The sequence below is a fragment of the Falco rusticolus genome, chromosome 8 (genome assembly GCF_015220075.1).
Source record: "Falco rusticolus isolate bFalRus1 chromosome 8, bFalRus1.pri, whole genome shotgun sequence".
NCBI lineage: Eukaryota > Metazoa > Chordata > Aves > Falconiformes > Falconidae > Falco > Falco rusticolus.
Genome location: NC_051194.1, coordinates 3890544 through 4034722, shown reverse-complemented (window position 1 = coordinate 4034722; position 144179 = coordinate 3890544). Strand labels below are relative to the sequence as shown.

At 43.9% G+C, this 144179-nt stretch overlaps 2 protein-coding genes across 12 annotated transcripts; both read left to right on the top strand.

Moving 5' to 3' along the window:
- Window positions 1-6732: 6732 nt before the first annotated feature.
- NEUROG1 (neurogenin 1) lies at window positions 6733-7272 on the top strand. Its single transcript, XM_037396265.1, has one exon. The coding sequence runs from the start codon at window positions 6733-6735 to the stop codon at window positions 7270-7272; it is 540 nt and encodes a 179-aa protein (XP_037252162.1).
- Window positions 7273-77068: 69796 nt separating this feature from the next.
- On the top strand, window positions 77069-124302 carry LOC119152130 (core histone macro-H2A.1). 11 transcript variants are annotated; one of them, XR_005105689.1, is made up of 11 exons: window positions 78137-78154; window positions 85639-85839; window positions 99415-99521; window positions 101041-101238; window positions 103786-103896; window positions 110238-110337; window positions 111842-111932; window positions 115243-115344; window positions 115823-115912; window positions 118864-119038; window positions 123577-124302. XR_005105689.1 is itself a non-coding variant. In XM_037396919.1 (9 exons), the coding sequence occupies exons 2-9, from the start codon at window positions 85668-85670 to the stop codon at window positions 123740-123742; spliced, it is 1119 nt and encodes a 372-aa protein (XP_037252816.1). In that variant the 5' UTR covers window positions 77069-77200; window positions 85639-85667; the 3' UTR covers window positions 123743-124302. The 11 variants fall into 11 exon arrangements, 5 of the variants coding, with proteins under 5 accessions (XP_037252816.1, XP_037252815.1, XP_037252812.1 ...); XR_005105687.1 differs by lacking the exon at window positions 110238-110337; XR_005105686.1 differs by lacking the exon at window positions 111842-111932.
- Window positions 124303-144179: the final 19877 nt, after the last annotated feature.

Below are 144179 nucleotides of genomic sequence, written 5' to 3'. Positions count from 1 at the left end.
AGGGAAGGAAGCAGGCAATTCCTCTGCGGGTGCAAGCCTTGTACGTACAATGCCAGGGAAGGGATTATACCAGGGATTAACATTTTAAACTCCCCTACCAGACCTACTCACTCAAAAATCCTCAGGCCAGTAATCGTATTACTGTCCCTGGGATTACTGCGTTCCGGAGTTCAAACCTGAATTTCAGAAGCCGATGAGAGCTGCCCCCCAACCCCTGCGCACCCCAAACTCCCCAGGCTGGGGCAGGAGCCGCTGCATTTGGGGTTTTCTCCTTTTCTTTAACTATTCTCTCTGTTTTCCCCTGCCATGGCCGGGAGAAGACTCCACAGGCACTTTTCTTGTCGCCTGCCTCCTTCTAATTCCCAGTAATTTATCCCATATTAAAACTCCCTTAAGGAATAATGGCTCAGGACCCAACACCTGCTATGCAAATGGCAGCAAATCCCCCAGGCCCCTGCGGCGGGGCGGTGGGGACCCACGGGCTGCCAGTGGTCCCCGAGCATCCTCCCCCGGCTGCAAGACTCCATCCCCAAAACCAGGGGGACGACCCCCAGAGCCCCCCCAAGAGCTCAGGCTCAGTTTCATTCCACCATTATGGTGCCGCAATTCTTTCCAGTTATCTTCATTGCAGTTAAAAGAAAATAAAAATAAAAGCCCCTCCGAAGCAGAATTATTGATATGGAAGGTATAAAAGAAAACCTGAGCATCTCAGCATGTAGTTAAGCTTCCCGCTTTGCACGTTGTTGGGGGGATTTCATCCGCAGGGCGGTCAATGAATTTTGTCCTTTTCTTTTAGGATAAGTGTTCTAGCTTCAATTAACAAAATACAAATCAACAAAAGAGGTAGAATTGTGGGCGGGAGAAGGTGGAGGGGGGAAATAAAGAGAAGAAAAACCTCTCGCACAATAAGGTGGGGGGAAAAAAAAGGGCTCGTTTCTCTGAGGTGACATCCTAATCTCATTTTTCCCAGTTAATGTGGTAGCCAGGAGGTGGGGAAGGGCCAGGCAGGGAGCGTGCCCCAGCAGCGTGACTGCACCAGGAGGCTTTGGCCCTTTTCCTTGAATAACTCAGCTTCGGGGTGTTGAAACCTCAGGCAGCCGGTCACATCTCCGGGCACCTGCGCCCCACACCGGGTCCAGGCCAGCTCCCCGGGGGTACTGGGTGCCGGGGAGCCACGCGAGGACCCCGCGCAAACCCCTCCATCTCCACGCTTTCTTCCCGTGGCCCTTTACCATGATCATATATTTCCCAGCCCTCAGCACTTGACTGACATTCGGGCTATTATTCGGGGAGATAGATTGTTTGGCCTGAAGATGCATTGTTTGGGCTCCTCATAAAAGAAACAAGTTAAATGCCGCAGCTACCACACACAAAAATGACTCCTTCTGGCCATAAAACCAGTGGGACAAGGAAGTGGTTGTAGGAGTCAAACATAATTGATGCTCAGAAAGATGTTATAAATAATCTGCGCCGAGTCCTCTCTCATGTGCCTCAAAACCACAGAAAGTGGCGCTTTTTTTTTTTTTTTTTTCTTCCCCTCTTTATCTCCCCTTGAATTCAGGAGCATAATACACCGTGAGCACCAATAATTGATGTATGTTATAATTCTTCATTACCCTATCAGTAGTCTGGGAAAACTGGAAGAAAAGAAAATGCCAGAAAGTTATGGTAAAACTTAAGATGCGACAGAAGTAGCTTTCTTTGCTCATGCTGTGAGTGTTTGAATAAGAAGAATGTCCCTGCACTGTAACAAGCTAAAAGAATGAGGAAGACAAAGGATTTCACGAAAAAGGTTTAGATAGAAGACAAGGCAAGTGAAACTGAAAGGAAGGGAAAAAAACCATTTACAATGGAACAATGCGTGTACTAATCGCTTTGATATATTATACAAACCCAAAGACCCAAAACATTGTGTAATTATTTATAAATGACTTCTCCACTCCTGTGTATAATACCGAAGAAAGAATAAAACTGCAGGCTACTCTCTAAACTATTTCTAAATAGACCTAGCTCAAAAGGAAGCAGAAGTGTTTGAAAAAAAATAATTAATGGTTGATTTTATGGTTGTCTCATTAAAACATTTTAATTACAACAAACAAAATACATTTGTGCTTGCATGGAACAATCGTTTACCTACTCGCCACCCCCCCTCCCATTCCAAAAAGAAGGAAAACGTTACATCACACATTTAAAACCTGAAAATAAAGCATTCCCACTATTTCTGCAGAGCCCCGGGAGGGGCTGAGCCCTGGCTGCGGCTCCCAAGCACTTGTGCAGGATTTTGCAGCAAACTCAGCTCCGCCAGGCCAGGACCCCCCGGTACTCGGGGACCCTCCCTGCGATGCCCCCGTGCTCCCCTCCCGCCGCTGCCCCCAGCACGTGGCCCAAGGCCTCCCGCTGCCTGCAGGCAGGTAGGAGATGAGACTCAATCCTTTAGAGACAAAGCCCTTGAGCTGCTCCCGAGGCGCTTCCCCAGGAGGAGAACCAGCTCCTGCTCCAGAAGGGGTTAATGCTGCCGCCATGCAGGCTCAGATCCCTTTCAAATATTGGACTTACAGGGCTGTCCATTAGTCAGCAGCCAAGGCTTGAACCCCTGAACCCTCTGGCAGCCTCGGGCTGGGAGCTGGGAGCTGACTGGTAGGGTGATGGGTCCCAGGACCGTGCCCCGTACGCCCATGCCCATGCCGCCAGCCCTCGCTGCGCTACTGTCCCCAGCCCAGGCTGGACAAGCAGCCGCCGCACTCCGTATCATGCCCACGTCAGTGGCCCACCAAGCCATCTTCTCGTTTTCTATCTGTTTTTAAAATTCCTGCTGCATCGACCTGGGCATCCCCAGGGGTGAGTGAGCATGATTCTCTCTTCACTCCTGCAAGACGCTGGCTTGAGCTTACTGCTCCTAGGGTGATGGCCTTGCCACCAGCCATGTCACTTCTCCAAATTCAGTTCAAAGCATCTTCCACAGAAAGCTCTGCCTTCTCGCTCTGGCCATGCTTTCAAACAACAAGGGAGCAAAAAAGCAAGATTCTGCCTGACACATCATTTTGACACTCATCCCAACATTAGTTTAAGCCCTCAAGGACCAACATAACAAAACAGAGTTTAGTGAGTTGTTGTATTGATGTGCATCTTTAGCCTTAAAAAAAAATAAAAATGAAGTACCTCTAACTTCTCTGAGACATCTTCCAATTGTGAGAGTAGTTTTACTGAACCACTTATTTCCATGCTTGGGGAGAAGAGTGATGCTAACACCGCTGTAATGACCGTAACTCCGGTAATTTTTGAAATGCAAGGTTCACCTCCAACGTGGAGATTTATTTACCTTCACAAGGTATGATAAACACTTACCAGGGAATAGCATCTTCTCATGGACCCACCTTTCCCTTGCTAGAAACAGTGCACTCAGAGCAGCAGCGAGCACCCACAGCCTTCGCTGCAAGCACTGCCGGCACGTAGGAGCCCTATGGCACCTATCTCAAACAGCCTTTCTTCCACCTTTATTTATTAATTCCCACTTTTTCTGAGTCCAGCCACGAGCAAGACCCAACACAAGACGTCTCAACATGAGGGTGGAGGAGCAAGCTTCATGCCCGAGGCCCCACCAAGTGATAAACGTGCTGCATGGAAACGTGCCCACAATTGTTTTCTCCAGTTTCGGATGGGCAAAGGATGGGTCGATCCAGCTGTGCTTTTATGGCTTCCATAGTAAAAAACACCATTTGAAACTTGTTTTCATCCTTTTTTTTGAAGAGCTGTAAGGTGTCTCAAGGCAAATGGTATTTATGGCAAGCTTCCTTAGAGCTCAGAATATGTAACTAATAACATCCACGAGTCCATCTGACTCACACCAAGGTGAAGTTAATATCAAAGGGTAAAAATCAGAATAAGGCCATTAGCAAGATGCTGGGAACGCACTCTGTGTTCCTTGAAATCAAAGGTCCTGCTTCATTTGGGGACTTTTTTCTTTCCCAGTCCCAGAAAACTTGACAAAACTTCAGCAGCTGACTTCCATAGGAGCAGGCCCATAAGGTGTAAGAGCCATTATCTGTGTCGGCTGAATAATTTATCTGCAAAATTAGTAGACTGCCTGTGATAGAACTGGTTGAATTATTCATCGGGAATAAATTATCCAAGATATTTAGCACTTCTTTCTGTTTGCGAAGGCTTCCTGAAACAATTCTGGTTCTGTGAATGCATTCGTTATTCATAAGTACGCAGTGAATAGATTATGCAAACAAATTTCAGCCTATGGGTTGTTTGTGAAACATTCACTTCAGCTCCGGCTATTCATGGCTGTGACTGATCACAGAGACACATGGTGCTCTCTCCCCTCCTTGATTGGAGCACAAACTTTTAAAACAAGAGAATAACAAATGACAAACTGCAAATGATGGATAAGGACTAATGAATAATGTGCTTTCACTGCAAACTTTCAGACAAGTGATCGGTTGTGCCAAAGTCTGTGAAACTCTAGGGAATCATAAACATTTTAATGAATAAACTATTGACTGCTCAAAGACACCTAAACAAAAGACAGTAAAAGTGCTGCGGACAGCACCGGAGTTTATATCACTATATACAAGGTGCACATTAACAAAAGTTTAACAATTTTTGCCATATGCTTCCGATAACCTTTAAATTTCCATCCCTCTGCCCTTCTCCTGGTTCACGCTGGAAGCTCCAGGGCCGAGCTCTGCCTGACAACGAGGCCTCTAATCGTGCTGTCACTTGAGGACATGAGTAACTCAGTGAAGTGGAACTACTTAGCGCAGAAAGTCACTTACGTATGCACGGGCCCTAAAATCATCAGCCTGATGGTAGGTCCGGTGATGGAGAGGGCTCAGTCCCTGTCGGAGCTCCGCTCCCCTGGCCTTGCGGGGTTATAGCGCGCATCCACCGTCTGTAGCCATATGAAGATGTTAAAAAGCCAAAAGTGAGCCGATCCCGCAAGCTCAGCCACTGGAAAACTATTTCTAGTTTGAGACTCGTTAATATTCATCACCCAGGGCTTTTTGGATTGCTCACTTCTCTGGGTGATCTTTATGGCACAAAGGCGGCTGCTTGTGGCAGCGTGCTAGTGTCGGGATCATCTCAGAGCAAGGAGGGTGGGATGCCGGAGTAACTCTGACGGCAAACCCCTCTCTTGGGTTCAAGCAAGGGATGGTCGCTATGAACTTAAAATGGAGAGAGAAAGCCAGCAACTTGCGCTGCCAATTTTCCCTGTTTATCAAAGGAGAAGATCACAGGCAGGGGAATGAATCCATGCTTCATGTAAGGGGAAGTCATGTAAGTCCACACGAGTTCAGGCACAGAAGTCTGAAACTGGCTCTCCATGGACGGTGAAACGGGAAACCTTCCCGAGAGGCAAGTACCTGGGTGCTGGCAATAGGGCTTCCCCGCAGCACCCAGGGCAGGATGCAAAAAGCCAGATGTCAGAATTAAGAAAATTCTTAGCCACGTACAAACCTGTGGCTTCCCAAGGTGTTAAATGGGGGATACCTGGGCATTTAATGGGGATTAGCAGCACGGACTTTACCATAAAACCAGCACAGTTCTTTGTTTTTCTACAGGGACAAAGAAGAACCCTATATATACACTCACAGCCACTGAAGTGTACAAAATAAACATAATCTAGAATTTTTAACTTTCTGAACACCTGCAAAACCCTTTTCAAAGTGAAGCACACTAAAACCAAAGTGGATATTCCCCTCTGAAACGCAGGTGGGACCAGACCTGCTTTGCACCCAAGTCCCACTGTTCCAGAGGGTTCCACTTTGCCGGGCAGCATGCCGCAGGCCCACAAGGTGCACAGAAAACCTGCAGCAACCTTCCCCCGGGGTCTGGCAGGGCAAACCCCCACAGCCCACCCCTGCAGGCACCCACTAGCCCCCTGCTTCTGAACCCCGCCGCTGAAACCCACCCGGGAGCCCGGTGACACCCCCACCCCCGCCTCGCTTTGTCCGGCGCTCCCCGCACACGGGGGACAAAAGCGCGGTGGGGGGGGGGGGGTGGGGGGGGGTGGGCTCGGCCCCCCCCTCCCCCGCGGGGGCGCGGCAGATGCGCGGCTGCCCGCGGTAATTGCGGGCACGCTCCGGAGGGCGCGGCGCACGGGGCCGACCTGCCGCCTCGGCGCGGCCCCGCGGGGCGGCCACGGGGCCATTGTCCGCCCGCCGCTATAAGTACGGGCGGCCGCGCCGTCGTGTGCCACAGCCGCCGCTCACACGAGCGGATCGCGGCCCGCAGCACTTCAAAGACAAGAGCGGTCGCGTGTCCCCCCGCCCCGCCTTTCCCCGCCGCTCGCTTGGGGTGGTTGGTGGTTTGGTTGGTTTGGTTTTTTTTTTCTTTCCTTTTTTTTTTTTTAGGTGGCTTTTTTTTTTTCACCCCCCCACCCCCATCCGCGGAGGGCTCTCCGCACCGAAGTCCGCCCTGCCTCCCCCTCCAGCTGCAAGCTTTGCTTTTTCCCGTTATTATTTTTATACCGTTATTGCTTAACCGAGTCCCCGGGAGTGCCTTTCCATGTGAGTACGGGGCAGCCGGCACCTGCGCGGCGCAGCGCCGCCGTGCCAAGCACTCCCACACCTCCACCCCGCTTAGTTATTATTTTTCTTTTCCCCTCTCTCACCCCCCACCCCCCCTACATCCCTTCCCCGGCCGCCTCGCACCTTTCCCCTTCGCCCCAACCCCCGCCTTCCCCGCCCGGGCCGCGCAGTGACGGCGGCTCCTTCTCTCCGCAGGATGCCCGCCGAGGCGGCCAGCAGCGGCGGCGGAGCGGAGCCGCCCGGCGCTCCGCGGGAACGGCGCAGGCGGCGCGGCCGTGCGCGGGCGCGCACCGAAGCGCTGCTGCACACGCTGAAGCGCAGCCGGCGGGTGAAGGCCAACGACCGGGAGCGGAACCGCATGCACCACCTCAACGCCGCCCTGGACGAGCTCCGCAGCGTCCTGCCCACCTTCCCCGACGACACCAAGCTCACCAAGATCGAGACCCTGCGCTTCGCTTACAACTACATCTGGGCCCTCTCCGAGACCCTCCGCCTGGCCGAGCAGTGCCTCCCGCCGCCCCCCACCTTCCGCGGCGCCGCCGCGCCCCCCAGCCCGGGCAGCGACGCCGGCTCTTGGCTGTCCAGCGCCTCCCCGTCCGCCCCCTCGCTCTGCGCCTCCGCCTCCGGCCCCAGCAGCCCCGCCACCTCCGAGGACTGCGCTTACGCGCCCGCCGACAGCCTGCGCAGCTTCCGCGGGCTGCCCGCCGCCGCGCCCCCGGGCGCGCCCTGCCGCTAGTGCGCGCCGCTCCGCTCCGCCCCGCCGCCGGTGCGCATCGCTCCGCGCCGCTCCGCGGGGCGCGGGCCGGGGGCGGGGGTGCGGGCTGCCTCCTCTCGTTGCACTTTTCAGCGCTCTCCCCCCCCCCGCCCCAGCCCCATCCCCCGACCCCCGCCTCGCCTCCCGTGCGACTCCAAAAACCGGGAAGAAAAGCGACAGATTTGCTGCCGCAGACGAGGTGAAAAGTCAATTTTACAATTTGTAGCTCTCCAGCGAAGAAAAACGAGCATGAAAATTTGGTTTGAACGCCCTGACAATGCCGTGAAAAGGCTTAGGGGGCCGATGCGGCCCGGGGCGCAGCACGGGGCTCAGCGCATCCCTCCTGCCCTGCTCCCGGGGCGGCTCAGCCCCTCCCGGGGTGGCCCCAGCACCGGCCCCGATGGGACCCTGCGCCCGACGGACAAGCGGGAGGCTCATGCATTATAGATGCTGACCCCCAGCGCGGCGGTCTTGCTTTAGAGCAGGAGCAGACACGGGGTATTCAGCCACTGGGCCAGAGAGCGGTTTAATTTATTCAAGATGTTCATTCATATGAAAATTGTATTTTTGTACATAAAGAGCTTTATTCTATTATTATGCCTCTTATCAAAGTGGGTTTGGTTTTTGTGGTTTTTTTTTTTTTTTTTTTTTTTAAGAAATGGTACTTTACCCTGTAAATAAAAGTTTTAACGTTTTTACTGAATTTCAGCAGTGCCTCTGGAGTTTTGTTTCTTAAGCTGGGGCGGGTGTCGCACCTCAGAAGGAGTCCGGGATGGAAGGGAAGGGTTTGCCCCAAGGCGACACTCAGCACGGGCTGGGCCGGTGTTTCTGACACCCACACCGGCCATGGCCACGGGCAGCTACCTGCAAACATCAGCTGGTCCCCCAGTCTCACAGAGAAGGGATTAGGAACCCGTGCGGAGATGCTGGAAGAGAGCAGGAGCAGAGCGATGGTCAGGGTTGTCCTTCCATGGGCCGTAAGGGGAGCTTGAAAGTGTTGGGGTATTTGGGGCAAGGAGAGGGTGCTGCACCCCTGAACAGGGTACAGAGCTCATAGCTTTGCCTGAACCTGCACTGTTGGGAGGACTTGGCTGTCATGAGCTATCCCTCTTAGGTCAGGCGGTGGGATGGAGGCCCTCCCTGCTTGGTCCTGTGCAGGGAGAGGAGAAAGGGTGGCCAGAGGTGCACTGCATGGCCTTGGCACCAGCGCTGACACAGCTCGGGCTCTCAGCTAGAGACTGGGGGTGTCAAAAGGGGCTGTCACCTCCACAAAATGTGCTTCGCTGCTGGGAACCCCCAACCTTTCCTTTCTCCTGCATTTGCATGCGATGGGGGAGCCCTGTGACCCCCCAAACCCTACCTTGCTGAAGGGCTTCTACTCTCCAAGTCTCCATCCTCCCCCTCTTCAGCACCGCTCAACACTCCCATATGGCACTAGGCACACAAACACCCTTTAAAAGCAACACTTTTATTCTCTTTGCCCTGTTTTATGGTGGGAATGAGGCAGCTCAGCCATGTCTCTCTAGCCATCTCCAAAATGTTGGTGAATCAGAGCCATATGGGCAGTTAACGGGGTGTTTGTGGGAAAAGGAGGTGGATTCCTGGATATCTGGTGTCGTACAAGCCCAAATAAGTCAGCTCCTACCCATCTGAGATGGGGTGGCCCAGTGTTAGTGGTATGAATTGGCTTTCAGTTTTATGTGCCTCAGTTTCCCATCTGTACAACTGGGGGGCCACCATCCCCTTACACCATCAGTGAATGTAATGATTTCATGAAGCAGAGCTTTCAGAGCACAGGACTGCTGTAAAAGCCCAAGAAGAAATTCAGTCCTCAGGACACTGATCATATACTGTGTCAGGGAAAAGAGGACAAACACTGAACACATCGGGCAAAACACTGAGAAGCTCTTCACCGGCAAAATCTCTGCCTAAAAGCCAACCCTCTCATGTCATGAGGAAGGTGGAGATATTATCAAAAATATATTTTTTTATTTTTGATATATATCATATAATTGCCACAAAAAATTAGGAGAGGAGCTGAATTAAGTTTGCACAGACACCTCAGTGTCAGCATTTCCTCCTTTTTGAGTTTCCAAGTCTGCAATCTTTGTATTTCTTTAACATAGTTTTCATATGCTTGTCTGTACACGCACACACATCCACCTCTGTTTCTCAGTAAGTATAAATGCTGCAAAGGAAATGTTATTGTTCAGGGATCCTAATAGCAGCATAATACTTATATTAATTAAAGACACCATCAGCCAGTATAGGCCAGTTCCTTAATGATGTCCTGTTAAATAAAAGAGATTTGTGAAATCTAATTCTGGCAGTAACAGGTCTTGATCTGTGACGCAGTGAAGCTTTGCTTGCACCTGCCCTTGAAAGCCAGGAGGTTTTGTATGGAGTAGCCTCCAGGGGCTGAAATTTAGTACAGTCCATGGAGACGGAAGGTCATCTAAAGTCACTGGGTCCCAAGACACTGGACTTCAATCTCGAAGAAGAAAAAAAAAAAAAAAAAAGCTCCACAAAACTTCAAAATATCTTCTATTCTTTTGTGTTTTCTTAGCTGCAAGCAGAGATCTGTGGACATTATGCAGTGTATAAAGAGCGTACATCTACCAGGACACAGTGTATGATGTTAATGTTCCTAATGGGCAATGAAAGCTGCAAACTGCGTGAGGATACAATTAGATTCATACATTAACATGAGTCAGAGAACAGTTTTTCCCCCGAGCGGTGATAGGTTCAGACATAGTTGAACAAATCTGCCGCCGGGACAGATGGAATGCCTATATTCAGAGGCCGCAGGACCAACCTGCACCCCCATTTACAACAAGGGGGTTTGTATTTATTTTTATCAAAAAATGGTTTGGTGAATTGACAGGGAGCTGGAACAGGCTTCCCTGATTACAAACAGGCACCTTTTCTTAATTGCACTAAAATCATGTCCTTGCACTAGTACGGGGGGTGGGGGGGTGGGGGGGGTGGGGTCGGATGGAAGAGGTGGATTAAATGCTGTCTGATGAAATCAATGGCAAATTCTTTGGAAATATCAGATAGTTACATGGTAAAAAATTCTGTAAACAGGCACTAATCTCCATCCCACTGAAACCAGCGGCAAGACCCTGACTTCAGAAACAACTGAAACAGCTTGATTTTGAATCTTGGCACCACGTCACATGCACGTACATTTTCTCATATGTCTGCTGATAGGTACTGGTAATCCTTTATCCTTGCTGGATCCAAACAGCCACCTCCAGGGCATGCAGGCATTAGAGACCCTCTGCCAGGAGGTTCTGCAAGCCCTTAGATCTCACTTAATTCCCCTTTAGTTAGGAAAGAAAGTCTGAGATGGCCCCATAGATAGGGCATCCCTGCTAGCTGGGAAATGTCCTTCCAGCACAGACTTTCTCAAAAGACAACTGAGATTATCCCACTTTCTCTCTGCTGAGATTTACCGTGGGGAAACAGTCCATTACCTACTACAAAATGCTCGTGTGCTTTGTTGACGGAGCGCACAACAGCCTCACAGCGCTGGCGCTACTCTGTTCCAGCCTTTTCCTACTGCTCTGAAGTTCTAGAGAGTCTCTGTGAATTACCTGTGCTCAAAAAGTGAGCAAATAGCTGCAAACCCAAAATTCTGTACATGTTTTAGATAACAAGTATTTTCTGTGATTTCCGTGCCATGTGGTGCCCTACTTACTGTCATCCCTGCTGGGGTGAGGCTCAAACAATGCTTGGGGTTTAGTTATTAACAAGAGCATCCTCAGAAGGATTTTCATTACTGGGTGTCAATCTGGTGTAGATTTTGATTTAACTCTGTGCATGATCTGTAAAATACAGTCTGAGCTACTACCTGTGAGCACATGAAACTTAATACTATAATTACAGATCTCTGGAGCTCAAATGTTCCATTAAGACTGATTTGTATAGTACGTAGAGATTATCAGAACAGCGGCAGGTGAGAACTAATTTTCAGGAGCTTTTTTATTGGTGGCATATGCAATTAAAAGAAATCAGCTGGAGGAGCAGAGCTGCTAAGGACCAAGCAGATTTACTAACCATAACGTATGTGAATACTGCAGAATGGAGATGCCAAAATACTGCATAAAATACTCCCAGCTGATGCTTTGCCGAACTTTTACTTTTATAGTCTTCAAAGAACATTACTGAAGCATTTGTTAATCTAGATTAACAAATTAACTGACTTGTTAAAATTAGTTTTATACCTAGCAGCCCAGCAATAGCGCTCATGATCAACTAATCCCTTTTCTTTCTTCCTCCTCAACCAAAAGGTGCAATGGTCAATTTGAAAAAATACTGAAGATATCACAGATGCCATAGAGCCACGGTGAAGTAGCAGATCCTTTTAAAAGACCTGTGGGACCAGCCCTGTTATTAATCACCAGGGCAATGAGTGTAAGGCTGAGGGTGAAATAGCTGTGCCCCCTGGAAATAGGGTTTTCCTCCCCGTTGCCTCTCTGCGGAGGTTGCTGTCCCCTCGGGAGAGATGGCAAAGGGTTCACGTGAGGCATTGCTGGTGCCGGATCAAGGCTCCGCAGGTGGAGCAACGCTCCGCTATTATCATTACTATTATTTTTCAGTTGTCAATCTTCCAGTTTAAGATCCACTGGACAAGAGTGAATAGACTTCCCAATGGATAACGCTCTTCTCTGCCAGCGTGGAAATGCTGATGGCACAGCACTCTTTGTTATTCAGGTCTCCCACTTCTGCATCTATTTGACTGTCCCTGCAGCAGCATCTGTTAGTACCTCCCATCTTGCTGTTCAAAAACCTTATGAAACTCTGATGGTTCAAAAAGGAAAGAGAAATATCACATTAGAGAGGCTGGGACAGGGATGTCACCCTTTCCTGTGCCATGTGCCTGACACTGCAGGTGCAAGAAACAGTCCTCGCTCAGCTCCCACCCCATTTGTCTGACTTGTTGACGGACAGTAGGACTTGGCAAAGGTCAATGGGATGGAGCACGCGGTGTACTTGTTCACAGAGTAAAAACTTGCTGAAGCCAGACTTTTAGAGAAGAGATTAGCTTTATTCTTTGGGTAATAGTGAATAAGGGTCCACATATGGGTTCTTGCATGCACTGTGCCAATGGAAGCGCATGCACTGTGCCAATGGAAGCATTGACATCAAGTTCAGAAAGTGAGTTTTCTAATGCTGTAACTGGAAAGAAAACGCTTGGAACATCTCACTGACATCCCTGCTCTGAGCTCATTCCTTGCTTTCCGCCCAGGAGCTGCATTGTGCTTCAATGAAAGACCAGCCTGTGTCAGCACACGGTCTCCTTTCCCCTCTTGCTTCATGCCCATGAGATGTGCTTAATTACAAATTGAAGCATGTGAGGGGACTGATGCCTCTATTTCCTAAACAGGGATTTGAAGAGTCCTCAGGACTTCACTGTCTCTTTCTTGGATTATTACATTCTGCACATTCCAGGATAATCTTTTTTTAACCTGAAGATTTCACAAAATTGCCTTCTAGGAAGGCACTTAAAGCTGTCTAATGGCAGTCCAAGGTGATTAGGGACCATAATGGTTTGTTGCACAAATAATGGATTAAGTTCCATCTGTAGGAGTTAATAGGACTTATTTCTACAAACAAACAATTTGTAGTGCTCCTCTCTGTATGGCAGATGTCAGCAATCCTTACAAAACCATACCCAGGAGTACCTGCAGCAGGACTGCCTACAGCATCTGGCATCTGCAGCCCTGTGCAAACCCAACAGGTCATCGCGCTTCTCCAGCTTGCAGGTTCCCATTGAGATGAGAAGCCTGAAGAAACATTTTCAAATATGAAAAATGCGAACACAAAATCCCATACCTAAGAAGGTGTTAGTCCACTTCTGATGGTGGCAGGGGAGGGGACATATACAGCCCAAGGGACGCCATGGACTCAGTAGGTTGTCCCTGAGCTTGGTCCCTGTCTTGGTCCCGTGGGGACCAAGAGATTAAGGAGTCCTTGATGAAAGCTTTGGTTTAGGTAAATGAGGCCAAACAGAGAAGGCAAATGTTAAAAAGCAAAGGAAGGAAGACAAAATTCCCAGCTTTCATATTCATGTTGGATTCCCCATGCTGGCCTTCAGGATAACGTACTGAAAAGAGAGTCTCAAAGGCAGGATCAGAAAGAATGGACTAGTGGCAGGTAAAAGTTGAACAAACTGCACTAAACAGTCCTTTCCCACCTGAATTTCTCCTTAGAAATATTCACTTTTGAGAAAGCAAATGTCTCCTTGGCAAGGCTGCTCTACTTGTGGAAAAACAGCACATGGCCTTAGGATGTAATCTTAACATGGACCAGAAAAAGCATCTCTTCTTCACCCGTGATTTTCCAGTTTGATCTCTGGGATTCATGAGAAATAGGCAATATTTCTAGATTATTTTGCCCAGAACATAGGAAAGCTAGAGACCTTACCAGTAAAGACCAGCAGCTATATGCAGCTGAGTCAGTCCCTCCCTCCAAAGCCTAAGTAACGTGATTCAATTTTTAATTTTTTTACTTGGCTGTCCCTAGCTATAAATGCACAAGTTGTTTCTCTAGTTCACTGGTAGGAGTATTCAAACCGAGAGGATTTAACTCCTGAGATAAAAGAATATGGCTTTTTTTTTTCCTTCCTATTTGAGTACCATCTCTCCTGCAGCAAGTCTTTTGTAATCTGAAAGGAGAACCTTTCCTGTCACAACATCAGTAATGGATATTGCTCTCTCAATTACCCCTTGCTTCGCCAGGAGAGCAACTGATGCGCATCGTGTTTATCCAGCTCACTGAAGTGTTTTCATTATCTAAGAAAAGAGCTTAATTAGTATTTAATCAATCTTTTCAGAGGGTACAGTTTCCTCCTCTCCTATTTGCAATCCAAAAAGATGTCAGCTTCCAAAGCCATAATGCTCTCTTGATAAATCAAGTGGCAGCTAATGAGGTCTGTGGTCCCAGGGAAGAAGGGTCTGGGCTACCTGACCTGTCGTGGCTGTCACCGGCATGGCTGTCACCTGCGCCACTCTCCTGGGAAGCACTTGTTGGGATGCCGGGAGATGCACGGAGCCATATGGGATGCAGGGAAGGGAACTGTCAGCTGAGGGAAGGTGGTGGCAGCTGTGCACAGCCCAGATTGGGGTGTGGGTGTGTGCGTGTGTCCAGTGCATGCTTCACCCTAACCAAGCTCGGAGGAGCCACGAGATAAATCTCACAGAAACTCTACCCTCCGGGAAGAAACAGATGGGATTTCTTTCTTTCTTTTTTTTTTTTTTAAAGTGTATTTAAAGATAACTTAGCAGCCACCCTTGCACCTGTACAGGGCTGAACTTCAGAGGTAAGAGACCCTAACAACGCTTGGTGCCGAAAGTTATGGATAATAAAAGCATTATCCTATTTCAGAGAAACGTATGTAGAAGAATGGAGTTTCCTTCATTAGGCAGTAGGCGAGTTTTTTGTTCTTCCCTGAAAAATGCCAGGAGCAAAACCAGACCTCTTTCTCTCACTGTTTCCACTACATTGGTCCTGCCGGCTGCAGCTCCGCAGAGCTCTGCTGAAGCTAAACTGTGGCTGAGACAAACACCCATCAAAGCAAAAGAAACTTAATTTTGGCCACTCTCAGAGAGGACCTTGGGTGAGATACCGGTCCAGGACAGCTGTTCCAGCCACTCAACCTTCCCATCTTAAAAAGGGCCCGGCAGCACTCGTAGTATTATTTTTTCTGAGATATTTAAGCAAAGTGGTCTGTGCATCCATATGCTCAACCCATTTGGGCTACTGGGCTATTCTCTCCGTAGCCTCTGCTGCTGACAATGAGGGGCTGAGCCACATGCCCTGTGGTAGCCATGCTCTGGATTTCTTTCCCTGACTTTGGGAAATTCATTGTCTTTAGCATCGTCTGTAGGTTCAAAGTCCGCTTTCACTCCACAGGGCGCCCTTTCTAGGTTCATAAAGCTACGTTCAGAAATCTTTGGGCAGACCCAAAGCTGACAAAAGTGTCATTAAATAATGCTGCCAATGAATGAAGCTACCAAAGAAGACATAGTCCAGTTTGCATCTCAGTTACAAGAAGAAAGTGCAATGACAGAGTGAGTAATTGGCTAATTGTCTATACGAGCTCTATTTTAACAGTGCAGTCGTGCGATCGCACCATCTGGGGGGAGCTTGGGGAGGGAGCCCCAGCACACACAAAGCCAGCGTGCGTTTCTCGACACGCAGGCCAGGCAACTGCCTCCTTCCCAGGCAGGCAGTGGGAGCAGCAGCCCCCCGAGACCCCCAAATACAGGCTGAGATGCTGAACCTCTGCGGACAATGAAAGGAGGGGGGGTTTGCCAAGCAATTGCTGTATTTTTTGGAGTGCACGCTGAAGCCCACCTGAGTTGCACAGCACAGTAACCTGAGCGGCAGCGAACGGTGGTATCTGGTTGATTGCACGGCTCTTAATAAGCACAATTAGGTGGGAGATGTTGGATGGGTGGTAGGTGCAAAAGCCAGCATCCCTGGCCCAGGCTTGCGCGAGGTGGTGAGGGTGCTGGCTGCGGTCGGGGAGCTTGGCGCAGGGGTGTGCTTTCTGGGACGCTCAGAAATGATGGCATTTCCCCCTCCTCGTCTTGAAAAAGCTGAATTACTGCCTTTGAGTCCTGTCTATTTTCCTCCAAAGTTACCATGAAGCAAAAAAGTATAAATCACACTTTTAAGTGGGCCTGGCACTCGGCTCACAAGAAGAAGAAGAAGGGGGGGGAGAAAAAAAAAAAAAAAGGGGTAATGCCATAATGTAAAATAGTTAAAAGCTTATTAGAGCCGTTCAGGGCAGTATGATTTCCACTTTGTTTCAGAACACCCCAAGCCCATCCTTTCATGCTATTGTGAAGGCAGCAATTCAAATCTCCCTTTGTCAGTATGAATGGCCCCTCTTAAAGCTCTTTTATGCCAACATATTCCCTACAGGCATATGCCCTTTAGCTCTATTACTGATTTACCCAAGTATTCAGCCCATACCTTCTGCTTTTCTTTTTCACTTACTGAAGTTCCACATGACACGAGCTGCAGCCTCTGCTTTGGTGCCTGCCCCACACCCCGGCCCCAGCCGGGATGCTGCTGTCTGCCACTATCTCTCTCACCGGGAAAAGCCAGGCAAAAAAACTGAGAGGAGACTTTTCAAATGATTGATTTTTCCTCCCCCACCCCACCCCTCCTTCTACCTCTTCCCCTTCTTTCCATCCCCCCACCCCAGCCACAGGGGAAAAAGAGCCTTGCAGGCTTTGAGGGGGGAAAATGCGAGTGTAAAAAACGCAAGTGGGCCTATTACCTCTACTTACCCTAATTAGACTTGCTTTGAAGGGCTATTCAGAGATTTTGAAAGGCTGTCCTCTCCCTGTATCTCATTGTGCAATGTTTGCAGAGACATTTGCATCTGTTTGTGCTTCTGAAAATAGCAATGGATGCTTTCAAGAAAGCAAAGCCACCTCCAAGCCCTTGCACCAAGCCAAGGGCCGCAGCAGCCGAGGTATGTGCGGCCAGTGCCGGGCGGGGGGACACCCCAGTTTCAAGGGTTTCAGGGTTCTCCACCGCTCCCCATTTAAACAATTCCCTTTAACAATGCAATTTTAGGCAGAAAATCTGCTAACTAGATTAAATGCAGATGACACAAGAGGCAGAAACGGGGGAAACAAAAAAATCAACGCTAAAATAAATGGTAGGCATCCTAACAGGATAGAAAGTGTGAAATCCATGCAGAGCTAGAGAGAATAGCTGGCAGCACAGCCCGGGCTTTCATACGCATATGGCCTTGACCATTTGACTCTGGGCCCATTGAGGTGATCAGCTGGAGACGTGAAGGGGCATCTCTGGCAACACACACGTCCCGCTCGCTCCTTGAAGAAAGCCCCCCGAAAGAAAGCTGCGTAAAGGTGATTGATAGTAAACATTTTGTAATTTGGAGGGATTAAATTTGCGGGATGATCTTGATCAGGTTCTCAAGGCATTGCCAGAATGCAATTACATTAGAATAGCCGCTGCTGGATCGCTGCTGGCAAAGCCACAATATCCGCCAAAGAAAGGGGGTGTGAATGGGACAAAAGGGTTAATTTGAATACGTGCTGAAAAGACTGGAGGTGGACAAGGAGCTCTGCAAGGACTTCATCAGGAGCCATGGGCAGAAGGAGACGGTTTTGCAAATACAGAGGGCGAGCGGAGAGGATGTTTGTAAAGCACACTTGGAAAGGGACGGGGAGGGGGGGAGAAAAAAAGAGCCCCACAAAGCTCAAACCGCTTCTTTCTTACATTGCCCTTGGCTACGCTCAGAGGAGCACTTTAGATGGATTAATCACAGGGAAAAACAATGGGATAAAAGTCGTCTTCCCCTCCGTCTGTCCTGCGCCGCAGAGGGCTGCGCTGCGCTCCCCGGCCGCCTGCGGCCAGCGCCGGGTTCTGCCCCGGCGGGGACCCAGCCGGCCGCGGCCACCGGCGGGTCCCCGTGTCCCGGGGCTGCCGGTCCCCCGCTCCTCAGGAGGGACACCCGGTTGAGTTTGTGCTATCAGCAGGTTGAAGATTTTATCAGGTTACTCCTCCAAAAATGCTTAGCAGGAATTAAGCATGCAAATCCACTCGCAGCTCTGGGGACAATACTCTCCCTCAAGCCGGTGGAATTCTCCTGCTAGCTCAGGCACCCATGACATGGGCTTTTCCACTCATCTTTTTAACCTTCAAACACACACTGGCATCTGGAAAATGCTTCCATGCGTGGGCCAGGCTTGGATGCACTGGGTGGGCTACCATCTCTCCAAGGTAATGGGGAAGATGCTGTGCTGTCACCTCCTCCCCATCCCTGCCCAGGTCGGTCCCACGGCTGCACCCACCCCACTACAGCACCTATTTAAAGAGGGAGGGCATGTCCTGTGCCCTCCCAGACGTGCTGCAAAGTGCAGGGTCTGAGCCCAAAGCAAAGCAGCAAGGCCTGAAGCCAAGTGGGGATGGAGGACACAGGCGGGGGAAGCCCAGGTTTCAAAAGAGGAGATGGGAACATGATGCCATCACCGCCGGCCTGTGATTTGTGGCAGATCCCCCACTCTTTGGGGCTCTGTGCAGTAGCCAGAGGCTGTATGAAGACGTTGCTGTCTCTGTTAGGCCGAAAGCAGCAGCTGGGCACGGGTTTGGGGCCAGGCAGGATGCTGACCTTCAACACCCCCAAATCAGCCCAAAATCCCTGGGAGGGATGTAGCGGTTCGCAGAAGCACCCCTCCCCGCAGGGAGCCACTGCTTGGGACAGGGTGGTCTCTCTTGGGCATTAGAAGCTGTTCTGAGCCAGGCACTGGCTGTGCATAACAACGATGGCAGCAACCCCGCTGGCTTACAGACCCTGCCCTGTCTACCTGCCCCCAACACCACTCCCTGCCCCAGGGACGGTGCCAGCCCCAGGGATGGTGCCAGCCTGGCCGTCTGACCCATGTGTGGGTGGCTGCACCCCCTGTGGGGGACAGGTCAGGGCCTGGCATCCTCCATGACACAGGGGCTTGGGCCGCTCCACCCGCTTTTTGACATTTGACATTCTGAATGAAGTTTCAGCATTTTCTGCAGACACAAGTGGGGTTTCGCTCTGCTTCTTTTCCTTTGGGACGCACGGATGCAGCAGGTGACCTCCCCAGTGTAACTCTCCCCCACATTCACCAAGCGCTCCCCAAAAGCAAAACAAGCCTATTTTCTTTTTATATTTAGAAATGCAGAACCCACGGGGAAACCCACTTTCCACACACACCCCCTACCTTGCTCAGCCACACCTAAAGCCAGCAGAGACCCCACAGCAGAAGGAGCCCAAAGAGCTCCAGAACCCCCCCAGCAGCGAGCCTTCCTGGGCGGCTTTGCCCGGCAGAGCGTGTGCCTGCTCTTTCTCCCTGGCTGCCCCTCGCTGCCAATTTGGGGAGGATTTTTTTCCACTGGGTTTTTGTTTCCTTTGAGAACACCCCGTGTTTGTGTTGCTCTTTCTCCGCGGCACAATGCACCTCTCCATTTCCTCGGCCGGGGGCTCGCGCGAGCGTCAGATCTCGGCGGAGCGAAGTCGCAGGGGTCGCGGGTCACCCGAGGGCATCGGGGACAGACAAAGTCTCTTCAGCCGCTAATGTAAGCCGGGGTAACGGCGCACTGAAAGCGCATCCACTTGAGACTATCTACAAGGCACTCAGCCCTCTCTAAGGGCTTATAATGTTGACTCTCCTGTCATTGGATCCAACCTTACTATAAGCCCTGGAGGTATGGGGGGCTTAGAGACATTCATTCAGAAAAATAAATCCCCCTGCTACCATTCTCTTCATGAAGATAAATATACCACAAACAGAACAAGGAAAGAGGCTGAACTCCTGATCTCTGCTCCAGCCGCTTAAAAATTGCCATTAAAAAACCCCAACAGTTTATTAGACTCCTTTATTATTTGCCATTAAAAAAACCCCCACAGCTTATGAGACTCCAACGCAGTTTATTAGCATCTTTTACTAGCAAAACTTGCTTTCAGCTCAACATCACTTCTAGTCCACTGAAAAGAGACATTTTTTTAAGGAAAAGCAGGTTTTTTTTGTATTTGAACTGGGCATTTCTTGGGGTGTTGCAACCCAAGCTGCTCCAGCCTGAGGGAGGGTTTGTGTTCCCTGCTGGAGGCTTTCTTGCTCAGCTCCAAACTGTTGTTCTTCTGCATTGGTATTAAACCCAGGAAGCCTTCTTGGTGAGCAGGACCATGACTTGGCCGGGGCTGTGCAGGTGCTGGGGAGCCCTGAGCACCAATTTCCAGCCTGGAAAGGCTTTCCAGGCACTGTGGCACACGGTGTAAGTCTGTCAGGCACTGCACAGTGTCACCCCTCTTCTAACTGCTTCATGACCTGTTTTGCCTCTGTAATTCTTGTCTGAAGCTGTGTTGAACTGGAATGAGGGTCTGGGGTAAACTCTGCATAGGATGGATGTGTTCAGCTGGTACTGAGCTAGGAGGAAAACCAGCTGCCTAGGGGTTGTGCCTCCATCTCTCAGCTGAGTCAACCTCCTTTCCCCATCCCTTCTCTTACATCAAATCTTTGCACCTGGCTGTGCAGATAGAGCTTTTGATGGTTATGGATCTTTGGAGATCTACAGATTTTTCCTGAGAAAGGTGCCTTAGTGTCCCCTGGAATTGCAAAAAGCACAGCAGGTTGCTTCTGAGTCCCTGTCTTTAAGTGCATCCACCTTGGCATGATCCCATTAGATCCATGTCCCAGTGAGCTGGCTTCTCCAGTGTCTCAGCTGCAAGGGTGGAGTCCTGTGGCCAGAACTCCTTGCTTAGTCCTGCTGAGCACCAGTTAGGGCTGCCCATGAGCTGCTCTGAATGTCAGTGAACCTGGGAAGGGGGACATGTGGAAGGTCTCCAACAGGGGCAAAGCGCAGCAAGGTCTCCGATTAACAGATCTGGGCTGCTGTCAGCATTTCTTCTTCCACTCCTGTGTGGTGGGCTCATTCAAAAAATCACCCAAACCACTGATTTTTAGGTGAATTTTACCTTCCGCTGTAGCTAGACCTAGCTCTGGATGAAGACGTGAGTTTTAGACCATCATGTTTTGCCTCCAACTGTCAGGTGCTAAAGCCTCACTGGCATATTGAAAGCAAAGCCTGAGAGCATCAGCAAGCTTTGAAATGCAACAAATCAGTTCTTCTCAAATTAAGAAAAATAGCCTGGTGAATGTTGGTTTGCAAAGTCTGTAAACAGACTTCCCTCCTCTACCTCAACCCATTCATTTTCTGTCACCCTTGCTGCTGTGGTGGGGACAGCCGGTGGCTGCCACTTGCAAGGGTCCAAGGGAGAAGGGGACCAGGCTCTACAGCATCACACGGTGCACAGTGAGGCGCTGGGGGGAAAAGATGCACAAAGGGGGAAAGTTGTTGCCTTGGGGAGGGAAAAGGCTGAACTGATCAAACTGCTGATCTAAAGGGGGAATAATGGGATTTTGTGGGATTCACATTGATGTTCAGATGAGAGGAGCCTCTGGTTGCCTTTTTTCTTTCAAGCCACTGAACAAGAATTTTAAAGCCCCTTTAAAATCTGCCTTGGCTGAGCTAATTATTATCACAGGAGTTATTAGACAAAAGCTCAATGGCTTTTCCAGTGGCTTTTCAACAGTTTCTGGGCTGCTTCAACACGAAGAACTAGAGCTCCCTTTTTCGATTGCCATATTCTTCTAAAATTTTTCAACTGCTGATCCTTATTTTTATCCCTACAGGAAACACAGGCAGCCGACATGGGTACCCACAACTCTCCTCTCACCCCACAGCCTGCAGCATTGCTGTTCCCCATCGGCCCTGCTGGCCTGCACACAGCCGTTTTCTTTTCTGAAATCCAATGGAGGAAAAATAAATGTCACAACAGGGTATCTGTTTTTTAAGTAGTGAGACAGAGACCTAGGGGAAGCAGCAGCCAGCCTGCCCTGGCCAAGGCTATCCAGTGACTTATTCAAGGAAGCCATTCACACCTTCTCCCCAAGGAGAGGGCTGCCCTGGGAAGTAACCGGCCCCAGCACAGAGACGTGCTTGTGGGCTTTCCATCTGAGCAGGTCACCGGAGTGCTCCCGGGACACAGTCCAGACTGTGAAGCCCGAGTCCTGCAGCCTTTGTTCTCCACCAACACTTTTGAGATCTTCCCAATTTGGTAAACTGGCTTTTTTCTTGCTCTCCCCCCCCACCCCCCCACCCCCCTCCGGAGAAGTAATAATTACATGGTTTTTAACCAGGAGTACACAAGGAAAAGCAAAAAGTAATATGCAAAGCAGTAAGTGATAATCAAAGCAATAAGTGAAAAAATAAAGGCTGTTTGTGGTGGGTATTTCTCCAAAACCTCCTCAGCCCTGGAGGGGACCTGGGACCTCATTTAGCCCCTCTGAGCCTGACCAACCTTCAGTATTCCCAGGAGGGAGAATTTCCCCACTCCCAAGCAGAATGGCAGTGCATGAAATGTGGAAACCAGCTGTTAGTGCCCTTGTGGGTTTCACCATCTCTACCCAGCCCAGGGGTGCGTGTCTGCGGGGCGTGCACCTTGTCCCACGCCTCCACCTCGGCTGGCAGAGGTGCAAGCCTAGCGCTCTTTTCCCTTCTTTTTAGGAAGCCTTTGCTAAGAAGCAGCTGCTGATGGTGCACGCAAGCTGGGAATGGGTGGTGATGGCTGGAAGTTGTCCCACAGCAGATGCGGGAGCCACCAGCTCAGTCCCGCAGGTCCCAAGCCCCCAGACTGGTCCTTGCAGGACTCCCAGCAGTAGCACTAAATTACTGTGGTGATTCCTTTCGTATTGTTTTGAGAGGCTCCTCCAAGATAAATGGACATCTTTTTTCTCTGTAACTGAACATCTAAACAAAACCTTTCCGAGGACTCAGGGAGAGATGTCTGATGGACAGCCAGGAAATGGGAATGATCGATCAAGCGCTGACCGCCACGGCACTGGCACCGGGGCTCAGGTTTCAGGACAGAGCCTGGTAATGAGGCACCTCTCATCTGTGCTGCCTGAGCAGCTGCCGGACAGTGTGCTGCCTGCACGGGCAGCTGCCTGCCTTCCTCGGCAGTGGGTCGCCAAAACCTTCCTGCCACTGCACAGCATCCACCCCTGGCAAGGCAGGAGCTGGGGCAGCTGGCACAGGTACTGGCTGGGTGGTGGGAGGATGCCGGGGGCTTTCTCCATCACTTGAGCTCCCTTGTCTTTTAGCATAAAGGAGTGCAAATGACCTGCCCGCCACACTCCCTTTGACTCACTGCAACAAACACGATTATTTTAAGGCAAAAGAAGGAAGTAGGGGAAAATCTTGAATGTCCAGATGGGCTGAAGTGGGCTGTTTCCTTGGGCCCAGGCAGCCGTTGTCAGAAGATGTCCCTGTGGCTACACCACAGGGCTGGGACTAGGAGATTTTCATTCCCATCTTACAGCTTCCAAAGTGGGCTCAAGCAGACTGTGGGCTGCATGGGAAGGAGTCATATCTATTCTCTCCCAGATGGGCTGTGAGCACATGCACTGCTTTTTGCAGGGGCACAGAGCAAGCACGCACACCGGGTCAGGGATGGCTGGTGCCTTCACCACGTCCCCCCACAGCACCAGCGCCAAATTTGCCATAAGGAAATGCCACTTCTATTCGTGTTAAACAGTGTGGGGGTTTATGACCCTCTCCCCAGCTGTGCATACTGAGGCTGGGCTGTGGTGGGGATTTGGAACAAAGATGAAGCATATTTTCCCCCACAACCTTCCCAATTAATATTTTAAGAGATTTTTTGGGCTTGCCCTCTCTTTCTGCCCAGAGTTGAGTTTGAGTTGAAGCGGTATTAACCTGAAGTTGACACACAAGGAAAAGCCTGTGGGTGATGCAGCTCCTTTACACACTCTGGAGTCAAAGCACTGATCTAGCAAGGAGAAAGCAACACCTTCTCCTGATTTCTCGTGTATGGGTAGATGCAGAGCAGCACCCCCAGTCCAAGCCCTAAATATATAGTCCAAGCCAACTCTGGGCCAAGACAACCTCCCAGCCCTACAGGAGGGTAAAGGCTCATCTCCTCTCTCTTCCCGTTCCCTCCTTCCGACCCCTCTCCATCTCCCTCATCCCTGGAGGTGTGTTGCTGGGAAGTCATGGACCGCCGGGCAGTGCCTGCTCCCCCCGCCAGCCACACCAGGATGCAGAGATTGGCAGCCCCCGGCCGCCCCGCGGCTCCTCTCCTTTCCCTCCTCCAGAAGTCATCTATTTTGTTGTGTGTACACACAGAAAACAAGGGGCTGCCCCTTGTTCTCCTCCAGCCATGACACATCAAATTATCCTGCCTCCAAATATCCCATCTGGCTGTTAGGTTTTAGCTATTTTTCTGTCCCCCCCTTCTAGGTTGTTTCTGCTTTCCTCCTCCTCCTTTCTCTGCTCCCCAGCCCGTGTGTAAAAGTAGCAGGGGGGCCTTTATTAAAGGCAAAGCCCCACGGCAGCAGCTTCCCAGCCAAACTGCTCTTGTATTACTTTTTGATGAGTTTTCAATTTAGGCCTTTGCAGACAGGGGGAAGAAGGCGACTTGAGAGACAGAGGGGGGAAAAAAATGCAACAGATGGGGCCGATTGTGCTCTCTAGGCAAATTAAGGAAGACATCTGTAGCTCCCAAATACTGGTGGTCTAAAGCAATTAGTCCCCTGTGAAAAGGGGCCTCTCTGAGCCTCCTCCAGCCAATCCGGAGCCCGGCAGCACTCACGTTACAATGGCCTTGACCACAATTCACTGAGCCAAAAAAAAGAAAGATTAATCCAGGAGGAGCTGTGCGGCCGGGCTGGAGTTGCTAGGCTTAAAAGGGAAGGTTACGTCCGTTTCTGCCCCAGTTTGGAGCAGAAAAGCAGGGTGGGGGGATTTTTTTTTTTTTCCTTCTTTCCAATGGTCACCCAAGGCGTACCTGGTTTGTGTCTGATGTCTGGAGCAAGCGTGTGTGTGTGCGCACACGTGTCCCTGTACCAGGAGAGAGGTGTAATCTGTAAATTGCTCAGGGACTTCAATTTTCCAGTGGCTTGTTTGGAAAGTGATGAATGAAGACGCAAACCCCTGTGGTTGGAATTATCTCCCCCAGCCCCCTTCGATCCCCCTCCATCCCGAATAAAAAGAAGCTGTTATATGATGAGACCCCTCTGTAAGTGATAATTATAATGATTGTTATGATGCCAGGGTTCTGCTTTTACAATTGGAAATAGGAATTCCGGCTGAGCTAATCCGGCAGTGTGGTCCCTTATTTCATTCGACGTCAGGAAGCCAAGAGTGGAAAATTCAGAAAAGGACTTTATCCAAGCTGGTTATGAGCCCCCTTCCCCCCTCCCCTCCTCTTCCCTGGCTCTTTTATTCATGCATATTTATGATCAGTAGATCTCAGTGGAGAAAAAAAACACATACAGAAAACAAAACCGGCAGCACAATGGGGAGAGCTGCTCATGGGAGGTCACAGCACCTTTAAATTACACCTCTTGGCTTTGTTCACCCCTGCACAATGGAGCTAAGAGATAGGAAGAATAGCACCCTGCACCCTGGCGCATCACAATTCTCCCGATGATTTCAAAAAGAACAGAGAGCCCCAACTAATTTGATATCTTATTGCGTTTCTGTTAACCTAAGGACATGCCTCATCCCAGCCGCCGAGGCTTGGCAGGGGCTGGGATCGTACAAAGAGCACGGCTACGTCTCTGCAGCATGCTTGGTTTTGCTAGTGAAAGCAGATCTGTCTTGGTCAGGTTTGAATTTGAACTGAGTTAACTGGTTTGGAAATACAAAAGCACCACCCGCCCACTGAACCTTTGCCCCTTTAAATTAATTAATTTAATTAACGTGTTTATTGTCACGGCACCCGTCAGAATGGGATCTTCCTGGGGCCACACCAAACTCCAGCCTGCCCTTGCATACAAAGAAGATGGGCTTATGGTTTTGGAGCTGAGCTCAAACCAAGCAACTTCTCAAGGTGCTGAAATTTGAGTCTAAGATTTATTTCTTGCCCAACTTCTTCCTAAAATGGGAAAAATAGGTGACCTCAGAAGCTGTGGTTCATGACAGAGGACAGACACCAGTGAAAGGAGGGAAGTTAAAGCTGAAAACTGTTGGAAATAAGCTGGTGTCCTTAGGCTGCTGTGGTGCAGCACACTGTTCAATGCATCACTCTGAATATTTGGCAATAACTGCCTCTGAAAGCAAACTAAAAGTGAAGCTGGTGCTGATAAAAAGCAAAATAACACCCTTCAAGAGAAAGCAAACCTGTGCAGAGAAGGACCTGCTCATGTTGGAGGATTACAAGGCAGTCTGTGACTCACAGCCCATAAAGCTCAGCCTTTTCCCATCTCTCTTGTCCTTCCTTGCAGTTGTGGTTTGTGGATGAAAAGCAAGGCAGGCCAGGGCAGCAAAACGATCCCACGTCATTTTCAGATCCTGAATGCTGAAAACCTTTAAATGTTGCAAACGCTACTCATGTTAAATTTAAGCCCACTATTCCATTGCCAAAGGGTTGCTGGGAATTTAGAAAGCTATTTTAATTTAATAAATGCTAAATGGAAGTGTTACTATCCCACGATGGACTCAAAGAGCCTAACCTTCAATCTCTGTACCCAGACGATGCACAAACCTTGCTGCAGTCAACCATGTCACGTCAGGTTGGGTTACATTGCCATGCCTAAGAGACATTAAAAACTCTTTGCCATAGTCAAACTCAGATCTCTAGGCGCTGAAATGTCATGCTGTATTCCCACTTCACTACCTCACTTTATTATTCATAATGACCAGAATCAATGTTTAAGTACCCTTGCATTTTAGTGTCAACAAAAACAATCTCCCTCCAAGACTACAAGACTCCCAAATCTACCCAGGAATGCCATTAGAAGAGGGAAGCCCTCCTACCCCTAGGATGGACAGAGGCTTCCAGAGAGCCTTCCAGCAGCAAGTGAACGTTTGCTCCGCAATACGATCAGCTCTGCTGCCAGCATCCTGCAGAAAGCTGCTCACCCTCACCTACGGAAGGGGCTGGCTGGGACGCGGTATGGATTTCTCTGCCCGGAGCTGGGGTATGGCTTGACTGACATCACCATGGGTACTAATGACAGAAGATTTCCCCAAAGACGCTTGGGGCTTTGAAGAATGTTCTTTCACTCTGTGTTGAACATAGAGATAAAATGTCCACAGCAGAAAAATAATCAGATCATCTGTGGTTTGCTTTGCTGTTTGCTCAGGTCACTATCCCATGGTTTACAATTATCTCGGTCAAAAACCATACGGATGTCCAAATTGGCTTCCTGGCTTGTTCCTTAAGAGCCCTGCTATGGAGAATAGCGATTTCTACCAGGAAGTTCTTGGCCAAGTCCCTCACATTTAAACTTATCTCCAAGGAGAGTGCCCCGCCCCAGCCTCCAGGCAAGGCCGAAACATCCCACCACTGCGCATTGCCAAAATAAGCTTTTAAAAATCGTAAGTCACACACCAGAAACCCAGAGACAGAGATTTATATGTGGAGAGGCAAGGAAGCAGGGAAAAGCGGTGAGACTCTCAAGATGTCTGTGGGATTAGATGTCCATAGCCATTTAAAATGGTTGGGAATTCAGTGCGCGCATTTTGGGGGGACCTTTGGGAATTTCAGCATTTCATTCTGCAGCTTTTCCAGTGAACATCAGCGTTCATGCGCTTCAGTTTGCTCACACGTCTCCTGTTGTGGCTCAGAACCAACATTTATGTGGCTTAGCAGTAGCATAGCCATGGAAGCCCACTGCTACTTGCTTGGGGTGTCAATTGTTTCACTGTAAAAATTGCTTTTTAAGTAAGGTAACTGTTAATAAACTACTTATTCTGATGGGTATAATAAGGTTTCATGACCATGTGGCAGCTTTTGCCTCTACTAGAGAGTGATGGGGGATGTCCTTGGAGCCACTAAAATGCTGCTGGTAAGGGAAATAAACAGCTCCTGGCCCCAAAAGTCAGCCCCTCTGGCCACCTTTGTCCCAGTTGAAATTTGAAAAAAATGCTTCTGTGCTTGAAGTTGTTCTGGTTTGCTCAAGACTTCAATCCTGCAGAAGCAGCATGCTGCTGGGCTGCAAGGAGGCAGGGAATGCAGGGGGCCTGTGCCTGGCAGCTTTGCACCCTGCAGCCAGCAGACCCCGTGCTCCCCAGGGAGCCCATCTGCTCCCATAGCTACTGTACGTGCCACAAAGCACCATCGCTCTTCCCGCAGGAAGGGAAGAAAATTTTCTAATGCACAACAGCCTCATCCCCTCACCTGTTTCATATTTAGGTATTTAACCACTGAAAAGTTTACAAACCAGAAGTAATAATCCTGAAGGTATTTTATATCAAATATATCCTGAAATTTAGTTTTGATTAATGTGAGCTAGAACATCATGACAAATAAAGAAAATTAAGACGTTGGAAACTTTACAATCCAACCTCAGCAATGTCCGCTTAGGGTAAGTAGCCCATTACAGGTGGCATAAAGGAAATTAACAGATTCCTGTTGATTATGCCTTAATTTTTAGCACACTCCACCTCAAGGGCTGGCTTTTTGGAGGCACACAGTGCTTTTTTCAAAATGAGGTTTTTCAGAGGTAGTTTAGCCTGACTGTTCGCAGGATGCTCCATCCCAGGCTGTTGGGGCTTCTGAAGGAAGAGCGGGCGGGCACCCGGCGGTGCCACCTCCTGCCCTCAGCCCCTGCCCCGGGTACCAGCCCAAACACCGCAGCAACAGCAGCAGGACCAGCAAAGCATGTCTCGAGCACCACCCTCCGGCACAAAGCTAAAGCAGAGGGGGAATGGGGAAAAGGCTTTTTCTCCGTGATGAACAAAACTTCTTTGCCGAGTGCCCCGAGGCGGGTTGTGCACGACACTGCAGCCCTGGGAGTGGGAAAGATGCTCTTGAGCAATTCTAGCTGCCACATGCAATTAATTAGTACATCGAAGAGGATCGGCAGGGTTTAGACTTTGCAGGCAAGATGCACCCCCAGAACAAAGAAGTGACCTGAACCTTTTAATGCCACCCTCAGTATTCACAAGAGAGCTGGAGCATCCCAGGCAACTGCCTGCCCCGCACAGCTGCAGCGGTGTCACAGCACTACCAAAACTCACCAGCTGCAACAAGGCTTTTACCATCCCATACAAGGTTAACTTCAGTAAGTTGTTCCCACACCTTGCCCCAGTACAGCCACCAGTCCCCCACAAGGGTTCATCTAGTGCCCACGCTGTTTCTTCATCCTCTTCAGGCCAATCCACCCTGCTTCTTGCCTCTGCTGTGTCCAGATTCTTCCTTCTCCAGACTCCTCTTCCAGACAGCCGCTCCCCTTCCAGGCCCCCTTCTTCTCCCAGGGCCTCTCCTTGTTGCTCCTACACCCAGGGTGCACACACTCTCTCCTCCCTCTGCTTCTTCCAGGTCTCCCTTCATCCAGATCCCTCTTCACCCAGTACTGCTCTTCCATACCCCTTAGAGCTATTTAACTACTTAGCAGGAACCAGCCACAGCTGCACATTATCCACGTCAGCCAACCCACCGCCCCTGAAGCCAGCCCACAGCTGTATATTATCAATGTTAATTAACCTGCCTTCATTCCTCTATAATTCCTCTACACAGCAGCACCCACAGCCAAAGGAGCCCAGTGCACAGGAACCTAAATTCAGCAGCATAAACCCAAATGCAAGTAGCAGAGGAGTGTGCTTTGCAGACAGTGGGGATAAAGCAGTGGAAAATCTGTATCCTAAATGCCTTTCTGCAGGCAGTGCTGCTCCTGGGACACGGGCAGGAGCACGGGTGCAGGTGTCCTGGCCCAGGGCACCAGGCTGGTGAGCAGCACATCTTCCCTCCCACTGCCCACATCCCTCTGCTCCCCCCACATCCCAGCTCTGCCACCTAAAGGGGCAGTTCCCTGGGTTAAACAGCAGAGAAAAGGCTTTGTTGCTGCTCCCCAAGCCCTACAGCAATACTGACAGCAGCATTCCAGAGCCAGAATCTCCATCCGTGGTGCTCTTCACACCTCAGTACAGCCTGACCTGTGGGGAGGGTGGCACCATCTTGATGCTGGGGGGAAAATGCCGCCAACAGTCCTGGGCTGATGATCTGTGCACTTGGGCTGCCCCATCCTCCACATGCTGAGGCTGAGCAGCCCGATGGCATCGGGAAAGCTGGGATTTCTGAATCGGCTTGCTCAGAGAGGATGGGTTACAGTCCTGTCCCCATGTCACTGCCACTGGCTCCCAGCACTAAACCCTGCCCAGCCAACCTCTGAAATCCTTTCTCAGCTATTTATCTTCTTCATTTTTCTAACTGAAAGGCCACTGAGTGGCCAGAGCACTTTTACACACTGGATCCGCCTGTTCTCCCATACCGAATGGGGGATGAATGAAAAAGGAGACAGAAAATACTGTTTCCCTGTTGGCCGTGTTGCCTGATCTATCCAAAAAACCCATGGCTACCCTGCATGGTCTAGCACCGAAATCCTTAACCTCCTGCTCCTTACCTGCAGCCTGGGTTTCATTTAACCACCGTGATGTCCTCTTTTCGTGTTTTTTGTTGTTTCTTGCAGAGGCATTTTACAGAGGTTAATTACAAGTTTTGTAAGTGACGAAAGAGATTTGTTTGTGCCGGACATATTGCAGGGCGCACGACACAAGGTGTTACAAAGCTCAAGCTCTGATAAATCTAGATTTTGTCTCACTTCCAGAAGATGGAGCCAGAAAGCCGGGAGTAGTTGCTGCAGCGTGGGAAAGCCACCTTATCCTCCGCTCAGGAGCAAACCCTGTTCCTTCTCAAAAGCCGACCTACAGTGGTGAAGATGGCACAGCGTGGGGAGAACAGGTGCCACGGGGTACTGGGCGCCCCACAGTTACTGGGAGGAGACTGGTTTTCCTCTTTTCTGCTGCACAACCCCTTGCACCACATCAGGGGAAGAATGTACAGCTAGTGAGCGGGATGGGATCGGGACACACGGGTTTTATCCAGGTTCTGCTGATGATTTTCCTCAGCCCAGCACAAGACCCTGAACCAGCCGGTGTCCCTGTGTTTGCCGGAGGGGACAGGTTCGGGAGCGCGGGATGCCAGCCCTGCCTGCCGTGGGAAGCAGGAGCGCTGCACAGGGCGCGCTGCTCTCACTCACAGGTTATCATCCTGTGCCAGGTCCTATCCTCTTCCCCAGCTGACGGCACCTCCTGCAGCAGGGTGTGGTTTCTGGGAATGTGTTCATCGCACACAGTCACCTGATGGATATTTTCAAAGCACTTGGGTTTTTTGATTCATAGTATAACTTCAAAATTTGGGGGAGGAAGTGAATGATTTGGACAATATTTTCATAACAGTTATCACCTATTTTTTGACTGTCTGCAGGTTTTTGGTTTGTCATTTTTAGATGTTTCACTTACAAAAATAACATTTAAAAAAGGTGACATTTTTGTGAGAGACTTCTTACTGTTTTACTTTTGGTTTTACTGGTTTTATTTTGTCAAGAGGACAGGTTAGACCAGGCCATGTCCTAGCAGGATGCTTACTGGAAAGCTTCAGTGCTGTGACTTTGGAGACTCTTTTTGTTTGAAGAAGGCTCTTGCTGGCTGCTCCATCCCCTTCCCTCGGTGCCAGGGTGCAGAGGGAGCATCTGTTGGCAGCAGGCAGAGCACAGCGAGGGCCTTTTCTCACCGCTGCTTTATCCCATGGGATGCTGCCAGTGCACAAACTCATCCAGGGCTGGGTGACGCCACATCAGTTTGGACAACACCCAGAGTAAAAAGCACCAAAATGTTCCAGCTTTCCTTCCTCATGCCAGGAAGATGCCTGCGATGGGCTGCACCCCCTTTTTTGGCTGCTCTCTCTTCTGGCATGCATGACTTCTCCGGTTAAATATAACCTGAATGACAAACAATTTCATGCTATTTATGCGGCTGCAAAACTTTCCTCTTTCCAGTAGCAAGAAATTCAGCGTGTTTTGTTTTGTATATTCAGGTAACAACATCGCTTGAGTGCTGCTAATGATTTATGTCCCTTTCAGCAGCAGGATTCTGGAAAACTACTTGGAAGATATGAACACCAAGCATTTTTTCATTTTCTCATCAGATTTCAATTGTTATGATATATGCCCTCAAGAGACTGCAAGGAGGGGAAAGGGGGGCAGGGAAAAACCTTTTATGGTATATTGGGATCCATATGGAAAAAATATATATTTCCCACACATCTGATTCAATACAGTGTGCACATTTGTAAGGCACATGTGGATGAATGCCAAGAGAGGTGAATTTTTATGAAAGCAGACTGATTACATGGCAAAAAATATATCAGTTGAAGCTAGATTTATTTACAGCATTGTAAATAGACTGCTTAGAAGGGCTGGCACTATATTGGCGATCAAGATGTCTGGGGAAGTGTTGTGTTTGACAAAAGCTGCCCAGGACAGTATTCCCTGAGCCAAAGCATCCGCCTGTCATGTCTTCGTGTGTCACAACAAACCCAAGTGCTGGATAACATTTGTACCAGCCTCCTGGAGATAAAGTCAGAGAAGGGAAGGAAGAATGTTGTGGGCTAAAAATGTCCAGTAATGCATTAGATGGGGCTCCAGAGATTTGGGTCTCATTCCTGTTTCTGCTCCTGCCTAGCAGGGTGACCTGGCCAAGCTGTTTCACAGTTTTCACATCAGCTGGAAGCGAAGTGCCTCCTCTATTGGGATTGCGAGACCTTCGAGGGAAGGGGAGGAAGAGGAAGGTGGGATCTTCCATCCTGAGTTTGTGTGTGACCACCTTGGCACCGTCTTCTCAGGTCAGAAATCCTGCCTGCTGCACAGCAGGACCCTGGAGCATCCAGATATAGGGTGGTGGAAGATATTCCCAGGGATATGGGTTTCCGAAAAAATGGGGACAAAGTGTGTCACCCCTTGGTGGGCACACAACCGCCCCTGCCAGTCTTCCTCCCTACAGAGAGAAAAATATCTGAAGGAGTAAGATTTTCCCCCCTTTTCCTCTAGCAACTCCAGGCTATGGGTTTTCAGCCTTAGAAAGAATTTTCTGTAATTCAGAGTTGCTTTTTGGTTAGTTTTGTCCCACATTTCTCATTCCTGTTGTACCTTCATCTCTGCCCCAGCTCCATGGTGCAAAAAGGGACTCATCTTTTGTTTCCCCAAGTTCAGGAATGATTTTAATACCCAGCCCTGTAATTAGGGGTTTGTTTTCTAACTGGGGATGAACTGGAGCAGAAGGGACCACGCCAAACCTGAAGAAATTGTGCTGCACCTCCGACCATCTCTGGAGATGCTCAGTAAATGGTAAAACTCTTCCTCTCTCACAAAAGTAGATTGTCCCATTAGATTTTCCTGTGTTGAAATGATGGGGCAGGTGGAATCCACCATTCTTCCTGCAATGCGGCTAATTTGGGACAAAACTAATGAGCTTTGAAATATTTATTTGCATTGCAAAACAGCAAAGAGAGTTTGAAAGAAGACACCAGAATCCATTTGAAAAAGCACACCAGCGTGCATGCGCACACACGCACGCACACATACACACTCTCTCACACACACAGGCATTTTTTTTTTAAGCAAAAGCAAACCAGATTGCATTACCCCATAAGATTAGTACTTTATTGAACCTCATTATAGGTTCACGTCCTCCCATAGTCATATCCCACTGTGTTATTTTTGGCACATAGAGCCATCATGATTTAGTATCCTGTGTGAGAAAAATGAAGTCTCTTTCTAAAATATGTTGACTATTATTCCAGATGTGGTAGTTGCCTGAGATTCTTTTCAAGCAGGTTTTTATGGCTGAGGTTGTTTGAATCAGGCGTTATTTATTTATATGTTCAAGTTAAAGAAGGGGTGGGAGCAGTTTTTAATGAAAGCTAAAGGAAAAGGGATAATAAAGTGTGCTCACTGGAGAAAGAAATATTTACACATAACTTTTGTATGTTCCCCAAGAAAAATAAAACGAGGGTATATTGAAAAGCACAGTTATTATTTGGCATTCTCCTGCAACAGCGAAATCCCAGGAAAGGGCTGAATTTTAAGTAATTAGACTTTCCAGTTAATTAACTGGTTATAACTAACTGTGTTATTGGCAGTAGGTCCAGGAGAGGCAATGAGTCATTACAGATTCTTTCAAGGCAAGATCACAGATTTGCAGATATAAATGAGGCGGAGGCTGGGGGAGGGAGAAAGGACCCAAATTTCCCGCTGCCACACAAAGCTCCCCATGTTCGCAGCTGGAGGTTTGATTTACTGTGGACCCGCCATAAACAGAAGAGGCATTTGCACAACCAGATCGGGGGCATAAATGCATAAAACGAACGTACTGGGGGTCCAAAGAGAAAGCAGTTGAGTACGAATAAAGAAGATTAATAAATTAATGGCTTGGACGAGGAATAGTAAGAAATGAAAGTGGGGATGAAACACACACAGGGTAAGAGCATTTTGCCACTGATATCAGTAGGGCCAGGATGTGACACCGGTGTGCGGGAAAGTATGGTGCCCATCATTACTCTTCTGGGCATTAATTGACCTTTAATTATTACAGGTGGGGAAGAGCTTTCTCCATGAGCAAACTCCTTCTAAATACTCATGGAGTAGTATCGCATGGGTGGCCCCAGGTAGAAGACATGATGCAGGGCAGCAGTTCCTCTGGACTGCAAAGTGCAAGCATCTCTGCAGAGCAGTGGGCTGGGATTTGAATTTCAGGTTACAAAGAATCCCCCTCAAAAAGGGCCAAAAACAGCAGGGGAAAAAAAAAAAAGTCTGCAAATGCTGAAGAAAACTCAGCCAGAAGACAAGCCCACATCGGAGTGGGAAATAAGGATTCAGGTCCAAATTTCCACTGAAACATCCAATTGATACGGTTCTGGGTCTGTTCCCACAGTGATTTTGTCATGTACCTTCCCTCTCATGTGTCTTGAACAGAACTGGAAATGGAAGCACGAAAACACCAGGTGAAAAGCTTTTCCATGGAGTTTCCTCAACTGCTGGGAAGAACAAAGCCCTGGGAACAGTGTTGTGTTTCTAGACCGCTTTGGCAGGGTGAGACGGCACAGCCAGAGCTGAGCACAAAAGTGGGTTTGAATCGTCCTCCAAATGTGCTTCCTAAAGGGTTTGGTTTCCTTGGATTCACCATAAAGAACCAGTTTGTAGTTTTGGTGATTTTAATTCGAGCACAAATTACTATGGAACAAATCCTGCCTGCATAGACCTGGCACACAAGATTCACACCGCCTCCAGTTAATAAGCATTTTTTAAGCAAATGAACAAATCTGTCACCTCTCTGGCAGGAGCAGCACCGAGGGGAGGCTTGTGCAGCTGTACGAGGCCCCTTTCCACCAGCTGGGTGGGATGAGGGGAGCTGCAGCCCCTTGCCTGCCCATACAGCCGCCGCGCCGCAGCAGCACAGGACTGGTCCCCAGCGAGAGCCACTCATGACCACAGGGACGATGCTGGGGATGCAGCCCAGCAGCCAGCTCTGCTTCACGCTCCTCCGCATTTCCATGACAGCTTGTGTGCTGGGACATCTCCTGAGCACAAATAAAACAAGAAGGAGTGAGCCTGTTGTTGGTTTTCACCTGCCCCTTGAGATAACAAATGCCTCAAACCAAAGTCAAGAAAGAAAATAAGAATGAAACGCTTCCACATCTGTGCTCACACCCAGGCTCTCCCCCCAGTTACTCTGGATCTCCGTTTCAGGGGGCTGTCTGCTCCACAGCTCTCCAGATAAGGTGTGCAAATCCACATGCCAGACTTTGCATGCACACGAGCAGCCTCACAGACACCCCTCATCCCTCTCCTGGGCAGCACCAAGCCAAGCAACCAGAGAGCAGCGCAGGACACAGGAGCACGTGTTGGGGGCAAAGAACAATTCAACTGCAAGACTGAAGTTCCATCTTCATCTTCCCACCTGCACCCATCACACTCCTGTAGCACTGGGTGCTCACCCTCTAACAGCCCCGTGCTCAGCAGCAGGGTCACATTCTGCCTTGTCCTGCCTCACCTCATCCCAGCACCTCCCTGAAGGAGTGAGCTTGGAGGTTACACTGCTTGAAGAGGTTGAAAGCCAATGCTAACTGCTGGGTCTTCAGGATCTCTGCCCTTTTTGTATGTCAGCTAAACCCCCTAAGGCCATTGATGCAACTGCACTGGGAAATTTTACAGCCACTGGACCCTGAGCATCCACATTTCATCAGCTCCTGCAACTTCAGGTTGCTGCTGCATCACAAAGCATTAGGGCGGGGAGGTTTAAACCAGGCTGAGAAGGAGATGGCAAAAAAATACAAAATCAGTATGGATTGGTTTATCTGCTGTGTTAGGGGTACAATACCAGCCTTCTCTACTTTTAACTAACAACACCATGCCCTAAATTATACCTGAATTCAGCAGCAAGACCTGGTTTATTATGAAAGCCTCAAAGGGCTGGCAAGACACCTGGATGCAGAATTTGCTCTTGCAAATTAATTCCTCGCCCACTCAATAGTTTGCTTCAGTAATGGCTCATGTAAGTTTAGTTCTCTCCACACTGGAACAGATGAAGAGCACTCGTACAGCCATCACAACATCTCAAGAGAGTGGGAGCAGGGATTTTTCAAGCTTTTGTTGTTGTTTCACAAGCCGTGCTTGCCTCTTGCATCTCACAAGCAGGTCCTGTTGATTCTGCATTTAGCCCACAGCCATACAGGGAAAGAGAAGTGCTCAAAGTCAGCAAAGGAGACAGAAGGCAGAGCAAAATAACCTCCAGGAAAAAAAAAAAAAAAAAGAACAAGCTTTCTGGGGTCTGCCTTCAAACAAAATAAAATTTAGCCTAGCCACAATTCAACACTCATTTATTAGTGGCCCTGCGCAAATGCAGCAAGAAAAACAGGAACGAAGAATTGCAATGACCAGTTGGCTCTGAGCACCACAGTGGGTTCTACAAGCAGCGAGTAGGCTGCTGGAAACCTGCTGGGGCTTTACGGGGCTGCTTCTGCTGCACCCCATCCCATCCCCTGGGTACCCGGTACCCAAGCATCAGCCCTGCTCACAGAAACCTAAGCACACACACTTGCACTGATAAAAGGGCTGTGAACTTCTTTAGAAATAATACTGAGAAGAAAACCAAGGAAGCATGGCCATAAGGGGGGAACCACGCTGGATGATGACAGATTTTTACTCCCCCTTGAGCAGCACCTGATGGCACAAGCAGCAACCTCAGGCTGAGTGTAAAACCACCAGGATGCCGGGGAGTTTCCCAGGCGGCTCTCGGTGACCTGGGGAGCCTGCGGCTGATTTTCCTTTTATTTATGCCAGACTGACACCACCAGCAATCTGCAACTGGTCTGCATAAGTGAGAAGAGAAATTAGGCGTTTTTTTGGCAAGCTTTTCAAAAGAGCGCTCAGCAGCTCCTAGGGTTCTTGCTATTGGCAAAAAAATAAAGGGGATAAATCTAGAAAATTAAATATATATCTGCTGCTCTAAATCTATTTGCTGATAGCCAGATGTTAGCTTTAATCTGGGTATTTCAGCTAGAAGGCACTGAAGGGCCAGCTGCAGATTAGCTACAGGAAGGTTAGCTTTTATCCTATGGCCTTCATCAAGTTTTCAGGGAACTGAGGGAAAAAGAGACATTACCCGTTTGATGCTGCGATAAGGCAGCTCAGATTGAGCTGAGGTAAGGGCATGACATGAAGGGCAATCATACATGGAACAGACCCCGACCCCGATACACCCTCCATTTTTGGCAGTTTTTCATTGCCTCTTCACAAAACTCGATGCGCTTTTTTATGCTGAAGACTCTTTTGGGGGTAAAGAAGGGAGAATTTCACACTTCAGCCATTACATAGGCACACTGAGGTACTCGGATGAGGGTTAACATTTTTCTTACATTACTCAGCACTCAGGGAAAAAAAAAAAGTCAGACGACAGATTTACATCCCTGAATTTCAGTGGATGTGAAGGGTCTAAAATCTCCCTCATGTTTCTTTTTATTGATTGCTCCCAAGATGAAACAATTGGGAGTTTGAGTAAATTTATAACTAGCTTGTGAAATAAACCTCACATCTAGCAAAGATATTACACTGAACAGGAAACAAGCCCACAGAAATTCATTATGTTCCCAGAATTAAATGAAAACAATATAGTTTATGGACCATAGAAGGTAGTTACAGTAAAAATGAAACGAAAATCCCTGGGCTGTGCGGAAAGCCCGCGTAGAGGTCCTGGATCCTTGGAGCGAGAACGTTTCAGCTGCCAGTTTTGTGTCATCACTTCAGCACACCTGATCTCGGAGCCGTGCGGCACAGTAGAAAAACACACACATACGCTCTTGTGTCTCCATTTGCCCAAGAAACCCAGCAGCCACACTGGGACTGAGTCCCTCCCGACATCAGGGACCACTGAAGGCAAGAGGGATGGCACCATGGGAAGCAGCGACCTGGCCAGGTCTTTGGGTGGGAGGGCAGCATCCCACAGCTGGCAGCGCCTGGAGGCGAAAGGACAATGCGAGGTGGAGCCTTCTAATCTGGCAATGAAAGGCAGAAAAGGTCTTCATAGCCAGCCTTCCTGCGTTTATTTTTAGCAAAAAGCATTCTTCTCCCAACTCCTCTGTGACCGGCGATAAATTGCTGCAGTGGGAATCCATGGGCTGAATTTCCAGCAGTGGAAATCCGATTGCTCCTGGGTAAACACTGAGGAACATACATATATATAAAGAAATAAAAATACATAAATTTTAGGAGAAACAAATCACTAAATAGCAGCAGCAGCACCTACACAGAGCTGTTTGAGGGCAGTGCCCCGTGGGTGTCGTGGGGCAGCATCACGCCTGGGGGGAGCAGCAGCTTTTGACCTAACTTTTGCCACTGGGAATGATTAACTTCTCATTACTGGGGTCAGCCTGAGGAGGTGAGAAAAAGCCCAGGACAACAAAGCTGTATGTCCACACCCAGGGAAATGAGTGTGGATATCACTGAGGGGATGCAGCACACTGTCCCTAAAGAAGATGCAGGCAGTGGGATGCTCATGTCAGCAGATATTTTATTTGGTTATCAAAATAGGCTGAAACATGAAAAGAGAACTAGAGTAAAATGTAATCGTGTCACTCATTAATAGTGCGGTAGGAAGGAAGATTTTTAAAGGCTGAGTCGTAGGAGGATTGCAATGAAATAAAACCCCAGCGCTGGAGAGCTGGAGACACGCAGGGCATGGAGCGGCCCCAGGGAGCCTGTCACTGCCCCAGGGGCAGCCAGGGCTGGGCAACCTGTTCTCCAGAAAAAGGCTTGGCTGAAGTGCTGGGGATTTATGGCAGCACCAGAGTGCTGTGGAAGTGATAAATGACGTTTCCGTATCGCAGACAGATGCTGGGACATAAAAGAGTAACTGTAGGTTTGAATATGCCTTGAAATGAGGGCTTTAAAATCCTGACCAGCGACTGCTTAAACCCACGCTAGGAATGTGCAGCTGTCTGGCTGTATCAGCCCTTCCGCAGGTCGGGGAGCCAGCACAGCCCTGGCTCAGGCTCTATGTTAATAGGGTTGCAGGTGAAAAGATAATTATTTTGAGTGTATTTAATGCTTCTACCTTTGCCCAGCCTCCCGCTGCCGTCCCGGGCCATGGGTGCCTGCAGTAGCCCTGCGCATCCCTGTTGCAGCAGACAGGGGTGGGGCGCCTGCTGCTGCTGCAAGCAAAGCTTTATTTCTGGCTGATAAAACCAGGTCCTATTAAACCTTGCTAATTAAGAATTGACCCAACATAGGAAAGCCCTGCTTGGTGGCCCATAAAGAATAACTGACAGACAGCATTTAAAAAATGGCCGAGGATTTCAGTGGGCAGCAAGCCTTGGTCACAAGGTTAATCGAGAGCGAGCCTTGGCTAATAGCAGCCCCAACAGCTCCACTCCACCTACAGAGGAGGTTTGCACATTTGAGCAGGGACTTTATCATACGCTCTGTCCAGCGTGGCTTAAGAGGTATATGACATTGGCATGCAGGACAACTTGCTTCACTCTCCAGGTCAGCCTCTGCTTCACACAGACTGGCTCCATGCCTCAGTTTCCCCACCAAGAACCAGAGCAACAACGTCAATCCTTTTTGCAAAGCACATGGAGATCTGCTGGTGAAGACCACCGCCCAGGAATTAGCCCTCAGGATTGCTACACACCTGTGAGGCACCTAACACATACAACAACTGCAGCAAAACCAAAGCTGCGGCTTTGGGACTACAGCTCCCAGCTTATGGAAATGGGGAAAGAAAAAAGCTGTTCTGGGAGCCACACTGGCCGGGCAAGCCCAGCAAGCTGATGGAAAGAGTGAGCAGACCTGATAGGCTTGAGGTCCCCTCCCAGTCTACATTCCTCATTCCTTCAGTCCTCCAAATACACAATTCCAGAAAAAGAGAGTGACAAGTGAAGGAAGGGTGTTATGGCAGCTGGGACAGAGCCGCAGCAGAACTCACACCAGAGCTCAGCTGCCTGGGGAAAACAACATGAGCAGCGCTGGCCAAAACTCAAATTAGGAGAAAGAAAAGCCGTAAAATGGCTTCATAGTCCCTGCAGTGAAGCAAGGAGGAGTGAAACTCCAAAAGCAAGAAAGGCAGCTTAAAGAAGAGTCACTTCTTCAGGAATTACTGCATGGAAGAAATAGAGTCAGAAGTGATTCGTGATCCCCTCTGCTCCAGGGCTTGGGGAGCAGAGCTGGGTGGGGAAGGGCTTCCCTCCAATGCCATGTTTCCAACAGTATCCTTTTACCTCTGGAAAAAGGTTTCACATCTACTGAAATGAGAGAAGATGTAACAAAACAGCATAACGGAAAACCTGGCAAGGCTGGTTCCCCTATGGAGCCCCAGAATTTCAGCCCTTGGTTTTCCTGGTCCACACAGTAAGTTTCCAAAAGGAGACATGGGTGTGAGACAAGCTCTTGGAGCAGGCAGGCACTCACCAGGTACTGCATCCCTTGCCTGGGGGCTTTGTTGTTGCTGCAAAGGATGCATCTGATCGCAGCAGCTTTCTACCTTGGCAATAGCAAAGGGTTCTGGCATTCCAGTCCCAGTGACCTGGCAGAGCCTTTAGAAGAAAGCAAATTCCCACTGCCAAAAACCTTGCTTTCCCCTCCAAAGAAGCTAGAAATGAGAATTTTGATGTCTTTGTGAGTTTTAACACAGCAACTTAGTCTGTGAACAGAAAAACTAACAGAGCCTGGATCTGTCCACCCTGTTTTTTCATGCAATGGATTTTAAAGGTGAAGCAGGAGTCTTCTGGGGTTGGTCACACATGGGGACTCCAAAGTATCTTCTGCATAAGCTGGTGCCTTAGTGTTTCTCAGTCAGTATAAACATACATTGCTTTCTACTCTCACAGCCTTTTAAGAATTTAATTATCACTGAATTTTCTTACTGTTTGTCCAATTTGGATAAAGTTGATCAATAAATTCACAAGTTACAGGAGAGGTGGGAGAGGGCAGGCATGGGGAAGGACATGAGCATTAGGAAGCTCTCTTCCATGAGAAAACAGGCTTGGGGCTGCCCTGCCTTCATTTCCGAATGGCAGAAAAGTTTCCACAGCATTATTCTTTCCAAGATTATCAGGAATATGGTCTCGTTTGTGAGCAGTGTTCCTGGCCAGGCTTGTCTCTGAAGTCATCAGGACTTCCAACAAGTTTGAACTGGGCACATCCTTAAACAGGTCCCTCCCTCATCAGGCACAAAAGAGCCTCTACCACATGCTGTGACCTAATTGTCACGGGACACTTGCTGGGATTTCCAAGCCCAAACTTTGTTCTCATTGAAGTCAACAGCAAAATTCCCCTCCACTCCAGCAAGGGCAAAAGCTGTGCCAAAGCAAAACACTTTGGAAAAACCCAGTCCATCTAAACATTAGAATTATTACATATGGCGATGAAAATTACAGACGTGCAGTGAATGGGTAAGAGATCTGTGGTTTTCCCATACGAGATATCATTTATCCACTTGCAGACAAAGGCTAACTAAATAAGTCACAGAATTATCTCAGGACTTGACAGCATCCTTTCCAGGCCACCAAAACCCTGGCCACTGGGTGCCAGCTACCGAGGGTCAGAAGCCTTCATCGCTGGAGCTGAACTAGGCTATTGGTACCAAAAGCCACGTGTGCTGAGAGCCAGGGACACACCGCAGCTCCCAGGGCGCAGCAAGAGCCCAGCGTCCACAAGTGCAGCCTCGTGTGTTCTCTCCGTGCAAACAAAACCCTGAAAGCAACCCAAACCATTTCAGATCCTGCTGGATGTCTTTGGAAATAGTGTGGATAGCAGGAATCCCAGCCTCCCAGGCTTCTCTTATAATATTCAGATAGAGGGTGGTTTTACCTCAGATATAAATATTCAACCCAATTTACAGCTGTTTCCTTTTATTATTCAACCAGCTTCTGTAAGTAGCTCAGATGAAGCCAAACTTTGAATCTTTTGAGCACCACCAAGTACTAGCTATACCAAAGCTGGCTTCCTTCTTGCTTTCAGCCTGCTGATGTTCAGCGGGACGCTCACTCCACGGCAGAGCTCTCTCAGGCTCGTGCACATCCAAAGACTGTACTCAAATGGCAATTATTCCCACAGTGACTTATGTGGTTGAGCTGCTGAGGCCAGTGCTGGCAGGAAACACATGTTAGAAATTAGTGTATGTCTGGTACTGTCTGCTTTCTCTGTTTCTCCAGGTGGCTGTGCAAAAGCAAGAGCAAGAACGTTTTCTGATGCTGACCCTGGTTAATGTGAGCATAAATACAAGGTTAATACCCAAAGGATGGCTGATGAAGGAAAAAGTGAAGAAAAGTAATCAGGATGAGGAAAGTAATTCAAACAATTCCTTGAAAAACGTGCACCTTTGGCTTGTATTCTGACAACAAAGGGTGAGGATTACCATGAAATAGGAGAGTAGCATGTGTTATGTTACTCCTCAGGAAGTAAATCAGCAACGTAAAGAAGATGCTAAATCTCTTAGCAAAACTAACTCAGTCACTATTTTTAATCAGACACTATGTCCCAGCACCAAGCAGAGTGTGCAGGCACCTCTGTGTGAATTCACATGGCTTTCCTGCATGGACAGATAATGTTTTCTTGCAGTCTTACAGCTCAGCTTATCCTCAGGGCTTTCAAAACCCGCTGCACAGAAATGGAGATCCTGCTGCCTGAAGCATCTGTGGATCACATCCCATTGCAGCACCTACGGGTGCTGCAGGCTGACACTTCCCCACATCTCCCCATGCAAGAGCCTCCAGGCAGAAAGCAGGGAACAGTTATTTAACACACTAAATACAGCATCACACCTCCAGCAGGTGACTGACCCGGTGACTGTATTCCTATTTCTGTGCCGGCTGATGCACAGCCCTACTCCCCACGGACCCGCGTCACCGTCGCAGCCCTCACTTGCACACCCAGAGAGGACAGGCATGATGCCCACAGCACTGCCTGCTTGGTGTCCCCTTCATAACTCATACTCTCTTCCAGGGACAGGTTTGGAGAAAGCCAGCATCATCCCCGGTGTGTTTCCACTGGGGCCAGGGAGCGAGGAGTGCCAGCAGAGCTGCTGTAATTCTAGTGCCAGGGACGTTGGCGCAAACAAGGATCAGCCAAAAGGCCAGGTGCCACAATGTCAGGGGAATTACTTGTCATCTCCATCATTTTCTTGTCTTCATATATTTTTTTTTTGGAATGATGCTTAAGTTCTTTTCTATGTATTTGGAAAAGCAGCATTCCTTCTCCCGCTTACCCCTTGTGGGATGACTGGTATGAGCCATTAGGGCCAGAGGACCATGAGCTTTTATCATACTCCTGGCCAGAGAAGACCAAGGACCTGACGTAGCTCTTGCTGGATTTGGAAGAACTGTGCTTGCAGCTGAGGAAGGATCAGATCCTGGATGTACTAAATTATGTTCAAATAAGCAAGATGTGCATTTTTGCTATCGACTTGTTGGCTTTCCCAGGAGAGATGTGATGCCCACATGTGAGGAGGTGGAGGCTCTGCACCTTTTGGGCCTGGGCAAGATGTTCTTCACAACACTCAGACACATGGAAGCAGCAGCTGGGGAACAGAGGTTGAACACTGCTTTATCCCTTTTCCAGCTTGCTCAAATTGACCTTCACTGAGCTATTCAATAACGTCATTTTGGGCATATAAATGTACTAAGTCCTGCATTTTTTAATGCCAGAGACTACAGCACTTTCCTGTGGGAAGGAAGAGGGAAATTCCTGCTCCCTCCCCCTACCACATACTCAAGCAAAGCACAATCTGTCCCAAAGCTTTAATAAATTTTTATACATACTTCAGGCCAGTTTCTGCACTCAAATACATGAAGGTAAATCTGGAATGAGCAAATTTCAGTGGAGCTGCTCCAGTTTCTCTGAGAACAGAATCGTCCTTTCCCTGCCCAGTGCAATTGAACACAAACGATGGGAACTGCAGCTCTGATGGTGCCCTCACAGACTGGATTATCTTCTCTTCTCACTTGACCCAAGGTTTGCTTCATTAGCCACAATCCTATCAGATAAGTTTCACATCCTAGAGATAACAGGTACTGTAGGAAATAAAGAAAAGGCAGCGCAAGCACAAGGTCAGGCTGCAGAAGAGACTCTGAGCTGTGCTGTGTCTCCCCATGCTCCTGCACTATGCCAAGAGCAGGTCCCTAGCTGCTTCCCAGCCCTCAGCATCACGTCCTGGATGCAGGGTGTCTGCATGGAGTTCCACAATGTGACTGCAGCCTGTTTGTGGCAGGGATGTATCTGACTGCATGGCTGGGGGTATGGTTTGGGATTGCTGCTTCTGCCTAGGGGCACTGCCGGCTCTGGAAACATCCCACAGCATCTGCTCAGCTCTGCAGATCTTTCCACCTAGGGACCAAACCAAATCTTCCCCCAGACAATTGAAGGATCAAGATAAGAGAAGTAGCTCTTACTCATAAAAAGAAACATACACAGAACATTATGGCCAGTGCAGGAGACGATGCGTGTGTGCTCACCCTGGCTCCTGATTTACAACGTTGTGGGTGAGCATTAGTAAGTGCAATTCTTTTTCCAGGACAGAGGCTTTCAGCACGAACAATAGGCGAGGATATGAATACCTCTAACACTGCCTATAAATTCTTCCTGAATGTGTAGCAGGCAGAGTTAAGAATGAGCTTGGTTGGTTACAGAAACATATTTCAAGTCATTTCAGACAAAACGAAATGAAAATTGATACAATATATGTTTCCAACCTTCCATAAGGCAATAGTCTCATCAAACAGAGAGGTACAGCTCAGATTCTGCTCCTCTGTCATCTTTGGAGGCAGCAGACTAGACAGAAAAAATGTTTTTTAAGCCTCTGAAGTCCTCATTTCTTTGGCTCTTAGGTTCCTTCTGTCCATTATGGCCCTTCAAATTCAGCATCATGTCACCCCTTTTGCTTTTAAATTGTTTTTGCTCTGCTTCGTTCTAACCACATGTCAGCCTGGGAGCAGGGAAGGGAGGGAATCTAAAGTCAGAAAAAATCCTGCTTATGGCAAAAACCCGTAAGGCGAGTTCCTTGGTGCCCAGCCAAGCCTTGTGCTGTTCTCCTGGCTGTTCTTCTCCCCCTTGTTTCTGACAGACCCATGCTGCAGGAGGAGCACTACATCTTCGCATGATCTGTGAAATAAGCTTTGTCAGGTCTTACCATGTCATCCGACCACCCAATAATGCATTAAAATATACCACGCTTATAATCTGTAGCTGTAGACAAAAAGCCTGCCTAAAACCACTCTTCCCTCAAAGAAAACCAGACGCACTTGCAAGACCTTCAATTACCCCTTAAACCACCTTCTCCTCCCTGCTCCACTCATCCCTAAAGTCCCTGGAAAACAGATGGTCCTTGCAGCTTGCCTGCGAGTTTAATAAATCTGGTGGACCAAATGAGAGGAAGCACGTTTCAGAAAGGGGGCTGCAGCGGGGATGCCTGCCACCTCCTCCCCCTGCTCACCACGGATTGCAGCTGGAGCCCCTCCATGCTCACTGCTGCTGGAGGAGGAGCTCCCTCTCCCTTCCCTCTCTTTACTACCCAGGTCACAAAATGGTTAAGGCTTTGCAAGCTCTGCTCCAGACCTGGAATTCCACCCAGAAACCTGTTGGCAGCCACGCTGATCCCAGAGCTCTGCTCTAACTGGCTGCGGGTGTGAAATTTGACTTAACGAGGGGGCAGCTGCATGCTGCGAGGGCTGCCCTCACCCCCGGAGCTCCTCATCCCCTAGGAATGGCAGCATGGACCCTTCAGAGACAAAGGACCACGCTCACATTTCCAAGCACGGGCAACTGGAAGCTGTGTCCAAGATGTACCTGCTACACCCCAGATAATTCATACACCCCTGAGAAGGAGCAAGGCTGAATTTAGCTCCTGCAGATGCCCCAGGGAAACACATTCACGGGCTTTCCTTTACTCATTGGACACATACGCAATCCTGCCATATTTCTTCATGGAACAGCCTGTATTTCTCTCTTAGGTTTTGCCTCCAGGAACCCCATGGTGACCGTTAGGCAAATCTCCTCTAAATCTCTGTTGTTCATAACCAGTAAGAGGGATAAACCACTGCATGCACAAGTGTGGGACCACTGATGGGGGAAAGTCTCCTCCTCCCAGTGGGGAAGCTCAGGAGCCAGTACTGCAGACATCAGCATCTAACTCTCATCTATAAAGATTTGGGTCCAGCCTGGATCAAACATATGCCAAAAATATGGACATATTCAGCTCAGGGTTACGACAAAACTTATAATCAGCTCATAAAGAGAAATTTCATCAGCTGTTTGTGTGGCTTTCCTGGATGGGGAGACTAATGTGAAGTGATGTGTTCAGGAGCAGTGGCTTGGGTGCGGGAGGCTGCAGCAGTGGTGGGGGAGAAGGGAATAAGCGGATGGATTTTGCTAGTTTAAATCTGAATCTTAGTTTGTTAAAGAATACCAAAATACCAGATAGCTGTCATAGATTTATCTTCCTAATGCAGCTCCCAGAAAGTAAGTCCATTTCCAGCTTAACCCAATGTGCACTGAGGTTCCTGTGCTGGGTAATGTATTTTCTGATTTCTTTTGTACAGGACAGGGATGTCTTTGCAAGTGCTTCAGCTCTGAGGTCACCACATTCTGCACAAAGCCATAAAATACCAGCCGAGCTCTACTTCCTTCCTGGTTCTGATGGAACAGAAAGAAGAAACAGCAGCGATCTCCAAACCCTCTCTGAACAGAGGGCTCAGATACTGGGCCTTAATGAGCTGCTATCACCCTGATGGAGAGCCGAAGTATTTCAAGACATTTCTCAGCAGCTGCATTGCAAACTTAATGATGTGTTCATTGCAAGAGCACATACAGTTTCAGGTTGAAGGATATGGAGTCAGCCTACTTGCCTTGAGCCCTTTGATATTAACCTTCTCCTGGTGTTTGACCTCAGAAATGTGACCGAGGCAAGTCACCAGCATAAAGAGAGAGACTGTCATTGCAATTAGGTGATGGACTGCATGTTCCTGAAGTCCAGGTATGACGGATGTAGTTATGGATGTTTTCACAAAAGACTCTTCTTGCTTCAAACCTGGAACTAATTGATTTGCCTCAAAGCTGGACTGATAGATCAATGCAGCTAAAACAGAGGCAACTGATAGAAAATCAAAAATCAATATGTGTGAATAAAAGCTGGACTAGCAAGATCTGGATTAGTTTTGTTTCAATGAGCGGACAATTCTACAGGCCAAAGCAGCATAAAAAACTCACCGGGCTAATCCTGAGATGAGAGCTTGTGAGAAAAGAATTGTTTAACACACTCAAGTATTAACAGAGAAATTGGGACTGTGTTTATATCTCCAAATTTGTCCAAAAGAAAAGCTTGAATTTGCAGTCAGGAAATTATTAAGAGAGAAAAGCTTGTTGTATAAAAGAACACCGTCTGAGTCAAAGGTACTTGGATGCACAAAACACAAGCTCATCATCATCAAAACTTGTTTTACTGAAGTAATTTTGAAGTGTTTGTATAAAAACAAGAATTGCAGTGAAATACTTTGAAATCACCCCTAAACACTGAGGACAGAGCACTTCAGCATCTGAGTTTGCAGACAAAGGAACTTCAGGGAACAGAACCTCAGAACAGACAAGGACATTTCTGTATAGAGGGGAAATTAAGTAGCTGGGGTGGGAAACGGCAGAAAGGCTGTTAGGCACGTCTATGAAAACAGCCTCTTCATGTATCTGTAGCCTTGAGGACAAATAACTTTCAAGTACTCCTGCAAGTATGTGAGCAGAGGAATACAGGAAAATGAGAATTTGCTATTAAAATGGTTATGACAAACTGAAAAAATCATTGGCAGGAACTCATTTTTTCTCAGAGAGGTTTGAAGCACTCCTTTATCGAGTGAACAAGATTTTGCAGAAGGTGAAGCTCCAATCCTACACAGAAAGGCCAGTTGCTGTTGGCATCCCTGTAGATGATCTTTCATTGCCTGATCCAAGACGAAGAAACACTTCAGGAGACACTGAATGTGGCATTTGATGCTTAAGTGACTCGTATTCTCATTGATATTCTGTGGGAAGCTTAAGAATAATACATTTGTTTAAGGGAGACTTTTATTTTATTACGTGAAGCAAAATGAATGCATGGTGCATTATTTTAAAATTCAGATTTTAAAATGTCACATTTTAGTGCTTGAGGAAAGCTTGCTTTTCCAGAATCTTGCATATTGCATGCAATCCATTCTGGAACACGATTCATTTTTAGACAGAAAACCCTTTCAGTGCCAGCTTCCTGTGGGAAGAAAAATTTGTTTCCCTGGATGCAGTTTCCACTTTGTTACTCTAGATAGAAGTGTCGACAACCAGAAACCACAGCACCAAGGGAGCTCTCTCTGTTGGGTGGTTTGGTGAACGCTCAACTTTCCAAACCTTTCACAAAGAATGAAATGCACCATTCAACAAAATACATTCAAAACCCATTTTCCCTGGGGTTTGTACCTTGTTGATCAGCCTGGCACACTGGTAAGGACACGGCTTCATGTCCACATGCAGAATTAAAGGTGCATTGCCTCCTCTGCCATCACCAGCCATTTCTCATCCCCAGACCCTGCTGCTGTGTGTATCTGACGTGTCCCTCAGACAAGATTCCAGTGAGGAACAGATCTTGAGTGAGCCTTAACCATCATTTTGACTTGCACCAAACACTGCTGTCAATATTGGAGATTGGGGAAAGAAAAGAAAAAAAAAAAAAAAGAACATTAAATAAGCATTTATTGCTTCAAGATGAATCTCCTCACAGGTGCATGAAGCCAGGGGCTGAGTTCTGCACGCTGCATCTCTGAGCAAGACCTGCCAAAGGATAAGCAAGGGCTTAGTGCACTTAGTTCTGCAAAGTGGCCAGAGCTCAGGTCCCAGCTCAGCAAGACAGTGAAATGCAGACTTTACTTTAAGCATGTGAATAGTCTCCCCCACTTAGTAAGAGCTCTTTTCCAGAACACATTTAAAAGATCGGACAGAAAACCAGAAACAAAACAAAAAAAAAAAGACCAATTCCCACAATAAAAGGAAAACAGAGAAGGAGGACTAATAAGCATTTATCATTTCTAAAAGCAGTGTTTGCAGCAGGGACTGCCTTGGAAAAGGGTCTCATCTGGGGCTGAGCCGGGAACACGCCGTGTTTCCTCGGAGTCCTCCCGGTGCCTGTCAGCTGTGCGGCTGTATGTTTTTTCTGGGGAAGGGAGGAGAAGGGGGGAGGAAGAAGCTTTTTTTTTTTTTTCTTTTTTAAATAGCTCAGCAAAAAGAAATATTTCCCAAGTGTTTCAAGGTTGTTCTCGGTGTACATCACTTGGTTACTATAGCTTCATTTGCCATTGTCCTTGCTGCACCAGTAAAGAGCCATTTCCCACCTGGTCTTGCCCTCAGAAGAACCCTGGAAGCCTTCACGCATAAGCAAAGCCAGGGCTTCTTCCAAAAGGAGCTGCAGAATTTAATTAACTCTACTCCATGTTTGCAGTCCTGTGATTTCTCTTACCTTTAACGTGAACTCACATATGGATTAAAGTGAAATAAAACCTACAATTTGAGTTCAATTCAAAGCTGATTGGAAACATGTATTACCTTTCCTTGACCCGGCAGTGAGAAGGGAAGTTATTACAGTTCTTTAGTGAGTTTGTAAACTCTTTACTGCTGTGGCAGTTTTAATCCTGCTGAGAGAAAATTTGATCTGGAAAATAAATTGCTCCCATTTTATTCTTATGTTTTACAATCACGGGTTTAGATAGCAAACAAGCATCAAGTTCTTTTGGAATCAACAAGTGAGAGTATTATCAGAATCCAGATGGCATTTTTAAGTTAAATAACAAATAACCATAAATAATAATAAAGAAATGCTCCGGATCCTGCAGGTTTTAATATGTTGACATGATACAGAAAAATTCAGAAATTTTCATGATTCTGTTAAACTATGGCCAAGAAACAAGTGGTATGTCTGAACAAAATTAACTATCGTGTGCTCCCAGACAAACCAACGGATTTTCACCATTCTTTGGAAGTTTGCAAACATTTTAGGGTCACACAGACAAGCGTCACAAACTTGAGTTGCTAAAATACTGGCAACACTCATGAAAATGAGAGTCTAGTCCAAATGTGTTCAGAGCAAAACCCCGTTAGTTACAACACGCTAACAAGACCCAATGGCTGTTTGCACGTCAGCTAAATTGAGCCAGAAACAAAGAACACACGCTGAGTGATGAAGATGATTAACACATTACGAAAGGCAGAATTGGATTTTCTATCTCTTGAGGTCTTCAAACGAAGGCAGGATGCCTTCCTGGGAAGATACACTTTGGCAAAGGAGAAGTTATGAGGTTCCAAACAGAAATGAGCTGGGCAACATTTATTGGGCCGTGATAGATGAATTGTAGCTAATCTAATGTGCTTCCAGCTTCCAGTGCCATGAATCTCCGAACAAAAATCCATGCAGCGTTTCACCCAGGAAGTCTGAATCAAATATCTGAGGTCTTTGCTTAAATTAAGCAAATCAAATACTTTACGCAGGACTGATGCCTCTTATGTATTTGCTGTTAGGCATTTGCACGGTGGTAAGGCACTAATCCCCCGCGCAGTGCAAGGTTCCCAGCCTTTCCTTTGTTTTAATGGGATGAGCTGGTTCTGCATATTCTCACACGCGACAGCTCAGCCAGCTCAGTCTTGTTGTCCACAGGAAAGGAGCCAACACTGTCAGGGTAGAAGAACAACTTGATATATTTTAGCAATAGAGTGAAATGCCACCTGCTAAGGATTTTTCTGTAATTCCTTCTAAAGAAGCTAACAAAGAAGGTGCAGCAAGGGGAAAAAGACATTTTTCCTCTACTCTTAATTCCCTTGCCAAGCTGAATGCTGTGTAAGCTACCTGGGCACTCAGGCACTTGGAAAGGCACAGTCCACTGTCAGGGTTTTCTGTAGCACCTGGGCACTGAATAACCGCAGTTTCTGAGATTCATTTGCCACACCATTAAAGCTGAACTGTTAAATACTCCAGGACATTCAGCTGAAAAGTGGGTTTTATGATTCTAAATGAGCTTCAGACTTGTCAGGCAGAAATGGTCAATAATATTTCTTTTTAACCCAAATTAAGTATTTGCCCTACACAGCAGAGTCAACACAACATTATTTACAGGATTATTTACAAATGCATTATTTACAGGAACATAATCATGCCACCCCTTTTAGTATCTCCATTTTTTGCACAGCACAAGGCTAAAAGGAAAAATATTGATACTGAAATCAAATCAGACAGAAGATGATCCAGTGTAAATAGAGCATAAGGGAAGAACTTTCTGGATTTGTTTTCACTGCTGGCATCTGTTCCTCCTGACACATAAAATTACAGAGAATGGTAATCCATTTTCAGGGGCAAACTAAGAACTAATGTAAAATAGAAAAACAATCAGAAGTATGTAAGAATGTGTGCAACGGGTCACACCAAAGATGAACTAGCCGACAGTGGCTGGTGCTCAGGCTTGCAAAAGCGACGAGGTAGAGAGGATGGACGCAGTGTGATGTACCCCAGCTTCCTCTCCTGGCTCAGGCGAGCTTATGTGTGCGGTTCTCTGACCTGAGGTTCCAGCCCAGGGCAGCGGGGGTCCCACCAGCTGGCCGAGCTGCTGGACTGCTGCTGGGATTTCGCTGTACTTTTGTTTGTTCAGAAGCTATTGGCCTGTAATTTCACTGACTGCTCCCTCCTTTTGTCACGGACAAAAAGGACTAATCGTTCCCTACGCCATTTGTCTTGCCCCTGCCATTCTGTTTAGCCTTTCTTTTTATGGTGGCAATGACATATTCCCAACTCTCTCCATCACTGCTCTCAAGACCATTCCTGGTCTGAAATCTCTCCTTCAGGAAGGGTTACCAGCCTCCACACCTGGGTGTTGCTGCTAAAACAGGATGGGTGCAACAGCCCTTCCTCACCCTTCGTCCCCAGGCTCCCATCCCAGAGGCGAGGCGTTTTCATAAACACCTTTTTACAAAATTCAGAGGACTTTCAGACTGAAGGAGAAATTATTTTCCCTGTTGATAGACGTTGTGGAAGCCAAGAGGGAGGGTGTCACCATGCAGCCCCCCCAAGCATCCCTGAAACCCCCAGCGCCCTGGGTCATAGCAGAGGTTCGGTCCTTGCCCCATGGCTTCTGTCACTGCCAGGGACACAGCCCTGCGTCCCCAACCCTGCTCCAGCCCCGTCCCTCCCCAGGCACCCATGCTGCTCCTGCAGAGGAGGGCTGAGGGTTACACTGCACTTTCTCCAGCATTGCCGTAACCAGCTGACTACGCTCCCCCCGGCCCCAATTTAACTTTGTATCATTAAACAACAAGGTACGGTCCAGAATATCTAAAGCCTTTGAGTGGTCAATGTAAACTACACCCCTCAAAAGCTCCTGATCCCCAGCCAAAGCTAACTCATTAGCTACCAGAGAAACAGCAGTGGTAACGCTGTTTTTCTTGAAATGCGGACTGCAGTGGGGATATTATATGAGGAATGTTTAAATGGAATATAATTTTTACTTGGTGGGTAATAACCCTATGAGGTTTGTAACTGCTCAGGTCTTACAGGTCATGAGTTATTAAAATGTAGTTATTAATTTTGCATACCTACCTATGTAGGAAATGGTCAGCAACCTGCTACGCTGAGACACACGCGAGTCCGTGGGGCAGCCGGACCCCCGCAGGGCGCCGAGGGGGCTGGCAGAAGTGCTCACCGAGCGCTCTCCATCACGTGCCAGCAGCCCCGGCGCACCGGGGAGGGCCCGGTGACGGGGGTCAGCCAGCGTGACGCCCACCTACAGACAGGGCTGGAGGGACCCGGGGCACTACAGGCTGCCAGCCCCACCTCGGTGCCGGGGGGCCACGGAGCAGCTCGCCCCCAGTGCCATCGCGCGGCACAGGCAGGGCAGCCGGGGGATCGGGCCCCGCCAGCCTGGGGTGATGGAAGGCAGCTCCTGCCCCGTGGGCCTGACCTGCTGCCATGACAGGGTGACCCGCTGCTTGGCGGGGGACCAGGCTGTGGGTGATGTCTGCCCAGACTTCAGCAGAGCCTCTGGCAGCGCCTCCCGCAGCATCTCCTGAGGAAACCGGCGCTGGTGGCCCGGCCGGGCGCTGTCCCCGGGTGAGAAGCCAGCTGGGCAGCCGGGGGATGGAGTCACATCCTGCTGGTGCTGGGCATGCTCTAAATCAGGGAGAAAGAGACCCAAAAATATCTATAGTTATTTTTGGTGGGGAACATTAATTTCAGCAGAACAAGAGCAGGACCAGGACCTGCCACCTGCTCTCGGGATCCAGAGAAAGGTCTCAGCAATGCTGGGCTGGAAAGAGAAACCACAGAGCTCTGGGATGATGCTCACCCCCATCCCTGGCTGGGGCGGGGGCAGGGACAGAAGCAGCGCTGTGGCTGATGTGGATGAGCCTGCCTGGCTGTCCCCACATGCTCTTCCTGCTATGACATTCTGCTGGGGCTTGGACCTCGAGCAAGAGATGCAGGGAGATGAGCCAAGTTACCTTCTTGCAGAGCACAGGTCACTCCTGATACCACCCCAAGGATCAGGGATGCTCTGAGGAGAGCAGGATGACAAGAAGTATCATGAAGGATTATAAGCCTTTCCCTCTCCTCACCATTGATCACAGCAGGGTTAATATGCCTGTGGGAGTATCCAGCAATTGCAGCTTGATGCCTGGTTCCAAGGGTGCTGGGCAGTGGGACAGTAGGCTGGGGATGAGGATGGAGATGGGGATGGGAGCATATTCTTCTCTGCACTGCTCCTTCCCTGCTTCTGGCCTCCCTGCTTGTAGCTAAACATTTCAGCCAGGCTTTCAGGGTTGCTTTTGTTCTCTCTTTGCTTCCAAAAACCTGCCAGGGAAATGCTGTGCTAACACGTTAGTCAGGGCTGCGCTCAGCACATGAAGGGAGAAGGGGGGGAACATACAGGCACTGAAACCCAGAGGTCACTGCACCGATGGGAAGCACAGAACAGGCTTTGTGCAGATTTGCCCTGCCAGCTCCCTTCATTCTTGACTTGAAACACTTGCTGATAATCCACTCCTTGACCTCTCCTACACAGGATGCAGTGTCACTATATGGAAGCCATATGGAACAAAGGGATCACTCTCAATGCATGCTGAGCATAAAAAATAAAGTTTACAAATGGCACTGTAACCACGGCAGCTGGGTCGGCTGTTTGCCAGTGTGCCCTCATGTTGGCAGCTGGAAGCTCGTGTGCCTGGTATGATAAAGGGCTGCATATCAGGCTTTAATAAAAGGCATTTCAGCCAGAGGATGTCTTTGTACCTTTCTGTAACCGAGCTAGCTCCTGAATTTATTGTCCAGCTTTTTTCACCTCTTTGAATAATGATTAAAACTGTGAATGCTTTCTAGAACACGAGAAACAGATATGATTCTTGATGTTCCTGTTCCTTTGAAGGAGGATACCTGGTTCCCATTAATAACCTACATGTTATGGGATGGAGCTACGGACAATTTGCTTTCTAGTGATTGCAGACTGGAGTACAAAGCTCATGAATACTCAGAAAATACATTGAGTTTCTGTTCCAAATATTTTAAATGTGCATGCATATCTCATGTCTGAAATTAGAAATAGCCCATAATTTGTGGAAAGGATTTGAATAACTTCTGCCAGGATAAAGGACCTGCTTGTGTTTTGGGAGGAATGGGAAAATCAACTGAACAGTTGCATTACTTTGCAAAGAAACAGTAAGACTCAAATTTTGCCCTTTCAGTACAGAAATGAGAACAAGGCTTCAAACAAGACTTAGAGGGATGGAGCTCCATGTAAGGTTTTGACCTTCTTGTTCCATATTTCTTCACTAATCTGTATCTAACAGCAGGAAAGATGTTCTGGCAGATGCAAAAGCCACCTGATGACCAAATTTGAGCCGAAGTTTCCATCTCACTTTTATCGACAAGGTGCTAGTCATACCCTGCCCTGCATTTCCAGTGCTCCTGGAGCAGATGGCTGGAGACAGATTACAACCAGCATCTTGTCTCTACACTCCTTTGCCTTTCAGGAAGGTTTTATTGGAAATCTCATCTGCTCCCATGGGTTTGGTCCCATGCCAGCTCTAAATGAGAAATGGCCCATTTCCCGCTTCATTTCCCTTTCAAAATTCACAGGGAGTGCTTGCCGGTTTTCAAACGAAGCCCTGACCAAAAAGCCCAGCACAGGCTAAATCCGCAACCACAGGCAAAACCCAGTTACGCAGCCCAGTGCTGCTGCACTGCAGGGCAGACCGAGTTCTGTTTGTTTTCAGCATCTCTGGCAGAAACCCTTCTGTCCATGTCAGAAAGGGGCACATGTATTTTTTGCAGATCACCTAAATGTCTTATAGTGAGAAATTTCTCATCATAAGGGGCAGTGCACAAGCAATGGCTTCTTCAGCAAGACAAGCCAAACCCTTCATCAGTTTTCAGCCAGGAAGAAAGAGGGGTTAGTTTGGGGGCAATTATTTAATTATTAGGCTTAAGAGTTCAGTATCCCTTAGGAAAACCACACAGAAAAATGTGATGGGTTTTAAAGCAGAGATTGAGTGACCTGCCGTGCACACAGATCCCAGCTTGCTACACCACACTTTTGGATGGCAAAAAAAAGGAGGGCAGAATGTGTCTTTTCTTGTAGGCTAGCAGCTGACCTCAGCGTAGCCTGAGGGCATTTTAAACCTATCTCTGACTTTATTATGTGTGTCATATGCCCCTATTCATCCTTTGTAGTTTAAAGCAAAAATGACCTTTTATAGCTATCTAAAGCGTAATTTTGCTCATGTTCCCCACTCTCACCATTTGTTTCGAGTTAAATATCAAACAGATGTGCACCCATTTTTTAAAAAAATGTTTAATATTAGAGAGCATGCCCTCATATAAGACTGGGAAAGCTTTTCAGGGAAATAAGCCTTTCAAATAAAAAGGCATATTAGTAAATTTTAAGGTGATTTTAACTGTATATTTTCAAGCATTAAAGGAAACAGATCCAGCAAGCCATAAAGTGACAAGTGGGAGGTGGGGAAAGATATACGGTACTAGTTTGAAGGAGAAATTAGACCTGGAATGGGGTGGAAAATCCACCTACCCTGGAGCTATTTGGATTCACAGGTTTGGGGGTAGGGATGTTGGAGCGAGGGAGGGAGGGCTGAAGGCTGGAAGGGGCATCAGCTCCATCCTTCACCCCCTGGCAGACACAGGTTGCCAGCTGTCAAAATCACACCACGGAGAAGGTGGCAACCTCCGGGCTCATTTTATATCTCATGACTAAGAAGTAAACAGCAGAGAGTGCAGGCTTTTCAGAGCCAGCTCTCAGTTGGAATATTGTGCTGTGGCTCCAGTGAAGGTATCAATCAGCTCAGCAAGAGCTTTGCTCCGGTTCCCCTCCTGACTCTGCAGCACTGACGGTGCAGGGCTGCATTAAACATTCCACATCCCCTAATATTTCTTGGCGTTGCACATATTTAAAGTTCAGAACTAAATTACCTGGCTCCCATGATCTGCAACAGCCATCTCCTCTGATGGTTAATGCTGAAATTAAAGTATTTCCATGTGGCTGCTTGAATTTCTTCTCCTGTAGGAAAGGACTTTCTCCGCTGACACATGCCTGCAAATTACATTTCCACTTGGCACCAAAGGCAGTTTGCATAGCTTTTCTCTATTCTGGGGCTATTTCATTTGCAGTTTGTGGCACCGGGGAGGAGAGCTGATGCCTTTGGTGTTTTACAAAACTGTAAAAACTGGGTTGTGTCTGCTGGTACGGTCCAGGAAGATGTAACTGGTTATCACTCCATTAGGCTGCTGTAGCAGTACCTGAAACCCTGAATAATCTGAAGTTGTTTTTCTTAATGACTGCTTAAGGGAAATGATCCTGTTTTCATCCACTAAGCTTTGACAATGCAACCAAGCCCAGGGGTCTGCAGGAATTAGAGCTTTGAAGGCTTGAGGAAATAATTCTCTCGCTTGCTCTCTCTCTCTGTTTCTTTTACAAGCCAGGCTGCCAGCTTGCACATCCACAGCAGTCCCACAGATTCAGCTGTTTAGCTTCACTGCAGTAAATGAAATATGGTTTCCCCAGCTTTGGGCAAAGGAAAGGACATTTCAGTCTCTTTTAATCCCTCTATTTCTCATGAGCAGCTGAAGTGAGTATGGAGCATAATTTACATTTCAAGAAATGTATCAAGGCTTTAGGAGGTTTATTCCTGAATCTGCCACTCTTGCTGAGGAATCTTTTGACCAAGGGCTTGTAATCCAGAGGGCTCTGGATCCCAGGGCAGAAGGCAAAGCCTGCGTTGGGGTAACCTTTGCATACAGCAGGAACGGGCCACGCAGTGCACAGGCACCTAGAGGTCACAGCAGCCACGGGACCAGCTAACGGACCAGATCTGTCACATCACCACGGCACTGGACAAGCTGCATTCCCAGAGCCTTGCAGGGAAAGGAAGGTAGTGTGTATTCTCCATGCTAATCAAGACAGCCTGCCATTGCACAGCATATCCATTGCATAATGAATATTAAAGTCAGAAAGCACTATTTTCATCCAGGCTATTTGTTTCTCTGTTCACCTGCTTTGTTAAATTATGAAGTCTATCACCACTACCTAGGTCCAGCACGGGGCTATCAGTCACTGAATTAAAGCTGATTTTGATTGTGTTTGTTCGCAAAAGAGCAGCTCAGCCATTTGTAGGCTTTCCAGCCTGATCCATCTCCCAGCAAGTCAGTGGAACTGAGGTTGGGCCCTTCATGCTTTCGTCTGGGAAGGAAAATGAGCACAAGTCAGGCTGGAGAACGGGAGCAGCAGAGTACCCAGCTGCATTATTAAAGCAACTCAAATCACGACCCAGCAGAATTCAACAGTATTTTTTAAATTCAGTGCCTTAAATCAGGACAACCTAATAAAACCAGCTTTTCACCCTAACTATTGAAAAAGAACAATGAAGTTATCGCTGCTTGCTGGACCTGTTACTCAGCTCAGTAGGATTTTCCCATCCTTCGCTGAGAACAAATACAGTGGCTGCCAGAATGTCAATGTGTGGTACTAAGCAATGAGAATCATTTAGATTCCAAACCATCCCATCCTAATCCTTGCCTCCCCACCAGCCGAGTTATTCATCGGATAACCAGAAACACCTGGGTACAAGGAATTTCCTGCTGCAATTCAGCCTTAATTTCCTCAGATAGTAAAAACCTAAGGCTTGCAAAGGTGAAAGAAACCAGCAGTCAATCAAGTAAATCACCACCACCACCACCACAGCAGTGATAGTACATTCTAAATTAAATTTTAATTCCCACCTGATGGTTCACCGGGAGTTACTTTTATATGAACCATTCATCTGACCCACCTTTGTATTTCAGGCGATTTGTTGGGGTCCCATTAGTTATTAACACCCATCTAGTTCCAGAAAGGCACTTTTCTGTGATTGTGATCAGAATCAAAATGAGACGCAAAGAAGGCAATGTCTGTAGGTATTAACTCGACAGATACATTAAGGCTACACAGACAATCTTACCATGGAAAGCAATGAACAACAAAAATGCCAGGATATCTCCCAAGTTCAAACACAAAGTATAAACAGGGCATGTTTGGGATCTTTGATTTATTTTTCACTCAGAAAGTGGTTACAGTGCTCACTGCGAGGATGCCTAGAGATGAACTTTGTCACCTCTCCTTGTGGTCAACAGTCTTAGCAGCAAAAATATCTTGAGAGTTCAAACCATGTGACATTATTCCTCAAAGAAGCTCAGATGTGAACTGGAAAAGGTGATCAGGGCTGAGGCATGTGGGCAGAGCTGTCTGGAGGAAAGCAAGAGGAGGGCACTTCAAACCAGCACTTTTAGCCTCTCATCACCTGGATTAATTAATCAAATAAATAAAAGTCAACCAAGTCTTTAAAGCCAGATTTTTAAGAGGGATATTCATGGAGTTTCCATTTTTACATGCTCAGCACAGCATCCGCAGTCATTTCTGTTTGCAATTCTGCCACATCTATCAGAGTAACACACACAATTAAAGGATATTTTGGCAAAATCTACCACAAAAAAAAAAAAAAAATGAAACTGAAGAGGAAGAATATAATTGAATTCAAGAGAAGATTCACCCAAAATTACTGACAGTCTTTTTTACTTCTCAATAAATCTAAATATGAATATTCAGAAATGCCTATGAAAACTAGATTCTTTATCCTAAGAAGACACTTTGCTAGACAGCTTCCTGAAGCACTTGAAGCCTATTAAGACCAGGCAGCTTGCTGTCCTCACTAGGCAGGGGACAACAGCCTTACGGGTTGTGTTAACAGACAGCTGTCAATACCAAAGAAGAGAGACCTCCCCAGCGAAGGCCGTGTAAGGTTTTATTGGCAGAACCCATGAGTCAGGCATTTCAACATTTTATTTTTTTTTTAATTGATGCTGGAGTATTGCATCTCCAGCATCCCAACCACTAAGAAATGTAAGCACACACTTCTGTGGTGGGAGGCCCTTTGACTTCTGGGGGAGGAGAGAAATGCAGCTTTGCTTGATCAGCTTTGTAATTATTTTGAGCTGAAAAATGTTGTTATTAATGTGAACGCAGTAGCATCTTCAAGGAAGAAATTTGCTCCGACATGTTGCAATGTGGGCTTTTTAAAGAAAGCACTATTTTAAAACAGTGATATTGTTTATGTTTGAAGAGCAACAGTGTGGCAGCTGGAACGTCTATTTTCAGTGATTCAGTAACAAATTTTACATACCAGTTGCCTCTCACATCCAGGTCAGTGCAAGGCAACTGAGATCTTTCCAAGCCCTGAGACAAAGCAACAAAGCAGGCGTCAGCGCCTGCAGTGACAGGCAGCATCAAACCAAAAGGAAAAAGGATAAAAAATAAATCTACAACAAAGGCATAGGAAATTCTGCCATTGCAAACCAGGAAACAGTATGAGATATTACGGCAACAACTGAGTGATGTTCTGCCAGCATGAAATGCACGTTGGAAAACTGGAATCCTGCACTTACAAGGAGAAAACAAAGCAGACACCACATTTCAGGTCTTTATACTTTCTGATTTCTGTTGTGCTACCACAGCAAAGCTAACCACAGCCAGGAAAGGCTCCCAGAGTCAATGTCACCATTGCGTCTGAATTACACCTCCACTGAACAAGGAGGAAGGTCTCAAGCAGATGCCTCTGTGGGGCCCAGCACCTCATGGGTCAGTTAACTCCTTGGGACCTTGTTCAAGCAAAGCCAAAGGAAGATGTGTCAGACTACAAGGGTGGCGTTTCAAATCCACTTGGTCCCCATTACTTGGGCCAAAACCTGCCAACATGACAGGTCAAGACAAGCCCTGGTCTTGAAGGGGAGAACATCTGCAGTGAAGAACATTTTCCACAGACCAATTTCCAGCCTATGACATGCCAATTTCCCAGGCAGAGTGTGCTTTTCATTACTGTTATAATGATACATGTATACATAGAAGACCATGTCCAACAAACAGACTCTTAAGAAGGGAAGGGTAATGGGCTGACTGAACAAGGACTGTACCAGAAATAACAAACACAATCATACGAAAATAATTAGCGCTCTTTCTCAGGGGAGGAGATCTCTCTCCACTTCTTCAAGCTTTTCTGTATATTCCTTCCTTTCAGTTAGCCTGGGAAATTTTTTAGTTCATCAACTATATTCTGTAGGTGGGATTTTCCAGCCTCCTGGCTGTTTATTGAAATTAGGATTGTTTCTTTAGTGCTATCATGCCTATTCAAAAGTGTTTATCACTCAAAACTTTAACCAAATTTCAAAGCATAACTGGGTTGCCCAGCAACAGAAAAAAGTTGGCTGCTGTTTCCTGAGGAGAAAATCAGGAGTGTAATCACCTGTTCACTGAAAATTAAGCAAATTATTTTCAAGGAAATGCCTTGCCTTACAGCAGTGGGTTTTGCTTCCACCTGCACAGTCCGATCTTGGCTCCTCCTCTGTGGTTTGCTGAGCAACCTGAAAAACTTAATGTTTGATGAAAAGTGTTTCTCCTAAGTCCTAGCCAGTCAGGACACCCTCGGACGTGTAACTCCAACCAGGTCGTGAGAGAGAGGGAAGAATCACACTCAGATCTCTTGCAGTTCATCCCATTGCCCCAGCCACAACATGAGCCCATCGGAACCCTTTGCAGCTACATTCTCTAGGTCCTCATTGGACTCTGTTCCCCACAGCCAGGAGACTAGCCTGACTCCAAGGTCCTGCATACACCCGCGGCTCGATGACACCCCAGTAATGTTCCCTGAGGTCTGCCCTTCCCAGTGGTCCTCTTGGCCTTAATTTAAGTAGATTTACTCCTATGTGTTGCTGGCTGCAATGTGCTCCGGTAACAGTTGGATGCTGTCTTGGGTGACACTGATTATGCCAATGAAGCTTGGTTCTGTTGTGTGAAGGACAATGAGAACCGGGTCCTCCAGTGCTCTTTGCAAGGCATGGGAAAGGAAGCCGCGATCATTCTGAACAGTTTAGTCTTCATAAAATGAGAGCAATTAATTTTAATCCCCACTAGATGGTGCAGGAAGTCAATAAATGTCAATCGTCCGCTAACACTGGACTTGTCTTTCAAGCACTTCCATATTCTACTGCAAATACCTCCTCCTCAGATCATTTCTTTCATGAAACCCTAAGCAGGGCTTGAACTGGAATCTGAACTCCCTGCCGTGCACCAGAGAGAGTTTTTAAACACCTTTTGGACATAGTTCTGTGTGCTTGTACAGCACACTATCATTTTTAAGAATAATAAAACCAGTACTAACAATAGTAACCATATAGGAATTACTTGTAAGACTTCACAGAAGCCTAGTTCTGTTGACATTGAGAACTTCTCCATGAGATTTAATAGGCAATTGCATCCTTTTTCTATAATAGGAAGGTTTACTGTATGAAAAGACAAGATCTGTTGTCTTATCATTAGATTGTAAATGATTTGAAAGTACAAACTGTACAGCTTCTAGTATACATCGTCTAATTCATGCTTAAAGATCTCCAAGATGCTGGAATAATATAAATATATACATAAAGATAATGAAATCCTGATGGATTTTATAATTATTTCTGTCTTGCAAGATTACAACAGCTTTATACTCTCATTTCAGTTTTCTGAATCTCTGGCCATAAACCAGGGGGGTCTTGCAGTATCAATATGCAAGTTATTTAGAAGAGTGTTTGATGCACATATGACTTTCTGTAACATGGACACATGGCAACATGTAGGTCTAAAATCAACAACAAAACATGCACACGCTTGGGTAAGGATGAAAGAGAGAATGAGATGGCAGATGTTAGCTGGATCACATAATGCTTAGCTGGAAGGCACTCAGATACTCTCTGGTGATGAAGGTGGAATAACATCCTGTATGGATGAGAATGCAATTTAGCCAAGGAACTTGCAAGCAAATAAAAAAAAATACAGTACCATACTCATGACATGAGCCCTTTCTCTTCAGTCCTAAATTTTGCCATGAGGCAGCCCTCCCAAATATCTAAATCTATATGGGTCAGATGAGTTTCCAGCTCTCTGAACACAAATCAAATCCTAAGAGATAATGAGCCAAACAGAGACATTAATTATTTTTTATGTTGTCATTTATTTTGAGACATTTAATTAATGTCATAAAAATATATAATATACATTTTCAATAAAGAATTTTCGAAGTACCACAATCGAAGATCACATGACCTTAGTTTCATTATGAAAAGTACCTGGATTCAATAAAAAGAGGACATAGCTTTATCCTAGACATAAATTTGGTTCAGGCAGCAATATTGAGAAAGGTTAAACGGTAAAGAAAACTAATCTCTTAAGGCAATATGAATCATAGAAAAAGAGGTTGTGGTAAAGCGATAATAAAAATCACAGCTGTAATTTTCTTCTCAGAGAACTGATGCCTACTAGCTAATGTACAGCACTGCCAGCACCTCCATATCACAGCGATGGACTCATAAACGTGACTGAAAGGGGACCCAACCCACAGTGTCTGTAGGTCAGGCATGGGAAGCAAAGACAGGAGTAGTTGCAATCTCACCATGTTAAGCATAGAACATCTCCTTAACATGGCTGGCTTGCAAGCTTTCAGAGTTTCACCGGAGCAAAATACCTTGGGCATGTTGTCTTCTGGTGTCAAAGGGTGCAGCAGCATCGTTTTGGTGGAGCTGTGCTGGTTTACCCCAAAGGGACAACTCATTGCCATGTATTTCCAATTAGCGTCTATTGCTTACTTGCATTTTTGAAGCCAGTTCATATTCATTAAAGACAGTTTAAAACTTGTCCTTTTCTCTTCCTTGTATATATTCTCTTTGCTGTCAGCCTGAAAATGAGACCACACCAAACAAAGTTGTTTTCATCGCCATTTGTACAACAGCTTTAGACTTTGATGTGTTCAAAATTTGGAGTCAAACTGCAGAGATCCACTTCTTGGACAGCACATCTGGTCAGTCATTTGGATTCGGGGGCATTAATTTACAGACACGTAGAGAAAACCTTCATGTTGTTCTGCTTTGCTTTTCAGTTGTTTCCATTATTTACTGTAAACCTTGGCATGTTTTGGGGTTAAGTTTTTTAATAGTCTCCTTGGGGGGTCAAATTTGATCTGAAGTAATTTATCATAAAGTAACTCTTCTGGTAATGCTCAAGTGGCATTCTGAGGCAGCTAACTGCTGCGTGTGAGTGCTCAGCATGGTGGTACCGGCTTGCCACAAAAAGGCCTTTAATTGTTTGAAGTTGAAGCAGTGCTAGCTCTCTGCTACAACTTGCTGTTTCTACAGAACATGATAAATGCCTCTAGGAAGGAATGAGCCAAGAAAAAAGAAAGAAAAGACAATGTCCTTGTTCTCCAGATTTATTTTGGTTTACTTTAGTCTTCCCGAGTCCAAACTGGAAAAAAAAAACAATAACGTGTGGCAAGACTGTCAACCCGCAGTGAAAAAAAAAAGGCTGTGTCTTGAAACCATTGCTTCCCAAAGGGTGGAACTGCAACACATCTTCACAGATTCACAAAAGAGATGACTTTCTCATTAGGAAAATGCAGTTTAGTTTCCCTCCTGGCATCAGAGAAAGACTTGCTTTAGACTATCATTCCAAATGACAGCACTGCTGAGAGGTTTATGAAGAGAAGACTCAAATTAAATCTGCTTCTTTAACAAATTAGTTTGTCCCTGTATTTTCCTGGTACTTATATGAAAATCCTTGCTGCATACATGTTATCCTGCTATCGGCTGCCTAGAACCGTAATGAGTGTCTCTGGGATGCCAAAGGCACTAGATCCATCTTGCATCTGAACCTCTGATGAAAACGTTAGATACACAGGCTGGAATTGAGTTGGCTCATGAAGAAAGGCTGATACTTCCCAGAAATAGAAGTCCCACCTCTGTTACTCACCAGCTGGATGAGGACAGCATCAGCTCACATTCCTCATGATTTTCATATAGGGGCATCAACTGGACTATGAAACAGATGAAACTCAAAACCTCCTGCAGTGAGGCCTCTGGATTTGGTGCTCATGCAGAAAAAGAGAAAGAGCTGAGCAGGACTCAACTGTTTTAAGCTCTTGAGCAAACCTGGGACCTCCTGTCATGCTGGTTGTGCATGGGACATGACCTCCTGTCATGCCACTCTCCCCCCCTTGCACCCTTAAACTTGCAGTAAAATATTGTACTTATTCATAAATTCCGTAACCCTCTTGCTATTTGTTGCTGGACCCTGCAGAAACCATTTCAGCATCTCTTCATTCCCACTTCCCTGGCAGCTCTGCAGTCACATTCAGGATTTATTTCTTCTTGGAAGTACAGACCAAGTCCTAGACACAATCATATTACATGACTTCCCCACGCAGAAGTTGTCTTCACATTGTGCTGCATTCCCTGCAAGTTTCTGTATTATTTTAACACTGAATTTTTTGTTGAATTACATTAACTCTGCTTTTATAGCTGTTAGCTTGTCTGACAATCAAAATATGGTCATTGGGGTTGTACATTTAAGTGTTTTAATACAGTACCCATCTTCTGTATGCCTTCTGGAGGAATAGCTATAGCCAAGCTCATGCTGTCTGGGTAACAGGAATCCAGGAGCCAGGGAGAACATGGTACTCCAGCGTATTTTACACAGTTCAGAGCACTGGCAAATAACAAAATAATGCAAAATAATAAATACCTCACACAGTACACTGCAAGTACTGCCTAATGAGAAAATACACATCTTCAGGATGTGTATCTGACAGAGGTCTTTAATTGATGAAATCATCAAACTGTTTTCCGATTAATCTTCTTGCAGCCTCAATAGCTTAAACCTGCTCATTGCAGCTGCAATGTTACATCCATCAGCTTCTCGCATCATAATCCCCTCTTCTAAACAGTCAATGGCAATCCTTACACATTGCAAACTGATCACAACATCTTCATTTTAACTTCAGATAGTGAAACTGGGGGGCTCCTCTTGCTTTTTGAACAACTGCCTTTCATGGCCATTGAGCTCTTTCCTGGGTTTAAAGAAAGGAGCATTGCAAAGCAGAGCTGTGCTTGTCTCACAGCAACTACAGCACAGCCATCTGCAAAGGAACTGCACACATGCATGCCGCAGTGACAGTAACAAACGCTGCTCTTTGCAGCAGGAGGTGAACATTTCATGAACACATGTTGAGGAGAATAACCTAAAAAAAAACAATAGCCCTTGGTGATGAGCTACCATAGGTCTCCTGCATGCTTAAAGCTACATGATGCAGGAGCAGGAGCTCCTGCACAGAAACAAGGGCCCTTTAACAAAAAAACCCCTGAGTTTCCTAGAAACCAAAGGTGATGATCTTCTATAATACCCTCCCATGACCAGTTCGCCATCTTACATTCCTCCCTCCTCATTCCCTCTGACTGGTAGAAGTCAGCAAAGATGTGATAATAATAAAACATCCACTCTCTGCTTTGTCTTCTGATTGAGGTGATGGCATGGATTTCTGCAGAAAACAAAGACTCACTGCTGATGAAGTAATTTTAAAACCATCTGTTGTAATTTACTGACTAAGGAAGTCAAAGCTCGCTCTCCCTAGCCTCACCGCAATTTGCCATTTTTTCGGTACATACATAAAATGCCACTGGCCTCTTCTAGCAGACTCTGTGACAGTCTTGAGGTGACTGGCCAAGCACTCCTGACCCCTGACAAATGTCAAACCCTCCAACTTAGTCTGACTCTCACTGAAAAACATTACAATAGAGCTGGTTTTGCAATACTCTAATAGTAAGTTCTCTGCCAGCAGCTGTTATGTTGGGAGTAAAGAACAAGATCACAGAATATATACAGCAAATTTGAGTAAAACTGGAGCTCATCACAGAACTGATTGACTGAGGTTCAGATGCAACTCAAAAGGCAAGATCATGTATCACCTCAGCATCCCTTCTTTTATCTTATACAGCAAATTACCATGCTTGACTTTGAATTCCTTCCCTCTTCCCTTTTTTTAATGCCTATTCATTTCTTTTGATGTCTGAAATAAAAATCAGTGTGCTGGAAATATTGCAGTTAATACGTGGGAATCCAAGAAGCACATTACTAGTGAGAACCCATCTGATTTCAGGGACATCCCATTGACCTCACACCCCATACACTGGCAGCTAGATTTTGTTCAGAAACTGAAGAAAGAAATAATAAAAGAAAAGTTTATTTAATTAAAAAAATAGCCTGATCTTGGCAGAATTTCCCACTTTTATATATATATATATATATATATATACATATATACATACATACATACAAGGAAGTTTATAGCTTGCCAGTAGTTGCAGCCTTCATCCTTTGCACATTTTTCTTCCTTTATGTCTGCAACTCCTTTCCAACTGGCAGGTATAATAATGTTGGGACTGTAACCACCGAAGTACACAAGTATGCTGACATCAGGCATGAAGCATTGCACCGGGAGACTGGAAAGGCAGTTTATAGCAAATCATTTCAAGAGTGGAACGCCATATATTTTCTTTGCTTTTTGTAGCTTTCTTTCAGAAGTCTTCGTGGAGTGAGCTGCTGATTCAGCATTGCCTCCTGGCGAGCTATGAGAGAGTGATGACGTGAAACTGTGAAACACTAGACCCAGAACTGGAACAGATCCTTAGATCAGCAAAGCCAATCTTCTGCTATGGCAGAAAGCACATCACCCAGGCCTTTAGATTACTGAGGTTTTCTAAGGTGGCAAGCACAATGCTGTTCATTTTTGCAGCCAGCGAGACAGCAGGAATAAACCTGGCTCGCTGTCTGAGACCACCCAGGCAGGGATGGCCTGCCTCCTGAAATGCTTCCCAGCATTATTTATGACAGCCTCCGTGGCCACGGCAGCTCTCCTTCTCCAGCATCAGTTGCCAACTTTCCTTTTCCTGGTGCTTAGCATGGAGAAAATTCTCCTTTTTGCCAGGTGAAATGTATTCACTGAACTGAGGGTATTTGGTAGTAAATTCTTGCTAGGGCTTTGTTTAACGTTACTTGGGTCGAGCGCAGTTTGTCCAGCTGCTCCCTAGCTGCTGCATCCATCCCTTATGGGTGCTGAGATGCTCATTTTATAGCTCACTCTTTTTCCTTCTCCCTTCTCAGGCATTCTGCTGAGCAGGTGCCTGACTGATTTGGGTATACGAGTGTGTTTTCAGGTGTAAGGACCTGAAAGACATTCAGTCCTCCAAATGCCTGGGCATTCTCCAGCGGTTTTTCTGCAATCTGTGTCATCTGCTGTGAAGATGCTTTTTGTGGTGCTTTGCATCTCTCCTTTGAGTCCTTCATCGCAGGTTTAGTATCACCAGTTCAGAAACAGACCTGGTTTAGGGTAAAGGAGTAGTTTTTCTGTAGCCTCTACAATTGAAATTTCAGCCTGTATATTTTTCTTCAGTGTTTTGCCTGTAATTTGCATTGTCTCTGCAGCAATCAGGTTGTGTCATCATGTGCTTTTAAAGGCTGCCAATTCCCTTTCTTCTCCTGCATAGCTCTGAGGAAGTCAGGGTAACCTGGCAGGCCCTGATCTGCCTGTCTGGTTCACTTTCCCTTTCCTTTTCGCATGTTCCTGCCTGTTTTTGTGTCCAGGATGACTTTAGATTTTACAGACTGAATCTCCATGAGGCTCTGCATTCCTGTCAGAAAGGTGCAAAATTTCACGCTTCAAAACACCACAGCATGCTGTAACCTTTTATTTTTCTTTTTTTTTTTTTCCCCTGAAAACTGAGACATAAGGACTTCCCTGGATACCAGTACTGCTTACATCTCTATTAGCCAAAGCAAACCCCATCATTGTTTTTCTTCACAGTCTTACACGCTTACACCAATTCCTGGAGAACAGCAGAAACTGCCTCCAGAGCAGAATAGCTTATCATTGCAGCATGTATAAATCAGATTTTGCCTTTAACCTTAAGCCAGAACCCATAGTGCAAGATAAAGTGGTGCCAGACCACGCAGTTCATCTCTAAGATGGAGGTATAAGCCTTGGAGTTTGGCTTCATTCCCGGGCAGATGCCAGCCATAGCCATATCCTGCACAGAGCAGTCAGCCAGCTCTAGTTTCTCTTGCTTTGGCTGTTGTTCAGCACTAGGTTCATAATAAAGCTTAGTGACAGATGCAATAAACCCTTCTCTCATCTACCTCCCATTGCTACCAATGCAGTGTTATGATTTTTGTCAGATATTTCTTGACCCTCTCTTCTCTTTCAATGCTTAATGCAGCTTCTAGCGAGGCATTGCCATCAAATCCTAACCTAATCCTATCCTAATCCTATTTTTTGCCATCGAGGCAAAAAATAAAAAAGCTTAAATTGATAATTCAGTTCATCCGAGTGCTCCTTCTCCCTTTGTGTCTGTTCAGGTTTCTATAAAATTGACAGTTGACTTTTTTATAATTTTAATTAATGTATACAGTGACAATTATTTAGCACTCCTTTACGTTACTCCAAAGTCAACACAAGCAAGTTAATAAACTGTATGTGCTATCTTTGCACTAGCAATGCGGTCTACATATAAATGGTCTGACAGCCAATGGAAGATTTTACGACCCAAAGCTCTTCCAGAACTGTCAGTAAGAGGCATTTCCAGTAGCACAGTCAGCTAAGCCTTAGAGTCTAAAGTTCTGCTGTTTAAATGCAATTTAAACTCCACCTGCTGGCTGAGCTCCTTAACGGCATCATGTCTTCACATACAGCTGGTGAAAGTGCTTAAGGATGCTCCCCTTTCAGTGGTAAGGGGCTTAAGACCTCATGATACATCCCATTAAGAAAAGTACTAGGCAAGACTTTGTAAAGTGATCCATGATCTCTATAGCTCTGTTTAATAAAGACATGTCTAAATGATCTGATTTGCAAAATCACTAATCATGTTTGAAAAAATTGGTCGCAACAGCCCAGAAATAATCTGAAATGTACATGGCTCCAAGGAGAATCAACAAATGTCCCCTCAGTTAAAAAAAAGTGGAATCTATTTCATGAAGAAGGCCTGAAATAGTGGTTTGAGTGCCAGATATTGCTTTGTTTGCCAAATCCAATTTCCAGAGATACATTTCAAGTCATTGTATAACAGCGGACTTCACTAATTGTACATAGACATGCAGAACATGATGCTTGTGCATGGTAACAAGGGTAATGGGATGGCTGCAGAAAGTTGGCATTTACTTCTGTTGGGGTTCCTGCATGCCTATGTTTTTACAAAACTGTACATTGAAATAAAATTAGGATTTTGTTTTCTCTATTTTAGTACCTAAAAAGGAACTTCAGTGGAAAAACAATCTACAGAGCAGTTTAGGAGTATGAGGTGCATTCAGGAGAAATGCTGTGCACTGGTAAATGCTTCCATGTGTGATAAGGGTAATTTAGCATAAAACTACACATCTCTCACTTTCTTAAAACTGGCCAAAACTTAGAGAAATGTTATGATATTAATGAGACAGAAACCTCTGAGAATTCAGTGCATAACATGGAGGGAAATCAAAAATTAATTTAAGAGGCATATTCGGGGGTTATTCACAGTAATCAGTACATTCAGGAAGTTACCTCCTTCTCAAAATAGTACATAGAAAGATTTAGATTTTCATTTTGTTTCATATTCATATTTCATATTCATTTGTTATCCAATAAACAGTTTATGTGACAGTATTTCTATTGTATGACTCATTTGGAAAGTATTCACCACAACTATCACCCAGAGAATGCTTTACCTTCCATAGTTTAATTTGTGGTATAGGTCAACTGACACTTGAGACTAATTGCTTGCTTGGTTGATCCATAAGATTCAGAATGACCCTCTAAGCACTCCCAAACAAATATCCTGGCATATTTCTCACTGATATTCACCTCAATGCTTTCCATAAGCCATTTCTTATGGACAAAAATGTTATAGATGAATTAGGAAGAAGCAAATGCAAGGAAATAAGATAACCCAAAATGAATTGTAGGGCTTTATGTAAAAAAAGCAACAAGGAATATTTGTCCGCAAAAAAAAAAAAAAAAGTATCTATGTGTTACAGGCATCTGGTTATTCTTATTGTGACATAATGTCTCACATCTCTAGACTTGCTTGGGTTCAGCATAGTGATGTTTTCCTCCCTCTGTAACAGGTAAACCAATGTGGTTTCTTCTTCTTCCAGGGACTATGCACAAGGGCTGGACTGCCAAAGCACCAAAGGATGGACCTGTTCACCTGGTTAGTTGCATGCCGGTTACCCCGCCACAAGCAGCACATGTAACCACAATGATATTGCAAAGCCCTTAGGAAAACCAAAAAAAAAGGCAAAACGCGGCCTGCTCCACCAGAGAGGCAGCCAGCCCTGCAGGAGCCTTCAGCTGCCCAGAGCCTGGCGCGCGGTACAGGTGACTCCCGTAGAGGGAGATGTTGCTTTGTTTCTTCCTGATTTTAAAGTTTTCATCTGTCCCTGCCATGCGAACAACTTCACGTGCTCCAGTCATTGCACGGACACTTCCCAACACGTGGATTTTAAGATGAGAAAAGCTTGCACTAGAACTTGTCATTCATGTCTATCACTGAATTAATTTTTTTCCATTGTCCTGACAGACAGCTTTTCTTTTGACTACTACTCCACAAGGAGCTAAAGCTACACTGCTACAGAATAGCAGCAGTGACTTGCTGATTGTTGAGCCAGCATTACCAACTTAACAATTCATGACTGTTTTCTTAACCTATCCTTATAACATTGCCCAGAGGGGCGGAGATGGAAGCTGTTCTTACGAAGCAATGGGACAGCTACTGCGTTCCCAGCGCTCCTGGGGTCCGTCAGCAAAGCCCAGGCTGACCAATGCACCTGGCACTATTTTTGGCACAAGCACGCAGGTACAATTTGTACTGTGTCCCTCACAAACATCCAGCACCATCGTTTCTTCATTTTGTACCCCTCTTTTCACACAAAAAGCATACTTCAAAATAAACAGAACAAATAATGGTCTCTCTGATATGAGTGAATTTACAAAGTTCAGTTCAAACTGAGGGCATTAGCCTCTAGTAAGCTTTATTTTGCTGTGACGGTGATCTTCGTATCTGCAAGAGAAGTTTTGTTTAATTTAAAGAGTCAAGTTTGTCTTATGAGATGGATATGAAAGTCCCTGATTTCATTGCTGACTGGTATTATGGTGGACTCTAATTCTCTTGACTGCTTCATGAACTATATTCTATATAATGTCTGTTGTCCAGCACAGGAGTTTTTTTTAATTAATATTCCTCAGAGAGGTGATCTGATTTTGCTTCTGCAGGAGAAGAAATGGGTCTGCTTTAAAAATAACCTCTTATTTGAAATGATGTATCATAGCACTCTCATGCAGAACAGCAGTTAGTAAAGTATTCCATAGCAACAGCCACATCTTAATAGAAGATCATCTCCTGGACATCTCCCTCTACATTTCTGCAATTACCAACTATGTCTCCTACCATCTGCAATTATATAAAATCCCTCTGGCAACTACCAGTTATTGCTTACATAGAAAATTAATGTTGGGGAAGCAATGGGATTTAATAACGAAAAATAAGAAATATGACTTATTACTACATGACTATTGGCCAAGCTTTTCACCAGCTACCAGGAACCATTGAGCAGATCATCATGGGATGTAATTTTGAATCCTCTGACTTAATAATATATACCATAGCTCTTAGATTTAATACTTTCTTTGCACAATAACACAGAACCTTCCCCAGCCACTTGACATTAAAAATGCAATCATGCAAGAAGCTGTTTTGAATACCAGAAGAGAATGAACTGCCTTGCTTAATGCACGACCTGGAATCAGGTTATGCTCAGAGCAGAAGGCTGACTGCACGAGAGGCAGACAAGCGTGCCTGTTCCCTGTGTGCTCCAGGGTGCGTCAGTCTTATTTTAGATCACGCTTCTTCCACATTGCTGGGAAACAAGTGTTTACGTTTCCTGATGTCACTGTCATCCTGCTATTGGGCTACCAATCCTAAAACTCTAAACAGCATTTAGCCTTTATTTGGAAGAAGCAGGTTTTGAAATGCTTTATATTGGAGGTTAATAGTCTCCCTAATTTACAGATTAATTACGATTTTACAGACTTTGGCACTTTTTTGAGTCACAGCAGCATCCATTAGCTGTATGAATGTCTTCACAACCTGGGCTAAAAAGTGCAATTGTCATAGTGGCTCTCATTTTTGAGATTTAAAACGGAAGAAGTTTGCCTTCTTTTAAAAAAATGACATTATTTAAAGTATTTTCAAAGTAATTGACCATTTTTTTGATAGGGGACATAATTGATAAAGATTTCCATAGTTGATATTCTAGAAGAAAGTAATTACTAAAACGGCATACACATTTCAAAAAGTTGGCTGGCACGAATTTCATTTTTGGAAGAAAATAAGAGGTAGACTGCCTACAAAAATTCAGAACAGAAGTAGTAAATTATCTGTACTAACTTATCTCTGCCTACCAGCCTGGGAAATGAATCCCAGGCATCCACTTCTTGTGCCCTGGAAGTATTAATCTCACCATAACATATCAGCACCACTTGGCACTTCTGCTACAGAGCAACATGCCTGGCAATTAATAGAGTCGACAGTGCCTTGAGAACATTACGGCAGGAACAAATTATTGTTTTCCATGTTCAGAAGAGGGGGAATATCCTCACAATTGTCATGACTTGGATGTCAAAGCAAACAGTGACTGTCTGAAAATGGAATTAATTCTGTTCACCTGTGGTAGATAAAGGCTGAGTGTAAAACAGCAGCTCACTTTGTCAAAGTCAGCTGTCGGTTTTTGAAGTGTGCTGGAAACCAAATTGCACTTCTCTGTTTGTCTAGATAACAAAGATAAAAAGGGATCATTAAGATCAACGGCTCCAACCCTGTAGAAAGCAGGTATCAAAACACACGATGTTTCCAGCATCAATTTGTGGTCGATCTCACGTGCAGAAGCTCCTGATCTTGATGGGCTAATTTTGAATAATTGGGAAGCTGCGTAGCTTTATGGTGGCTGGAAAGCAGGGCAAAATGAAAGAAAAGCAAAGACCTATCCCACACACATTCAAGTACTGTAGAGCATAGTTTCTCAATATGGTAACAACCACAGTGGATTACAGCAATCTGCTGGAAGGCCAGTGTCAGCCCTCTGGAAATCACAGTTAATACTCTGCTGGGACAGGTACTAGCTCGGTGGGTTGCATTAAGAGCATGATGAACACTGACGGGATTTGGTACAAGGTCACTGTGCACATCTGATGGAGAATGCAAAAAAGTCAATAGCATTATGCACGTTACAGGTACATATCTGAAGCACGGATTAGTCATATAGTCTGTAAAAAGAGAGGTTACTAAGCAGCTGAAGGAGGTTCAGATAGCCCCTTTCAGAGAAGTAGGTTGCACCTGAGAAATCTGTACTTTCTTTTGACCATGTGAAGGTGGAAGGAAAACAGCAAGCATCTGCTGGCTGGGCATACTGCGTCCTGAAGAGATATTTCAGCAAACTGAAGTAATTTAGGACATACATTCTCAATATTCAATAAACATGCAATGACAAATAAACACCAATGACAAATGAGGTGACACATTCAGAATTAAGATAGCTATCTCAAAGTGAAAACGCTTATCTAAGTTTAAGAGGATTAGCATCAGCCATAACCCTTCCCACACTCTGACCCCTCCCAAGTAATATTTCCTTCTCCGCCACCTATGCTGCATAAACAAGTTAGGTGTTTATATTCTCAATCACTCAGAACTATCTTCTGCAAATAGTCCCTTGAGGTGGCTAAAATTGATGATGCATTCAGGGTGTCAAAATGAAGTAAGAATACAGGAATGTAAAAAATATGAACTGTTTATATTAATCATAAAGACAGCAGAGCTCTGGAAAGGTGCTTCTTATCATTCTATATATAAAAAAATACATCACTAAACTGGAAAATGGAATAAAATCTAAGCCAAGGCTTGGTTTAGGTAGCTTATGTAGTGTAGTTTCACAGACCTTTGTAGCAACGCTCCCTTCTAGACCTTCGTGACGTACCATGCGCTTTCAAAATGGGCACTCTTGGCAGACCCAGTAGATGTTCGGTATGGTAAATCTGTGCTTTGGTGGGACGTGAGCCAGTCAATGTTAGCATTAAAATCATCAGCCGCAGTCTCCGTGCTAGCATCCTATTCCACAGAAAAATTGTTCAGGCCCTCCGCAAACTCAGGCAGCTCTCACTTGAGAAACTCTCACCAACTGCCTTTCAAAGGCTTTCTTCGTAAGCATAAAATCCAGAGACTCCCCTTAAAAACCAGACAAAATGAACATGATAGTAGAAAAGCATAGGAAGTGACCTACACTGTTTTCCCAGATGACTCCTTCCAGCTGCCCTCATAGGTCAGCTCCCTTCACCTTGTAGCCTTGTATCAACCCCATTGAAAATGTGGGTTCTTTAAATTCCACACAGGTCTTTACAGCTCATCATGTCAACAGAGGTATTTGGGGGTTGCTGGTTTGGGCTTTTTTTAAATAAAACCTGCGTGGGTGACAGCAAAACAGAGTGGGAAGAGCCAAGCATTGGAGGACCGGTTCTGTTCACTGCTCTGCACAGCACATGGGAAGGGTTACTGTGTGGGTAGCACTACCAGCAAGGAAAAAGGGAGCGGAGCTCCGCTGTGCTGTGAACAAGGAGGAGGAGGAAGTGGGAGGGAGATGGTGTGTGTGGATGGGAACAGAGGGGAAGTAGAGTGTGTCCTCATCTGTGTAAACGAGCCATGGCAGCTGGCCTAATAAGTACTGTATCCATATCCTCGGGTTGTGGGCAGTCAGGGACTACAGGGTACTTTACTTGGGGAGTCTTTTGTTAGGCAAAACTGCGTGTCTGGATAGCATTCAGGTTACAATTAGCACTCGGGGAGCACAGTCAGGCCAAGGTTCCATTTGACCCCGTGCTGCACAGAAACATAATGAAGATGTCTTGGGAGACACAGAGTTTGGCTGCATTAAAAAACAGACCAAACCTGGCCATTTATATGGATGAGAACACCACAATTATAAAGCCTGAGCTTGGCTAGTGGAATTGGCACATGACCTTGCTTTTGTAGGCCACATGCATTGCATGTGCATACTACATCTTTTTACCCCTTACTTCAGAAACACTTTTTGAACACTCAGACCAGCCCCACATTTTATACAGGCTGTCCCCAGTCCCCTGTTTTTCATTCCTCCTTTAAACCATTTTCTTTCTATTGTGCATGGCAATGGTACTGTGAATATGTGCTGATATTGAGCAAAGTAAGGAGAGCTGGAGCTCAGGGCGGTTGATAAGTGGGACAGAGAGAAACTCCTTGCCTCTAGTAGCTGTTGGTAGTTGCAACGATATTACATGACAGTGCCACTGTCAGCCATCATAGCTCTAGCTGTGAAAGAACAGCAAGGGACACCAAGGAAGAGGCTCTGGGCTGGCGTCACACTTGGGCACTGAAGAAAGGGGATGCTCCGTTCAGGTGGGAGTAGCAGAAGAGTCTGGGAGCGTTAGCAAGGCAGGAGTCTTCCGTGACATTCAGAATGCCAGCTGCCTCTAGTCCCGTCATTGTAAACACACAGAGCCAATCTGTTATGGCTCGTCTGTCCTGCAGCCAAGACCCGCCGTAGCAGCCACCCTCTTCCATGGGCAGCCGGCCGGGAAGGCAACTGGAAGAAGGCAGGTGAGGAGAGGCGGTGAGGGGTCACTCCCCCATTTGCCGGCAGCACAGGTGGGCACGAGGCCCTCGCAGCCCCTCTCTCCCAACCTGGCAAGGTGTGCTCAAGGACATCCACGTGTCCCATGCAGAAACTCCTCCAAAAGCTCCATCTGGGGCCTTGTAAAATGGCAGCATGCCACTGTTGTACAGCGAGGAGGAGAGCAGCCAGAGCACGTACGCCTCACACCAGCGGTACCAACCCAGTCGCTCGTTCTCCCCCTGAATGAGAAATTTCTTTTCGGGAGGAACCTGGCATCAACCCCCCGCTTTGTCCTCCCCGCCCTGCCAGATTTAGGAGCGCTGAAGATTTAGGAGCGAGCACTGCCGCACACAATGGCTGGCGAGGAGCGGGCGAGGCGGGCTGGGAGCAGCTGTGGCGGACGCGGTGCCAAGGCCCAGCCCCACGCAGGGGCCGGCGCTTTTCAATAGCCAGGCCGGGCGCCCGCATGGCAGCCAGCTGCCGCGGGGGCCGCAGGGCCTCGCCCCCCGCCTGGGAGAGCCGCGGGGCTGCGCTGGCGGCCGGCGAGGCGGGAGGCCGGCGGGGCGCCGCTGCGGCGAGGCCCCCGGGAGCGCGGGGCCGGGAGCGGGCGGTGGCGGCCGCCGAGGGGAGCGCGGGGAGCCCGCCGGGCCGGCGGCCGCCGTGGGGGGCGAGGGGCGGGGCCACGCGGGGAGGAGGGCGCGCGTGGGGCTGGGGGGGATGTGACGCTCGGGCGCGCGAGGCATTGTGGGAGTTCGCCGCCAGCCCGTCGAGCCGTTCCCGTTGGCCCCGCGGGCGAGAGCGGAGGCAGCGGCAGCGGGGCCGCCGCCGGCCCACGGGAGACATCTTGCCGCCGGAGGCCGCGCCGTAAGTCGCTGCTGGGGGTCGCCCGCGGGGGGCCGCCCGCCGTGCGGGGAAGGAGGCGGGGGGTGTGTGCTGGGGGGGTTGGCGAGGGGCTCTGCCGCGGCGGGGCGGCAGCCGGCCCGGGGTGCCAGCGGCCCCGCGCCCGCCGGGGTGGGCTGTGAGGGAGGGGGGCACGCGGTCCCCCCGCCCCCGGCCTTCCCTGAGGAGAACCGGGGGCTCGAGGCGCGCCGGGCGGTCTGTCGGCTCTGCCTGTGGTGGCTGCGGCTCGGGCGAAGGCAGGCGATCCGCCCCGCGCCCAGCGAAATGGTGGCGGCGGGGCTGGCGTCTGTGGCAGCCGCAGCCGGGCTGCGCTGCGGGGGCTGGAGGGAGCCCGGCGGCCGCCCCGCGGGCGCTCGCCCCGCACGGGGGCTGCAGGCACGGCCGGGGGTGTCGAGCCGCGGCTCCCCCGCCTCTCTCTGCCTTTGCAGGCACGCAGGGGCTCCCCGGTCCCCTCCTGCCCACCTCGGGTCGTCGGGCGGGGGGAGATAATCGAGAGAAGCTGCGTAAAGCGCAAGTGAAAAGCAGCAGAGCGTGTCTGCAGCGTGTTTCACTTCGGGATGAAGAAACCGTGGCGTAAAAGTTACCTGCCACATGTGAATGACTTAATTAAGACGAATCAAATGACGTTTTTAAAACCGTAAGCAAAAGGTGCCACGAGTGGTAAAAATACGTGTTCGGCTGGAAATGGGGGCCCCTTATTCTTTCCGACCTGTCACTTCTCGTACAGCCTGCAATATGTCTGCCTGCAGGATCTGAGCAACCTACACGGCCTGGCTCTAGGTGTGGGTGTTCCTCATAGGGGACTGCGAGTACTGCAAGACGCAGGTGAATGCAGGTTCCTAAGGCTCAGCACAAGGGATATCGCAGGAGCATCTGGGTTTAGACCGAAGACTGATATGTCTGCGCATGTAGGAGACAGTAAGGGGAACAAACTCTTTCTGTAACTTAGATACTCCTATAATCCTTTTGTCTCCTCTGTAATCTTTAAAAGTAAGTTGCGGAAGGCCTTGTGAATTTGCACCTGAAGCCAGGAGTTGGAGCCAGATTGTATGCAAGTGGGGTGGTGTAAAACTAAGGTTGCTTCATTTATGTTGATGGAAGGAGACTGTTGAAATACATTTGGACGAGGTTTGTTACTTATCTCTTGACCATACAAATGGACGACCATTTTTTCCCCCAGGACTGTGTGTGGCTGTCACTTAGCAACAGGTCTGTAGGGAACTTTGCAACTCCACTGCCTCCCCCCATTCCAAAGAGTAGAAGAAATAAGTGAGCTAAGGAGCAAGTGAGCAATTAGTAAAAGCAGAATCCAGAGTCTTGGGTACCACCCAGAGGTAAAAGATTCAAGTGGGAACAAAACAATTACAGTTGCTTTAAAAAATATATTTAAATGCAATTGGGTACAAGATACTTTGTATCCAGTAGCGCCTAGAAAACTGGCCAGTGTGTTTGTTTTTTTGATGGCGGTTGTTTGGGTTATTGTTTGGGGGTTTTGGGTTTTTTTTCAAGCATTCTGAAACAAAGAAACTATATTGATGTTTACTTAGCAATCTTTGCAGGTTGTTTTGCTGTTATGTATCATCTGGATTCCTAAAGAGTAACTTTGTTTCATTGTGTGAAAGGCATACCCTTCAGGTTGCCAGTAAAGCCAGATTTGACAGTGTAGATTAAGCTATAACACATCTGAAATATAGTAGTAAGACTAGAATTTGGCCTAATGACAGTAATATAGGAAGAGTGCTTAAGCACTGCTGATTTTATACATCAGCATTAGCAAAAAGAGAAGTCCACCACTGCCAAGTGAGTCTTAAAAGAAATCAGCGTGTTTAAATTTGTCTGTAGGAGTTGCTTGGGTCATCAGATAAAATACCAATGTACAGCAACAAGCTTTGATAAAAGATACTCCCTTGATAAGATAGGTGATATCACTCCAGAAGAATGGTCAAAATCTTGTGCTCTCAAAGAAATTCAGAAGTATTTCTGTACAACTCTGTCAGCCAGGATCAAGGCCTGTTGTCTGTTCTGTATAAAAAGTAGTGCCGCCCCAGCAAGGTTATAAAGCAGGAATCTGGAACTGGTGCCACAAGAGGAAAAAAAGATCCTCCAGAGAGAGCCTCCCTTAGGAGAGGGTATATTGACCCAGTGGGCAGTGCAGTGAGTGTTAGGTTTTGTCAGCTCAGTGCTGCCTAGAGGTAAAATCAAAAAAGAAAAATGCAGTGTTTGTTGAAAGAGCGCAGTGTGTGCTTGCTTGCTTGTTGGGGAAAGACACTATAAACATGTAAAGAACTTACAGTTTCTTACCCAGACCCATTCTGAAGAGAGGATGATCAGGATTCATTCTTGATCCTTGCTCCAAAAGGAGTGATGCTAGAATCACACCATTCATGGCCGCCTCAGTGGGTCAAGTTCTTGCACTCCCTTTCCTCAGCAGTAAAGCGTCTATCTTAAATTTCATTCTACATCTGGATTTTTCCTTGGAAGCATCTGTGTGGATCCTTTAGTACATTTTTTGCTTTCTACCAGAAATGTGAAGGGGCAAATATTTTTTTCAAAATGTTCTTCAAAACAGTTTTTCTGAACATTGAATTAATAAATGATCCAGTGATTTAAGGTCCTGGATCACATTTTATGCCTCCTACCTAGTATACAAAAACCTGTAATGAACAAATGGGCTTGATTTCATGCTAGTACTCCCAGCAGTGGTCAGTGAAGACAATTGTATTTACGTTTTCCTGACTACTGGTGGCAGGATGCCCAGCTAAAACTCTTGTCATGCTCCCAGTACTGTTCATAGTGGACGTTTGCACATTAAGGGGATATTTGTTTCAGGGTTTCAGACCCATTGTGGGAGGGAGAGACTTTTGCCAGTTGAATATGATTGTGCAACAGTATTTTGTTTTGCACTCAGATTTTGTGAAAATGTTATTACTCTTTTCCCCATCCTCTATGTTATCACTGTGGGACTTTTAGTGTCATTAATCTTCAACAGAAAGTACACCTATTGGGCAGTCATAGATGAGGAATGTTCTCTCAGTTTTCCAAGTGAACATAAATGTATGTATGGTGCTACCTTCTCAGATGAGAAATTAATATAGTGCTGGAATGGCTGTTTCACAACTGGTTTCACTCCTCTGTTTCAGACCACAAGGAGTTACTGCTTTGATAAAGCACTTAAGCTAAAATTTGAAATCACATCAGATCAAACCATAACTGAGTGATTAGCTCTTCATTTATTACTGTCGTACCTAGAAACCACAGTCACAGACTGAGACACTGTTGTGCTAGGCAAGCATTATTAGAGACCATTTTATACTGACTCTATAAGCAATGCATTTTATAAATATGCCAGACTAGCTTCTGATTAGCCAAGAACAGAGCAAGTTAGTTGTCAAAGCAAATTCAAACGCACCTTTTCAAAAAGAGTTCAGCAAGTGACTATTACTATACTACATAAACAGATTTAAGAGAGAATGGCAGCACTTACATTGTTAATCTTCCAAAACAATGGAAAGAAAATAGCATTGCAGTTAATCTCTTGTGATACAAAAATGAACTTTCCACTTAGTCTTTGTACTGGAAAGAAGAGGAAAAATAACTACTAAATCTTAGTATTTAAACTATTGTAGTAATGGTCTCCTGGATCCCACCACACTTACTGATGCGATGATATAGATGTAAATTTAATCATCTGTTTGCTGACTGCAGTTAATACGCCAGTGTAAGCCCATGATCAGACCAGTCCCTGCCCGACAGCAGTAGCATTCACAGTAATTTAAGTTATTAAGAACCAGTACCTGAAAACTATTAATAGCAGGGGGTTTTCATTACCACTGTTTGTTGAAAGTGTCAAATTGGCTGAGCTAATAAAGTACTGGTATTTGGAAATTAGGTATCACTTTACCAGGATGTGCAGGCTGTGCTTTGACAATTATGTGATGTTAAACCTTTCAGAAAAAGATGCCTATGCTCATTTTAAGAAGATAGCATTTGAAAGCGTGTTTTAGTGGAGTGTCTGTCTTTATAGAGAAAAATATGGCCAACCAGAGTTACTATAGCCAATTTCAAACAGGAAGATGTTACTTATACTGATTTCATCACTACACCTTAATATTATTTTGTTTCTTAGAAAATGTATTTCTGGCTTGCAAAGACATGACAGCAGAGGAGCTTGAATCTTTGCTTTGAGTGAAATTAATCTACCATCAAAATCTCGTTTCTGTGAATTTTGAGATCTTAGAAAGCAGTTTGAGTCTTGCCACAGTCTTTAAGGGATTTTCAAAAGGCTATGAATCGGGTGCTAAATTCTGCAACTAAGGCAATTTGTGTCCAAGCACAGCAGAGCCACTGAAGAATCATACAATGGTTTGGGTTGGAAGGGACCTTCAAGATCACCTAGTTCCAACTCCGCTGCCACGGGCAGGGACACCTGCCACTGGACCAGATTGCTCAAAGCCCAGTCCAACCTGGCCTTGAACGCTTCCAGGAATGGGGCAGCCTCAGTTTCTCTGAATATAGCATTAATCTTGATTTGAAGTCAAAGGTGAACTTGGGTAATTTAACTCCTCAGTGATATCCCCTGATTATCGCAGTGATAATTTTGTGAACTGTCATATATAACCAAAATCATTTTATTGTCAAATCTTTGAAGACTTTGCAATGTATTTGGTAAAGTTTCTCAGTAATTCCCTTGCAAAGGCAGGAGAGGGAAAAGAAAGGAAAGGATTGGTCCACTGACTGTCATTGACTTATTTTTCTTTTTAATTACCCTGCTCAAATCTTGTCTGAACTGTGGCGCATGTGATAAGGTTCCCTTTGGTTGCCTCCCTCATCTGCTGGCTAGCAGTGACTCAGCAAACAGCTCTGGTTCATTAATGTTGGCAGCATTCCAGAGTATCTGGTGTTAGAAAGATAAACTGAGAACATGTAAAGCATGCAGTTTTCTTTAGTTTTTGATTTGTCGCTATCTTTGCATTTAACTTCAATACATGTTTTTGTAGCTGTTGCAAGTGAAATCTCTTCTCTTTCCCTTCTCTTGTGCTGTGGAGAACTAGAAGTAGAGAAGAGACTTCAGGAGCTCATTGGGCCATCCCTTAGCTCAAAGGCAGGACAAACAGGTTCTGCAGAGTAATGATCCTGAATCCATAATTAAGCCTGAAAAAGATCTTCCATGCCAGGCTCTCTTTACCCCTTCCAGATTACATGGTTGGCACAACTAAAAGTGGTACTTGAAACTTAATTGGAATTTCCCTCCCTCCACCCTCAACATCTAAAGATACTGTGATTCGCTACGTGTTGTAGGAACGGGATCCTCGAGACAAGAAGCTCTGAAACTCATCTTTATTGCATTTCACTCTTAGTACTACAAGTTCCAGAAGTTCTTGCTTTTTTTTCAATATGCAAGCCCCCTCACCTTTCTGGTTCAGGCAAAATTTGTCCTCACAAATAAACTTACAGCTAGAAAGCTTGTTAACGTACAATATGAGAGGATCAGGTTAATTGTTGAGATAGGCTCAGGGTTATCCTAAATATTGAGAGAAGTGTCACCAGGAGTATAAAATAAAGGGGGAAATTAACCTCTAGAATTTGCAGAAGTGATAAAATAAGCCTATTATGAAAGAAAAAAAGACACCATATTATTTATGTGTAGGTGTTAGATAGCCACAGATGGCAGGAGACTGGAAGGTAGAAGTAGAAATGGCATGTTAAAGGGAAGAACATCTTCTGAACACTGGATGAAAGAGGTTGGAAACTAACAGCAAAATGTTTTGCTCAAGGGTGTTATAAGGGAGGTTGGTTTAGCGTGACCAATGACAATTGAAAGTACATTAACAACAAACTTAGCATTGCTATGGATAAATGATATGTATCTAGACAGTGATATACAGTACCCATTTGTTTCAATATATGAAGGAACCACTTCCCTTCTGGATGAATAGTCATTTTCTTGGAACTAAAAATGAAAGGGGAGTGCTCTTTCATTTTCTGTTACCAGCTACAGCATGGTCATCCATGTGTGTCTTCCATTTGGATTTTTAGATTGGGTGAGCTGTATTTATTCCAGCTCCTTCAAAGCCTCTTTGGCAGTAATTCTCTATTGCTGCATACTTTACTCATACTTTGGTCCAAATGTTACAGCAACTGATGGCTAGATGACACTCTCCCAAAGAAAAAAGCAATACTTCAGGAAGTAAAGATTTCCATATTCTCTTCCAGCTATTCTGACACTCCCATAAACTCGTAAGCTAAATGGTTAATAGAAATTCACTGCTGAAGTCTTGCAGGTTTTCACTAGAAAAAATAAGTTTTTCGTCGTTCACCTATCGGTTACAAACCAAAGGAATTATGAGGATAGCTAGAAACATGGGTATTTCTCATGCCCACTTTCTCTGGTGTTTGATTCAGTGAACTTCTTGACATTTGTGGGATTAAACATCTGTAGTATTATTTTCATAATCCATTTTCCTCAATTTTTGGCAGAAAGTCCATAGCCAACTCAAAGCCACACCCAGCCTTCCTGCTAACAAAGACAGAGCTAACTAGATGAGAAATGTAATTAAATGGAAGGTTTTTGAAAACACTTGTGAGCTCAAGTTAGGCAGTTTCTCAAGGCAAGAAATTGGCTTTTGTTCTCCTCTTTGCAGAATAATAGTTGTTACAGAGCTGAATTCACAGCAGAGGAAAGGAGAAGCAGCCCTTTTGATGGCTTCCCCCTTCCAAAGCTTCCTGTCTGGTTTTTGACATAAGTTTCATACATGTGGTGTGACTTTCATCTGAGCTACTAAAATGGGATTATTTTGTTTACCTTTAACAAGCAGTAAGCCCATCGCATTTATTTTACTTAATGTGCTATGCAAGTATAGGCTCTTTGAATGGAGTGTGGAAGTGGAAAGAAAAATTATTTATTTACTTATTTATTATGTTTCTTTAGTTATCCTGAGTGGTCTTAATTTGATAGGTAGTCTGAATCTCAGTGACTCATTGAGATTTAAAAGACTGCAAGACACGTCAGCACAGAACAGAAGTTGCAAAACTTAGAAGTGGGGTTAGTGAACCTGTCTTGCTTAACTGTGAGCTCGCTCAATTGTAGTGGATTCAGAAGTATGGCAAATATAGTTAAGTTCATAAGGACAAGGACAGAATTCAGAATAAATGAGAGAAAAACAAGAAAGGAAGCAAAGAAATGGTGTAATGGGAAAGGAAGTTTAAAGGGGTTTCATTGTGGAGTACATAAATACCAGGAAAATTGCATTTGTACTAGGATTTTTGCAGTGAGGAAAGAACGAGGATGCACAGAAGTGTATGTATCACTGATGCATACCGCTGCTTTCCCTAGAGTTCAGACGTGTGGGAGGGAGGGAGGGGGAGATGGGGACCATCTCCTTTCCTCTGAGTTAATTTCAAAACCCAGTGTATTGCTTAAACCTTCAAAGATACCTTGAGATCCTGTAAACCCTCCACCTCTTTGGATTTGTCAGCTTCTATTTACAGCCTCAGCAGAAATCAAAGAGAGAAAAAAATATGTTTGACAGCTGCATCAGCAGTAGGTTTCTTCACCGAGATAAACTGAGATACAGTTGTTAGATATCTGTCGGGTGATTAGACCACGTTATGTTAAGGAAAGGTGGCAGATGAAGTTCATCAAATTCCTAGAGGGCATGTTGAATCAGTGCAGTCTTTAATGAGGAGATAGCTGGTTTCCGGTAGGTTCAAATCTCAAGGGGTTCACTTCAGATATTTCTAAAAATAGAAGAAAATACAGGACATGTATTTTGCTATGCATAGGCCTTTGTCTTGGAAATTCACACATGCTTGAAAATACAGCTTTTTGAGGAAGGTGAATATACTTTACGAAAGCTTTACTGGATACAGGTTTTCCTAGTTAGGAACGTAGTTATTCATGAGCAAAACAGTCCTACCACAAATGTTAAAATGCCCAGTCAAGAGTTTTTCCCAGAGAGCGGAGGGTTGTGTCAGTCTCCTTGCAGAAAGCATCCTCTGCTTCAGTGCAGCAGATCTGTTTTACATTAGGTAGTTACCAGTCTTTGCTCCAGTAACTGTACTGGGTTTAATCTGTTAGGAATTTCAGAAAAGTAATTCCAAAGCAGATCTATACGAATTAATTTATCTGGCTTTATTATTTACTATGTTTATGATTGTTGGCATATATTTACTGTATAAAATTATGCCAAGATGACAATGGCAAGTAAACATTCTGTGAAAAATCATTTTAGGTTCTTGTTGTGTATACTCTGAAAAGGCAACTTGTCTGTGTGTTTTAGGCACCCTGATGCATTGCCTGTGCCAAAATACTGATTTGTCTTGAAATGAAGTATATGGGTATTACAGCATCAGTCCTTACTGATAACCTTTTTTTTTTTTTTTTTTTTTCTTCCCCTCTGTAGAGGGCTATTCCAGACCCAATACAGACAAAATGTCCAGCAGGGGTGGAAAGAAGAAGTCAACCAAGACTTCCCGCTCTGCAAAGGCTGGGGTCATATTCCCTGTTGGAAGAATGCTACGTTACATTAAGAAAGGCCACCCGAAGTACAGAATTGGTGTTGGTGCTCCAGTGTACATGGCTGCTGTACTGGAATATCTGACTGGTAGGTTTTGCTGAACAATGTGAAATAATACAAACTGAATTTGCACAGAAAAACCCAAAAAAGATCCTCTGATTTATAGATGACTAAAAAAAGTTATAGCTGAAGTAAGCTTAGATCACACATCTAAGCCAAAATGAAGGTACGCCCACCGCTGCCTTGGAACTTTGATGGCTTTTGTGCGCTCCAGCGCTGGATTTGCTTTGACCGCTTGTAAACGCTCTTCTTCCCCATAGGCAGTCAGAAGGATTCCTGCTAACATCAATGCACATGGACTGGGCCTATGGTGTTGCAGTCCTTCCTGCTCCAATTTTGTGCCTGGTGGCTTTGTTTGGGTTGTAATTGTCTGTTAAGCATATACATTCCTTTTAAAATGGAGAGCTGCTCAGTGTTTACACTGGGCTGAGATTGCTTACAGCATTGTTTAAACATTTTTGTTTAATTTACAGATTATTTTTGAGACTACATATGCTGTTTGCAATTTGTTTGGTTGAGTCTGTATAAATGCACACTGTGTTCATCTGCCCTGGATCAGCATAGCTTATTTGCTTACATTTGTAGTCCTTTTGCATCACATCAGAATAAGAACACCTTAAATAATTATCCTCACAGTACCTTCTTGGAGGATGAAAGTGTTATTTTTCCTCCATTTAGAAAGAAGCTTCAAAGGAAGAAAATGCTTTGCCCAAAGACATACACAAGTAGGCATGCAAGTAAAGATCTTTACATAGAAGTTCTCAAATGAGACTCAAAACGTTGCAAGTTTACCCCACAAACATTACAAAAGTAGCCTTCTAACAGAATATTAACCCCAACTATAATATCATCAACATATGAGCTTTTCACAATATTGGTTTGCTTAAAACAAAATACACTTTAAAAAATGGATAAGAATTAACCACCAATTTAATCACATCATGAAGCCAGACTGACTTATAAGCATATACCTATAGGCTAGAGGCCTAGCAAAAATCACAAGTGCTAGATGGATTAGCGTTTGGGGACAAATTCTATTAGCATGAGTAAGGAAAAGCCTGAATTAGATCTCATTTCTCATAGCAGTGTTTCTTTGTACAGTGCATCTGCTTATGTCAATGTTCTGGTTGCAGCAGGTTCATGTGTTTCAAGGGACAGTAGTCTTTAAGCTATAATGGTGTGCTCAGCCTCTGAGGAAGAGATACAGTTCATTCTTTCTTTGAATTAAGCACTAAGTAGCAAAGCCTGTGGTTTAACTTTGCTGGGAGTATTTAAAACCGAAGTGACCTGACTCTTAAGACAATTTTAGATACACCTTATAATGATATTGAAGAACAGAAATAGGCTGATATTTTTTTTTCTGCAAAGTTTCTTCTTCTCGTAAAGACGAAGACTGGTAACATTTGAAAATAATTAATAGTGTGCTTATTTTTAAGGTATTCATATTAAATTATTGAATTTTCTCAGCCTTCAAATATCCTTTTTTTTTTTTCTTCACTTGTTCGCGTTCATAGTTTTCTTTATTTGGGCCTTTTCTTTAAAAGAATGCTTTTAAACTTCATAGATGGCCTTAAAAAATTAACATTTCCTTCAGCCAGGTTCCTGCTTACAGCAATAACAACTCAAATAAAATGCTTCTTAGGGTGAAGGGTGCTTTGAATGCTGCCCTTTTAAAGAAACAGAACAATACAGGTGAGCTTAAGGCACTGCTAATGAGCAGCACATGTTATTGGTTAACTGTTTGATTTAAAGTGTTTACTGAGGCAGTGATGGTTAAGGCAGCTAAGAATAGGCTGGGGAAATAAAGGTGTTTCTTTAACTGCTGTGCATCCTGGGAAACTGTCTGAGGAGGTTAACAACAAAAAAAACCTAAAAACCCCAAAGTTGCACATGTGGCTTCTTTAGGGGAAAAAAAAAAAGGAGGGGGGAAGGAGAGCTAAGGGCAAAAGTACCTTACTTTTCTCTCCCTTTAAATGTTTTTAAGCTGGTGTGAGAATTTTTTTTTCTTCTTTCTCCTCTGAAAGCAAAGTAGATAGTCCTAGTATCCTGTATCTCAGAGTTTTGTTACATTCTTACACATAGATACATCTCAAAAGCCTAGATACTCTTTTCTTTCCTTACGGAGTTAGTAACAGTTATATATTTTATGACTGTTTCAGTCTGGTGGGGTTTTTTTCCCCCTTTTCTTTCTGTAAGTGTTTCACACTTTATATAGTGTAATTTTTCAGCCTTTAATGCTCAGTATGTTTTCTGAACTTCAGGTCATTCATCTTTTTCAGTATAATTCAGAAACATTCCCTTGAAATGGGGTGCTTGGAGATTTTTGGTTTGTGTTCTTTTTACCTCTTGGCAGTTATTGCTTCACAAAACCAGAGAAATCCTGACTTCTCTCCAGGAGAGTTTTTAAAGATGCTCATGTCAGCACATGATCTGAGACTAAATCAAAGCATTTCAAAATAAAAGCAGGAACGTGACATAATAGGAAGGAGACCATGGGAAGTGGCATGCTAATAAATTGGCTAAATCAAAAAAGCAATCCTGTGCATCCAGGAAGGAGTGGAGAAGCACAGAATATCAAAAGCAGTTGTAGGAAAGAACTTCAGAAAAGACTGGGGGGGAGGGGGGGGGGGGGAAGTGACAGAGACGTGACCTAATAGAACCTACTAAGGTTTGAAAATTAGTTCATGTGTGTGCAGAATATGGCACTGACTTTAATCCTTTAGAAGATGAAGTGCTAAATTTTGCTGGCCTTTGCTAAAGTTTACCTCTGATGTAAATCTGAAAATTAGTTCGTAATATGTTCAGATCTGGGGTTTTGGTTTGGTTCAATTTGATATTTGAACTTCCAATGTTTCCAGCTGTTCAGAACTGGAGTTCTGTTCTGGATCCATCTGTAGTTATGACTTTATCCATTTTGTACTTTGAAGGTAACCTTTGAAGCTGTTACCATGTATGTACAGCTACTCATCAGAAAGTAAAAATACACGTTCTGTAATTTCTTGTAGTCTATGGGCCCATTTGTAATTTAAGCCCTTCTTCATTCTGCCCGACAAAGTGCTTTTTCAAACTACATTTATTTGTATTAGCATGTTTATACACGGCACAGCTCCACTAGCAAGGACATGCACTGTTTTAGCACACAGGAGTTAGTCTGGCTGCTTCAGTTGCTGAGAACTAAAAACTGCATCTTTTTGGGTTGCTTTTCAGTCTCTTGTCTTCTGACAGCTTCTTGTACAGGGACTGGCTGGCGTGCATCTTCCCTGTGTTGTCTGTTATAGTAACTTTAAAAATAATAATAAAACTGCTATATTATTAGATGTACCGTTTGTCTTCTGGTCTTCAGCTAATGAAGTGTTTTTCCTTATCTTACATTTCAATATACTTGGCACATAAACAGGTTGCACAGTGAGTATTCTTCTGTTACCTGTTCACTAAAGGTTCTTGTTATCTACAAGTAATGCTACAAAAGAACTCACTAGCACACCCAGTGTATGCAGTTCGGTTTCTTAAGCATACTACCTTCTTATTCTTTTCTGGTTTTCATCTAAGGAAATAGTATGTAATGTCCACTGTAAATAGGATGTAAGTTCATGGGTGAGTGTGCAGAAAGTACCTTTGAGTTTTACCAATACTGAAGCAAGTGTATATACTTCTTTCTCTGCTCTGGAGGAATAGTATGGATGCTGAAGAACCATAATGCATGGTTCTTCTTTCTTTTCTGCCCTTGCAGTAGCAGTTCATGCAGTGCTGTCTGTCTTGCAGGGAACAGTCAGAATATTTGATTAACTTCTGCTTATGCCACAGAATTAATTTTAAGCATTATCAACAGCTTTAAGTTGACAAGAAGTTCAGTGTTAGTAATTCCTTTTGTCATCTTCCCTTTTTGTGGCACTTGTTTTACAATGGTTTATTGCCTATTTATCTTCCCTAACGTGTACTTCATAAAACTGCAATCCACTGCAAAGTAGTGTATCATTATCCATTTCTGTAAAAAATAAAATACTAGGTTAGTCAAGAGGATGGCCACTGTCTTCATCTGGGGCATTGCAGCCACTCAGGTGAAGTTGTATGGTTTGTATTTGTCAGAACTGGTCCAGCCATACATGTGATCAGATATATTCCCTTAAGATGTGTATAGCTTGCACAGTTACAATATAGTCCAAACTTTCTTACTAGCTGAAAAAGATTCCTTTGCCCTTAAAAAATAGAGATCTCTTGAGCATATTTAAAGGCAGCAAGAACTAGGCCTGCAAGTGATTTCTGTTCCCCCTGCCCCCCATCGTTTTCTCTACGCTGTAAATAATTTTCAATTGCCAAAATGTCATAGCAAATGAGGAGAAGGAGAAGTTTATAAAACAGCAGGAGAACAGGAATACAGAAGAAATGAGACTTTGATTTATATTTGTTCTGTACATACTGAAGTAAGGTAGGAGAAAATGTTAAATGTCTGTTTTCTCCATTAGATTTTTATTTCTCAACTGGATTTTTATTGCCCATTGTGTACTGTTGATCATGTATTTTGTTAAAATGTAAAATGAGCACCTTTTGAATCCCAGGGTTAGAATGGCTTCTGAGGCATTCTGGTGCTTACCTGAGTTTTTGTTTTCAGGCTTTCTGATGTCACCAGAATCCCTTAATGGAGGTTCATGTGCTGGAGCTCAGTTCGTTGCATTTTCATCTTGATTAATTTTCGATGTGGAAAACTTTCTTAAGCCAGCTGCTGATTGGCTGCAAATTGAAAGTCCTTCCTGAATGCAGTAAGTTTAACTGCTCACTTCAGATGCTCACTTTCCGATGTGCAAGCTGATCAACTTGAACTGCTGTTCACCTCTTGTGTTCTGCTTGCTGCTGAAAATTTTTACAGGGTCACAGAGGAAAACAATGATTTGCCCTGTTTGTCAAAGTAGATGTACTGCTGAACTTCTGCTTGGAAGCAGAGGGGAGCTCAGAGGTCCACAGTAAAAAAGCATTAGGTTAAAAGCAGATTCAAGTTCCAGGCGTTCGGAGGCTACCATAAATAACAGTCCTTAGGGAGTAATGAAATTTAAGAACAAAATTAATTGATAGTATCTCTTTGATACTGTTGAAATGTGCATTCGCTACCAAGATACATTTCTTCTATTTAAACAGACAGCTTTAGAAACACTAATCCCTATTATGGTGTTGTGCCACAAATTGTGTCCCAAAAGAGGTTTAAAATAAATTAGCATCTTGTAGAACCTGTGCCTTACTTGAGCAAGCATGAACCTACCTCTTCAGATCCAGTGTGGTTTTAGTATGGATTAATGTTGGACCTAAAATACAGCAGGGTTGTTTATGGCAATAGTCTCACAAGCAGAGACCTTTTGAACATGTCAGCATAGCAAAGCTCCTTTGTAACATTTCTCTTTTACGTGAGACTTGTGTCACGCTCTGAAGAGAAGTGATTGTCACAATGTAGAATCATTATGCTTGTGAGAAGTGCCTCTTTAGGTATAAAACTTTGCATTGTTACTAACTGAGTGACCAACTTTCTGAACTTACAAATGTATGAATCGGTCTGCTTCAAATATATATAACTGAAGAGATTTCATGACTGATAAGCCCTTCCTTGGCCCCAAGAATTGCAAACACTTCGGTGTGTGCCTATTTTACTTTGTAGTCCCATAAACTTCAGTGGGTCTCTTGAGTTACAAAAGCTAAGTTGATACAAAATTACTTACCTGGTTATGGTTCTAATGTATTCTCCAAGCTACAGAGATCAGGTTTGATGAAAAACAATAAACGCCAAAGCATTTTCTCTTGATAAAAGCCCTAACGGTGCATACTGGTATGTCAACATAGGCATTTCAGAGGGGTAAATGTGCATCAGAATTTGCATTGTGACGTGTCTCGTATTGCGATAACGCAAAAAATGCTGGGCTGGGTTGGTTTGTTTTTTACATCACGTCACTGAATTATTTTCTCCCTTGAAAATATTAAATTTTAGTTATATTTTAATATCCTTAGATCTAGAACTAAATACTTTTTATTCTGGTAACAGGCATTAGATCTATTTATTTGGCTAAGTTGCAACAAAGTAATGGCTTCTACTATAAATTGCTGCTCAATTTAATATTGGTATCACCCTTTGTTTTGAAGAATGGAGTTTAAGTGTAAAACAAAAATTTGGCTGATTTTGCCACACTTTTTTTCTACCCTTATCTTTGTCTTAGCTTGTGTCTCTTCTTGAGAAGAACAAAAGAACCTAGAAAGCTTAAGCCTTTTCTTCTTTGGCCCTTTATTCTTGGGACTGATAGTTGTAGCACAAATTGGTAAAAAGCTGGAAGATATCCTACCTTTCTAGAGTCACATGCAGTTTCTTTCCTCAGATTGTCTCAGACTTTAGAAGTTCTTACATCAAGTATTGTAAGCATGACTCTTCCCCTTTTCTTTTCTCTGTAAGGATTATTTAAGAATGCCTCAGTTCAGATCATGCTATATGTTTGGTCTTCAGTCTTTTTTCCACAGTACATTTATCCATGAATTTTTTTTTAGGGATGAAAATCCATGTCCATTCTTAGGAGCAGTTGGATGAAATACTCCGTTCTCAATATAAAACCTCATTGGGGAAAAATAAACGTAGGGAGTATACAGTAAACAGTGAAATAACAATATTGTTAAAACAAACAGGAGGTACTTGTCCTCCAAACTGCAAAAATGTCTGTAATGTTGTGAGCCTTGTTATTGCAAGATGTTGTGGATACCAGAAAAGAATACCAAACCATCATGAATAGTTTCAGAAAACAATTAACACATCCATAGAAATAAAATCCATCGGGAGACTTAAACACAAAGATGGCATTTCTAGGTTGGGAAACCGCTAGTTGTACATGGATGAAATCAGAGGGCATGTGCTGGGAACAGCATTTCAAGTTTGCCTGTTCCTTTAATCCTCCTGAGCACCTGCTCTTGGGCAGTGGCTGGGGACTGGGTGTCAGGCTAGAGGTATTTTTTACTCTGATGAAGTTATAACTTGTCCATACATCCACCTACCACAGAACATCCAAAGTAATGGATTTTATCTGCTTTGTTCTCAAGACACGGATTATAAAAAAAAAAAAAAAAAAAAAAGGCATTGAACGTGCTGTATAGTCACTCCTATACTGCTTCTGTGAAGTAATGGGGAAAAATATTTATAAGTATTTTTCTTATAAATAATAACAGTTGTATTTGTCTACAGATACTTGTATTTATTATGGTTTCCATTGCTATCTTGATACAAAAAGACTTGATGTGGGGGGAAGACTGAGACAACAGCAATTTAATGAGTCGTAGTATTTTCAGTAATAAACATTGAATCCCACTTTCCTCACTGCAGAGGCAGTATCTAATAAAACCATTATCACCATCTGCCAGATCACGTTGAAATGAGTTACAGTATAAAAATGAGAGCACAGCATACATGGGTTGCATCAGCTTTGGCCATTGTTTAGTAAAGCCTTTGAGACTGACTTGTATGTCTTGCTTCTCTTTGTAGGGGTGTGGGTGCGCATGCCCTTGATACACATACCCATTTCCTCTTTCATGCCCAGGGTTTGGAGTCACTTCAGTAAAGTCCAAAATGACAATATTAAATCCTCTCCTCTTTTGCTTTTGTTAATCACGTTATTAATGTTCACTGAGTTTCAGCAGATGATTGGTATCTGCCACTTCTTTAATGTTTGGAAATGCAAGTTCCTAACATGTGCCTGCAATGGTTAAAGACTAAGCTAGGACCAAGTCTTAAGACATGAGTAGTCTCCTGTACTTTGTAACAGCCAGACCAAAGTGTAGATGCTGCACTTGATCAAGTAACGTCTGGCAGCAGTTATATTAACCATGTTTGAGTGCGTTTCTGAAACATATGTAAACTGTTAGGAGTAACAGCGAAGTGTAAACTGCTAGGTAGAGGAAGCTCCACTGAAAAAGAAAAAAAAGTTAATTTGAGTTATATCAGGATTCTTGAAGTCAGTGGAGAAGAAATAGGCTATCTCTTTTTAACTTAGTACTCAGGGTGTGACTGTCATAATAGATAACATTTGAGATGACATTCACTTTCTGGTTTCCCTGAAAAGTGGACATTCATACTTTTTATAGATCAATAGTAAACCAAGAAAATTTTCAAAAATAGGACATTAAATAACACTGGATCTCTTACAAAAACAATAATGGATGGTATTAAAGTGTAGAGAAGAGCTGAAAAGAAGTGTGAATCAGATCAGAAGGCTCTAAGTGGAAGTGGCTTTTGTGGCCTGAACTTGAGTTTTATGTAAACAGCAGTCTATCATCTGCCTCCCAGAAATGGAAAACTTACAATAACTTGGCAAAGTTAACAGTTTCTTCTTTAAGGGTCCTAGTTTTGATACAGCTCAGACACTAAGGACTGAAAGGTTTGGGGTTTTTTTATCACATCCTAAGAGAACGATTGCCCTGCTGAGAGTTGAGGTTTCATCAAGGCTTGCTCAAAGCAGTAAAATTTCTTGAATTGATTTTCACTGCATCAAATTTCCATGACTTTGAACCAGGGCTGAGAACTGTTTTATTGGAATGCATGAGAGGGAAAGTGTTGTTAAATGACTCTACCTTCGTTCTTGCAACTGCAGATTCCGGAGGGATTGGGTGGAATACACAGAGAAGAATGCAGGAAACTCTTAGCAGTCTTGGTTGATTTGGGCTGATTGAGTTAAAACCTTCTGGAATCATGTGAAATTATTCTGAAGTCAATAAAATGCTGATGGAAGGATGATTAATTTAAAGTACAATAAACAGACTCCTTGTCATGTAGTTGGCTTTGTAGCAAATACATGTTTTCTCGGTGGAATTGTATCAATATTCATTTTTTCTTTGATTTCTGGATATTGTTTTCAATTTTCTTCTGAGGAGAGGCTTCAAAATTTTTTAGAACCCCTGACTTGTTCCTGTTGAAACTTGTGTGTTCACAAATTGGCCTCGTGTCAATACATCACCTGTTAGTTGTTAAGAGTTTAATTTTCAAAGCTATGATTTCATCTCCCTGAAGAGAAGGTGGACAAAGGGATTCAATGCAACAGCAGTGTTTTAGCTTGAAATGTAAACCAAAAAAAAGAAAAAAACATTTTGGGGATGAACTCAGACCAGATTGAATTGAGTATTTACATTTTGAAAGTATTATGGCCCGGAATGCACAATAAGCTAAAGGCCTTGTCATTTAGGCTTTAAAGGAGTTTTATTCAGTAATGACCAGTAATATTTTGTTTCAAAATTAGGACAAATGAACTAGAGCATTCTCCAGGAGTGGGAGAAGAATGCACTTGCTTTTGTTTCCATCCAGATCTGCAGTTGCTACCGTACCTGCTTTGTTTTGGTCTAGTAGTAACTTGTTTCTTTTAACCTTCTGTTGAGTTCTTGTTCCAAAATTTGCAAGTTGTCTGAAATAGCAGAGTAAGGGTATTCAAGGCAGAGCAGTACCACTGTGAAACCAGGAAAGGCAGATAATGAAATTGGGGACTTAGTAGGAGGACCAAGAGGTGCCCAGAGATCAGTTTCTGCAAGCAGAGGATGAGGAACTCGCCCTGAAAACTTGCTTCACGATGAGGTTTCTGCGGAGACTTGTAACACTTTTTGGTTGTTTTTGAGTAGGAAATGCCTTGAGAACAGCTTTTCCTGTGGTCTTATCTCAGGCTTAAGTACAAAGATATACAACCTGTTTTCTTTTCTCCTTTAAAAATATTTAACTGAACTTCTAAAAACCTCACCAGAAGGAAAGCGGTTTTGGTTCAAGTGCTGAGAACAGGCTTAGACCAGTTTTCATTACTCGTATCCATTTGCCTGGTTATAAATATTACAAAAGATTTTTTCAATCAATATAAATGAGAACTACCTTTCAGTTAAATTTTAAGAGAAGATTGCTTAACTTCTAGGACTTTCCCTTCCCACTTTAACCTCCTGCTTTTAATGATGACTGAAAAGAAGAATAACATTAATCAAAACTGTTTGTTGAATCAAATTGATGTGTTCATGTTATAGTCAGATTTCTAAGGCATCTGTCACTTTTCTTGCTACATAACAGCTGTCCAATCATGAATATATCACATGCTGACATGGCATTCCTACTTAATTTTTTTCTTTCTTAATTGTGTACTTCTCACAGCTTTTTCACTGGATTGTTTTGTATCTGCAGTTGAAGCAATATAGGTTGTTTTGCTTTTTTGGTTTGGAATTATTCAAAAGCACAGAAAAAGTAATTGTGTAAATATAAAGAGTATCTCTTCATATTAACCTAAGATTTCAACATGTAGTAGTTGAAGAATTATACCTTAAAATTCTTATAGTATTGCATAACTTGTGTATTTTCCTCATTTTTTAAAAAAAAACAGAGATTTTAGTGTTCAGTACTTCTGTAAAGTGTCTCAGCTGCCTGTTGCCTGAGTAGTGGTGGTGTAATTATTCTCTAGGGGGGAAATGCCTTGAGTAAATATATGAAAGGAATGGAATAGACATTATGCAACTTACATCCTTTCTGTGAGGCCTCATTTTTGTAAAATGTTCTCGTTTTGGTCTTCTGGCTGGATAAATACAAGCTGAGTGAATCCTGATGTCATGGAAGCTCTTAACACTTTCCTTTGCCTGAACACTAAGAAGCAAAGCTTTCTCTCTTGACCCTGTTCAGTTGCAGGAGTTGATTTTTTGAATGTCTGTTTTTTCCCCACTGTTGCATGACTACCTTTAATGAAACAGAACGTTTCAATGACTCAAACCTTTGAACCTGGTAGAATGGCACTTCCAAAGATGGGTCTGACCTAAGAATTCAGATCCAGTCTCAATTTTAAATACCTTTTTCCATCTACTGCTTTTCCTAGCTCCACACCTAAATCCAAAGCGATTATTCCAGAGATTTGAGTCAGCCCCCTTACAGAGCGTGCTAGATTTTCATCTAATTTGAAATTGGTTTAAAACATGGATGAAACACCATTCAAATCTTTAGAATTAAAGCAGCATAAAACAGATGTGAAAGTGAAGCTGCCTGCAAGCGAATTCCAGGCAGGTAGTTGGGATCCCATCCAGATCCAGAAAGTCTTCATTTCTAGCACTTGTAAGTGCTCTGATCTTTTGGGTTTGGATTAGGTTTGTTTCTGTCAGTGCTAAATCAAAAACTTGTTGCCTCTGTTGGCTTCAGCTTGAATACCTCCTAATCTTCTGTTTTCAAACAGGGGGGAATTCCTCCTCCGACCAGACGTGTGTGCAAGCTGAGTGTTGCTGTTCTCTGTGCTGCGGGTCACTCTGCACGCACAAGCAATACTGGATAATTATTGGAGAACTGAGGAGAAGGCTAGAAGAAAAATTCCACCCTCCATGCCCTCCTCCTTTCTCCCTCTCCCCAAGCTCCTCTTTTGTGGTCCTCGAGGCCAGTGCAAAGCGTTCTGTTCCTGAAAAGGAAGTGGGGTACCTCAACTTCCCTAAAGGACCATTAGAAAACTGTAATTTCGAAATGAGTTTCCTGTCCAAGGAAGAGGGCTTAGCACTTACAAGAACAGTTCTCCACTGTACGAGGCAGACATTTTAGTTTTATGAGGAACAAATAAAACATTCCTCTGTGCTTTACAGGCATAACACTTTCTTAGACTCTTTAGTTACAAAATGACCTGTCTGCATAGTTATGCTGATCAGTTGCAGAGAGTAACACGGCCCAACTGTTTTGCGCTGCCTGATGCAGTAAAGAAGCGGAGGTGGGGGAAGCAGAGGCAAACCAAAAAGTAGTCTGCTGTTTGCTGCAAATCCTTCCCATGCTTATCAGCTGGTAATAAAGCCTGAGATACAAACAAAACAATTCCTGATCTAGAGAGGTAGAGATGCTGGCCTTATTACGGTGACACAGAATCTCTCTGAGGTTAGCGGGGATGCACAGGGTGTAACCAAGAGCACAGCTTGTCCGTTGGAAGGTGATACAGGTCTTCTGTCACAACAGGCGGCTGTATGCGGTACTGAATGCAAGCCAAACCTCACGTGTCTGAGCTGTGGCTTTTCAGAAGTATGTGAAAAGGATTATGCCAGCTTAATTCAGTTCTTTGGAGGTGTGGAAAGCATAGTCAAGTTGACCTTACCCTGCTAATCCTGCTTTAAAAATAAATTAAAGCAATTGTTGTCAGCATGAAATGTTGAGTTACTTTTGGGGGCTTAAACTTAATGTTCTATCTTGCCCTACAATAAAGTTAATTGTGTATTTTGAAGAACACAAAAATAGTGAAAACCTATCAAAATCCTCAATGAAGTTTAACTATAGAACATCCAGAAGCAGCTGTAAGTTTTCCAGTAGGTGTCATAACTAGCTTATTATGGGCCTTACAATGAAAAAATAATTGGAGAATCATGTTAAATTCAGTCTAATGAAAGGCCGTAGTCTGTGCTATATAGTATTACTTAAGATTTACTATGTGTTATGGTAAAGGTATGTGGTCATGTGGGCTTTGATTTTAGTCTTTTCCATTTCCAAATTAACATCTTAATTCAGTTCTATTTGCCTCTAAAGCAAACTTATGGGAGAGCTTTCGTGGTATAGTCTGTTATTAAATCTGAAATCAATCTCATACCCTATTCTAATGTTACATTTTAATATATTAACATAGAATAGATGTGAAAAAGACGTTTTAATGTTCTTTTTTCTCCAAACATTACCGGGTTTGTAGAAGCAAATCTACCAAAAGCAAAACACAGTCTATACAGAGGGAGGCAAAAGGTTATGTATAATAGAGACAGCAGTAGCACATAATTGCAAAGTCAAATAAATATGTTACGTTGTTTTTTTAATTGTTCCCCAGACTTTCTTGTAATTAATTGCATTCTTTGCCTAAGGCTTCTTGAGTTGAAGACAGGTAAGTTAGCAGGTAACGCTCTAGCCTTTTACTTTGTAGACCCTTGCAGGGGAGCAAGTTAATCTTTCCTTATTCCAACAAAAGCCATCAAATGCACAGCTGTTAAATGGATTTTGTCAGGACTGGAAATTTCTTCTAAGGAGATAATTTACTGGGAGCAAACAAACATGATTCATCAATTACTTTCTCTAGACAAAAACTTCTCAGAGGAAAAAAAAAAATCATTAAGTAAGTGTAGCAGCAGAGTGTGTATTCTTAATGTTCTAGCTTGAATGTGTGCTTACATGCTTCCATAACATTAAAAATGAGAAACTGAGAATAGCATCTTTTCCAGTAATAAAAAAGTAGAAGCACTGCAAGCCAGAACTTACATTTATGACAGGTTTGAGGGGGAAAAAAAGAGCATTTGTACACCTAATACTCTGTCCCTGATAGGAGAGGGATCCTAGGAGGTGAAGTGACAGTAGCCTTGAGAAGAACACTGAAAAATCAAGAATCTAGGGGAACTTCTTTAAAAGGACAAAAAAGTAAATGAAGTTTAGACCACAGGACTTCAAGTATGCATTTGTCCTTCAATGAGCAGACATATCAAAAGAAAATTATAATTTTAGAGTTAGATGTCTGTTGAGGGTATTGAACAGCAGTTAGGAATAACACGATGTAATTCAGGTATCTTTTTGCATGGATGTTAAATAACACATTGGTTTTTCTTAATGATCACAATGTAATTAAAAGAGGCTTACTTTCTCCCCAGCGGAAATTCTTGAATTGGCTGGAAATGCAGCAAGGGACAACAAGAAGGGTCGAGTCACTCCTAGACACATCCTGTTGGCTGTAGCAAATGATGAAGAATTAAATCAGGTAAGACAGAACTCCGCCGTGTGAGGGCCAGGATTTCCTTTAGGGCTTTTTAAATTGTCTTTCCATATAGCTGAACTGTAACTCAAGACCTCTGCTTATTGAGTAGCCCACCAGGAAACTGCTCATTCGCTCACTAACACGCTGCCTGTGTAACTAACTACAGCACTCAGCTTAATTATGTATTTCAGGACTCTTAAAACATGTGAAAATGCAATGGATATGTAATATGACATTTGCTTGTGCTATTACAACCACTTCTGTTAGAGTGGGATATTGTCATAAATTCTACAGAGACGTGGAGAAAATCTTGCAGATGCTTTTTTTTTTTTTGTTGGCTTTTGTTTTCCCCCTTTATGCAGCTTAAGACTCAGTGGGACCTATCCTGCTCCTGTCATTGTTACAAAGTCTGTCATTGTTACCACAGAATTAAGAGTTCTGGAACTCTTGAAAGTCTGTGTCCTTTGCAGATTTCAAGATACCTTTAACTTAGCCACAGAAAATTTGGGTGTTATTATTGCAGTGTTGTGGTGTTAGCCAGAGGCAGTGGCCAGGATTAATGCACCTTTGTGTGAGGTGCTGGACAAACACACCTTTTTCTGAACCTATGTGTCATGATGGGGCAGGGAAAAAAGTATCCCCAAATCAACTTACTTCTGACTTTGTCTGAAATTTGATAATAGTTTCCATTCATCATCCTTTTGTAAGCTTGGAGCATCACTGAACTGTGGTTGGGGAGCAGTAAACATGAATCAGAAGGTGGGAGTACGTGAGGGACTTTGATACTCACCTTTTGTATCCTCCCAAATAGGGAATTAGTCCCAGTTAGATGTATAAAAAAATGGGTTAAAGTGGTTTTAAATACAGAACATGATATATTTCACCTCTGCTTTTAAAGGCTTGAATGATCTGCACACTTTTGAATATTGATCTGCTTTTCTTCAACTACATAAAGATTTTTTTGAAGAAAGACTTCCAGGTATAGAGATTTGTATAAATGTTACCCTCCATTTAAAGTTTCTTTTTCTAAGGAAAAAAAAATATCTGTTTTAAAAACATACTTTCAAGAAAATTCAGCAGTTGGGACATATATTGGGTTCACCACAGCGTGGTACCCACTGCAGTCCCATGCCATGGACTTGGGGTCCCATCTCTCTCACACAGGCTGCCCTGCAAAGCCCTCACGTCTGGGGCTGGGGCTGTCCTGTTTTCAGGCAGCTGGGTAACAGTCCTCATTGCATGGCTTCACAGAAAGAGATCTGGTGCGAGCCCAAGAGATACTGACAGTAACAAGCATATGTGCAAGAAGAATACATATTCCCTTTATAGTTAAAATCTAATACGTGAGCATTTCATACGTTTCATGTCTCTCTTCTTCAAAGATAATGTGTTAAGAAACATACAAGAACCCATTAAAACTCAAGGCAATGTACAAAATTTGCATTAAACGCCACTTTCTATTTATTGATGAGTAAATGCTGGGATTTGGCATCTACAACTTTTTTTTTTTTTTTTTTACTAGCTATTGAAAGGGGTCACCATAGCCAGTGGTGGAGTGTTACCCAATATTCACCCAGAGCTGTTGGCAAAGAAGCGGGGATCAAAAGGAAAACTGGAAGCCATCATCACTCCACCTCCAGCAAAGAAGGCAAAGTCTCCGTCACAGAAAAAAACTGTATCAAAGAAAACTGGCAGCAAGAAAGGGGCAAGGAAATCCAAGGTAGAGTAATCTGTTTAAAAATTTAAACCCAGACAAGCTTGCTAGTAGTAGCTGCAGGGAGCATCGCTCAGTAGGATAGGCTTGTTATTATAATCTGTGTGGTAGTAACAACAGTGATTTCGGTAGCAGTGTAAGCAGGTGCTGAAGGGGGAGTACTGCCCCCTCCCTAGTGCTGCTGGAAGGGTGAGAACCCTTGGAAGTAGCACAGGTTTGCTGGACAGGCAGGCAAGCTGTAAACACTGCTCTGTATGAAACCGTCGTTAGGTGGGCACAGGCTGGAGACACCAAGAGACAGAAGAGAGTGTATGGGGCTACACTAGCCATGCCCTGCTGGCGGGCAAAGGAGATCTTATGTAGCAGCTATAGGTGTAGCTCTGCTGTGACTGTGCACACAGGTGCCTGCATTGGGCTAGGCAGAGTAAACTTGCTTGGACTTTGTTCGAGTATTGATATGTGTCTGCAAAAAACAGGGAATCTGGGTATTTTTTTCAAAAGTCAAGTCACGCTAAAGCAACATTTGCAATTTTAGATATTGAAGAAAACCAGCCTAAGTCACTTGCGCTGTAATAGTGTCCTCAGCATCAGCATGTCAGAGTCCTCTTTTCAGGTGTTGTGTTTTTCTGCTGTTTGTTGGGTTTTTAATGGGCTTTGTTGATCTGATGAAATCCAAGAAGTGTGAAATACTCCTTCTGAAGTAGGATGCAATTCTGCTAGATCAGGTAGCTGAGTATCTTGCAGCATCAGAGAAACCATATTGTGGGTACACAGTTTCTTTGGCTGAGCTAAAGACCCACAAATGTCCTCTCTGTTGTTAGTATGCTATAAATGAGACTCTTCCGTGTTTAGACTTGATTTTTTTTAATTCCTCATGATTAAAATTCATTCAAAAAACTGTGGAGGTGAGGAGAAGAATAAGAGGACCAAAATGAGCTTTTTCTTATGCTAGGAAACCAAGAGTAACATCTTTTTTTAAGCTAAGGAGATCATTCCTATATTCCTTTTTTTCATTTCAGTTTGTAGGAGTAGGGAAGCTTTCTTGTGTGTGCCTGTGTAACCAAGGATCTTTTTTTTTCCCTTCAAAAAAAACTGCTGTCAAGCAATGGGTTATGAAAGTAGGAAGAAAAGTACATGAATTTTACATGAAATTGACAATGCATGTGAAAAGTCGCCTTCCGGGCCAAACAAAGCTTCTGTATCACCCTGTGTGTCTTTGTTATTGTCTACTTGTTCACTTTTCTGATTGTTTCCCTTTTTTGGTTTTTGAACTGAGTTTGAGTTTAGCTTGCTTTCTTAGAACACCTAGTAGCTGGCATTTCGAGTGCAGTGCTTCTAATAACCATGCACTAATAATTTCTCTAAATCTGGAATTTTTTTCCCCTACTTGATTACAAAAGCAGGAAGTCTGTTGTGGGGTTCTGTTTTTCTTCCACACAATAAACTGTATTGTCTGCTTACTATATTGGTATTTGGCTAACAGTAAACTCCTGGGGAATTGAAATAGGACCCATGAAAATCTAATTTTCAAAACATTTGTGTAAAGTAAAGCATGGTTACAGCTTCTAGGAGCACCAATATACCTTTGCTTCAGAGTCATTTTAGTTCCTCGGCCACAGATTTAGTTTATATACTTTGGAAAAGGAAAATAGGAGAACAGTGGCTTGTTTAATATTCCAGGTGTGCTTTTAAGCTTCAGCATAGATATTGCTGAGGCACCAAGTATTTGTATAAAATCATTAGTTGTAATTTTATCGAAAATATCACACTATTTTTGGCACCAATTGAGTTTATAACCACAGCAGTCAATTCACTGTCTTCATGAAACATCCTTTTCAAAATGTTCCTAATTCTCATTTTTATTCAGTAAATCAATTAATTCCTGAAACCTATTATTTTACTTCAGTGAATACAGTTGAAAATAGGAATGGTGGTTAGGGGGAACTCCTCTACCCCTGCAGTTTTACTGGAGATAAAGGAAGGTGATGATTTAACAAGACAGAGAAAATTGTTCAGCCCATTTCCTAGTACTAGGTAGGTAGAAGGTAGATGTATTCTGACACTGGCTCTAAGGACCGCCACGTTTCAAAGCAGTATTTCTAAAAATAAGTTTGTGAAATCTGGGAGCACCTCCCTTCACAAAGAGATAAAATTTTCACTGTGACAAGTAGGTTTTTACTTTAGAATGAGTCTGCCCACACATATAAATAGATACATTAACTTTTTCCACACAAGCCGTTAGAAAGCTGTTAAAAGTTTGGAGCTGTTTATATGTCTTCCTGCAACATTTAAGACAACTGCCATCTGAACTGTGCACTGTCGTAGTCAAGAAAAGGCTTATGTAGATACGCAGACGTTGAGGTAATTTTTCCTATTGATTCCTTCAGCTGTAATCAGTCACTTTAGTTAGACTAAAGGATAAAATCCAAACACCAGTGTTTGTACTGGCATTTTATTGCCTGGTAAGCATTTATGGCATGTCATATATCTGAAGTGTTATTAAACTGTTTTTCTCTCAGTCTTGAGTTAACTAATTAACTATATTTTTGGAAGAAGAAGCAGGGAGAAGTGAGCAAATCAGCCAGTGCTGACAGTACAACAGAGGGAACTCCTGCAGATGGTTTCACAGTCCTGTCCACCAAAAGTCTGTTTCTTGGGCAGAAGGTATGCTCCTGCATTTTTATAAATTTATACCTGTTTTTCAGTGCTGTTTAGGGAATCCCCCCTCCCACCACCACCCTTTCCCTAAAACGTCTGGGTACAATGGACGTTTCCCCACTGAGCTCTTGAGGAGGTGTGTGATGCTAGTTTTTGAACAAAGAAATTCTCTCAAACAGCTTTTAGAACATTTTTAAAAATACATTAATGAGTCTTTATATGGAAAGCCTGTGTGCTTGTAATCCATCTTGCCTTATTCATAAACAGTATAATTGTTACAGCTAAGCTTCTGCCAAGGATAAGATTATTCTAAGAATAAAACATCTTTTTTCCAATGGGCAGCCCACTTCGTTGCTGATGTAAATGATTTACAGGTTTTTATCAAAACCTATTTCAGACATTTGTTCATAATAGTGGTTTTATGTTTTGTTCTGCTTTGTTATTTACAAAAGTTAATGCTGTGTAATAATGAATGATGCTTTTATGAAAAGCTAGAAGTCAACAATCCTTTTTTTCCCTGCGAATGTGCTTTGGGACATGGGGTGGTTTAATACAAATACATGTCTGCTTAAAGAGAGGATCCATTTAAAGAAACAATTCATTGAATTAATTTGGTCTTTAATCTTGAAACCTGCCTTTAGTTCATGATACAAAATTTTGTTAAGTAAAACTGCATCTTTCTTCTATCATTCAGTAATCAGATCATTGTGTTGTAAGTCATAAAAGATGAGCCATTGTCCATTGTGGGATATATCTCCTCTGACTCATTTTTATTTCATACTGAGGTTGTTCTCCATTTATCCTGCCACAGTTTGTTTGCTAAGTTTAACATGCATGACAGTAACGTTATTTCTTGCAAGTGTTCTGATTTTCCACGTTTAATTTTACAGCTAGTTAGATTGCTGGTTTGATAGGTTTTGTTATTTGACTAGTACTAGGGGGTAGTGGTTTTGAACATATTTTTAAAAACATTTTGGTGAGTAAATCAGAACCCAAAATTTGTAAACTACATTACTTTTTCAAGAAAGCAAGTAACGTCAGGCTTTTGGTCCTGATTTTGAACTCCTTTTAGCTACCATAGGAAAGCCATAATAAGACCTAGCATTGTGTTCCAGCAAGATTGACCCAGCAAATCAATGGAGCTTTGCTGTTGGGCTCAGTGGAAAAGAATTGTGAATTCCAGGACTGCTTTAAGCTGTGGTGAGCAAAGCCAGTGTCTCTTGTAGAGCTTTTCAGTGAGTACCTTGTACTGGGAAAGGGACTTGCTGGCTTTCTCATTCATGTAGAGCGTAGCCCCCTGAAAAAGTTACTTTCTACACAAAATGCCACTTGTCCATCCTCCTGCTTGTTCATTGTCAGTTAGCCCTGCATGAGGGGGGGCAGGTGTTAGCCTGTATTTGTAACACAGTATGCATATCAATTAAAAGAAAAATGAAACCCCATTTGTCGCCTGTGAGGGAACGCTCCAAACAGATTATCTTCTGAGAGGCAGAGAATGCATAGGTGCTGTTGAGATGTATCTACCACAGATTATATTTTTCTTTTGTTTCCCTGTGAGAACTGTCTTCAGAGGCAGTAAATGGTTAGTGTAAAAAATCTTGAGAAAAGTAGGCTATGTCTAGAAGATACAAGGATTTCCTGTATCCTATTATGTGTGAGTTAAAAATGAAATTCTTACCTTGTTTGAGCTGATAAATAATGTATTTGTTCTGATTTTACCCCCAAAATAGCACATTTGCACCAACCTAAATTCTTTTAAGACTGAAAATGTGGAAAGCTTAAAATGCAAAAAACCTTTGCACTGTAGTGATAAAAGAGATGTTATTTAGCATTAAAAAATAAAACCAAAAAATTATGCTGGTTTACTCCTAGAAATATTTTCAGACCATTTCCCCAAAATTATTTTCAAAACATGGATTTTCAAAATTATCTAAATAACTTCCTTGTGATAAAAAAAGGCAAAGATAAAACTTTCAGTCAGGGAATCGGTGGGAGTTGAATGCTTTCTCTCTCCTAAACTTGAGGTGTGTTTTGCATGGGCCAGGAGGCCCCTGGGTGTGACAGGATGTCTGCTGCTACACGCAGGTTTAGCAGACTGCGATCTCATTGATGGTGGTGGTTGTTAATCATCAAAGTGACACATGGAAGTCTCAAACAATTACCTATAAAAACTCTAGTGACTTTGAATTAGTTAAATGCTTCTGCTTAGCCATTTCTACATGCAATTGCTGTTTAAAAAGATAATACTGATCCAAGTTTAAGTCTGATACTTAACAGAAAAAAAAAATTGGTTTTGTTACAGTTGTCTTAAATTAGTCCCACATGGTATTTATAAACGTAATGAACTAAGAATTTTCTTCAATGGCAGTTCTGCACAGTAGTGTTGTAGTTTGATTCCTTAGACTTGTGCATGTTGCTTTTTTTCAAAGTGTGTGAGGGCAGAAGGTGTTGGCCTCTTTGGAGGAGGACTTGCTTCTATTCAGCATAGCCTCACTCTCCCTAAACAGCATTTTGAGGGAAGGAGAAATCTGCTGGTCTCCTGTGGAGGGAGGACATGGTGTTTAGGTGGTTCAGCTGGAGGCCTGGAAGCCATGGCTCCTGGCTTCTGGTTTTGGCTGATCCAGAGATGTAAATCTCCTTTCTCTGTTGCCTTCCACATTTGTGAAATGGAGATACAGTTATCCTCTTTACCCGGATGGTAGGAAAGCTCAATATGTTAAAACATTTTGAGCCTTTCCATTTGAAAAGCAAAAATACTTGTATTGATCACAGTTATTTGATTTTTTCTTGAATTTGCACATACAGAGTTTCAGTGTACTTTCATGTTCTGTGTGTCCTGAATAAACTACAGTGCAAACACAGAAACCCGAAACTGAAAAACCCAAACAATCAGTATCTTTTGAACCTCCTGTGACATCCTTGAACACCTTTACAGCACGCCTCTTTGGTCTGCAAAACCACTATCTGCTAGACTGGGAAATAATTTGCGAGATGCAGAGAGGGAAGAAAATAATGCAGTTCTTAGTATCACATCATTCCTAAGTGTTTAATGGGAAAAATCTTTTTCTTGTCTCCATGTTTGCAGAAGGGAAAGGGAAGGCTTTTATTTGCAAGGGCACTCTTCATCCTTTTAAAATCCCCAGCTTTAATTGCTGGAAAGACAAATGAGAATGTTGCAAACCTGGGTATCGTTCAGTTTTTAAAAAGTACTATTACTGCATTAAATCTTTAGATAACTGCTGACATTCAGCTAGAAATTCTTAGAGGTCAGGAAATGGCAAAGAACCCTTCAATTATTCCTGTAGAAGTGTATTAGTGCTGCACTAATTAAGTATTAAAATCTAGTTAATATGTAAATGATTTCACATCCTACAAGTGACATCCCAATGGAAACGTGGTATTTTGCACATTAACTAGTTTGTTTTTCCTGAGACAATTATGGAGTAGAGGCAGAGCTGTAAGACCTCAAGCCTAAGCATTAGGGTTTGGACGTTCAGAGAGACCTCAGCTTGTTGTCTGCAACAGGCGTCTTCAGTTTTCTGTACCAAACTCATACCAGAAAAAGTTCCAAGACTTTAAAGGTAATTTTTTCTGAAATAAGAAATGCAAAGCTTGGCTCAGACAATACTCATGGATGTACTAAGTGCCATCTGCATTTTATCTAGACTAACATTTAATTTAAATGTTACCTAAAGTACGTCCACTCTTTGTTGCACATGTATATGCAAGTTGTGCCTATTTTTTTTTTTTTAAAGTGGCCCTTTAGGGGATCACTTCTTCTAATACATGCTTCATACTATTGGCTAGTAAAGTTGAGCAAATACTCATTGGAGAATTTAATTCTACAGGGAAACTTCTGATTTTTTTAAAGTTGTTTTTGGCAATCAGATAGCTAACAGTGCATTGAACAGTAAACACAAAATTTAGCAAAATAATACTTAGCTGCCAATACATGCTATCAGTGATGGGCAGCTTTTTAAGAATTTTGTTGTTGCTTTTAAATTGAAACTGTAATTACAAGCTGGTTGCTATGTAAATCCCATATATGAGTAGGCGCAGAGATAGATTAAAGGTCTGATCCCAAAATGGTCTGCAGCCAATAGATCTGGGCAGAAACTTGTAGAACACAGAATCAAGGATCGAAGAGAGTCATCTGTAAAATGAACAAAATATGCTTAGGAACATACTAAAATCTCCACAGAACAGTCTTTTGGTGTGTGCATGTTTTGTTGTTGTTTTTTATTTCAAAATTCATAAAGTTTCTTTAATGTTTTCGTTTGATTTGATTTGATTTTTTTTTTTTAAACAGCAGTTGCTTGTAGTCAAACTCAAGACTCAAACTCAGGTTTGAATAACTTGCCACATGTGAAGTATTAAAGGATTCTAAGCTATTTGGAAAGCAAGCTTTCTTAGATTTTATTACAAATTCCCGAACAGACCCGTACTTAAAACAGGGCTGAATTACACTCATTTTTAGCCAAAATCACCCTATTTTGAGGGAACATAGTTTACTCAAGCAACATATGCAAATTACATTAAATTGCAGTCTTTTAAAAAGAGAAAGAAGGTCAACTCATATAATGACACGAATGAAGTGGAAATTTTTTTTTATAAAACTTAAATATATGGATGTTGGCCTCCTTAAATGACCCATTCACTTGTATTGGTTTCATGAATTGGCTCCATATTCCCATATTACTGAACTGCCACACACAAGGAGAAAATTTGAAGTGTTAAGTTTACAGAATGTGGATTACAAACCAAGAGACAAAATTCAGTTATTGATGAGATAAATTGCCATGCCTAATATATATGTTATGCCTCAGAGGTCGAGCCCAGTGGGCTTTGGATTAGAAGGAAAGCCTGGTTTAACTGCACCTGGCTTGAGGACTTGCATAAATGGAGAACTTTCTTTATTATAGTTGCTTTCCATATTGCCTAATCAGCTACTGAAATGATCTTTTTAAATGCATGTTGCAGATAGAAGCATAATTTATGATGTTGATAATGTATATTCCCATATGAAAGAGTCTGGAAGATTTTTTGCACTTCAAAGTATTTTAAGTTTTTGCAGTAGTAAACTTGGTGCATGTGAAATCAGACTTCCCGACACTGGCTGTGAAGCAGTGCCACAACCCCTGGTTATCAGCTTCCTCACATGCTGTCAGCGTGCTGCAGTTTTGACATTTGCCAGCTCTGGCGTTCCCATCAGATTGCCTCAAATCACAGAGCTGCTCCGTGGCGTGGGTCACGTGCTGTGACGAGGCACCCGAACTGTCAGTAGTAAGCAAACTGTGCTATCACTTCACAACTCTAAGCACTTCCAACAAAACGCCCTTACTAGTATGACGGACAGGGTCAGTTCGTTACCATTGCTGGTCTGATTTTTTCGTTGACTTCTTATTTTATATAACAGTTTGTAAGTCTTACCCAAGTGCGTTGCTAGAAGTTGAAATCTGCACTTCCTCATATTTCACTAATTCTTTTTATTTTTCCAAGAACAAGTAGTGCAGGTGTGAGGTTAATCTCTAGATATCTGTGCTAACTTCCTGAGTTTACTGAGTGCCCATGAGAAATCCTTCTGATTTTGCAAGGACTAAGACAGAAATCGAGAGGCATGCTTGAAATACGTGGGTGTTAATGAGAGGACCTAATGGGCATTAATGGGTGGGGTTAAAATCTCCATTTTCATAAATTACAAAAGGAAGTAAAGCAAATAAAATAAAAACTAGAAGTTATGAGCACGTAATAGTGCCTGTTTACAGTACGTCACCAGCCATTCACAAAGGCTGCGGAACTGTGCAAATGAAAACCGAAGTGCCTGCAATGCAGAATATGGTGGCCACTAATAAGGAAGGAAAAAGAGCCGTGTCCCCTTGTTAGGATGGAGGAATCGCTGGAGGCAAGCGTGTGCTTTCTCAAAGATGTGCTTGTGTTTGCTGCCTTAAAGAAGGAGAAGCAGCATCTTTTATCCAGTTTGTGCTGAATGGTAAAGGCACATTCCTGTAATTGATGCTTAAGAAATGGTTAGGGTGTCCTTCATCTGTACTTTGAGGAGAAACAAATACCCTCTTATAATGCCAAAATAAGAGTCCCAAATAGTGGTCAGCGTAAAGCCAAAATAGAGCTTGTTAGTAGGTACAGTCACTTCCTCCCAGTATGAACAATGTTTGAGTCTTGTGTTTGAATTTTTTGGATAATAACCCTCCTTTATGACCTGCCTTTTATTTTGCATATTTGTTTGCAGTGATGCTATCTCCATCTGTGTTGCAAAGCTCACTTTTCTGCAGCTTCTCTGTGATTTCCCAGCTGTCCTGTTATTTCCCACCTCATGCTTTTCTTTTCAGCTGAACCTTATTCACAGTGAAATCAGTAATTTAGCCGGCTTCGAGGTGGAGGCCATTATCAATCCTACCAATGCTGACATTGACCTTAAAGATGACCTAGGTAAATGGGGCATGGGTTGACACAACTAACGGTCACATGGAAATTATGGAACCCAGAATTTACTCTCTAGAGCTTCTTACATTTAATAAGAGCAGAAATTCAAATCTTGCAGGTTCTGTTTTGTTGAAGAACTACATTGAAAACACTTTCTCACCAAATCTGAATACTTGCAGCTATTGCCGGTCTTCAAGCTGATTTCAGTTAAAACAAGAATCTTAAATTCTTTTCCATAATGATCATATGTGACTGTTAGCTATTTTGGGGGGGTTCTTATTTGGATACTTTGAGGACTAAAATACGTCTTTGTCAGGTTGTTTTCAAAATAAGCAGTTTCTCCATTCTAACTGCAACCTTGAGACTTTTTTCTGATACTCAGAGTAGGCATAAAATTTTTAAAGAGGAATGATTAAATGATTAACTGTCCCCAAATCTTGCCTACCTTGATTTCATGTGTAATTCAGTCAAATAATTTGTTTCCATTATGCTTCAATTGCTCCCTGTCACTTTCACATTCAGCTGAAAACAAATATTATACCAACAGTGTACTTGTAGATGTTATCATAGATGGTGTATTGCTTTTACGAGCTTCTGTCTTGTCCAGATTGAAGAAAAATTTAAAAAATACTTCTTCAACAGAAATCTGTTCTTCAGCAAAAGAAAAAGTGAACGTTCATGCATTATGGACAGCATTCCCTTCTTATTTGATTACACCTGCTGCTGTCTTTTTTTTTTTTTTTTTTTTTTTTTTAACTTCCTTAATGGAATGTAACCCATAATTCTTCTAGTACTGCATTTCCTATGGGAATCTACACAAGTAATCTAACAAGAAAAAGATTTAAGGCAGCTAATTTTTAAATCGGCCTTTCTCGGAAATATGTATGTTTTTACAAGTGTCTCAGCCATTCCAACACATAAGTAGAAAATGTATCTTACCTTTAAAATGTAAGAACAATCATTTATATTTTTTAGAGCAAATTCAGTACAACCCTGTCTGCACATACATGGTTTCCTCCACATGAAGGAGACTGTCATTTTTAGAAACCAAATGAATAGCTATGTATTTGAAGATTAGTGCCTGTCAGCTTATAGATGCTGACAAAATGGAGAAACTAGTTATTTTGTTTGGCTTGATGATCCTGAATTCTTTTTTTTTAAACAGATTCCATATTTTAGTGTCATGCTCTGTGGGGAACTGGTTGTTCTAGGTTTCTGCAAAGTGAAATGGGGTAATAGCTGATTTTAAAACATTGGAAATGATCTCATGTGATTGCTCTGACTTGTCATTTTAACATTTATTTGATCATGTCATACTCAATATTCCTCCTCCTGTTCCCTACACCCCTTTCTCTACACACACCTGCACACACAACTCAGCATACTCCTTTGGCGCAAGGTTTGGAGATGTAAAGGTAGGAAAATATGGACGTTGGTACATGTGTAAATGTAGAGCCTGTGCTGGGTCTCTGTCCAACGTGGTTGATATACATCTGTTTACCTGTTGTAGTTGCAAGTTGTACAGGCTGACATTGCCACGATCGACAGTGATGCTGTCGTTCACCCGACAAACTCTGACATCTACACCGGTGGTGAAGTAGGTAATGGAAAGTTCAGTGCTGCGGAGTTTGTATGTGTGTGCATGGTCAATCAGCAGCCACAAGCTTGTTGTAGCTATGCAGATTTGCATTCATTTCTCACTTCCAGCAGTCCTGCCTGATAATAAAAAGAAAGGAATAATTGCAAACTCAGTAGGCGCTTTTGATTTTTATCACCAAATCAGACTTTCAGAAGTAACAGTAGAACACACCGCCAAAATTTGAAGTGCAGGAACAGTACGTTCAATGCAGGCACGTGACCAAGGAAAATGAATTCCAGCATTATTTGCCTGACACGTTAAATGCCTGTTTTGAATACGGCTTGAGACTTGATCTTTAGATTTCTAACCAGTTCCCAGTACACCCTCTCCATGCTGAGTTTCAGATGTTCACATCTGACGTGCTGGATCTAGCCCATCTGTATATTCTGAACACTTAAGATTGGTTAGTTTTTTCATGTTTTACATTACGGGCTGATTACCTTCACAGCCCTGCTCAACAGTCCTCACACCCACAAGCGCACAGCTAGTGACACCACATACATTTTCCAGGCGGTCAGTCATCTAAGCTACAGCAATGAGAGAAGGCATGATATAAAACATGACAGACATCTTAATTCAGTATCTTAGGCGTCCCCAGAGTAACTCTTATCTCAGTAATACCCCCCACCCCACCCTGTGTACAGTATTTGGAAGGATTTTGTAAAAAATAAAAGGACTGAACAGCCTTTGTAATTTGAGAAGGCAAATGAGAATTTGGGCTGAATCCAGAAGCTGCTGGTAAGGGTGGTGACCCACCACGCTTTAAAAAAAAGTCGCCTGCTCCCAGCCTCTGTTCTGCATCTCTTAACCTCACCATCGCTATGCGAGTGGTCTCCTTCCGCGCCTGAGGCCCCGTTTCACTACTGGCCTGGAGGGACACGGTCCTGCTGCAGAGCTGGCGTGTCCTAAGCCACCTGCTTTTACGGAAGGGGCCACTTTCTGAGTAACATGCAGACAGACGTAGCTCTGTGTAGCCTGTTTGGGCAGCAACAGCTGTGACTTGGCTGGCTAAATATTATGCAGAGACATTAAAATAAGAGCGTCATAAATACCCTTGTATCTAAAGAACATGCTTCTAAAGTCTGTCAGACCGATTTAGCTAATGTGCTTGTCTCCCACCCTTTGACAAAGAAAAGCTTTGCTACCCTACAAAGAAAATTCTCTCTCGAAGCTGTACTGCTTGATCCTTAGTGTAGGTTCCTGTTGCCTCTGACTGCTGTAAGAAAGAATAGAAGTGCACAAATGCTTAGCTTCCAATGATTAACTTTTACCCATCTAAATTTTTTTTTTTTAATTTTTGTTGGTTTTTTCCCTAACAATTTAAATGTATTGGGGGCTTATCCTGAGAATTTTAGAGCCTAAATTTCTGCTAACGCTGTTTTCAACACTGATACCAATGCCTGCTTGGAAAGCATGAGATAATGATCTTATTCTCATGGGAGTGACACATATTTATGCCTGTGAGCAAATAAGCTACTAACCTCGAAGCTGTGAAGCAGGACTTCCATCAAGAAACTTGCTAATGTAGTAGAAAATGGTTAAATACGGTATGTCCTTTCCCAGATGAAGCTAATTTACAACATAGTTCTGAAATATAGTTTCAGTATGAACCCTCTCTATTAATCAGAAGAAGAACATAATTGAGGAGTAAATGGAGAAAACCTCACTGATTCACAGCAAATACTACGTTTCTCTTCTTTGTACCAGGTCTGCAAGAAGAGAGCTCAGTGAAACAAACTGACAGGGTTGTTCATTGCTTTTAATTATAAATTAATTCCCAGTAGAAGGGGAAAAAGCTGATCCTTCTGGACTGAATTAAACCAAACTAGGCTAAATTCCATTAAATGTACCACAGCTTTGCAATGGCAAAGAAATGACCTACTTAATAGATCTTTTCTGTTCCTAGGTTCTGCACAGGCTTAATTATGTTTCCCCTTGAAACAAGACAAATTAAGGGTTATGAATATCATGGCGTTTAGGACTGTTCCGAGTTCATGGACTCAAAGGGAGTATAACTGGAATATATACAAATATAAACAGGAATGATATGGAAATACAGGCAAGAATAGAAATAGGATGGAAGACTGTTTGTTTCCCTCCCCATCCCTTCTCTGTCAGAGGGTTTTGTAAGACCCTGGTGTCAGCCACGTCTGCTCGGCTGGTTTAGCAAAGGGCGCTGTGTCTCGTGCCCTCTGGCGTGCGGCTGCCTTTGAAGGGCAGCGTTTCCAAGCGCCTCCGCTCTGGCGTGCATCTCCTTTCCTAGCACGCTCCTAAGACACCTCGCTGCTGCCGAGAAAGCCGTTACTGTCTTTTCTGTAAGATGGTGCCTTCCGCTCAGTTGCGCAGCGGTAGGTAACTGAGTTTCAGAAAATTCTTAGTGAGGGGTTTGTCTGAATGAACTTACACCGAAGTATTTATATAAAAAAGCTTAAATGAGCACAAAGAGCAAATTACGCTCTGACCTGTCTGACCTTGTGATCCAGCTTTTGGCAAACACCCATTGTGAGTTGGTTATGAAAAAAGCAAAAGAAAAGGCATACGTTTTTTAATTGTCCTCAGCTTTTGTACCCCAAAAGCAATAAACTCCCAATAGCAAAATAGAGGCAGGGTCACCGAGTCAGTTTTGGAATGAGCAAACAAAGGCATTGTTTTCAACTTTCAATCTTCATTTTGAAAGAAATTTAGCAACGGTCTCAAAAGGAAAGTATCTTGCAGTCCTCATACAGCTATAACCCTATTCAGTAAACTGAATCTTGGAGGAGGGGCTCTGCTTCCTTGAGCATACAGTATGTGCACTTCCATCAGAAAATGCATTTTTTTCTTTCTTCATCAGTGAAAGTAAGGGGTTTCACCAAATAACTGTCTAGATCTTTAGAAATCCTAGTTCTGAATTTTTGAAAATCAGTTTTCAAAGTAATATCTCAAATCAGAGCCTTTATGATATCACTGCTTTTTACTTATCTACCTTTATAATTAATATGCACAGTGCAAAATTACGTGGGGTGCTTATGTAGTTAGGAAAATGCTTTCTTGGGCTGTTTCTTTTTTTATTAATAATATTTAAAACTAGAGCTGCAAAATAAGATCTAAACCATTTAGTGATGGACTGCCTTTGTAAACAGCATACCTTTTGGTTGCCCGAAACACTGCACAGCTCTTTTCCTCCCAGAATGACTTTGTCCAGCTCCTTAGCTGTAGTTAGAGAAGTTCATTGGAGGAATATGTTCCTTAGAGATTCTCCTTATTTCTGAGGCTCTTCCTCTTGGTTAAAGGTGGCTCAACAAGCTGGGCAGTTACCAAGTAAAGCAGCCCGCTGCACTCACGAGACTGTTTCATTCCTGGTGCCACCTGTTGGGGTCAGGGACCAAGATCAGGTGAGTTTCAAATTCTTATTGTGGCAAATGGCTCTTTAAAACAATTTGTAAGAGAGGGGAAATGAATCTTAGGGGAAGGAATTATGAACCTTCAACCACTCTTGAGCTAGCACATTCTTCTGGAACATTGCACACTAACAGATGCTCATGATAAGGAAGGAGGCAGGGATGTCATGTCAGATGTTTTGACATTAAAATCGGAGTCTGAGAATGTTAGCAAGGGATACCTATGTGAGGTTTTTGGGTTTTTAGGATTGTCTTTTTTTGTTGTTTTTTTTTTTTTCTTTTTTCTGTTGTTGTTGTTGTTTTTTATGACTAGCTAATTCTGAAGTCCCAAAAGGTTTAGATCTTACTTTGCAGTCCCCAAAAAACGTTTGGGCAGAAAACTCAAAAGCGATGTAATAAAAAATAATGATGAGTCACATGTCTGCCATGAAAACCTGGGATCAGGGGAGTAAAATAACAATTCTCTGTTCAGGGAGCACTTTGGAAAAGAAAGGCGGCAAGGAGTTTGTGGAAGCTGTCATTGAGCTTCGCAAAAAGAACGGGCCGTTGGACGTAGCTGGAGGTGAGGTTGTGCGCTTCGGAAACCTGCAAACAATGCTGCGGGCACTGGCTTCGCTGTCTGTGGCAGCCGTCGTTGCAGTCAGACAGCCGAGCTCCTGCTAGTGCAACATTCTAGATAGGTTCGTGCTGCCTGCAGACAGCTTTTATGGGTTACATGGTATTTGTGTTCTCCAAAGTTAAAATACATGTGCTGCATCTTAAGTGACCTTTACGAAAGCATCTGGGAAATGGTGTAGTGATGTAATATTCCAAGTAAAAGTGGGCTATTCACAGGTACGTGCGTACACAACAAATGTTGATTATTAAGGGCACAGTTCAGAAAAGCAATTAATGAGATGCTTATTTTTCAGAACAGTTGAGTCCAACTCTGTTAAACATCTGCTTTGCTGAAATGCCGCTGACTTTCACTGAACTTAAGTACGTGCTTAAAGTTCAGCATCTGCTTGGGTACTTTGTTTAATCAGTGCCAAAATCATCACTATAAAAGCTTACAACTTTTTGATGCCTAGTTATCAAAATTTATGTAATATCTGAGAAAAATCTACTATATGAGTAATAAAGTTTGGTAATGGCGATATATAATTTTACACCATCTGTGAATTTGCTGATACATGTTGTTCATATAGAAGGCTGATTCTGCCATCTGTGTTTATGCTATAAAAATAAATACAGTGTGCGCAGTTTTGTAAACGAATTCTAACTAAAGCTGAAGGGGATATGTAAGATTTCAGCTCTGACAGGAAAAATTACAGTTGTTTACTTCTGGTGCTTAATACTTTTTTTCTCCCCTTGCTTTTTAAAATTTTTAATAAGTTTTTCTTGGAGTTCTTGTTCTGCAAAAATGTGTAGAATCAATTACCTTTTTTTTTTCCGCCCGCTTACTTCTCTAGAGTATTCCTTATCATCCCTGACCAAACTGCTCACAAATAGGTTGCAAGTTGGAGAGAAAAGATTTTTATTTTTTTTCTGAGCTATCAGTGCATCCCTCAGATCTGAGGGCTGCTTGGCAGTTTCACACCGTGCAGAGTTCTGCACTACTCTGGGAGAAACTGGCTGGTAGAGACTTGTCGGAGGGCTCTAGAGAAGAATCGATACACATCGTTTCAGGGTGTACGGATAGCCAGTTTTCAGATTTCTCAGTTATACGGGTATCCCTTTAACCTACCCATAACCAGGATCCTTACCTGGCATGTAATCACGACTAGCACAGAACGTGTCCATGGGCGTCTCATTCTTTTTTTACAGCTCCCCCTTTCAGAGCTTTTGCATTTGAAGTAAGGGACAACTGCTCTTGGTAATTAACAGTTGTCCTCAACAGAATCCTAATGAGTTAATTAATGACTACCCTAGAAAACACTCCCTGAGATATATTAAAAGTTGGTGATGCATATCAATACAGTATTTTATTCTTTCAGGATGAAGATATTATCCACATTTCACATCTGACTAGAGATATGTCAGCTGCTTTTAATAGATTTTTCTTGGATTTATGATGTATTCTGAGTCTGCCAACATTTTAGTTGCACATTATGACAAATTAACATTGCCTAACAGAGGCTATTCAACATGCTGAGAAACTGCAGACCCCTAAGAACAGGAACACTTGCACTGCCGTTGTCCTTCAGCATGTACCCTTCTGATCAACTTCTGGTCAGAGTGCTGTGTGACAAAGTCTGTTTTCTCTTTCCTGCAGCAGCTACGGGGTAGTATCCATATGTGATGATTGTGCTCCAAGAGTTATTTCTACGATACTTAAATAACAAAATGCCTCATAAACATTCCAGAATGGAGCAGAGGATTTCTGGCCTCTAAGCACCTTTAACAAACCTGATTATTTTTCTTTTTAATTATTGCTATTTTTATTACTATTTTAGAAGACATAAGCTGCCATTTTATACCTACACTTTTGTGGCCATGTCAGATTATATCCCAAAGTGTGCGTGACAGGGGGCTGACTCTCTGAAGTATGCTCTTGTGAGATTTTGACTAGGTGTTTTTCTTCCCTCGGCTTGTGATTAGTGTGTTTTTCTTCCCTCAGTTTTTTAGTAACAAACCTTTTAGTCCCCACATGTCCATGGTATATGGTGGTGATAGTATATAATTAGCATGGTAGAAATTCTGCTTTTTTTCTTACAAGGCCTTGTCTGTTGGTATAGGAACAGTGTGAATCAAATATTATAAATCTATAAATGCATCCTCTTCAACTGTCTGTCAAGAATGTGATGAAAGAGATAAACTAAACCCAGCATTGTTAAAGTGGTCTTGGGTGACCCATACACAAAAAACCCCGAATAAGACCAGGCCCAAAGTCTTGAAATCACGCAAAATGTCTTCTTTACAGTTACTCAGAAACAAAGCTGGAAATAAGGCAAAAATCTTAATTCACCTCTTTCCCAGCCTTCCTTACCAGTTTGCAGAGCACTAACAGCTCTGAACTGATCTGGTTTGGGCCACAGCGTGATCAGAAGCTAGGGAAACAAACTGTATTTAGCAGCGGTAACTAAAGGTCAAACAAGTCTTAACTCAATGTGACTGTCCAGCATCCTGATATTTACTGTAGCTCTGCAATAAACTGAACCAAAGCCAGATCATCCCCTGAACGGGTTTATGTTCTAACAGATTACTGCCTTTTTCCTTACACGTTACGCAGGTTCACACAATCCCCAATAAAAATGTGTTTCCTTTGATGTCAGCCACGAATTCTTGCTTTCTCTAAAATAAGCTCGATTATAGCTATGATTTATAAATTGCCACAGCAAAGTGCAGCTGGAAATGGAAAATACAAAGTCTCTGTAATCATGTTGTTATATTTTAAGGCTTCAGATTTGTAATCTAAAACATTCACAGGGGCTAAAGGAATGTCTGTCAATTGTTTGCTATTTTAATCATGTATGCACTCTTTTAATCCTAAGGAGAGGAAAGCAATTAAGTTTCACTTTCGGTTCTCACTAGCTGTTGTCAGTGCTGGCCATGGATTGCCTGCAAAATATGTGATCCACTGTAACAGCCCGGGTTGGGGATCAGACAAGTGCGAGGAGCTGCTGGAAAAGACGGTGAAGAACTGCTTGGCTCTGGCTGATGAAAAGAAGCTGAAATCAATCGCGTTTCCTTCAATTGGCAGTGGCAGGTAAGGCTGTTACACAAACCTAGTGCCAAATAGGTCAAGTGTTCTAAGTGCCATCTCACATGTTCCAAGTCCTTTCTCATGTACAAAAGCCATTGCTGCAATGCTGACTTTATTCTTCTTCCTTTAAATCAGTTCCCGAAGTGAAATCATTCTTCTAGGTTGGTTCGTCCAGGCTGCGCATGGAGCCTGCAGTATTCTCCTGAATACTAGTTCAGCTTTGGCAGGTCTTGTAGTGATCCCTGCAGAGTCTTAAAGCATGCAAATAGGTTAAAGAGCGTAAAACAGACTTTTTAAGAGGCTATTAAAAGACTTATTTCAGGCTATCGATTTGTTCATATAAATTGGGGATGTGGAGGAGAACATGAAGAAAAAGGGTCTATTTTACCTAGGTTTATAATTAAACTTAGTGTGACAACTGTCTTAAGGTGGCCAGAAGACGTGGGTTAGTGTTTGTTTAAGCAGCAAACGTGAAGTGCCTTGTTTCTTAGGATTTGCAGAGTCACTTCAAAATCCCTAAGCTGAATTCCATGCAGTTTATATCATGGGACTCTTTTATAAAAAAAATGCCTTAAAAGCTTTTCCAAGGTCCTTGAAAGCCAAACTAAAGTTAAGGTCCTCTGGCTTTGTACAGGATGCCTTTGAAAGCTGGATCACATCCTTAAGAGTGTGAACACGGACTGCACTTCCAGTGTGAGGCTCTTGGGTTTGGGCTGGGGAGGAAGGTTTGGAACACTTGGCCCTTAATGATGGCTCAGTATGAAGACCAAGGGCCAAATCTAGGCTGCAATTACACGGTTGTGTATTTAACCCTGAGCAACTGCCCCGTTTGAATTTGCCATGAAAGGAGTTGGCTGAGGTACAGCGGGAATATTCTTCCCGTTGTGCTGCATTGCAACACATGATTAATTCCTGCATATTCTGTGGGTCAGGGCAGAAAGCAGCATTTGAGCTTGTGGGTGAACAACAATAAAGAAATAGAAGTTTCAGTAGGATAATAAATTTAAGCAACTTGCATCAGACAAAGTTCCAAATAAGTCTAATTTGCACGAATGTGATTTTAAGGATATAACATGAGCAGACGTTGTGGAACAGTAGAGAAACACAGCGGAGGGTTCATACTAACCCACTGAATGGGCTGTCAGCTTCACAGGCTGGTCAGTACAAAGAGCCACTCTCAGTTGCTCTTAGGAGAAACCGTATTCCTCCATGGACTGTGGGGTGACTATGGAGATGGTTATGTAAAAGCGAGGCTATGTAAATCATCTTCCTCAGAGCTCTTTTTTTCTGGATAGCTCCCAGCGAAGAACCATTCTCAACCTTTGTCGCGAAGTAGTTGGTTGGTACTGGAAGATGATGAAACCCTGCCTAATCATTAGATTGGCATTCCGTTATGGAATCTGGTTACTGGCAGGCAAGATCTGGTTACTGACAGGCTAGAGCTGTGGCTGAGTTCTCAGCTTGGCACACACACGTCATTCTCCCTCGAGCCAGTTGAAGTGGGGCTTTTAAAAGATGGAGAGGAATCAAAAGGCCTTGAGAAATAGATGCAGCTTTGTATATTCCCTTTTTTCTCTTAACTAGAGATATCCAGGCACAAATTAATTTTGGAGAGAAGAGATTGTATTCTGATAATACTCTTTACTTCTTTTTAGGAAGTCAGAAGCATTTAAGAAAAAATAAAAGTAAAGCTTTTAAAGACAGCAAATGCCAAAGACACCACATGTATGCAGCTGTTCTAGTACAGACATCTGTCAAGCAGACATCACTCAGTAAACCCACATAAACAGTTTCATTCTCTTTTATAGTTGAGGAATGGGATTACATGAGGGCAGTTCAAATAAATCACGGGGGGAAATAAAATAGCATGCTTGTAGCATTCAGTGGGCCAGATGCTCAGCTACAGCCAGCTTGTGGGAAGCACAAGTTGGGTGCTGTACAGAGGTAGCCTGGAGTTCAGTCTGGTAGGGCCCGCAGGAGAACAGGGAAAGGAGAGGTAGGGCCTGAACATAAAGTCATCCTCAGAGTAGGGATTTCCCTCAGAGGCTCTGACTTTGATCTGGTTTGACACTGGCTTGGCTAAAGTCTCAAACTGCCTGTTCACAAGAACTTAACCAGACCAGTAGGCCGACGCAAGAGGCTTCTGTTTCTTGCAGCCCACACATGGCCTTTGGGTCAGCACCTTTCTTCTGATTTTTCTGCTCTGTCTCTTTCCTTTCTTTTGGGAGAGTGGTCCTAAACAATGTGCTTTAATCGGCTTCCCTGTGTGCACGCCTCCCTTTGACCAGGCTGCTCTTCTTTCCTTTGTCCTGCTGTGACCACCCTGCTGCAGCTCTACTGAAGTGGCAGTTGTATGCCCTCGGAGTCCCCTGGCAGCAATCCAGAAGTGGCGTACACACTTAATTTTGATTCTGGCCCGCATGACAATTTCTGCTCAGGAGCAACATTCCTTAAAGATCTGTCCAGTGTCTGCCAGGATGCAGCATTCATAAGTAACGAGCAAGCGATCGGATGTGGAGGCATGCTGAGTCCGTGGCTTTTTCTCTGTGCAAACTGACAGTAGGAAGTAGCTCCTGTGTCTAAACTGTGCTCTCAGTTGATTATCTTGTCACACCGCTGATTCTCCCTGACCAGCTCATTTGGCTCTGGGAGAGTACAAGGTTTTCTCACAATGCTCTTTCCTTCTTTTCTTTTTTCTTTTCTTCTTTTCTTTTTCCTTTCCTTTTCTTCTTTAGTACCAGAAAAAATTGGGCATTTTCAGAAAAGAAAGAAACAGCATGAGCTATTTCATGTCATCATTTTTGAAATATCACAAGCATTATCTTCAGGCAGCATGTATAATATCACATTACAGGCAGCACTACCACAGAATTGCTCTCGGAGTGTGTTTTATGGTAAGGTAATGTGCAGTAAGCAGACCATGACACAGGCAGTTGCCTTTCTCATTTTGTGTCTTGCAGCATGTAATGAGAGGGAGAGTACAACGGCATTTTATCATCAAGGTTTGGCGCTTCAGTGAGCAAACGCTAAGCGATGTTGTACCTGTTAGTGCCAGAGGTGAATTTAGCCAAGTTGCTTGGAATTGCTGAGGAAACTCTGAGAAGCTCAGCCATCTGTGTAATCTGTAAATTGGTACTAGTATTAATAGTACACACTTTATAATGGAGTATTGACCGTTGTTTACCTGTAGGTGCATGTCAAGGAACCAAGTGCTCTTTCAAATTCTGTTTGGGTCCTACTCACAACCTTCTGACCTACTCAGTCACCTTCAGACTGAGCGCTGCTTTGCTGCAATGTGTTTTACCGTGGCTCGTGGAGCACTCAGGCTTTGGCTGGGGTGAAGCCGCGGCCTGGGTGGTAGCAGCACCTCAGGAGTAACGCAGCAGCAAAGCTTATGCCACATTCAAAGTAGTTACCAGCTGTAATTTCAGGCGTTTGCCATGACCTAGAAGACTCACAGTTGAGGTCATGGCTTTGTTCAGACCATTTTACTTGTGCTTGACCTGTTTTGAGATTAGATGAAACTTTCAGACAAGAGCTGCTAGATAAAAATGTGAAAAAGCTTGTAAGAAGGGTTCCCAGATTCAGCACCGAGCTTTGAAATTCAGTCCTGCACAGTTCTGGCATCTGAGAAAAGCAGCAAGGTTGGTTTGTTGTTTGAAAGCAGATGTCTTTCAAGATATTTTTCTTAGGACTGTACTTATATTGAATCAGCCTGTAATTAAAAAGCTTGTGAGGAGCATCGGAAGTGCTGCTGAGGTTGGCTTAGGAAAGCCACCAAGTCCCTTAAAGCTGTCCTCAGATCTGGCACAGCTACTTTGGCTTCCCAAGCCCGGTAAATTTAGACTGAGCCCATCTGGACAAGGCTCACTGTGACCCAGGAGAGCAGGCGTGCTCACCTTCACTCACCCTGCTTCACTTTTCCTGCCTCGTTTGACATGGTAAGGGTGTTGCCAGTGTTCTTTCTCACTGCCAGACTGCTAGAACTCATTCTGTCTTCCTTTTCAGTCTGCAGCAAAGCTCTGCAAGTACCTTTTAAAATTGTATGCTATATTATTAACCATCAATAGTGATAAAACCATTTTGTACTTCATGTCTTTCCATTCTTCATTTTCAATCTCAAGTTCTCTGTCCTTTTTTACCTTTCTGTAATGGTTAGTTTGCTTTCAGGATGAGTTTGACTCTAACGTGTGTGCTGCTTTCCTGAACGCTTCGTGCTGTTGGTTTACTTGTCTGTTAAATGAGAATAATTGACGCACCAGATATTGCGATGCTCAACCCGATAACGTGTGTGGACTCTGTATTCATATTTTGGGAATGCTTTTCTTCTGTTTGAACACTGTAAGCCTTGCCTAGACAAACAAATTTGTAACTTCTAATTCAGGCTTTGTGGCCTGAATTTACTTCTAATTCAGTAAACACTGGCTTTGTGGCTTTGTTTACCGTGCTGTGGTAGGGAAGCAGTGGAGCGTTCCTGCAAGGTTGCACCAGGAGTCCGTTCAGCAAGTCTTGATTTTCTCTGTTTTTGTCTCTCCTTCCAGAAACGGCTTCCCAAAACAAACAGCTGCTCAGCTGATCCTGAAAGCCATCTCCAGCTATTTTGTGTCAACAATGTCCTCTTCAATCAAGACGGTGTACTTTGTGCTCTTTGACAGCGAGAGTATAGGGATATACGTGCAGGAAATGGCCAAACTAGATGCCAACTAAGCCTAGAAAGCTACAGTACCAGCCCCCTCTTCTACCCCTTGTCCTCCCCAAATCCTTAACTCATTGTGAAGCAGAGCATCCCTTATTTTAAATTTTGCTCATCGAGGGGAATAAAGGTGGGGGGTTTGTTGGTTTTTTTGTTTTGTTTTTGTTTTGTTTTTACTTTCTAAAATGTTTTATGTTGGCACTGATAGTTGGCATTACTGCTGTTAATGCACTGTATACCAGGCATCGTCTGAACTTAGTGTAAACTAGGAGATTTTATAGTTTTATTTTAATGAAGTATCGATCGAAGCAGAAAGCTATTAGGAGTATGTAGTCTTTTACTTGTGAAAGAAACAGGCCAACCCTATTTTGTAACTGTGTTGTGGTGCTTTATCAATACATTGAGTGGCGTTCCTTTCATTTTTTAAAAGAACAGATCCTATAAACCTAATTTGTGTTTGTTTATTGTCTTAATGATAAATCTGGAAGAAAAAAATACAGAAACCCTGTTGTCCTTAATTATATTTACAATTTTGAAACTGTGTGAATTGATTTAGTAAAATGTTTGAACTGTTGCTGTTGGTGTACTTGAATTAATTTTTCCCTTAAGCCTTCTTTCTCTAAATTCTGTAAAGTTAGCTATGAGAGGGATGATGAAACACCAGATCTGAAGCAGCAGCCTGGAGATACTGGGCCTCTTACCCGTGCTGGGTGGATGCGCCGTGCCCAGTGGCACTCACAGCCAGCTGTTTCCAGTGGGCATGCAGACTTCCCAGTTGATGCTTCAGATCCTTCTGTTCAGAATCTGGCTGAATTGGCAGTTTAGTTTGGGAGGCTGAAGCCTTTTAGATCAATCAAGGCCTAGGATTTTTTTAAGTGGTTCCAGTCATTTAATATTGGCCTGTTTGAAGCCATTTTGTACTTTTTCCAAATATTTATGAGACCAGTTTGTATTGGTTGCTGTATCATTCACACAGCTGAAATCCATACCAACATAAACCTTTACAGAAGCCACTTGCTTTTGTACTTTGAAAAAGAAGAGGTTACACTTTCAAAAGCTATTGCATATGAACGCTCGCTGTGAAGAGGAAGCTCTTCCTTTGAAGTCTTTAGCCTTCTTTCTGGATAGTAGGCATACGTTTCCCATCTCTGTTGAAAACTTCATTTGTTGATGAAAGAGCGATTCACATCCACTCCAGACTGAGCCAGAGCAATGACTGGACCAAATCTGACTTCAGTAAGCTCAGGAATACCAGGTATTCAAATGTATAGCTTAAGCTCCTGCAAGAATTTGTTTGTGCAGAAGTCCAACTACTTGCAGCTTTCAAGCGCACTGCTGTAGAGGAACAACAGCAGCAACAACAGAACTGAAAGTTTAAATTAACAGTGTTATTCTGAACACATACCCAAAGTTAAAAGGAGCAAAGACTAAATTAATTTTATGCCTCAATGGGTACAAAATATATTTAAGGTGTTTGGCCAATCTACAGGCTCAAACTTAAAATTTTTAAATGGCCAAAACCCATTCTTCAAAGGCAGCAGCTGAAGTACTTGCCTCGAACCTTACGAAGCCTGGACCTGCAGTTCCCACAGCTGTCGCTAGGTGTCACTGAAAGGATTGGAAAATGGAGCACGGGGCGGTGATCGGGCACCTGAGGAAACACTCGGTGCGAGAAGGGCTCTAATTTTTCCACCACAGAAGGAACACGCACATTAAAACGAGTGTACGGAGTACAGCTGCTTGGTCGCTTTGCACTGTAGAATTTACTATACTGTATAAAGTCCAACTGTAAAAGTCTCAACATTTTAATGTCCTCTACGAAAAAAATGTTTGTCCACTAATATTTCCAAAATAGTCAAAAATACAGCCTCCGATGGCATTCAATAAATCTGTCTTTTACACTGTTGCACCGTGCTGGGAGGGCCAGCTTTTGTCTTTCAACTAGAAAACCCCAAAGCAAACTGTATTGTAATTCAAATCACATGGACTTGCTGCTTCTGGCCTCACATCTCAGCTGCTGGCTCCATAAATAGCACTGCTGATTTCATTGGGGTCGTCCGTGATGTGCCGTTGCTTTGTTCAGATGCGGGTCCTTTTGCAAAAAAAGGGCTGAACAGCTCCCACCTGATGAGAATCTGAGCTCCCAGCACCGTGTCCCAGTGTCACCAAAAACGGTTCTCAAGGATTTTTTACATTGCTTTGAACAAGGAAGATGCTCCCCTTGGTGGGCATGGCCACAGCCCCAGAGCCTTCAGGTCTTTCTTCTCATTCCCAGTCGTAGCTATGGACCATTTTTGCTCCTGGGTAAAACATGCAGCGTTGAAGCTGGTCTCCTAGTGGGCATCATGTTTTCTCCTTCTGTACAAATACCAGAGCATCCTCTTCTTCCTTACTTATTCAAAAGCCCGTGAACCCTCGGTGGTTCAGGGAATACCATCTTCTGTTGCTTTGACCCAGCCTGTTCTGCAAGTGACCTCGAACCGCTGTGCAGCTGGTCCCGGCCACGCTGGCAGCAGGTGAGCCTGCCCGAGGAGCCCCGAGCTGGTCCTGGCTTGGCCCCACTGCACGGGCAGCTCTCGCCCGCATTCCCTGCAGCCTGAAGAGCACTGCTCTGAGGTCCTGGAAGCCAGCAGGCTCTTGGCAAGAAAGCCAGAGATCCCAGAACAAGCTTGAACTCGGCCGCACGGGGCAGCCCGAGTAGATGGTGGCATATATTCAAGAACCTAAAAAGTAACAGATCGGGTTACTTGCATAACAACAACAAGAAGAGAAGAAATTCCTGCGAACTGCTGCAACTGAAAACAATAGTTAAAATAGACATTCCCCTCTTTAACTGTTTCAGTACTTCCAAAGGTTAAAAGCATTTTGTGGCCAATAACATTTTCGATTCACTGTTTCAAATCCTGCTCTGCACTACTTTTCTGCTTCCAGTCGACTGACTTTTTCCACAGTAGAAAATTCATTGTAATCACCGTCCTTGGGGTGCACCAAGGTGTGTAACTTTAGAAGTTCCCTCTGGTTTTACAGCCTACCATCCTTCTGAAGCCTTCCTCATTCTGAGTTGTCAGCCTGCATGATTTGTTGAGCCCGTATAATGATCCTACCCCGTTCACGGTCAGGTTGCCAGGCTGGGTTATAGCTGCAATTAGCTGTTGACAGCAGCGTTGCTGTGCCCCAGAGAGGAAGGAAGCAACAATGCAAGTTTGGGGGTTGTTCTCCCCAACCCCCACCCCGAAGAGGAAGAAGAGTTCATAACCATGCTGTAGCTCACCTGCCTCTTTGAATCCTTTTTTCCCTAAAGTCCATTCTTTTAAAAATCCTGGAAAATGGGAACAATAAGCAACATTTGTGTAACCTTTACTTTTCTAAACCAATTTGGGAAGGGCTAAGAGCCATGCGGGTGTGTTTCTGATGGTTAGTGCGCTGATGGACAGGTTAGACTTTCAGTCTCACGTTACATTCCACTGAAATCAACCCTCCGTACTTCACAATTCATTTAAGATTCAGTAACAAATCCTGCTGCATTTCCTTCAGCTCCTTTCCAGATGTCAACTTTTTGGAATTAGTGTTTTGGCAAATTCAGAGGTACACCACCCTGCAGCAGAGACCAGGGTGTCAGTAAGGGGGTAAGGTGGCCGAGCAAGGACCAGCCCTGACAGGAGGAAGGGAAATACAGTGGAGACTCTCCCCTGCTCTGATCCCAGGGGGTCTGGGGACCCCACTGCACCCCACTGTCAGGTAAGTGGGCAGGGTTGCACTGCAGTCCTTGTGCCTGGCTCCAAGGTGTTAGGCTTTCCACTGTACAATTTATCATCAGCATTTAAACTTCTAGCACAATTAAGAAAAAATAATTGTTCTCATTGTTTAATAAATTACGGACTTAATTTTTTTAAAATGTAATTTTAGGTTAATAACTCTTATATCACTGATGTGACTGCCTGTGTAGTAAATGTGGTCCCTCCCCAGCAGCATACCTCATTGCCTTACAGACGGTGCTGGTTGCCAGCAGGTACCTAGTCCAAACTATTGCTTCCACCTAAAGACTCCAAGAGCCTCCTCCACATCCCTGCCGTGAAGCTGGTGCCCAGCCTTACACCTCACTTAGAACCACGGTGAGGAGCTCATCCCCTGGTGAGGCAAGCCCTGCTGGCAAGGTTGCCCTGGAAGAGGTCCCATTTTCTGGCCATGAGGACATGCCGATATTTTAGGGAGGTCTGACATCTGGTGAGCGGGGTGGGTTTCCTCATAATGCTCCGTTTAGGGAGTTATTTGCAGATTATGTTGGATTTCCATTTGCTACATGTACATTTTCAAAGAAATGCCTGCAGCTAGCATCTTTAAGCGGCATTATAACCTCAAATGTCAGCTACAAGACACACAGGACGTTACTTTCCAAGCCCACATTCAGTTGCTCCTGCACCACCTTCCCCCAAGTATTGATCATCCCTCCCACAAACTAATTAGCACTCCGATCATCTATTGAACGACCTCTCTCCTCTGCTACAAACTGAGAGGGCATTGCTTGGGCTGCCTCTAAACTGTCCCAACTGCAGAAATACAACATGCAGCAGGGTAAGGAATGCACTGATGGGACAGCGTCAGAACATCTGTTCTCCAGAGATTTGTCATGAGCAAATGCTTCCATGTACAAGATTTCATCATAATTATAAAATGTCATTCAAGGGCTCATTAGGAACAGCATCAACATAATTATAAGCATAATGTGAAAATAGAAAAAAATATAGGTGTTAATAGTCAGATAGGAAGGCTTGTAATCTTTCAGCCTCCAAACGTGGTAAGGAAGAGGCAGTGAAATGGCTGGGTCTGTACAAGCACAAGAAAGACTGGAATCAGACTCATGAGATGTGAGCAAAGCACTTCTAGAAATGCCTCTTTCGGTAAAAAGGGGAATCGTGAACCTTTTCTATTTGTCTCCAAAAAACAGAGTACGTACATCCGGTAACCCGAGAGATTAGGAATTCAGAGAAATTATCCCAAAAAGGAAAATAGCACAGATAAAACATAGGTACCATATGCAGGCTGAAATAGCGTTAGTCAAACAGGCAAAAGTTTGCAGAAAAATAAGGCTTCCGTTTTCCAGCATTCATTAACACCAAGTGTTTGTGAGCCCCCTTCCCCTTGATCCTAGTTGAAATCGGGTTTTCTAGCCTGAAAAATAGCATTGACAGGAGCTGCAGGTGCCTGGGTACTTGAAGATCAGGTCTGTAGCCTGTGGTAACCAGTCACATACTCTGCTCTACGATGGTTTTACAGAGGACGGTAGTACCTAATGTAAGAGCAGCTCGGAGGGAGCAGCATAATTGCTAGGCCTGAAGAATGCAGGTAAGTAGAAGGATTGTATTTATATCCCTGGCATGAAACCCAATGGGAACCGGGCTATTGCACGCTGGCTAAAGTGCTTGAAAATTGCCACCGATTCCTTTTTGTGTCGAGTTCTTCAGAGATTTAGTTCATTCCTCCATAGAATCCTACTTAATGCCTCCACAACTCATGTTTAACCATTATCACTAGCAACCTGCTCATAAATGCTTCTTCCTTGTCAGGTTCCACGAACAGGAATCAAGGGGAGATGATACTGCAGTTTCCTAATACAAAGGAAGGAGCGACAACATTTCACAGCGCAGCCTACGAAATCCCAACTCTTCCACACTTTTTCACCAGCCTGGTTAACAGAAGAAATTTGATATTTTTGTACCTTGAAATGACTAGCCTTCTCAGGCTTAGGAGAATAAATTAAAGTTGAGCCAAAGTATGCCTCAGCTGCAGCGATGGGCAGATTGATTTGCTTTCCATCTGGGAGATTAAATTCCACTGCCAAAAAAATGGCACCAGCATAATTAGCTGTCAGTCAAGTTGCAAAGAGACAGACTATGTGGGGTAATTGAAAGCCCTGCAGCTTCTCATTACATACTACAGTAGCCCTATTTGCAAATTTCCACCTTGAGGATGTTCTCCCAACATAGTCAGGATTGTACTTATTCCTCCTGGCACATTCTTCTGAAGTGAAATAGGAGTATTGTGCAGGGATGGATTAATTCTAAGTAACTTTCGCTTAACTTAAGTTGTTATAACATATTTGTCAACAGCCCCTGACAGCTCCACTAGGCTTTAATTGCAAGCAAATCCAAACAGCTAGAAGGAAACGGTAGGTCTTCAATTCTGGTTATGCCCAGGAGACACCTTTACAGGCATGAAAACCACCTCCCTCCTTTTTTCTTTCTTTTCTCTCCATGCACGGTCCCTCCCTCGTGAGTTCTCTTATTCAACAAATTGTAATTCATAATGAAACTATCAGTATGCGATATTACAAAGATGTATGTTTCATAAAATAATCGACTTTTTCCGCCTCCCCCATTTCACGAGCCTTGAGCATGCTTCAGTGATGGCTGAGCGTACAGCAAAGTTTAGGAGAAACTCAGGAGTCGCCCCGACGATCGGCCCAAGCCTCACTGAAGGCTACGGGGTCATCTTGGCAATGGGGCAAGAGGCAGAAATGTCTCTAGGAGGGAAATACATCACAGCTTTCTTCCTAAATCCATAGGGAATATGTCAAACAGATGTTTTTCCTCTGAGCATGATGGGAAGCAGCACTGCTGCAACCTTCTTTAGGGTGAGATGTACTTTCTGGTCACTCTGACCCAGTAGGGTCCTTACCAATAAACTAGAAAGAATTGGGTCCATCGCTCCCACCAGTTCCCCAGTTTCGAAGCAAGAGGCAACTCTGCCAGCTGTGGCTGAACACCTCGGGCCTTCGCTCGAGGGGAGGCGGCAGCTGTGCCACCTGCCTCACAGCTGGGCGGTATCTGGTCACATCTGCACTGGTGTGCTTCATCCTGGTGTCCCCGAGGTGGCAGGGGACAGGGCATGTTTTCTGGGCTTCCTCTGCTTTTGGCAGCTCCCAAGTTCTCCAAACCAGAAAAGTTAACTGCTTCCCACAGAAGAGGGAGCCAGTGTCACACCTCCCACATGGCTCCAAAACCTCTGAGCTAATAAAGCCCAGCCTAATACTCTAGTAACTCTTCTTAAACCAGAGCTTTCATTATAAAGTGTAATTTATGTTCACCTTTAAGAGCACCACAAACCTGAGCCCTCTTACAGGCACAGATTTACCTCTTGCCTCCCTGCAGCACTTCCTCAAAGCTGGGAGTGTTTCCAGACCTGACAGGACTCACTGGTGTGAACTGGGAGCCAAACTGGGAACAGAACAGGTGGTTCATAAAACGACCAAAGCTGAAGCAACTAGCTTGCTGCTATGATGTGGTAGGAGACTGGCTTGGCAAAAAAAAGAGCGAGGCAGAAACTTCAGAAAATGGTGTGAAACTATTTCTGATTATTCAGGCTCCATCAGAAATATAAACACCCCAATCTACTCCTGTGTCTAGAGGGAGCGAGTCAGGATTTAGTGCACAGCCAGGTCTCACGCTGGCTTATCCTCATGTATGTAAGGAATGGGAAAATTGCCCCTCTTCTCTGTGCACAATGCCGCTTTATGATTTATTAGACAGTCCTCCTTTTTTGCCTCAATTACTCACTTCAAAAGGGGGTGGAAATGGGACATTCCTAGCCCTAATACTAAATGCATGTAGTCAATAAAAAAGAAAAAACACTGAAAAATGTTTAAAGGGAGGGTGCTTAAGTTATTGCAGCCCTTGGGAGCATTAATGTATGTGCCAACAAGTTACTGTATGTGGCTTTAACATGCTTATTTATTCTGCTGTGCAATAAAACTCTGTCTTAAATAGTGCCAAAACCTGTTTGCCATGGCAACCCCTCATCGCACATGTGTTCCAGTAGTACTTACAAGCACCTTCTTAAAGAGAAATACACAGCAGGATGAATGGCTTGTGACCTTCAGGGCATTTTACAAAGTTTTAAGCACCCAAGTAAATATTACTTTGGATTGAAATATTTCTTCCAGGTATTTTTTTTCCTTTTTGAGTAACTCTTTAAGCAGTGAAGCAAAGCTTGTTCCTTGCTCTTTTTTCTCCAAGTGGAGCTCTAATGACTTGGACAAAGCACAGAGCTTGGTTTTTACCTAGCAGGTCTCAGGTGTTGCCAGTTGGCTGGGGAAGCGTGGTAGGAATCAGCTGGTCTTCTATAGTTTCAAGTGCACTGCAGCTGTTCCTGGGGCAATTAGTCATCCTTTGTACTGGCACAAGAATATAGATGTTTTCCCTCCTCCCATCGGCACTAAATGTTTGCTCAGTCTAGCCACTGGCCTTTAAATCCAAGCATACACGTGTCCATAATAAAGCCACATAATGCTAATGTTACACTTAGCAGTCCCGCAAGTGCCCAGCCCAGGGAAGGGGTTGATTCTGCATTCTTTTTCCACTGCTTAATTTACTGTGTCTTAACAAAACTGGAGAGACAAGCTCATTTCCCGCAGCATGGGGAGATACATCCATGGATCCTAGCAGTGAGTTGCATTAAGCAGAGCGGGCATGGGTTAGTCTGCTAAACCATTGTCCAACTACAGGACTCTGCAGCGCAGGAATCCCTGTGGAAAACCAGGTTCCTTGGAGTGCTCCCCCCTCAGCTGCCTGACCGTGATATTTCAGCTAGGCACAGCACTAAACGGAGGACCATCTCCACAGCCTTCCCAGACACAAATTCCTAGTGGTTCAACAAGCAAAGCCTGATTGATAGTGGCCCCCTTTTTTTTTTTTCCTTTTTAATTATCATTGGCTGTTTGTTCTGCCAATGCATCTGTTGTGCACAAGCAGCAGCAGTGGAAGGAGCCAGCAGGCAGGTTCTGCCTAGGGAGTCAGTTACCTGCAAGAAGGCGTAACTGCCCTGAGTTACCCCATCTGCCCTTCCCTCCTGCCTGCCTTCCTGCTACTTCCTTTTGTGGGGTTCACTCCTTTCCTTTTCATTTCAAAGAGTTATTTTATATTTCCCAAGCCCATCACTGGTCTGTACAAAATGGTGCTGCACCTTTAGCCCCCAAGGAGGGCCGGGCTGGGTCTGCAGCCCAGCACCCCCCAAGCTGAGGTGGCTGAGGCCATCAGACACTGCTGGTGGAGCCCCCTGAGCAGCCACTCCCCAGCAGCTGCCAGCCCCCCCCACAACAGCACAGCCTGAAAAGCCTTCTCAGCCCCAAGGAGGATTCCCAGGAGATCCCCACCACCACTGCAGGCACTGCCTAGGTGTGAGTCCATGCTTGGGACATCCCTGAGGACACGTGCACCTCAGCGGACCCCTACTGAGATTTCTGGGGGCAAATTAGAGTTATTTCAGTCCTCTGGCATCATATAGAATCAGTTAGGGTGGAAAAGACCTTTAAGGTCATCAAGTCCAACAATTAACCTAGCACTGCCAAGTCCACCACTAAATATCATAAATTTCTCCACAAGAAAGTTCCATTTAATCCTATCAGAAAGAAATCTCTGGACATTATCAGCTTCTCCTGGGCCATGCACTTCCCCTAGGGCTGACAAACCCCTCTCACTCCATCACCCACCTAAATCCCCGTCCCAGGCCCTGATGCAGACTACGGTGGGAAAGAGAGGGCTGACCCCAGCAGGGCATTGGGAACGTTACCAGAAATGGCTGTAGAGACATCCCTTCTTGTAGCTAGGTCCAGGGGAAAGGTCTTTCCAGTACCTGGGAGAGAAATCCTAGAAAGCACCAAAAAACAGTTGTTTTAAAAATAAATAGATGTACATAAAGCAAGAAAAGAAAACAGGGTATTCTTAATGCTCCATTATTAACGGTGCTCAGGAAGGGATTTTCTGCTTTGCTGGAGCATGTAACAGGCTTAAATAAGAATCCCTATCAGAATATAACTTTGTAATTATGCAGATAACATTTTGTTCTTGTAATGACAACATACATGCTCACAGACTGCATTGGTTACGTGTTTCTATAAATAACAGAGATGTCTTTCAGCTTGCATTTCAATAAAGACCACAAGCGTGTCACCTTGACAAACTACTAACCATTTAAGACTCCAGGCATTTAATAGTGTTGTCCTGTTGTTTTTAGGGAGGCTTTCAGCTACTGGTTCCTGGCAAGATTCCTGAAGCAGTTGTGCCAGGGATGAATGCCGATTTCCTAGCCCCTTGCTACTAGTTAACCATTTCAGCACTAGCTCAGGTGCATCCTTGTAGTGCTCAGTGAAGCCTGTAGAAAAAGAGCGATCCTGGGCGATGTTTCCAAACACTTGTTTTGCTCATTATCTCCCCAAACGATACCACCCCTAGAAAAACATGCAGATGAAATATCCTGCCTTTCCCCCCCTCCCCCTCTTTTCTTTCTTTCTTTTCTCAGTGGCTGATCCTGTTTGTGATCTCGGTGACCAATATGGAATATAAACACGGCACTTGCGTGCTTGAAATGTAAGTGACAGGATGTAACTCAAAATTTTGAAATGTACAGAAATAAAATGGAACAGCTCTGCACAGTAAATGATTTCTTCTGGTGAACCGTGACCTGCTTCTGTGCTGTTGCAGAAAATGTGTGGTTTACTGCTCTGGCAGTGGGATCGATCCTTTCCACAGTAAGTGTTGTGAACAGATACATTCCTTGCCGGAGAGCTGATTTTGGATCAACTCTGTGAGAGTTAAAATTTCTGCTGAAATATCCTATAATGAACACTTCTGTCATGTCTTACAGCTTCCTAGATCCCAACTGGAAAATATCTTGATATTATACTGGTGTCATCAGTTTAGAAGAACTGATAAAGTTAAGTTTATGGAGCTGCAATTTTGCAGTGCATTTGCAAAATTCAGGAAATATGTTAATGTGTTATTTCTCCTAAAAGCAGGCACCGAAAACACACACTGATCTACTTGTGCATCTGTTTACAATTATTACTGTACATTACTGTGTCCAAATAGCTGTTAGAAAAATTTCCAAGCTAGTATGAGTATGTTTAGTTTTACTCAAATTCCCATAAATGCACAAGAAACCTCTGCTGCCTAGAGACTTTTCGGTTTTAACTGGAATCAAATACCACGAGTGATACCTATTACTGCATCCTACTCGCCTGTTCCATCATAACTTGGAGGCATCACAATATTTTGTGTCATTACATAGCGCTGGAGGCATGAAAACTCTCCAGGCTGATTAGCATCTTAAAATTTCTCACACTAACGCACCTAATCCATCAGAAAGGACTGTTGGGTCTCGGCTGATCATTCATTTGTCTCATTGAAACCCTATGACTCCATTTTAAGAGCTTTTTTATAGACTCGTATAAAGGAGAAAGTGAACTTTTTAACATGTTTGCACTCCACTAAGTCAATACACATAAAAAGAAGTACAACTGGGGTTCCTACATGGATATATGGCCCAAAAGTGCTAAGCTGGTAAAGAGATACAGCTACTAGTTAGGCATGAGATTATATTTTTTATTTCCTTTTCTTCACTTTGCTATACTTCTTCCTAGGGAAGTGAGAGGCATCCATCCAGGCATGTGACAGTAGGATGAGCCAGATCTCAGACTCTCCAGACAGATGTTTTACCCACTGAACTAGTATATGTTTTTTTTTTCCCTAAATCATTCTCTTGAAATAGTTCATGATATTCCAGTTATCATTTTGCTGTTGCTTCTCTGTCCTTTGAATGCCAGTCCCAAACCAACAGCATTCAGCAGGATTCCCACAGCACTGTCATTACTGTCTCTATAGGACCTTATATGCAACTTAAAAGTAACAAGTAGCCTCTGTCCCAAGAAGTTCACATGGGACCACCTTGCCCAGCTACCTGGTAGGTTGGTCACAGAAGAGGGGGGTAAGGATTAAGGGTGTATTTTTCCTACATGAAAGCCTGGTGTACTTGGCTGTCCTGCCACCTACATATCTGATGGTAGTTTGTAAATCATGGTGAAGTGTTTCACTGTCCCATCTACTGAGTGCATTACAGAGCATGCTCTCCCCAGCATCGCTGGTACTTGTCCAGATCCTTCCCCCATCAATACAAAGAGCTGAGTCATGACAGAGAGAGAGAATAAAATCAAGTTGTCTCCACTGGTATGTGAGAGGCACTTGGCCCCCTTCTCTGGTGCCTGCGTGATGGTAAAAGAAACTCAGAGGAAGCAAGACAAAGAATGTCAGCAGCTGCAAGATGCAGCAAACAAAGGGAACATGTTTTTAAATAGAAACCATCAGTACCACTACAGCTGTCAACTGCGCTTTGCCCAAAAAGTGAATTTTTATTAAGCTCTGGAAAAGCTTCTAAATCTGAAACTTTAAAAGCATTTTTCTTTTTAGAATGAAAGTTTAAAATGGTAGAGCTTTATTGAAAGCTAATGTTAAAGCAAGAGTTTTGCCAAGAGAATCGCTGAGATGAATACAGTTATTGATTATCATTTAAACATCTCCATCTTCAATAGTCTTTCAAAAACTGTCTGAAGTAGTAGAATCAGGATCTCCCAGCCAGATGGCTAATGAAATAGCATCAGCCAGCCTTTCCCACAGACAATTACCTCCTTCATAGTCTGTAACTCCCAAAACGTCCACGTCGCTGACAAAGTTTAAGAAAGAAAGTTTAATCCAAAGTTCATGACCCTGGCATAGTACCATTGATTGCTCCGTTTGCAGGAACTGGAGTGGCATTTGGGCAGTAATAGAAGAAATACGGAAAAGCTCAAAGGACAGCCTAAAGCCATTATCTCAGGCCACATAAATTACTGCAGTTCTTCACTGTCTTTAGGTCTGAAGAATATTTTGTTTCCTAAAAATCCAGAGCTGAGCTATACAGCCAGGAAGTGGGGAATGAGGGGAGGTGACAGCACAGTCAAGCAATGGATTTGTCAAGAAGCATAATTTGGGCAGAAAAGACAAAGAGGAAATCTCAGGACTTCAGTCAGCCCTCACAGCAGTTAATTCCATGTTTACTACAAGTAGTTCCCAGTGGTTCTTGTCATCCACTGAAATCACAGCGCCAGGCTTTGTGGGGTGTCCAGCAGGCAGGAGAGAAAGGATCAAAGCGGACCTGGAACAAGGAAGAAGCCTCTTCCATTTCCAGCTTCCTCAGTAAAATAGTGCCTTCATCCACAAGCCAGTGGGAATCCACCAAAAACCTTCAGATACTCCTTGGGAAGAACCTCTCTGGTCTCTGGTATTGCCTACATAGGCCCAGTCACTTCCCCACCCCCAGCTATGTTTTAAGAAAATTCAAATAACAAAATCCAGGCCTTGGCTTGGTACATCCTACAAGCTCAAAGCATACAGATTCATCTTCCATTTCTAGAAGATTTGAGACATTGTGCTGTGTTCTCTGCATGGTTTCTTCCAGCTCTTGTTCACACCTCACCATCCTCCCTCGGCTGTTGATATTCCTGTGGAAATGAGCCTGAACTAAAGCTGGGGTCCTGGGACGTCCCATGGCACACTTCCCCCAGGCTTTCCTGCTGCCATCTCTTCTCCAGCCTTTCTATAATGTCCCCTTTAATCTAGGCAGATTTAGGGTCAGATGTGATCTCAACATTAGATCAAGAGCATAATTTGACCTTGGCAAGGAGCTGACTTCTGGAGAACTGGTTGGAACGGTTCAAGACAAGGTAATTTTGAACCGCAGAAGAACCAGGAAGGGAAGCAGTGAAACAGGAATAAACAGTGGGAGGAACACACAAAGAAATGAAAGAATGAATAAGCAACAAGGATGAAGAAAAAAAAGACAGAGGAAAGTATGAAAAGATAAAGAAGGAAAGAAAAACTAGGAGCAGGTGTACAGAGATTCAGGAAGTCCAGTTACATTCAGGAAAAAAAAAAACCCAAAACAAACCAAAAACAACAACAAAAATACCCCCCTCGCACATCAGCTAACACAATCAAAGGACAGGTTGCAAGTTGTCTTGGATGGTGTTTCAGCTAAAACCTTCCCAAGTTTTTCTCTTTTTTTGTTTTCTTGAAAAGTATACACATAAGCCCAAGCCCTCTGAAGGGCCGTGAAAGCCACAGAATTCTCAGCCATCACCAAGCATCATCTTTTCCTAAAAAATGCTCTTCTAGGCTGTTATTTATTTGACCAAGAAGTTGAGCACATTTAAACCAGAGGGAACCACAGGTTAGAGAAAATGTGTATTTAAACCAGCCTCAAATTATGTGTATAGTTTGATACTGTGCTTTTAAAGCTATACAAAAATAATTCAGCTCTTTCAATAAGGTTAGGTTGTGCTGCCTGGCAAAACACCCCAGACAAAGGCAGCGTTTTCACAGGAAAGACTTTCTGATCTTGTTCTTCTCAGACCCTCATATGCTTTCTTTGGATCACCCTACATCTTGCACCAGAAGACAACAAGAATGCCACATGCCATCCACACAACTGCAAGAAAATAAGGAAACTTATTCCAAGGAGGGATGAGTTTTACTCTCCAAGCAATAGTTTATTCCTGCCTATTGACTGCTTGAAGAGAGCTATCCCCATGGGTATATTGGAAAGGCTTTGCTTTTAAAATCAGAACACCAGCCATGGTGATCTTCCTGGAAACAAAGGCAGAAATTTATGCTGACCCCTCCTTTCTGACACAGCAGTGAGAAATACCCCAGAAACTCCTGTTTTATTACCATGAACCAAAGAGTTCAAGGGAGGAGGTGTATCAAGGCAAGCAGACCTGCAGCTGCTGGATCAGGATAAACATGTACACAGCAAGAGAAAAAACACTCATTGGTAAGCCTAAAATTTGAGAGAAACCAAGTGCATTGCCCTGCTCCACAGGTCTTATGTAAGTAACTTATTATCATACCCACAACTGTACCAAGAGCATAACCACTGATTAAAATAACCCAGAGAATTAGGTACTTACATAGTTTGATGAACTTGGACCTTAACTTCATGACAGCAACACTTCCATTTTGTAAAACAGGGATACAAACACAATCTTGCCTCACAAGAAAAAAACAACCGACCAACCACATTTCCTATTCCCCTCTGCCTGGAGGGAAGACCTTGGAGCCACCAAACCCCTGGTGAGCTACACCAACCAACAGGCAAGATTTCAGGTCATGGTCAGATTTGCCGTGGAAGATTAGAGGTGGACAGTGCTGAGCCTTAGATACTGAAAGACAGACGTTGTGAGAGCAACAGTAATGCAGGCTCCAGTGCCTACTATATCATGTTCAAGCATACTGAAATCAGCTGTCAGATATAAAAAGGGTTTGAGAGCATTGGCACACGGAGTATGTTCTCCAAGTCTATACCAAATGAAGTTTTGCAGGGAAATCTTGGTTTATGTATCCATATAGCGCTGAATTGGCCTTATCACCTAGGGATTAAGGGAATCTTGAAATAATTGCATAATTCTTTTATAACTGCAGATTTTTTAATTTTATTTTTTGACATGCACAATCCCCAGAAAAAGGTTTTGGAAGCTTCTGTTTCCACAGGATCTGCAGACCCTTCCCAACAGCCAGCTAATTAGCTTTTGATTCCAAAAGGATGTCAGGAATAAAAGGACATTAAGGTCTTTGGGTGAATGAACGCAGGATGGCAAGCCATATGGAAGCCAAGTGTTTGTTTCTACTGTTACCCTAACTGCTAATGTGCTTTGGAAGACCTGATGGAACTTCAGTTATGATGGGCAATGTGACAATAATCTGAAATATGCCATAACCAAAATAAAATCTGTGACACAGCAAACAGTCTAGGCAGCAAATATGATGTTTGCCCATGTGTTATGAGTTTGAACATGTGGAGTATCATAAAATGAGAACTTGAAATGCTTTACAGTTCAACTTTATTACCTCTTTCAGTGCCTTGTTAACTAGGCCTAATTTTAATCAGCTAACTGTCCTAATTTAGCAGAATTGTCTTGTAGGGGATGGTGGGAACTACATGTCACTGCCACATTACGTTTATTCAAGGAGCAGCATTCCTGGAGTGCTTGTCATTCTAAATGGCTTTGTTTCAGAAACTACGTGTAATATAATTTTATTCAGTTCCGATGACAGCCTTGAGATCCACTTTGCTGTATTTCTCACAATGACAGGATTCTCAGAGATCCAAGTTCCTAAAGCTGTTCATTTCAGGAAGATCACCATGACTCTGCTCCCATCTTGCAGAAAGGTGATGAGAAAGCCATCCTGAAGGCAGCTCTTGGGCCAAAATACTTGGACCTTTCCATACAGGAACTGTTCATCAAAGACTAAAAAGTCCAAATGTCAAGGTTTTCAAGCAGCTCTTCCCCCCACCCCTGCCTATATTAAGACAACCTGTTTCTTTTTAATTAAAAAAGGCAGTGCCCTCCTGAGAGATAAACGAAAGGGAGGGGGAACCACAGCCAAGTGAACAGGATCCACTCTCTAATATGCAGTTTGTGCATGGTTAATGGATGTTGGGCATTAATATTTCTTACCCTTTTGTCTGTGTTCACTGTAATAGAAACCCCTGTCTAGACTGAGTGGCTACTACAAGTAATCCCAGTAATATCCAGTAAAATCACTCTGAAATGCGATAGCTATAGTTATCAAGGAGCACCAGGATTAACTTGATTGATTGAACAATGGACTTCTGGTTTTTAACATGATCTATATGTGTCCCAAAAAATCAAAAAATATACATGTGGTTGTAAACCCTTCAATGCAGGGCAACTTATCATAGTCTGTAAATGTACTGACACACCCTAAAAGGAGAGAGATTAGTGCTGCTCCAAAATGAAAGGGTAAATGGCGATGGCCATAAAGAAATACTTTCACTTAACCAGCTTCTGCAAGGACAGGACACATCAACCTCTCTCCCAGCAGCCAGTAAGCAAACAGTACATACTTGGATCAATCTTTCTTTAAAAGTCCTCTCCTGAAAACACATGAGAAACAAAGATTTTTGTAGTAAGTCCAACCAAGAGAGCCATCTTCTCCTCCTAGGTTGGCCTCTGCAGTATCTCAGTAAATAACAATTTAACTGAACAGGGAGAGTTAGGTTCTACCAAGAGGGATGAGATTATATTGAATGCATTTGCTGAATTTAAATGAGCAGTAAAACTTCTAGGCCCAGGTGTAGAGCATCATCCACTTCTGTTATGAGCATGCAGTGGCCTTCTTGTGACCTAGGTCTGCAAGCATGCATCCAATACCTTTGCTTTGAGCTGAGATAATCTGTGGTGCATATAGCTGAAGACTGATTACATCAATGATTAATTAATAAGAAGTACAAGACCTGGAACCAGAATGCCCACATTCATTTCCATCTCTGCTCCTAGTCCTCTTTATGAGCTTGGTCAGACCTTTGAGTTCTTTGCATGGGCTGGTATGAGTTCGGAAGTGAGAAAAACGTTTCTATCTGGCACAATGGAGCTAATATTCAGTAACTACATGCATGGTTTGGTAGAAGATTAACCACTTCTCAAATCAGTAAAGTATTAAACTTTAGAAGAGTCACATGATAATCAGTTTTGTCTAAGAAATCTTCACTTGAAGAGCTGAATTTTATCACTAGAGTTCATAATCAATTCTCACCAATCCAAAAGGGAACTAAGAAAGATGAGCAATAAATAAATAAAATGGTTACCTAGCATTTTAGTATAGTGATAATAATTGGGAGTTATTTGGCAGGGAGGCAGGCTCTTTTGCTCATCTGTGCTGTACTGATAGATGACATGATTGTAAAAGAATGGAAAACCACTAACCTTTAAAAATTCTTCTGATGTTCAGATTATTTCTGCCCCAACTGCACAATAACATGAACTATCCAGTCACCACATTTTCAAGCTCTGTCTCATGCTACAGGAAAAAGACAAACTTCCTTCTCAAGCATCTCTGCCTTTCTTTTTATAATACACCTGTGAATCACACTTCCTTCGGTTCCTGCATTAAAATGGCAGAACAGGTGGTTCAGGTTTGTTTGAGAAAATAATTAAAAGAGCTCTCACTATATTGCTAATTGTTAAGTAGCTCACCCTTACTCACCTGGGACTAGTCTGCTGCAACAAGGCTGCTTGTTCCCTTTGTTTCTGTAAGTAATCCAATTTGAGCAGGGCAGAGCAGGAAAGGGAGCTCTACAGAAAGTTCCCCATTTGTTATTTTCTTTTTAATTTTCTAGTGGAAACTTTTTTTATTTCTGGAAGCTGGAGCTGTATCCATTGTCCAGCTTTCCTCAAATGTTGACCAAATCTAATATTAAAATGAGCAAGAGGTGAATAATTTAAATCATTTCCACTCCACCAGCTGCTGTGGGGCCGTGACAGTTTCTTAGGTAAAAACATAGTCCATGTCTAGCAAAACGTGGTTAAAGAGCTTGCTGTGCTGACCTGACATTGAACCTCTCGATGAGCCATTCTCAGTGCAGGAAAATATTTATTCTATTACAGCCCTGTAGAACTCATCCCAGTCCAGGCACTCAGATTAAGACCAAATGTGCTGAGCTTACACTAGGTGAAGTTACAAGAAATCTGTATTTGGGATTTTATCTGACTTCTTTTGTTGATGCTAGTGATGCTGAAATGGCACAAAAGAAAAGAATTGCAATAATAATGATGCTCATGGCATCTCGCAGGTTCTGTTGGGGACTTCATAAAGGGGATAGCCCTATCCTGTGTCAAATATTGTTTTCAAAGGATTATGTAACACAAATCTCCCCGAATCCTAAGAAATTCCTTTTACAAGGAGATTCATGAGGCTCTCCTGGCTGACTAAGCAACATCAAGCCTTCAAGCCTTGGCTTACATCAGTTCCCTGCACATCACAGAGCCTGCAGACATCTCTAGGCCTTTCTCAGTAGCAGCACTGGCCATCCTAAGAGCAAGAGGGAGGCGGAGGAGGGAATCTCTCCCCAGCCAAAACTGGAAAGATGTCAAGCTGTGAAGAGTTCATAGTGGACATTGGTCTTTAGGCGTAACCCAGATCTGATCTTGGGAATCCTGAAATATGATAGAAAGGACCATGTGACCTGTTCTGAGACCTAAATCTGAGATGTACAGTGAGACACCAATGAAATGTGCTCAACTTTTCTGATTTTCAGTGCATTAATAGCTATTTCAATAGCAATGAAAGAACTGAAATCTCCTGGGGTTAGACATTGATGAACCATTAAAGAGTTTTCTCGCCAAAATTTCTAAGTAATCCATGTTCTCATGGTAACAGCAAAATCCCTGTTAAAATATAGTTGCAAATATCCTGTTTCTTTTTATTGCTGAGCTGATATATCAGACCTGGGATATGAGATATATGATATTTCCATTACAACCATAATGTCTCCTTGGGACCTATATGTTGTCACTGTGTATTACCAGACTTCAAGAGTGATCCTGAATACAAGGATTTTATTTACTAAAATATCACGTATACGAGTTCCTGATCCATCTATTGTAATTTAAAGAAAATGCAAACTAATGAAAAATAAAAACTAATTCCAATATTTTAAAGCCCAAATGTAAATTTCAAACTTAGAAAGTGTGGTAGGGAAAAACAGAAGAAAAAAGTGGGAAATTAGAAGTTCTTTTATCTAAACGTGATCATGAAAGAAATGCCAAATGAATAGCATAAGGTTTTATTAGTGTTTCTGGGCTTGTTTCTGCAACTGTGTGAAAAAAACCTGTATAAAGGAGGCATTATTTGAAGACTCCCCCCAGTTCTCATACAATTTTGTGAAAGCGTAACGATATATCACTAATACAGAAACTGAGATCTGCCACAGTATTATCTATCCCATCTATTTGGAAGTAGCTTGAGACACAAGGAAGGGTGGTGAGATGCAGATGTTATCAATTAGCCAAAGAAGTTAACAAAACAACTTCAAACCGCAACAGTTGTTCCAGCTGACAAGTCTGAAGTTTGAAGTAGGTATTTAGCTGTTGCTGTGTGCTCGCTTCTTTTGTATGGGCTGATAGGAAGCCAGTCAGACCACAGCTGTGAAATCCCAGCTTTGGGAACCAGATCTTCCCCATCAAATCCAAGGGGCAGAAGGCTACGCTTGCATTGCAAGGGATGCCCAGTCCTGAGGCAAAAATCACAACTGAAATGCAACAGGTCTTGTAAAGTAGTTATTGATAAACAAAGTGAGTGATAAAGAAAAGTAAACCCACTTTTGTCAGTGGCAAAACCAGCAGTGATACAAAGGTTATGTGAACTGCTATTAAAAAGAATTCCTCTAAACCATGACAAGTAAGACAAGTGTGTGGGAAAAGATGATCAAGACTAGAAACGGAGACGAAATGTGCTTGTTCTACTCCCCAAAACGCCACCACCCACCCAAATGAAGTGCAGTTGCACAGAAGTATGTGTGTTTTCCCAAGCACTTCATCTTTAGATTGTGCTGAATTCTTTGGCACCATCCATTGATCACTAGCCAGAACAGCCAAACTACGGCAGAAGGAAAATCAGGATTTGACTGAAGACCTCCCTTCCTTTAGTGCAGCTGCAGGACTCCCAGCCCCTGTCTCTCTACGGCTTATTTAGTGCAACCTCTGACCATCCTAGCAGGCCCATTACATCCAACTAAACCTGGTACTGGAAGCCAGCCTACGGATGCACCCAGGGGGATTAACGTGGT

Bases quoted from the DNA above. Each gene is read 5' to 3' on its own strand.
- NEUROG1 (XM_037396265.1), top strand. From the start codon at position 6,733: ATGCCCGCCGAGGCGGCCAGCAGCGGCGGCGGAGCGGAGCCGCCCGGC.
- LOC119152130 (XM_037396919.1), top strand. From the start codon at position 85,668: ATGTCCAGCAGGGGTGGAAAGAAGAAGTCAACCAAGACTTCCCGCTCT. The intron at 103,897-110,237 runs GTATGCTCCTGC...TTTTCTTTTCAG, and splicing joins GTCTGTTTCTTGGGCAGAAG to CTGAACCTTATTCACAGTGA. The intron at 115,913-118,863 runs GTGAGGTTGTGC...GGTTCTCACTAG, and splicing joins GCCGTTGGACGTAGCTGGAG to CTGTTGTCAGTGCTGGCCAT.